The sequence below is a fragment of the Ostrea edulis genome, chromosome 4, assembly GCF_947568905.1.
Source record: "Ostrea edulis chromosome 4, xbOstEdul1.1, whole genome shotgun sequence".
NCBI classification, from domain to species: Eukaryota; Metazoa; Mollusca; class Bivalvia; order Ostreida; family Ostreidae; genus Ostrea; species Ostrea edulis.
The window spans coordinates 89,389,752-89,533,930 of record NC_079167.1 but is presented as its reverse complement, the minus strand read 5'-3'; the positions used below and the strand labels follow the sequence as shown (position 1 = coordinate 89,533,930).

Sequence of the window (144,179 nt, the reverse complement as noted above, 5' to 3'; positions counted from 1 at the left end):
CTTTATCACCTTATATATTTCTAATATGAGCAGAAATTCTAGCAATACAAATAAGAAAAAATAAAAATATTAAAGGCATAATTATTGGAAATATTGAAAAAGAAATTTCTCAACTGGCTGACGACACTTCAATTATTCTCGATGGAAGTGAACAAAGTCTGTTGAAAACTCTAAGGACCTTACAAAGATTTTCGGAAATGTCTGGCTTATGTATCAATTATTCTAAAACTCACACCGTATGGATTGGCTAAAAAAAAATACAGTAATGACGTTTTATTACCCAACAGTAATCTCAAATGGGGAACTACTAAATTCACCCTGTTAGGATTTATTTTTATGTTGAATTGTATCATTGAAATTATTCTGGATACGACATCTTATTTCTACAAACAGGGGAATGAATAACTTAATACCTGGCTTTGAACTAACTACGTTCATTTCTTGTGGGATTGAATATGTCAAATTACTCTTGAAATCCTTAAAAAACAACTTTTGGATAGATATATTCAAATCCTGGATTGAACTACAAAATGCTGGTGCAGAATCAAATACTACCGCAGATACACCTCTATTTTATAATCATATGATTCATATTGGTGGGAAAACTTTGTTTAATAAACAACCCTTTGACAGTAACATTAGACGCATAAATGATATTATTGAAGAAGATGGCAGTTTCTTTTAGCTATGAAACTTTTTGTGATACTTATCCGAATGTGAAAATCAATTTCTTAGAATATGCAAGCATCATTCATGCAATAAAGACTTGGATTAAAATGTCTTCCAAAAACATAAGTTTTAAAAAGTTGGCAGATCCATTCATTATGTCAAACATATACAATGTACTGAAATGTAGAAAGTCCAAATGCTTTTATGAACTTCTCATAGAAATTCCTCAGTGACAACAGGCAAAACAAGATGGAGTGAACTCTTAGAAATAGATAATACTGAGTGGAAAATAATCCACAAAATACCTTTTATAATAAACAAAAAATATTAAACTTCAATGGCTCCATATAGAATACTTGATAAAATTTTAGCAACAAACTCATTTTTATTTAAAACAAAAAAGTGAACTCAAAATTGTGTACCTTTTGTTACAATGAGGAGGAAACAATAGAACATATAATATGGGAATGTAATTGTGTTCAATCATTTCTAGCTGATTTTGAAGTTTACTTAGAACAGAGAAGAAATTGTCAACTAGTCTTTACAAAAAAGTCTTTTATAGTAGGCATCCTTGAGAAAAACAAGGGTATACAAAATATTCTCATCCTTTGGTTAAAGTATTATTTTTATACAGCAAGATTTACAGAGAAAAAACCGAGTGTGCGTTTTGCAATATCATTTTTAAAGTTATTCTATGAAATACAAAAATTCATTTCTTATAAAAATGGTGATACTGAAAATTTTGATGCCCTTTGGAATAGATGGAACCAAATATTTCCATAGATCTCTCTCTCTCTCTCTCTCTCTCTCTCTCTCTCTCAAAGAAATAAACACCTCTGTAATTCTATATTACATGTATATTATGAAGATATACCATGAACTAATTACAGAATGTTGAAAAATAATAATAATAATTTTTTTTTTTAATTTGTCATTTCTATATTCAAATGAAGATATTTTGGGTGATTTCCCCCACCCCCATCCCACTATATTTCATAGTAGTATAGAGAATGAAAAGAATGTAATCTATGAGGTGAAGACATGTAGTGAAGGATAAGTCCCCACCCCCATCTAATGGAAGCCTGGGGGGAAATGAGGCAGTTTTAACTTACGAAGACCCTAAACCTCCCCCCCCCCCTTGATTTGGGATTTGCATGTCAAAATTTTTAATATGAATCCAATTCCAACTTCTTCTCCGGCTGCCCCCCCCCCCCCTCCCCTGCCTTTCGACAAACGATGCTACGTGTCGGCATTGAATAAAATATTGTCCACGAACAACTCCGTCTTCGGACTTGAATGATGATGCTTCCCACTTATCGATTTCAGATGATTAGCACAAGTTGCTATATAACTATGTAAGTGCTGGTTTAATTAATAATAAATGCTTATTTCATTGGATCAAGTACATTGTATATCTGTTATCGAACCCTATCCAGTTTAAATATTTCAAATTTCATTTCTATTCAAATACAGAAAAGTTTGAAATTACCATAATTTGTTTCGGAAGGGTATTATAACCCAAAGGCCATAAATCTGCATGATTTTCATCTTATACAGATATATATATAGTCAATATCTATACCCCTATACAATGTACATTATTCTAATTTTGTAAATAGTAAGGAGTGTATATAAGTCAAATATTGTAAATTCATGAATGTGGTTGATAAACGGTTTCAAACAGGAAATGTAGGATTGATTAATCCGAAATTTTCTTGGAATATCTTATTTTAGGGCTAATGATTCCAGAATTAAATGTACAATCCTCACTTTTTCTGTTTCTTTTTAAATTGAGGCAAGGCATTGGAACTTGTGTACACTTTTTGAATACGTAAGACTTTATTCAGTGGTGGATCCAGAAATTTCTGAACGTTGAAGGAGAGGGGTGGGGTCGCAGTATGAGGTTGTGGGGCTTTGGAAGCCCCACCCCCCTCCCTTCGTAGGTCCAGGGCGAAATCCTATTGGTGGACGAGGAGCGAAAACCCTTGAAACTATTGAGCTAACAAAATAAGATGTATATATTTACATGTACGTGTTTTTGAACATATTTCTATATATAAAAAAAATGAATGATAGTTTCGAAGGGGAGGGGTACCGGGGCTGGATTTGCCTCTGTTATTTTATGTGACACATTTTTCCATATTTTAAGTGCAATAAGGTTAAATGTATTTTCAATTTCCTAGTACTAAACTTTCTATACCATTATTGTTATAAAACATTATTTTACGTTAATTGAATGTTATGATTAATTTGTGTTGCTTATCTCGTATAGGTCCAACACCAAAAATCAGGTCTACAGCTAAAGCGAATGTATGAAAAATAGACTTGAAGTGTAAAAAGGTCAAGTTTGACACACTCAAGCTTTATAACAAGCACTGTGACCCCTCCTATCTTTACAATTATACTTCAAGTAGAAATTAGAAGTATGCTAGTACTTCTAAAAGAAATTGACAGTACAACACAACTCAGGTGCGAACATCTTTATGTCAAGAGTAACATAATTGCGGTGACATGTTAGTTTAAGCACGAACGCACCCCCCTCACGTGCACACGAACCACCGCGTGACTCTATCTCCACATTCCGTTGCGATGGAATAATAAAACAAAAATGCAACAGTTTTGCTAAATTCTCAGAAATATGAATAATTTTGAATGTAAACATCCAAATCATACAATGCAAGTGAATATCAGTTAGATTAGTAACAAACCGCCTGTCCGAACATTTTGGATTGTCATTTATAAGATATCATCACTATGTGGTATGATATACTAATTTTTAATTGAATAATAGATAAACTGATGAATAAAATAATTTGAAAAATTACATAAACAAAAAAAAGTTATAAAAATAACTAGTAGTAAACACAAAAAAGCAAAAGAAATCAAAATATAAATATAAAGGTACATTAATTGCATGATATAAATTAGTAAATAAATCTAGGGTGCTACGGAGTATAGTTTTCATGTTTACCATTTAGATAAATCATAAATTCCTAGCGAAAATGTACATCAAATAAATAAGGATATAAAAAGCACTAAAAGTGACCAACAACACGAACAACAGTGAATTGTAAAATTTTCGGGACGACCTGTCCTTTCCTTAGGACGATAGGATATTTATATAGAAATTTTCCTTTATTTTCGTTTTCTATATAATTTTCTTTTCGATGTAAATATTCTATGTCCTGAGGAAGGCACTAGTCGTCCCAAAAATTTTACAATAAAAACGCAGGAAAATATGCAGTTCCAAAATATATTCAAATCACTAGCGCTCTCTGGATTTTAATATCCATCCTCAGTGATTTGAATATATTTTGGAACTGCATATTTTCCTGCTTTTTTATTTAATTATTTTGTCTGTGTTATATCATCTCTTTCTATATATACTAAGTCTACAAACGTATTTTCACCGCAGACTACATGTTTTTGGTATTTAGGTTTTCCAATAAATGCTAATAGCGGAGTGAATTAGGACATGTCCTTTTCGTCCAAAGAGCATATAGAGTAGATTAGATATAGGGTTCTAACAAAATCACGAGATAAATATCAAACAGAACATGTGAATTGTACTATAAAACACGTTTGTAAGGAAAAGTTTTCTGTTGACATATTGATGTTAATCCAAGGCAACATTGCAGCTCTGTTTGTTTCCATGTAAATCATAACAGAAAAACATAAAATGACGAAAAAAATGTTAAGTCCTAAAAATACAAAACGAAAATGGCTTGATTAGAAATGCAATATATAAAAGGAATACACAACAGCATTCTCCCAGCCACAATATTGTTAGAAAAAACCCAAACAAATGCGATAAGATACACTATGAATCTTTATTGGAAACAAAAGTGGTGCATAAAAAAGGCCAATTTAACACGTTTGTAAGGAAGTTTCAGTTTAGGTATTCAATGTATATCGATCATGAGTAATATGATTTTTGTATTTGAAGGTTTCATCAAATAAGAAATATTTCACTATGCGAATTTATTTAATTTTGATTACTGTTTGATTTATTTCCTCTTAAATTTTACATTGAAGTCTATGAGAGAAACATATTTTATTAAACTATTCTTGAAAGAAATTGTACTTTCATACAAATTTCTTGGTAAACAGTTGCATAAAACTTTGAAAAAAAAAAATGAAATAAAATGAATCATTTACCACTGAGAGGTTTAGAAAATTCGATTTTTTTTATTTTCATCAAGAATGGATAACTCTTCCAAAAAGATTCAAATGCAAATTGATCGGGTTTTACTCATTCACCTGTCATATGAATTTGACGTACTTTACTTTCATCATTATTCAATAATGAACACTTTATCTTGATTTAAATTATTCAGAATTGTTCAATCCCATTTCGCTAAACATTGAATACCTTCAATTCTGTAGTTAAAAATAAACAATTTGCGGATTTTATTTGCAAATATTGAAAGCAAGTATTTCAATGGGTACCTTTACAATATAGATGTACATACTGATGCGTGTTTCCGTTTTTCTTTCTAAAGTTATATTTGCAAAACTTGTATGGAGGGAAATTTATCAGGCGGTCGTCAGATAAAATATTTTTCTCAGCCGCCTTTCGTAGGATTCCTCATTTTTCTTCTTTCAGTGATTGTTTCGGAATATTCAAGTTCTGTTCATTGAAGATAGATCCTTAAAGCATTTTTGTGGATAAAAATATTATAAATAAAAAATAGATCCTTAAAGCAATATGTAAAGAGTTGGTTTAAACCTGTAATGTGTAATCTTTCCGCCAGTTTAATGATGGAAGGAAAAATAAAATGCGATTGATTTGATTTCAAACCTACATTTATGTACATTTGTTCTACAGAGTATGTACAGGTAAATTAGAGATATATTAAATGCTATGGAATAATTTACATATAATATTCGTTTCTATGTAAATGAAATGGACAAAACATAACCAACTTATCGATACTCTGTTTCGCTAATAATTTCAAAATGATTAAAATGCCTTATCGTGCACGTGCATGTCGAGTTTTCTATTGTATATAAGAGTTTACATTTCCTGAATTCATGTCCAGATCCGATGTAAAATTGCTGAAAAAATCGTGAATATTCTCAAAATACCCGAATTAATCCGTCCTCCGTGAATTTCTTGATCTTTTGAGTTTACATTTTTTTTTTATTATTCATCTTTCAGATAATGCCTTTGGTGTTGTATTTATTTAGTTGAAGTAGATAAAAAGAACAAAACTAAATGACAGAAGATGGAAGCAATAAAATGCACAATAATGAATATCTTATATTGTAACATATGTGGAATTACTTAAGATTATATAAACTTCTAAATGCATATTTAGTTTATCTTCTTTCCCGAGTTTTGATTGGAATCACGATGTCTCGAACAGAAAAAAATTGTCATACATGATGTTCTTAGATGAAATTTTTTTAGGCAATTAAACGATAAAACCTGAAAAATTAAATACTTGTATTCCAACGTAACCATATTTGTTTTTACAATTATAACAATTTAGAATCACTATTACAAATTTAAAACATACTGATTTATTAACCAATTTGACAATGTCATATTTACAGGTTTTCCCATTCAGTTTTGAAAAAAATGCACTTCTTATTTATAACACATAAAACAGATAATTTGTCGGACAAGTAAATTTATTGTATTTTTTTAATTTTAATTTTTTTTTAATTAATTTATTTATTTATTTTTTTAGAAAAAGACAGAAATATATATATATATATATATATATATATATATATATATATACAGAAATATATATAATGTTGGTGTTGTTGAAATACGCATTGTATAAGTGAATTTATTTAGAAACTACTGCTATTTTTTTTTTTAAAGTGTTATTATCTAACAGACGCTCTTCTGTTCAATAGTTATATAACCACGGTGTCGTAGATGGGCATTTCAACGGTAGTCGATGCAAGCACCGACACACTGCATCTCCAGCGTGACGTTTCCGTTAGTTAAGATAAATTTCAAGAGTCCTAATTATTCTAAGTTCTTCTATTATTGTTTTTCCTAGAATATCGGCCCTGCAAGCACTTGACCTGCAGTATTTGTTTGATCTAAACAACTATTAGTGAATACTTGTGTAATAAAGCCTTTTAAATTACAGCGCAAACTCTATTAGCTGTACGCTACATCCTGTCCCGGACCGTATTTATAGCGAGAGCACACGACTACACCAATAACATACAGCATGCGTGCCTTTCTGAGATGTATTACTCTCATAGCAGTATTCCAAGGACGGGGTGCTTTCGTATTTGGTGGAGTTATTAATGGAGGTAAGTGAAATATATCATTTTAGATTTGACATGCTGATATGCATTTTAGCCGACAACATCTATGTCATTTCTTAAGCGACGATGGATGACGAAATACATGTATAACTTAGAGAGGAAAAAAAACCCAACAAACAACAACAAAAAATCAAAAAAAAAAATCTGTAACTACAGGGAAATCGAAGTCGAGAATGAAAACTTTATGCGAATATGTACATAGAATTGCACAAACCCAGCTTTAAAACTCAGACAGCTGTTTCGTATTTTCAAAGCAAATTTTAAAACGTTTAACGACTTTTCAGTTTGATAATGTATTTTTCTGTAATAAGAAATAACACCAAGAGATCCCAATGTTGTTCTCAACGATATACTGGAATTGAACTGCACCGTCAGAGAGGGTTCTGGATTTGATGCATCAGATTTGATTTGGAATATACATGGAGAGAAAGCACATCAAAGCGAAATGTTTACCCTGGACAACCGTACTCTCCAGCTGAGGAAAACTGTCACCACCATAGCGGATGAAGGCACTTACTCCTGTGTCAACGAGACTGGGGGGTTTGTTAGCGCAACAGATGTTATTGTTGAGTGTAAGTCTTGATAAAAAATAGAATAAAATAGAGATGTGTAATCCATTTTATCAAAGCATCACATTAAAGTATTTACGTGATAAGAGGATGCTCTTCGAAAATTCAAACGTGGGGGTGTAACCCATTAAAATGTTGAGATGCAGCCCATTGCGTACCCATTTTTCTGGTATCGTTTCGAAATAGCAAAGGTTTTATTTCAATATATCAAGTGCTTATCTGTATACTTTAGATTCCTGTCTGATATATTTGTATCCACATATTGAAATTTTGTTTTTACATTCCGTTTCCTATTTTTCTACGACCTAAGTGTGAAATAGAATTAAACAAACGATTGATTAAGATCATAGTATTCATGGTTAGTTTTATTACTTTGACTATATTTCATGAATGTGAACAGCATATACACGTGCACACCAACATTGATGTGTAATATTAAATTCTTCAGATGTGGCCGTGCGCAATGTATCAAACGTTGCCTGTATTGTGGATGAAGTCAGAGAGGAACTTCGTTGTGAATGGAAATTAGGGAAATATAATCACGAAAATTATCTAGACATTAAGCTTTTCGCGTAAGTATCCCCTCTCTCTTTAGGATCCATACTACTACATGTAATGGTTTAGAACACAACCCCATGCATCATTTTTAGCATAAATACTAATTCGTGTTGGCCAAATGGCATTCATTAATTAAAATATATATTTTAACATACCAGAATAAACGTGATCGATACAACGTATAATTTTCTCGCACCTGTCCAGTTTTAACATTAATCTGACTATTATTTCAGCAGATCTAAATAAGGTAAAATCTTTTTGCAGGTCTTTTGATTCTGGTATGAATGCCATAATCTGTCCTAAAACACCCAAAGAAAATTGTACATGGACCTTAAGGGACGGTGACATATTTGCCTTTCTAGTCATCATCATGTTGGATATATCAAATAAAATATTTGGAGGTGCAATCTCAGAAACATATGAATTCACCAATAAAGAGATATGTAAGTAAATTCATTTAAAGCAATATTATATATTTCATACTTTATATGATAATGATCTGAGTGGTGTATTAAAACAACAAAACAAGCATTTCAACAAACGGTTTATATTTGTATTTTCCCAGAGCATGATCAATTTCAACCCATTTTGTCACAAATTATCTTAAAATGCACTGGGTTTTAATCAACGGTCTTAATTCAAAATTAAACATCTCTCGGATAACAAGAAGACCCTAGTAGCTATTTATACAAAACATTTTAAGACAAGATTTTTAATGAGAGATTTCAGACATGCACACATAAAGTTATATGAAATTTCATGTACTTATACACAATCACAAATCTTTGAAGTACCCGGTTGTAAAATGGTTTTACGTGAAGGAGTTTATAAAGGAATCTACCTCCTGATAAGATGATACAATGGTGTAATTCAAACAAGACACCCCCCCCCCCCCTCACACATCATTATTGTTAATGATCAAACCTCCACACAAGATCTATCCATTTAGAGCAGTCAGTTTCCATGTAGAAAACTTGGAAAGTCCATCTGATTATGTTATGCATTGAATGAAAAGAATGTTTCATATGAAATGCGAAAATGAAGCTGAGATGTACAGCAATCAACCCGAGTGGAACAGCGCTGGTTACATTGTAATTGTCCCGTTTGGTTTCACTGTATTTGGGCAATAATTGCAATTTTCACAAAGTAACTATAAAAAAAACCCTGTGCATATTTGTGATTGTGTAAAACCAATAACAATGAAACTGAATAGGACATGATTAATTGTCCCTATTGGTGTTAGAATTTAAGATTACTCGTATAAACAATCCTCGGAAGTAGTGATGATCTAAACACTTTCACAAAAAAGTAAGAACGAGTGGAATCGCATAAGAGATTGAACGGAAATTGTTATTGGTTTTACACAATCACAAATACACATTTTTTGATGGTTACTTTGTGAAAATTGCAATTATGGCTAAAAAATAGTAAAACATAAGTTATTTTACATTCAATTTGATTTTAATTAATATTAATGCATGACTATTACTTCTGTTTAGTTATATAAAAGTTTTCATTTATTTCCGACAATTGATAAAGGGGGTTATATATTTTCTTTAATGAATGTAAAGTATTTCTGCTTTGGTGTAATTTTGATTGTCTCCATTGTTGTGATTATCTGAATTATATACTTCTTTACAATTTTCGTTTTAATTGGAAATTCCTGGAGAAAAGCTCACACCTGGGGGTCACAACTACACGTGTCTTTAGCACACTCTATCGAACGAAAAATCTGTATTTCATTTTTCAAATACCGGTTTATGAAAACATCCCCAGGTTATTGAAATTCGAAACCAGTACACCACCAAGGCTTGCATGATGGGAAATTTCCAACCTAGGCTGCCATGAATAAGAATACATTTAGCATCCTGAAAAAGAAGCCCTGAATAGAAAATTTTCCGTACTAAAAATTGAAATAAATATAGGAGTATATACTACCAACACATGACATAAAATGTTGTTCCATAATCACATTATTTCAATGATACATTGGATAATTTCAGAAATCCCGCATGGGATACAAAACACACTAGGGTATTCTTAAGAAGACTTATATAAACACTAGAAGTTTGACATTTCATGTCTTCTTTGAAGCTTCACAAAATAAAGACCATTATTGCAGCATTGCTTTCATGACAATGCAATGATTGTTTATTGTTTAAGTGAAGTTGAAGCCAGCTGCAGGGATCCAATATGAAGTGTTGACTTCTTGTTCCTGTGTTAATCTGACATGGAGCCCTAGAAAAGGCAACTTGCATACCACTACAAAGATAGTCCTTAGCTCAAAATGGAACACAAAAACGGTAATAATGATAATAATTATTTATATACACAAGTCTCTTTTATTGGAGTAAAATTTACTAAAGAAACGCAACACCTTTCTTGAAATATTTCGACTGTGTTACAGCTCTCTCTCTCTCTTTCTCTCTCAATATTGTATTGTTTATTGGCTTTAAGCCTTACGGCTCATCAGCTAATACATATTCAATTACAAAGTATAAACAAAAAAGATGTATACAGTATGAAAAGTGGAGTGAATATTAGAGGATGGACATACATGAAGAGAGTTATAAGTCAAGTTTACATAAAAAAGAAACCAACAAAATTAGACGATAGTTTGGCTAGAGCGTAAGAGTAAATCACTTTTTTTACCCAGATTACAGAGTTGTTTTCTATTATGAATTGACATCAATTGTACCAGTTTAAACATAGAAGCATGCGACCAATAATACTTTTTTATATATGCAGATCTGAGCTTTTTGTACAAAGGACATATTAAAATAAAATGATATTCGTCCTCAATTTCGTTCAAATTACAAAATTCACACAATCGATCTTGTCTTTCTGTGCCATTATATCTACCTTGTTCAATTCTAAGCTGGTGAGCAGACAATCCAAATTTTGCCAAGTAAAATTGAATGGTAACATTATCAATAAGGTGTCTATACAGAATACATTTGGGTGAATTATCAAAACATTCATCTCGTGACTGCATTAAGTTGTCAGTTAAACGCTGTTTGGGTCATTCTAGAAATAAAACTTCATTATTAACATAGTGGTTAAACCATGCACCACCAAATCCTTTCGATAATAATAAATGCTTAACTTGGCAGCGCCAATTTCAGTTCTTGTGATTGTAAATCAACATGTCATCATATATAGATTGAAGAATACAATTGTCGGTTTTGATAACTTTCAACCAGTATTGAACAAATTTTATCATACGTAACTTATACATTGGCACACTCTCAATATAAATATAAACTGTTGTGTGCGCAAATAATTCTGTGCTTTCCGATTGGCTGAGATCCAACAATTTGGGTACATGCAAATAGAACATTATATTATATATATAGGGGCTTTCGAGGTAAAAATTACATTTGGATTTTACAACATCGGATCAAAAATAAATTGGGAATCTTTAAATTGATATGATTATTAATTTGGTCTCTCAATGATCACGTGTGTCTCTACTCTCGATTGTCTTGAATGTACTGGTAATGGTACGTGATACGCACATCACAAGCTCATGTAAGGTGTTTTTATGTTAGTAAACATGGTAAAAATGCCACGAGGTTTGGTGCTTTACTTATATGGTAGTATCAACAATCATTAAGCTGTGACATAGTTTCTAAATAAAAGGTCCCAGTTTAACATGTGACAGGAGTTAGACACTCCTGGAGCACTGTGTATAAAATACCCCCCCCCCCCCCCAAATTGACGAGGTTCAACAACCTGTGTTTTTTTTTAAACATCAAGGAAAATGAGAAAAGTCTTGAGAATCGTAGTCCTGCAATATACACATTTTCAATATCTGTACAGAGGCCTTGGTTTGAAAACTGAGAAAAGTTGGATGCACAAACCATGTACATGTACCCACTTTGTAATATTTCCAACAACTTCTTGTTTTCTTTAAAAAGAAAGAGGGGCCTCCGAGGCCGGGTGATTAGAGCATAGCGCTTAAAAGCACACGGCCTCTCACCTCTGGTCGGCGCGGGGTCGAATCCCGCTCGCGCCGGTAAGTGAGAAAGTTTCCCAGTTTAATTTCGGAAGGTTGGTAGTCTCTTCCCAGGTACATTGTATCTGGGTTCTCTCTTCAACCAATAAAAACTGGGCGCCACCAGATAACTGAAAAATTGTTGAGTGTGGCGGAAAAACATCAATCAATCAATCAATCTTAAAAGAAGAAGGAAAAAAAATACCATGCAATATACTACATGTGATAGAGAGAAGGTAGACGTTCAAAGCATGTACTCTCTATGCAATATTTCCTAAAAGATGACCAACCAGTGATCTTCTCAGAATTTGAGAAAACCCAAATCCTTGCCGTATGCACATTTTCTATGCTGATACAAACACTGAGTAAAATAAGGTCCTAACTTGTAAACCGTGGAAGGAATTACACGAATAAACCTCGTACCCTCCATATAGCAGAAAACAGTTAAACCGATAAAGTCATTAGTGGCAGAACTACAAGAGAGATAGGCAGGGATTACAATTCCAACATTACCCATAAAGAAGCTACAGAGCAAGGTTCAACTTGATATGTGAAAGAGAAATGAAAATAGAAACAGAAAACCCCGACTAGACGAATGAATGAACGGACGTACAGACATTGCTGTACATAGTGTGTCCTGTCTAAGACGGACATATAAAAAAGAAGCACACTATTCACTTCGCCCTCCGAGTATGGTGTTGATATTAAAATATTTTAAAATGATTGTATAGTACAGTATTGTATTACTATCTCTTTCTCTATCTATCTTGATACAATAGGTGATAGTAAACAGCACTACAACAGTGATTTGTGACCTCATTCCGGCTTCTGCATATCATTTAAAGCTTCAGCAGAAACCCACCAAGGGTTTATATTATAGTGACCCAACTGAAAGAACATTCAACACTTGCATTACAGGTAAGGAAGATTCATTTTCTTCACATTCACACCTGTCTACAGATATTGCTCTGTATCTGTCAATCTTATGAAATTTGTGCCGAAGAGCCATGATATAGACAAAACTAAAATTAACCTAATCCGTGAATATTGATATTAAAGAAACTGATGAAACATATGAAATATGTCTTATGCTGTAGTACATTTCATATGGTATAGTGAATTAATTGCAATGTTGAATTATTTCTCATTAAATTGGTTAATTTCAGCCCCATCACAGGGACCCCTTGTTTTTCCCAGTGGCTTTTCAAGTGATAACCATCCATGTGAGACTCCCGAAGGAATGCGTAACATTACACTTTATTGGAAGGTATAACTTAAAATGTCTTTACATATTTAAAAGTACTCTGTACTCCTGAATAATTAGCTTATACTTGGCACTAAGGTTGTTTATAACCAGACAATGTGCTATACCCCAACACAAAGGTCATTTGGTTAACGTAATGGTCATTTTACTGCAACTAGAAATATTTGTTCCTGTGATAATTTTATCATAGAGAGACATGAAAATCTCACACCTGGTACAACAATTGTTCCCTAGTAAAATACTTTTCCTGGCCGTAATCTAATTATGAGCACCTGTGCCAGGTCAACGTATCTAAACCCAAAATGGAAATAAATGTTTGGGTCACATCTTTGTAATTGAGAGACATTAGAATCTCATACTTGGCACGAAGGTTGTTGGAGACTAAAAGCAATATTAGTATCACTTGTAAAAAGTTAGAAACTTTCTTCTGGGTATTAAATTTGTAAAGGATGGATGCGTAGCTATAATCAGCATATGTGTTTATCGGCCCTAAACTAAGTTAAACGTCACCTTTAAAACGTTACACATATATTTTACCATGTCATACATTTATAACGAAGAAAAAATTAAATTCAATTTTCTTTTTAAGCATAAAAAATGTCGGGCATCCAGTCGTCATATTTCAGAAGATGCACTCTTGCACCATTAACATGCAACATTATGCAATACTCAGATAATCATTATGGCCCATGGGTCTCTCGTTCTCATAATTGATTTATATGCATTGCATTGAATGGACTTCGAATCGGTTGCTTAAAAAGCCCGATATGATTTAGTATACAGTAGGTATATCAATACTACACAGACACATTATAGTATTGATTACATGTACATTAGAATGTGATTTGTGAATGACATTGAATCAGTTGACCAGTGTTTAGTATAGAGGGAAGGTAAGAGCAACGTAAGACGAGGACTCTCTGTGTCCCACAACGTAAGACGAGGACTCTCTGTGTCCCACAACGTAAGATGAGGACTCTCTTTGTCCCACAACGTAAGACGAGCACCCTCGGTGTCCCACAACGTAAGACGAGGACTCTCTGTGTCCCACAACGTAAGACGAGGACTCTCTATGTCCCACAACGTAAAACGAGGACCCTCTGTGTCCCACAACGTAAGACAAGGACTCTCTGTGTCCCACAACGTAAGATGAGGACTCTCTGTGTCCCACAACGTAAGACAAGGACCCTCTGGGTCCCACAACGTAAGACGAGGACTCTCTTTGTCCCACAATGTAAGACGAGGACTCTCTTTGTCCCACAACGTAAGACGAGGACTCTCTGTGTCCCACAACGTAAGACGATGACTCTCTTTGTCCCACAACGTAAGACGAGGATTCTCTGTGCCCCAAACGTAAGACGAGGACTCTCTTTGTCCCACAATGTAAGACGAGGACTCTCTTTGTCCCACAATGTAAGACGAGGACTCTCTTTGTCCCACAACGTAAGACGAGGATTCTCTGTGCCCCAAACGTAAGACGAGGACTCTCTGTGTCCCACACTATTCACCTCTATTTCAAAATATCTAAACATTTGCATACGTTTTGCTTTGAAAAACGTTGAACACACGTTTGCTTATGTACCATTTTAGAACGAAAGCTGCATATTATACTGGTGTACAAAATATGTGAGTTTAAGAAGTAAACAAGAATGTGTTATATAATTTTTGAAACAATTGATCACTGTTCGTTATCTTCACCTTTCATAGGTTACAAATTTGTCAATGTTTGACCAGCAATGAATTTTGAATATGTCATATGGGAAAAACGATACTCATTTTGAGAGACATGATTTGTTTTTAAAAAATACTGATGTAAAGTCTTCCTACAGGGGTCCTTTAAGGTCTTTATCCTGCCTTATTCTTACTATGGGGGTCCTTTAAGGTCTTTATCCTACCTTATTTTTACTATAGGGGTCCTTTAAGGTCTTTATCCTGCCTTATTCTTACTATGGGGGTCCTTTAAGGTCTTTATCCTACCTTATTTTTACTATAGGGGTCCTTTAAGGTCTTTATCCTGCCTTATTCTTACTATGGGGGTCCTTTAAGGTCTTTATCCTACCTTATTTTTACTATAGGGGTCCTTTAAGGTCTTTATCCTGCCTTATTCTTACTATGGGGGTCCTTTAAGGTCTTTATCCTACCTTATTCTTACTATGGGGGTCCTTTAAGGTCTTTATCCTGCCTTATTCTTCATCATATTCACTCATTTTCCAGTGTTATATTGAATACATTATTTCTTATACTGTTATGAATTTACAAGCGTTGACGAAGTTATTACGTGTAATTATTCATACAGTGTGGATGTTAGGATTTTATGTAACACCACAACAGAACATTATTGACTTGAGATACAAATGGTACACAGACTAAGTGATTGTAAATAAATACTTATCAAATGTACATGTACATAAAATCATTGTTTTTGTAGAAAATTCCTAAGAAGTTTCAAAATGGTGAGATATTGAATTACAGTATCATCTCTGATAGAGTAAAGACCAAGAGATTTTATGGAAACGAATCATCAGGAAGCTTCCCTTTTCCCTGTGATGGCCGCCGTGTTTTAAACGTCACCGGATGTAACTCTGGTGGTTGCTCCCCACACTCATCTATCACTTTACCAGATCATGATGGTACAGTTTATGTAGTGTAGATACTGAACGAAACAAAATTCTTGACAAAAGTGAATCAATAAAAAGAAATGGTTAATAATTGTTTTCGTTATCAAAAGTAGATTATTATGTCAACTTTTCTACAGAGCAATTAACACTTTGAAACTTTTTGTACTGAAGAAAATGACGGAATAACTATTATTATCTTTTCAGAATTTCCACCACCAGACTATTTGATAGTGGAAGAAATAGATGTTAATGAAATATATTTGTTTTGGAATGACACGCAAGATATGTCAACAATTCACATTGTTTGGTGCAAAGGCAAAGCAGCCTTACAAAAGTGTCAGGTATGACTTTCGAGCATTGACTGAGTTCAGTCCTGACACTTGTTCAGAACAGACGTTGTTTCTATTGCCCCATATTACACTCGATTATTTCAATATGTAGACGCTCTGTTTGTACTCAGCTTTGGTAGTTTAGGTTTAGTACTATTTTGCATTTTACTTTTATCTATTTAGTTTTGATAGTTTTAGTTCCTATGTAAATATTCTGTCGTCCTGAAGAAGTGACAATGAAGTCAAATACATACGGATAAATATAAAAGACAATTGGGAATTGTCAAACTTTCGGCGGTTCTTCGGATGAGACCGCAAAAACCGACAAAGGCCTTAAGTGCCGAGCACAGGTCTAATTTTTGCAGCCGTTCACCGGTATTGGTGACATTTCCATATGCGTTTAAGATTCGTAAGCCGAACATTAAACAATACAAAACCAATTAACGCTTAGATATTTTGAAAATAGAAAGGGTTTGGTGTGAACTGCGGTGCTTCACCCCGACATACTTGATATAACGCGTTTCTTCCTTTAATCACTGTCAAATCAACAGGTAAGTATCTTCGTGTTACATTGTATGAGGTTTCATTTGTCACTCCATGATATTCACAGTCAGGATTGACAAAGATGAGGATTTCATTGTCTTGAATTAAATCATATAAGGAAACACTACAGACTGAAAGGTGAAGATAACGAACAGTGATCAATCTCAAAACTCCTACAAGCAATACAAAATAGAAAGTTGGGCGAACACGGACCCCTGGACATACCAGAGGCGGGATCAGATGCCTAGGAGGAGTAAACATCCCCTGTCGACCGGTCACACCCACCGTGAGCCCTATATCCTGATCAGGTAAACGGAGTTATCCGCAGTCAAATCAGTGTGCCAAGAACGGCTTAACAATCGGTATGAAACACGTCAGACAGCATTTGGCCCAATGATAGGTTGCATTGACGAACTAGACTGTTATAACGACCATAGAATTTGCGAATTGCTGACTTGAATCGAGACTGTTGAAACCCCTGTACCATCAACTTGTTTGTCAGTAGCTTACTTCGATTTAAGGTTAAGATAACGAAAAGTGATCGATCTCAGAACTCCTATAAAGAATACAAAATAGAGAGTTGGGCAAACATGTCCCTGGATATACCAGAGGTGCGATCAGGTACCTAGGAGGAGTAAGCATCCGTTGTAGACTGGTCACACTCGCCGTAAGCCGTATATCTTTATCTTCTTTGCAAGAACAACTATGGTAATGTATAGAATATACCCTCGCATGTGGTGCAAATTTAGGTTTGTTCAAACCATGTACATATGTACTCTAGGTTGAGGTTGGGCCACAAAAGGAAATTTTGATTAGTGCGTAAAACATTCCTCGAAAATCTTATCAATGAGTACACTTTGACACGTATGTCAAATTGATATACGTTATATACATACAAAAATTGTTCATACCATCACCATTTACAGCTACATGTATGCGGTGACCATAAGTGTTGTTCAGTTTTGCATAGCGATATATTACAAAAAAATCCTTTAGAAAACTTTGCAAGTGTGCAATGTTTCAAAATTGTTGACACCCTGACACCTAGGATCAGGATGGTACTATAATGCGTAATTAAAGTATCACATTGGAAATACAATTCCTCGTGAAAGTGTTGTGATCCATGGGCGTTTTGCATTTTCCCCATTATACTTCATCCGCGTTAGAATAGGCCCTCAGTACCACTTGCTTGTTGTAAGAGACGACTAAATGGGGCGGTCTTTCGGAAGAGATCAGAAAAACCGAGCCCCCCTGTCACAGCAGGTGTGGCACGATAAAGATCCCTCCCGGCTCAAAGGCTGTAAGCGCCGAACTTAGCCCTGGATTTTACAACCCTTCACCGGCAATGGCGATGTCTCCATATTTATGAAAACTTCTCGAGAGGGATGTTAACCGGTATAAAACCAAACCATATATACTTCATATACTACCATAAAATGTTTTTGACAGGTGCTTATCTTATTTAGGAATGGTAATTAAATGTGTAGAAACCTTGTTTTATCATACCTTTTCACGTTCATACAAGTTGAAATTTCATTGTAATTTTTAGGATGAAATAAACACACTACCCATCATTTCATCTGGAAATGGCGCAATAGTCAAGAGAAACGAAATAAATCAATCCTTTGATGACGTTATATTTGGTGTTGCTATTTCTAATGGGACCGGCATTAGTACTGGAATTAGATGGCAAGAGAGATGTAGATATACAAAAAGCTTGGGTAGGAAACTGGTCTATATAATCAACTATTTAATGGATATCTTTAGGATAATTCTTATAAAGTTTTAATCAATGTAAAATATTAATATGTTTCATGTCTTTAAATGAAACATATACATGTCTATCTTCACATAGTTTGATTTAATACATAGGCCCTATACGTCCATAAAATGTTCAAAGTCATTTTTTGTAGATAAGGTTTGTAAAATTCATTTAAATCTGTTAAAAAAAAAGAAACCACAATGAAATGCAAGGAAATGTTCATAATGTTTATCTAAAGTGATTCAGAAAAAATATGAATTTGACATTAGGTATTTCTGAAATAGGATATTCTTTGATTGCAGAACCAAGGAAGCCAAAGAATGTGCAAATTCTTCCAAAACCACCAAACGACAGTCTAAACGTGCGATGGTCTGCACCTAGATGTGACATGTCAACTGCACAGAATGCATATGTTCATTCGTACAAAATAGGTTATTGTCAGTCTGACGAGCAGGGTATTTGCAAACATACAGGTAGGAAGTTATTGTTTGTAGCAAGATTTATATTATAAATATGTTCAACAAAACTATGAAGATATTTAAAGTATCAGAAAGAAAGGATTTTTGGTAATTTTTTTTTGGATTGGCATGTCTTTAAATCTATTTTGAAGAGAAAGAATTTCCGGTTCCTTCGGACGGAGTGACGAGCTTTACAATTAGAGGCCTAGAAGCTGAACAGAAATATGGCGTTTGGGTTATCGCTGTGTCTTTAACAACAGAAAGTCAGAGGAGTGATGTTATTATTGGAATTCCAAAGAATGATGGTAAGATATCTGCAGGTGTACATGATGTTGAACAAGTTGATGGTGCAGGAGTTTCAACAATCTCGTTTAAAGTAAGCATTTCGCATATTCTATGGTCATTATAACAATCTAGTTTGCAAATACAACCTATTTTTGGGTAAAATGCTGTCTGACGTGTTTCATACCGATTGTTACGCCATTCTTGACACACTGATTTTGACTACGGATAACTCCGTTTACCTGATCAAAATATAGTGCTCCTCTTGGGCACCCGATCCCGCCTTTCGTATATCCAGTGTCTAACCAACTCTTTATTTTGTATTGCTTGTTGGAGTTGTGAGATTGATCACTGTTCGTTATCTTCACCTTTCATGCTTCACTACAATTGTGAACTGTCTCGTCTCTTCATCAGTTGTCACATTATACAAAATCTAGTTATGGAGTCTTTAGACTACGATATCTACGGCGCCTTTTGATGATAAATACTAGCATACAACCTATGTACACGTTATAAAAGCCCAAAATTCTAACAGTCCTTACCGGAATAAGATGGTCCATTTAAATAAGTGCTAGTCGCATGGAAGGCCAAGATAACCAACAGTGATCAATCTCATAACTCTCACAAGTAGTACAAGATAAAGGCAAACATGGACCACTGGACACACCGAGGTGGGATGAGGTGCATAGGAAAAGTAAGCATCCCCTGTCGACCGGTCACACCCGCCGTGAACCCTATGTCTTGATCAAGTGAACGGAATAATCCGTAGTAAAAACATAATCGTAGATAATCAGTGTGGCAAGAACGGCTCAACAATCGGTATGAAACATATCAAATAGCATTTGACACAATCATAAGCTATATGGGCAAACTAGATCATCATAACGACCATAGAATTTGCAAAATGCTGACTTTAAACGAGACTGTTGAAACTCCTGCATAAATTATGGGTTGGGTATACATATTTGGCTATTATGTATACCTCTTTGCCTATTGGGTATACCTCTTTATCTGTTGGGTATACCTCTTTGCCTATTGGGTATCCTCTTTGTCTGTTGGGTATACCTCTTTGTCTGTTGGGTATACCTCTTTGTCTGTTGGGTAGACTTGTATACCTATTAGGTAGATTTGATCTAAAGCCTGAAAGATGACTGTCTGTATCTGCACTAATTCTGTTATATATAATAACAAGATATAGGGCGCATGACGGGTGTGACAGGTCAACAGGTCATGCTTACGCCTCCTAGGAACCCGATCCTACCTTTGGTGTGTCTATGGTACCTTAGTTGTTCTATTCGTAATTTTGTATTCTTTATGGTATCTTTGAGATTGATCACTGTTCGTTATCTTCACTTTTTGATAAAGTAAAAGAATAAAGAACTGATGGTTATTTGTCATAGCTTTGATTTTGATGTTGCCTTGGTAAACCTTAACATGAGTAAACATAGACATGTACAATATACATTAGTTTCAATATTTAAAATAAACATGAGTTCATTTTGAGAAACCTTGCATATCATTCTAATTATTATAAAGATTAGAACAGATTTTCATTTCCTTGAATACTTGCACACTAACAGTTTAATCTTTTCTTATCAATCTTTTTCAGAAAAAAAGAAATTAAATCTCGTCTGTTCTTGTACGACGGTCTAGTAAAGCAAACATTTACATTGATTTGTCATATTTCGAAAGTAAAATGGAAACCACAAAGTGCATATTAAAGTAAAGCAGACCATCATTTGTGATAAGAACAATCCCTTACATCCACGTTTTAGGCATTTAGGCATTTACCGTGATGTAACCTATTTCTGTGTATGTCAAGTCAATCCTGTATTCTGTACATACTGTATGTTTCTGTTGTTAGTTTTTATTTTATATGGTTTGTATGTTGTATATCAGTTATTGTTGACGCATGCGTGTCGTTGCTTTGATCGTAATCAGCAGAAGCCGGGGGTTCCGGGTGTGTATCTTTAATTTGAATGTTGCACGAATTAGAATCTACATGTTCTGTGGTATGAGGAAATTATTTATACTGTGAACACGACCAAGTGGAATGGATTTAATCGATTCCATTTTTAAAACATTGATTTAAACCAGTTTAGTTAGATACTGCTTTAATACAGTCCAATTATATATTGAGATATCCAAGATATATTTTTTATTTTATTACCTTATCCGTATAAGATAAAAACTTCAATGGACATCGTGGGACTGATTGAAAATCATTGATTATGAAATAAATTGAAATTCATGGAAATCTGAGATGTTTGATTGACATTTTAATGTCCTGAAGCTGATTACACTGATGATGTCATATTTATGATGTGTGGGCAATGGGTTCAAAGGAGCCAAAATACAATTGTAATAAAGTATGTGTTGTTTCCTCAAGTAGTTGCTTTTTTTCTTTCTTTTATCACTGACTATATTGTTGTGCTGTATCTACATATACCATTAGTATTAATGTACTGTACATCTCAAGCTGGGTGACACTTACATAAACTATAAATCTGAATTTAATACTACATTTAAACTCATATCATGTTGTAAATGAAAAGTGATGCAACACACAGATAAATAGAATAAATATGTAAGACCCCCCCTCCCCCGAGATTTTACACACACGCATACAGTTACACAGAGGTATGCTTCTGTCCAAAATTAATGATTTTTGAGGTTGAACTTCTCAGAAATATCAAAGTGTGACTTTTGATAAGATAAAATAGAGAACAAACCACTTCGTCGGACGGATACTAGTGTATTTGTTTTGTACGTCGGAAGGCGGATGCTTGTATATCTGGAGTGATACAAAAATACCAGATATTCCAATATCCTTCATGATTCTAATTGTAGCACTAGTGCTGGAAATTTACATCTTAACTTAAATTTTGTTTATCTTTATATAACAAAATTATATGCAGTAAATATTCCTCTGAAATTGGATGAAAATCTATTTCGATATACCATGGACTTGTCAAGGGAAGTAACTCTTGTCAATCATCCTTAAAATAAAAACCGTTTTAATAATATATGAAAAATTATCGTTACCCCAAACTATCAAGAATGATGATGACATTCAAAGAAATGTAAAAATGAGAGTTATCTCCCCCGAAATTACATGTACCACTAACATATTTTGAAGTGATTTATTCTCCAAAATATTTTTCATCCCCTTAATAGACAAATTTATTAATTTCTACGTAACCAATCTAATCAAAAATACATGTGGCTGCTCGATTCGCCCTTTTTATGTTGTCACATCACAAGCAATTTTATCGTTTAGGTTCGAATTTACTAGTACAGAGTAAGAATATGGTTACCCAAGCTCGCCGATGCAAAAAATAACAAACCAATTGGTAAAACTTATACGGTACCAATTTTGATGCACCAGATGCGCATTTCGACAAATAATGTCTCTTCAGTGATGCACAAACGAAATGTTTGAAATCCGAAATAACAATGAAGTTTTAGAGTTATTATAGGGAAAAACAGTGTGCCAAAAAAAGTGGAGTCAAATTCGTCTAAGGATAAGAGCTATGCATGAGGGAGATAATCCTTAATTTTGAAATGAATTTCTAAATTTTATAACAGCAATTAAATATACACTCGTATTTTCAAGCTAGTAATGGAAGTACTTAGCTACTGGGCTGTAGAGACCCTCATAACATATAACATTCCAATTTGCCTTCAAGTATATTGTGATTGAATAATATCAAACAATATTACGAACAAAGTTCATTCGGAAATTGCAGGGATTAATAAAGAAAAATGCCCATTATGTTTTATTCGAGCGTTACCTGGACCCTGAGACAGTACTTCTAAGCAGAATGCATGTGGATATGAATTGTAACAAACAATTACATAAAATGTGCAACATTAAATATCATTTTAAGTTGAATTTCTTAACTCAATTGATAAATCGAAGTCAGTAATAGCTCCAATCGACTGAAAATTGTAAAACTGTCAACCTTTTCACCTTTCACAGCCATTTGGACTGTGCAAAGAATTACTTAAAAGGACTTACACTCGTTATTATAAAACGTCAAATAATTGTGCTAATGTTGTTTGGATGAAAATATATATATAATAAGAGCTGTGTTTCTTTATAAAGACTTCTTTATAAGGACTTGCAATTAACATTGAACTATGGTCAATAAAAATCAATTTTTGAGTCTCTAAATCGTCTTTAATCGTTTTGAGTAAATAAAGGAACTAATCAAAATGCCTTTGAGAAGTGAAAGAGCAGACAGGTATATCATTTTCAATCATTTAGAGCTATTACAGACTTAAGTTTATGAATTGGGGTAATAATTCTAACTTAAAAAATGATATCTAATGTTGCACATTCTATGTAATTGATTGTTGCAATGCACAAACATTATGTATAGTGGTATAATGTCAAGGTAAATTTCGAGTAAAAAATAATAGGCATTTTAATAACTCATATCTTTGGAAGTGTACAGACTTTCGGGATGCTCCTAGAGAGTAATGTAGATTGACTATGCATAAAAATATTGGAATAAAAACTAGAATGCTATATTTGGTGCATTATATTTTAACGGCGAATTTGAGTACCCAATATCCAGAGTTCAACACCTTTACTCGTAAATGGTAAATTCGAACTCGAGAGATACAATTGCCCGTGAGCGACTTTACAAAGAAGGAGCGGATCAAGGTGCTTACAGAACATTTTAAATGTATATGTAACATAAATTCAAGACCTACATTTCATGTTTCCATGCTAACCGTAAACATTTTCAAGTAAAATAATGATGGTTAAGAAATGGATTGCACACTTTAAAACTTAACATGCTCTCTGAAAATGGTAGGCTCGACAATTATGATTTGTTTGTAATATTTCCTTTGCTATTTCCCCCTCCTTTCTTTTGATGAAGCTGGAGTAATTTCTGTTCATAAAAACATACACGAAGGAGACTAATTCCTATTGAACATCATTTTGTAGAAGAAATTATAAAATGGTTTGTTTTCTTCCTCAGAAAAATTGTGGGATTTTGGTAGATAAAAAGGTGAAGATAACGAATAAATTTACAAACATTCTCGTATGCTTTTGAAGTTATATGTATGTGTATATATATATATATATATATATATATATATATATATATATATATATATATCTATATATAACATATGGTTCTGTGAACATATATATGTGTTCAACGTTGAGCTGTCACAAACAAATAAGATAATGTTCTATATGCATTTCAAATCGCTCAATATTACATGTTCTATATATTTAAAAGGAAGATATAAAGGAATGGACTTTAGGGTGTTCAGAACTAAATGTTACAATGTGATTTTGAATTATCAGAATGTGAATATTTTTATTTGTTACAATTGATATATTTATCTCAATTTCAAAGACATTTATGTATACTGTGCGTCTTATTTTGACTTTACTATGTGAGCTCTCAAAAGGCATTGATGATAAAGTTAACCTTAATAGTAATCAATGTAAAACTTATACGGTACCAATTTTGATGCACCAGATGCGCATTTCCACAAATAATGTCTCTTCAGTGATGCTCAACCGAAATGTTTGAAATCCAAAATAACTATGAAGTTTTGGAGCTAAATATAGCCTAAAACAGCGTGCCAAATAAGTGGAGCCAAATTCGTCCAAGGATAAGAGCTATGCATGAGGGAGATAATCCTTAATTTTTAAATTTATTTCTAAATTTTATAACAGCAATTAAATATACATCCGTATTTTCAAGCTAGTAACGAAGTACTTAGCTACTGGGCTGTAGAGACCCTCGGGGACTAACAGTCCACCAGCAGAGGCCTCGACCCAGGGGTCATAATGTAAAACTTATACGGTACCAATTTTGATGCACCAGATGCGCATTTCCACAAATAATGTCTCTTCAGTGATGCTCAACCGAAATGTTTGAAATCCGAAATAACTATGAAGTTTTAGAGCTAAATATAGCCAAAAACAGCGTGCCAAAAAAGTGGAGCCAAATTCGTCCAAGGATAAGAGCTATGCATGAGGGAGATAATCCTTAATTTTGAAATGAATTTCTAAATTTTATAACAGCAATTAAATATCTCATAAATCATATTAAGAATACAAAATAAGAGTAGGTTTAAATACAATGAGTGTTCTGATTTGATACATGTAACGTTAGAATTTATAATAAAGCAGTCTGGTCAGTTAATATATTTCTAACCTTTGACCAAGGACTTGGTATATGAATCAATGAGAAGAGTATAAAACATGCATTGTATAAAATGAAGGGTTGAATTTACCAACAATTCAGAATTTGTATGTCAGTATGAAATAATATTAATTCTATACAAAATCATTCCAACTCCCTTCTTTTACGTTCCTATTCAAACATCTTGCATGCAGAATAACAGGATTAATATAAGTTTCAGAGCTTGTGTGTTAGTTGTAAAATAAATAAAGTTTTAAATAAATCGCTAGACATTTATTGATAAAACTTCCAGTAAAGTTCTTGGTCCAACAACGCAAGTCATTAACACATAAACAGGACCCAGTCCACATATATCACTTTGAAGATGAAAAAAAAACAAACCCGGAAGTGAAAATGTTCACCTTTGCTTTTTCATGTTAAAGGTATGATATAAGCTTTTTCTTTGAATCAAATTACAATCAACTGAAGATCTTAAGCATCTTGATTTTACCAAATGAATTATTTTGGATATGTGCACGTTGATATATAAAATATGAATATTCTTCATAAAGTATATATTGTGATGATGAAGGATATCATTAAACACTTTGGCAGTTCGATACAAATAATTAAACACGGACCCCTGGACATACCAGAGTTGAGATCAGGTGTCTAGGGGAAATCTAAATAAGGCTTACATATGAATCTGGTCTTGAGAATAGCATTTACGTTAATGTTAGGTGCATTGGTGTGCACTTGAGAAGGGGTATATCTACTTGCAACACAAAACAAGCATGATAATGAGCCTGCTACTCAACGTTTTGTGTCAGATATCCATTACATGCTGTTCTGAAATCGAAAATAAAATACCTGCATACCAGGTAATTCATGACAAAGATATTCTATGGCTCAGAAAACATGAAAATTATGTCAAATTTATTTCCTCATTTCCTAAGATAAATATAATGTGTCTTATCTTTTCCTCAACCACTCATCATGTAATTAAAGGCAGTACTATTGGAATTGTCTACGGGTAAAGATGTCTGTAAAACGTGCACTACTTAAAACGGTAGACTATACAAATTACCAAACTGGACACCCACGGAATTATGTCCCTTCCAAATTGTGAAATGTTACACACGTAGCCATGCCTGAAAACTTGGGATGACTATACATACATTGAATATGATTGTGTAGAATCCATCAATGGAATATGACTGATATTGTACATACTGTATACATTACATGTATCAATTTGACAATTATCAAATATTATAAAATATAGTTTATCAATTTATACTAAAGAAATTGCAAACGAAATGTATATATAAATAGACATTTTCAATTTGACGAGAATTTAGCTTTATTTTGTAGATTTGACAGACAGTGCTATAATCAGCATCATTGTCGGAGGCAGTTTTAGTTTCGTACTTATCATATCAGGCCTAGTATGCATCATAAGGTATGTTATTCCATATGTTAGTAGTGAAGACTAAATGGCTTCTATTATTGTTTTCCCTATCATTATGTTTTGTAAATTCTTTATTCATAAGCTGGTCATATGTTTTATTGGAATACATGATGTAAGTAGTAGGGAATGTCGTACCTCATCTCACAAGAGATCATCACGATATTTGTTTCCCTCGTTTTATGGCAGATACATAAGGAAAAAGATTGGTCTCGACGAAAACTTCCCTATTCAGAATATTCCAATTCATCGCTACAAAGATAATGTAAGACAATATGAAAAATTCTTATTTCAGAGACATCTGTATAGCATTATCCTTTAATATAAATATTAATTAAAGTAAATGTGTACAAGTTTATAACTCATATTTGATTTAACCTGATTATGTTTAATTCATATTTGATTTAAAGTACATGTACAAGTGCATGACATATGTTTTATAACACATATATTCCTTGTTCAGTCAGTCTTTATTTTCTTTTCAGATGAAAGAAAATGATATACATTCACAGCCAAATCAATCTACATACACCCAGTCTCATTTGATATCTGATGTAACGTATCCGAAACATTTTACTTTAAGATTTAATATGCATTTGGTTTTTATACCCCCGCAACAAGTTGTGGGGGGGGGGGTTATACTGGAATCAGGTTGTCCGTCTGTCTGTCCGTCCGTCCGTCCGTCTGTAGACGCAATGGTTTCCGGGTTCTAAAGCATTATCCTTTCCACCTATCGTCACCATATCATATATATGGACTACCCATGGGATGAAGATGTTCCCTATCGATTTTGGGGTCAAAATGTCAAAGGTCAAGCGCACTGGACATTGAAGTAGCAATATGTTTCCGGACTCTAAAGCGTTATCCTTTCCACCTACAGTTACCATATCATACATATGGACTACCCATGGGATGAAAATGTTCCCTATCGATTTTGGGGTCGAAACGTCAAAGGTCAAGCGCACTGGACATCGAAGTAGCAATATGGTTTCCGGGCTCTAAAGCGTTATCCTTTCCACCTACAGTCACCATATCATACATATGGACTACCCATGGGATGAAGGTGTTCCCTATCGATTTTGGGGTCAAAATGTCAAAGGTCAAGCGCACTGGATATCGAAGTAGCAATATGGTTCGGTTTGTCATGCCATTTCTTTTTTACACTCAGAAAAGAGGTAGTTTATAGCTATTACCAACACCCTTTGGGAGATTGGGGTAAGCGGGGGATATTCTTAGTGAGCATTGCTCACAGTACCTCTTGTTTTTTCTGTGATCAAATGTCTTACCGCTATAAATGGATTAAGTCATACATATGTTCGATGTATTCAGTATGATGAATAACAGGATTTGATAAGTTTCTAGCTACCTGATCCTGTCTAGTGCGAATAAAACCTTTTGTTCGTTTTATTTCGTATGTTTCCAGGCGTGATCAAAAGTGAAACTCTTTATTTCAGGATTTGGACATGTCCTATGAGAGGGTGAATGCAGTGCCCAATGGTAACAACGTGATGAGGCAAACAGACTCAGACGAGGAACTCAAAACTCTCTTAGTACCGAGGCAACTGAGCAAGGATAGCGGACACAGCAGCGTCTCAGTTACATCAGCTGTTTCGCAGCAGGACGAATCGTCACGAAACGACATGTGTAAGAAGTGCTGAATTCAGTGTCTTTGAAAATTGGTTTTGCTCTTCTATTCTCTTAAAGAATATGCATGTAGTGACTCAAGCCTGTCATAGGCTTAAGATTTGACTCTTGCTGTAAAAACTTATTCACGTTAAAGAGCTATGGATATCAATTAAATAATGTTTTTCATGAAAAATTGCAGATGTGGATGGACTTTTAAGACATCAGAAAGACGTACCAAAAAACTCCTCAACAAGAACTTCTGCAACAATATCAGGAAATTATCCTTTCTCATCTGAACAACGCGAAGAAACAGATTATGTCGAACATAGAAAACTGAATGATTCCATGTTGGGTATGTATTAAGATCTATTTCTGGATAAAACATTGATAAACAATTCTTTAAATGTACACTGTCCTTCAGAGGTTAACATTTTTGACTTGTGGCAAAGGTAATCGATCATAAATACATGATCATGATATATTGTTAAGGAATTTGGCTTTTCAGAAAAGGTTCTAATTATATTTAGTACTTGTGGATTCCATTCGTATTATCAAATCGTATTTCACATTATTATTGGAATGCACATGCTTAGCGTTATTCAGGACTTTTGAGTATCGTATTATGAAATCAAAAATGATCCATAATCGGCGTTGGCCAAATTCATGGAAAAGAATTATAATGAATGATTTACACGGGCCTTGCAAAATTTTATTGCAGTCTATTTCTATTAGAACAAGTGCAACGCTCACGCTTCAAATAATAATTAAATATATATGTACTCAGAAACGCAGTAGCAATGAACGAAAATATTATCATTCAAATAATCCTTTCATTTGTCAAAACAATTTGCTTTTGAACCCTGACAGATTAATATTTATTGGTCCTCCCCACAAGATGGTGATGGCTGAACAATATAACTTAGTAGGTGTGTTACGGACTGTCTATAGAAATGTGTCGTTTTGTGAAAGTTCATAGAAGGCTCAGCTTCTCAGTGACAAACCTAATAGATGTTTTGTTTTGTCCGAGAGCAATATCTTTAATGTGTAAATATGTATTGTATAAGAAAGAAATATTAAATTAAAAAGACATTTCGGACGCTATATTGCCGTTTGAATTGTTCCACTTGCCATCTAAAGATAGTTAGACGGCAATCACGTGGCGTGTTTTATCCAATGACGAAAAATCATTCGGATACGAAGCAAAACACATGGAAACGCTGCATTAGACCAATATACAAACCTTTATAAATATTATTACCATATCAATTCTGTCTCGAGTTTATTGTGAACCTATGAGATTATCAATCTAAGTTTGGCCTTCACTTTCTGCCTTAGAACAATGGGTTCCTTTTATATTATGTAATATATCTTAATTATTGAAAACATGTGTATCAAATGTAATTATCGCAACCTTATAAATACCGTATAAATTAAGAATACATTACAAGTTATTATCAATTAAATGCCATTCCATAATGTTTCATAATCCAGCATAAGTCTGTAATGTTATAGGAAATCAACAACAATTAACCAAAGTGGACAATGCAAGAAATATCGAAACAAATGATGACATTGGATGTCCCAGGAATAATTGTTTGCCAGATATTCCGATATCCAGAGGCGCACATTCTTTTGATCAGTACCAGATGAATGCAGAAGAAATGAAAATGCATGGTCAAGATTATCTGAAAGAAATATCCGATAAAAAGGAACATCTTATCAAAGGTGACGATTATTTCATTAATTCACAATCGATGGTTAATGAAAACAGTCAGCCTGAAAGGAAATATCTAAATAAGGTGGAACCCACTGTGCTGCCGAAACAGTCACTTTTAATGGAGGATTTCTCAAACACATCAATTACAATACAAAATGCGCAGTCATCCATCATGGAAGATGGATACGTTTCGAACACATCTTCTGAAATACAACATGTAGAGCCAACATTTATGGAAGATGGATATTTGCCGGAAGAAGGTTATTTACCGAACACATCAATTGCAATACAAAATGCAGAGTCAGTCGTTATGCAAGATGGATACTTGCCGAACACATCTTCTGAAATGAAAAATGCAGGACCAATATTTATGGAAGATGGATATTTGCCGAATACATCAATTGCATTTCAAAATTCAAATGGAAATGGAATAAGTTATCCTTCTTTCCCGACTACTGATTGTCGATCAAGTGCATTGGAAGATTATATCACCGAAGTACATGATATCAAGGAAAATCTTCCAATCAAAAAACTAGTCAGCGATTACAATCGTAATCATAGCGATTCAGTTGAAATCAATTCACTAAACAAAGTAAATGATAACGAAATCAATTGTAAACTTACTCCAGATGATGTGTCACCAACCGAAAGTCATCTAGCGTCAAAATCTCCTACAAACAATAACGAAATTCATCTAGCCTCCAAATCTCGTACAATCAATGGCAATCTTCGGTTTTCAAGTGCATCCGACTACACACAAATACATACGATCAATTCAACTACAAATCGCATCAGTAGTTCCAATTCTATGGAAGACTCGGGAAGATTAAGCTGCAGATTTTCCTCCAATACAGAATCTATGTCAGTTTTCGATGATCCATATATTCCTTTGGAAACTTTGCAACAATGACACCTGTCCTATTCAAAAATTGTAATTTGCATATCATGCTTCTTTACTTGTTTAAATCTTTGTGTCTTAGAACTGATTGATTTTCAGATTGTGCATGTTCATGTACACGTAGAAATGTCGTAACAACCAAGTTTATTTTGCGAAATAATGACGGTGATCTTCAATTAATGCACTAAAACAATGAACTGACACAATATTTGTAGATGGTTACGATAATGTAATATTTTATATTCATTTTTGCGAAATTATGTTGCTTACAGCAAAATCAATTGTGGATGTATGAACGAGCATGTGATTTGTTACCCGTTATCATGACTTCCAGTTTTAAATATATGAAAATGATATAATTAAAACTTGATGATAAAAGATTCTTTTTGTAATACATAAAATCATGAAATACTTGTGTACATTATTGGTATGTCAAGCAATAAAGGTTTTGAATTTAGAGTTGGTTGCATGATTTAATTATCAATTGTTAAAAGAGGTACATATGGCTGGTGGCTAAAGGGGGCTGGTTGATGAGTCAATACAATTGTAATGCTGTAATGATGGCAGTAAAATAAGTTCCCTGTATAGCCCAATAGGAATAATAAATCCAAAGAAAAATTTACTGTTGTAAAATTAGTAACAAATAATTGTACATGAAAGGTGAAGATAACGGACAGTGATCTATCTCATAATTCCTAAAATCAATATAAATTAGAGAGTTGAACAAACACGTATCCCTGGATATACCAAAGGTGGTACCAGGTGCCTAGAAGGAGTAAGCATCTCCTGTCGATCGGCCACACCCGCCGTAAGAATCGCCAGGTAAAATAGCTTTATAAGAAAAAGGAATCTCATAAACATCATACACTTTGTCATATAAAGGTTATTATTTGTTAATATCTAATTTATGCTTCGACGTTAGAAAGATTGCCACGGAGAGTTTGAGGCAGCCAAATCCAACACCAAATGAATTGAAACTTGTAATTTATTATGTAAATGACGTAATAAAGATATACTGTTGTATATACAAAATGCTGAAAATATATATGTAGTGGGTCAGGAGACTAGTAAACATCGGACATATCAATTTGGCATCATATCATGAAAGCTGACCCCCTATTTCCGGAAGATACAAAATATTGATAATAAGAATCAAAACATGCAAAATACCACAAAAATAGCTGCCTACAATGAGTAACAATTACCAATTCGATCCACCCACCCAGGGTTGGTTGTTGCCTACCTTTGTTTAGAGTAGGCAGCTATTTTTGTTATGGTATCAGGTACCTAGGAAGAGTAAACACCCCTTGTCAACCGGTCACATCCGCCATGAGCCTTTTATCTCTTATCAGGTACATGTAACATAAAAATTGAATAGGCATGAACATATTCGTACAAAGTGGTTTTTATATCAATGCTAGTGCATAAGGTAAAGTTTGATGTAAGCAATTAGTTTACTTCCTTTTAAAATTTCTAAAGGGTTCATGTCTCTACTGTCAGTGTTAGAGGTAAAAATAAAGGCGAAAACTCGCTTATCTTGATATCTTGCGGATGCAATTTTTGAGCAGATTCGTTTCATTGCCGCCTTCCAAGGAAGTCGGTATATAAAGTTGAAGTATTCTACAGTCTTTGGACAATACACTTCCTCTCCTTTGTGATTAGTAGAAAATGTATGATGTGAAAATTATAATTTATTTCATTGGTTGAAATTCTGTTCAACGCAAGGGAGATGATTTCGTAATGATATGATTTACTTACGACTTAAGAATTTTACAAGTTTTTCAATCTTAAAAAAAAGAGAGAAAACAAAGAGAAGAAAAAAAAGGCAATATAATGAACCTGACATTTTAATCTTATTCATAACAACTATCAAAAACATTTCTATAATTCAACAAATAACAGAAATGGTATTTTTTGCACGCAAACATTAAAATTGTTCTTGATCAAATCTAGGCAATTTTCAGCTATTTAGTTGTGTTTGTTTCTTGTTGTGTGAACAATTAAACACGCTGAACATCTGCTTTTTTCACTCTTTTCTTGAGGTTGAGAAGTAATAATGCTTTCTATATCTTAGTACAAATATCATCTCTACTTCAAGGTCATACTAGAAAAATTAGTAGTTTCTAGCAGATGTTTTTAAAACTTGATTTTATTTGAGATTCACCATTTTAAAAAAAAAGTTTGATGATGTGATAAAAATATAATGCTTTATTAAAAAGCTATACTTGTCTATTAACAATTCTCACTTTCATTCATATATTGATTTGATATATCCCAGCGAGATCGAAATAAAATACACCACAGAGTCTTCCTTACCTGCTTCATATTTGGATATTTTATGGGATAAAAACGTCAACAGCAGACTAATAACTCAATTTTATGACAAACGCGTGACTTCAGCTTCTCCACCGTCAACCTACCATATGTAGCAATATTACATTAGCACTTGCGCATGTATCTCTCAACTGATTCGATACAAGAGAGCATGCGCCTGCGCCCTAGGATTTTAACCCTATTCACACCTGATAATCTGTAATGTCTCACCATTAAACAGTTCATCATAGTTTTATAATCCTAAAACATCTGAAAGTAAAAACAATTGTAGCATTTATTGACTTGTGCGATATCTATTATTCAAAACTTTAAAAATCGTAAGTTTTTCCGCAGAAAATTCAAATAAATTTATAGTTTTCAAGGGGTCAAATCAATGTTATCTACAACTACATGCACTATTTGTTATAGACATGAAGTTTTTCGATTGTGATATCATAATAGAATGACGCAAAAACATACCGTGAAACGTAAACATTATGTAACATATTTCGTAAAACAAAAATATAAACAAAACGTGAAATGCAAAATTGCATTAGAATTATCATTTGTGACCATTAATGTTGACACCGATGTGATTGGAATTTACTGATTAATGCTTCCACATATTTCTATTGAACATGTATTACAGTTATCTCGCTCGCGCCATTAAAATGATCGTGTAAAGTGAGAAAACACAGTTGTCATCCTGCACGTGAGGGAGACATCATGAATCGTCTCCCTACACGTAAGGAGCTCTCGACTAATGAAATTGGCTGAGTTGTTCTGAAGGATAATAACATCATTTCCAATTATAAACTTTACTCATGACAATTGTCTTTGATAAATGCTTTTAATTACGGATCAGGCGCAGTAACTCGTGCAGCATTGTTAACCATTAGCGTTTTTTGAGACCATGAATACTAAGCGCATTTTATGACCGATTCGATTTTAATCGCTTGTGTGAGAAGGACATCCTAGAATTTCAAGAATTCGATTTTTGTCAATCCATCACCATCGAGCAACATGCCGCCCATAAACGAAAACGGCGGGCTACATGTACTGCAGCGAGCATAAACAAGCAAACAAAAAAGGTGGAAGTCCGGTTATATTAGAGATGGTAAGCAGCCAGTCGGTCCCCCGCATTCAAACTAGAAGGATAGCACAGGACTGAGTAGGTATACGGACGGGATGACCGACAATATTTTGTCGCCACCGGTTATGATTCAGGAATGTCAGTCGTCGATCGGGCGTACAATCACCCCCATTCGCAGAAGCGGACAACAGACCCCCATATCAAGGCTACAGCCAGTACACTGAGCACAAGTGTGAGCACCGACTATGATAGGCAGAGGGGGTTGTACCCGCTCATTACTGATGCTGATTTTAATGTCATAAATCAGCTGGACGTAGGTTCTGAGATGAGTCAATCGTGTGGTGGTGGTCTCGCTTTAGGTGAGCTGGTGCACGTTAGTCGCCCACAGGTAGACATTAGCATTTGTGACCCTATAGGCATTCACGTGCCTCAGTCCATTTGCGAGAAAATGTGGGCGGGTTGTTATATCGACCTTGCATTGCTGTTAAAACAGACTGGTGACCTACGTACAGATGCCCATACTACAAGGGAAATAGTAATCAAAAACAAGAGTACTGGGGATGTGGGGTCATATTTGTTTACCTTAGGGGCCAGCTTGACCGGTACTCTCGTGATACCAAGGGCAAGTTTTGTGGATTACTCTTGTGTATGACACCAAGGGAGGCCGGATAGAGTGAGGACTTCATTTCCTCTTCATATGTGGTCCATGTATTTTCTTGTTACGGTACCAAGAGGTCAAGAGGTCTCGCTCATCATGGTTATCCGTGCTCGCATCTTCTGCCAATTGAAGGCCGGTGGCTCTTCTGGCAATTAATGAATCTCTGGGTTCCGTCGGGGAAGTTATATATTGTATAAATAGTGACAAATACTCGCAACAAATTGTGTGTCAGGAAATATAAATATATGTGTCAAGTGTGTGATGGCGTTGTTATTGTGTACTGAAATTCATGAAATTAAATAATACAAAACTGTTATATTTAGCGGTACTACATAGATTAAAAATTGTTTCAGGTCTACTGGGGAGAATGATTGGTGTATGTTTCATTAGTACAATGTCAACGTTTCTTCAAATACAAAGAAAAATGTAATTTGAAAGACTTTACATCATGATCTGTACAAACTATATGTATAATGTTAGCTACTATATGTATAATGTTAGCAACTATATGTATAATGTTAGCTACTATATGTATAATGTTAGCAACTGTATGTATAATGTTAGCTACTATATGTATAATGTTAGCTACTGTATGTATAATGTTAGCTACTGTATGTATAATGTTAGCTACTGTATGTATAATGTTAGCTACTGTATGTATAATGTTAGCTACTATATGTATAATGTTAGCTACTGTATGTATAATGTTAGCTACTGTATGTATAATGTTAGCTACTGTATGTATAATGTTAGCTACTATGTGTATAATGTTAGCTACTATATGTATAATGTTAGCAACTATATGTATAATGTTAGCTACTATATGTATAATGTTAGCTACTGTATGTATAATGTTAGCTACTATATGTATAATGTTAGCTACTATATGTATAATGTTAGCTACTATGTGTATAATGTTAGCTACTGTATGTATAATGTTAGCTACTGTATGTATAATGTTAGCTACTGTATGTATAATGTTAGCTACTGTATGTATAATGTTAGCTACTATATGTATAATGTTAGCTACTATATGTATAATGTTAGCTACTGTATGTATAATGTTAGCAACTATATGTATAATGTTAGCTACTGTATGTATAATGTTAGCTACTATATGTATAATGTTAGCTACTGTATGTATAATGTTAGCTACTGTATGTATAATGTTAGCTACTGTATGTATAATGTTAGCTACTATATGTATAATGTTAGCTACTATATGTATAATGTTAGCTACTATATGTATAATGTTAGCTACTATATGTATAATGTTAGCTACTATATGTATAATGTTAGCTACTATATGTATAATGTTAGCTACGGAATTGAAAGTAGCGTTTTGTTTGTTTCACTTGTAAAAGAATATATCTTATATGTAAACAATCCGTGTATGTTTTCATAGTAATCTTAATGGATAATGATGTTGTCTCAATAGTTCATGATAATTATTATGTCTTATTAAGTCATCTGATCCGTAGGCTCAAATGAAATTTTTTGATTAATATCTGTCAGTATTTCAATTTTGATACGTCCGGCTTTTCATTTCTGATGTGACATTTTTTTTCAGATCCAGCTGACCCAATGTCAGTCACATTTGGCACAATGGACCCTTCGGTATGAGATATTTCATGGTTGTGAAAATGAAGGGTCGTGTCTCCCTAAAGATAATCATAAATTAAAGTATTGGGTATTTCAGAAACCTTACACAACAAAAGCAAAACCTTTCACGTGATAAGCATGCACGTTCACACTGACTCCTGGGGGCTTGGGTTAGGGTCACAACAAAGAGTCAAGCACAAGGAAGAAGTCGTATGAATTGAATGATTTATTTTTTAAAATAGTTAGTTTTCATATTATTATCAGATCCAACGCAACGGCAATCACAGTGCAAATCAATAGCGATTAACATGATGCTAATCTTCAGAAAGTTTGGTGAACAATTAAATACAGTAAGCAAAGCAATCTCTCACCAGAGGGCGCATTACGCTGCGCTACAACACTTATGTCAACGTCTAAATGTCAAGATTCTTGGCAAAACTTACCTATACCTTTAGCATCATGGATAATAATTTTATAAGTTAAAGTTTTATGCTTTAAATCTTTAAGTAGGTTCACAAAAACAACGAATTCCATGATTATACTAGTATTATTGAATGAATGAATATTTATATAAACCTTCTAATTCGCTCAGGTGTCTCATATTTACCATCTTCTGATTTTAAAAAAATTCAGAGAAGTGTTTGATTTGCTCAGATATTATCATTACAGTTCGATATGCTAAGTTAGTTTTTGTATGTTTTGATATAACTTTTTAGACGTTGACAGAGGTATTAGTGGAGCGTAGCGGGAACGATAACTCTGGGTAGAGATTGTAAGCAAAGTAGACTGGATATAAGAGTTCGTCTTGCCAAGGGTAGTAACTCTTAAAGATAAATTAACAAGAGTCAAACATATATATTTTATTGTAAAAGTGCAAGAAAAGAACTGGAATTACTACAACACGCATCGGAGTATTGCGCGTTATGATTGACAAAACCTTTATAAGCTCCTTAGTGAAATTCAACAATATACCTGGTGCATTATCCAATAAACATAGGCGTGATAGGAATAGTGGTTTAGTATATACAGAAAAAGAGTATATCAAGAATTGTTACAACTTATGATCATGATAATATTCGTAACTATTTGTCTAATGACCTATCGAATGAATTAAATTGTAAAATTCTTTGACATTTAGGTTGCTTTTAAGTTCGCCTTAAAATTAGACTTTTTGGGAAAAAAACTTTTCTAGCATTTGTTCTCTCATTAACACATTGTTTTACATTTCCTCTCAGGAACCATTTCCTCATTCGATTAACACCCAGGTGGTCTCTGATTCAAAGCCAGTGACTGTCAATCCTAAGGCGTTAAAACGCTTACAAAGATACATTGCTGGATCGAGTAAGTGCTCTACCAAGCCCCTATATTTGCTCCTCACGAAATATTAACAACTGGAAAGGAGAAACTTCAAACTTGCTGTGCGACTATATATGCCAGAAGTGATGTTAAGCAAATGTGGATTCTAAAACATTCTAAGCAACTTTTAGTAAACTTGAAATCGCAAAACTTTTCCCAATCAATTACATCAAAACATATGACTTTCAACACTTTACACCACTATTCCTCACGATGAATTAAAGACTAGACTTTTTGACATCATAGACAGTTGCTTCTTCAACAAAAATGAAAACAGAAAATATTCATATCTAGTGATCAGTCATCCAAAAACTACTTTGTTAAACATCACTCTGATCCAAGTACAAGTACTCTGAAGTCGAAATAAAAAAATATGCTAGAGTTCCTCATTGACAATATCTTAGTGATCTTTGGTGATCAGGTCTTCCAACAGTCTGTTGGAATTCCCATGGGCACAAATTGTGCTCGTTTGTTAGCTGACCTGTTTCTTTATTCACTTTATGCACCCTTTGGCTTTGATGACGCTCCATATGTCGTAATGATTACAGAAAGACGGTACTAAAACATCGTTTCGAACTAGTTTGCAACAAACATACATTCATTGTATGATGATTTCAAAAGAAATAGAGGAGAAAAGACTCAATGAATGTAAATGAATTAGCAATAAGGTTGGTTTAACGAGAATTTTTCACTGATTCCATGCACAAGTACTCTGAAATTGAAATACAAAATATGCTAGAGTTCATCATTGACAATATCCTCGTGGTCTTTGGTGATCAGGTCTTCAAACAGTCTGTTTGAATTCCCATGGGCACGAATTGTGCTCTTTTGTTAGCTGACCTGTTTCTATATTCATATGAAGCAGAATTTATTTAAACTTCTAGATAAGAAGAAAAATTATCTTGCTGTGGCCTTCAATTCGACATTTAGATATATCGACGACGTTTTGTCGATTAACAAGGTGAAGATAACGAACAGTGATCAATCTCATAACTCCTACAAGCAATACAAAATAGATAGTTGGGCAAACACGGACCCCTGCACACACCAGAGGTGGGATCAGGTGCCTAGGAGAAGTAACAATAACTTTCATTCATATGTCGATTCGATCTATTCTTGTGAGCTCAAAATAAGAGACACTACAGGGTCATCCACTTCTGCTTCATACTTAGATATTTTATTGAAAATAGACATTAACTGCAAATTGACAACTCAACTGTAAGACAAACGGCATGATTTAAGCTTTTCCATTGTCAACTTCCCATATTTATGGAGCAATTTTCCATTATTACCTGCATATGGTGTTTATATATCTCAACTGATTCGATACGCAAGAGCTTGTCCTGTGTATGTTCAATTTTTAAATCGAGACAAGCTACTGAAAAACAAGTTGATGGTACAGGGGTTTCAACAGTCTCGATTGAAGTCAGCATTTTGCAAATTCTATGGTCATTATAACGATTTAGTTTATCAATACAACCTATCATTGGGTCAAATGCTGTCTGACGTGTTTCATACCGATTGTTAGACCGTTCTTGGTACACTGATTTTGACTACGGATAAATCCGTTTACCTGTTCAGGATATAGGGTTCACGGCGGGTATGACCGGTCGACAAGGGATGCTTACTCCTCCTACGTACCTGACCCCACCTCTGGTGTGTCCAGGGGTCACTATCTATTTTGTATTGCTTATAAGAGTTATGAGATTTATCACTGTTCGTTATCTTCACCTTTCATAATAAAAACCACGAGTGGAATAAATGAGACCTTCGAATGACGATAAAGAACTAACAAGACACTTTATCGGCAGTTGATGAAATTATAAATGAAGCAGAAAAAGAACTGGCAATTGAACAAAACATTTATAAACTAAGATAGTTCATAATATGATTAAAAATGAAAAAAAAGTATCTACCTTATTCACTTTTGTTCCTGTAAAAAGCAAAGTACTCTTGCAATGAGTGACAGTTGAAAAATGATGAAATTATAAGTCATTAAAAATCCAGTAAAATTTCTCATAAGGTTTGTCCTATATCTTTACTATTAATTACGGTTAAATCCGGAATTATATTTTCTGATGAAATTGCTTCATACACGTATGGCTATGCAAACTTGAAACCTTTGCGCAATAACTTCAAAGTAGTTCAGAGATTGCCATTCTTGTGTTATACCACTTACGGTATACAGTATACATGTACAGATTCATGTAGTTTGCAGGGCGTACTGTCTATAAATTACATTGGCGAAAAGTAAAATCATATTACACCCATAACATCAATCACTGGTAAAATAATTCAAACAACGCACCGGAGAGCTGGGAATCTTATACAATAATCCTGGAGCGGTTCTGCTTAGCGAAAGATATTAAAGGGGATCCCCAAGTACCCTCACTAAGTATGTAATTATTGGTCCGAAAACATACTCGCTTCTGACGAATATGTGCGTGCGTACAAGGCCAGCTGATAGGTCTTTTGGAGCACTTAAGAAGCTTACATGTTACCTTCTGAAATAGCTGAGCGGTACTGATTTCATTAAAGGAATCGGAACTCTATTTACATGTAGTAAGTTACTATTTATTCGTGGTTTAAGATGGGAAGACATTCAGAAAGGTCTCTTGGCTGAATATAAACTACACTTGACTAAAGAAATTTAGATTGCAGTACCAATGGAGAAGCGCTTAGATTATAGAGTTAAATGTCTGCTGTAAAATACAAATTGCCAACAAAGAAGCCCAAAACAGTAGAAAATCTAGACCGAAAGTGAAACCTTCAACTGAACGCCCACGTCCTCCAGACAAGTATCATCGTTACTGATGAGATACAGTGTCACCACAAGCCCAGCAAATATCAATACATGAATGCTGTCGTTGTTGTTGGAAAATAGGGCATCTAGAAAAAGTTTGTTCCAAAGGAGGGATATGCAATCGCACTAGAAGAAAGACTTCGAGAATGAATCAGTGTTAATTCTATATTGCGAGTGTGAAACGAGCACCAGTTGTACAAATTATCGAAAGAGGATGGATCCGATATCTCACTGGAAGTGAATACAGAACTGTTGTCTCGCTTCTTCCACTTTAGACGAACACATTCCCTCTTACACACTAAAGGAAGTTGACACTCGTTTAAAAAATTACGGTGGTGAGTAAAGCTGTCTGATCGTTACTCTCAGGGTCAAGTTTTCAAAATACATCTTAAAAGCACTAATTTCACAGAAACTTTCATCCTTTTGAAGAATTCAACAGTTTTTGACAAACTTTTTTGTTTGAAAGTCTCCTAACTGTAGAGTGTTTATTGATACTTATTTACCGACATTGATATTTATTTACCAATATTATGGGCCGTGGGGATCTGGATTAGAATAGGTCCTCAGCGCCTCTTACTTGTCTAAGAGGAGACTAAATAGGGCAGTCCTTTGGATGATACTGCAAAAACCGAGGTCCCGTGTCACATAAGGTGTGGCGATAAAGATCCCTCTCTGCTCATAGGCCGTAAAAGCCGAGCATAGGACTAAATTTCTCAGTCATTTACCGGACATGGTGATGTCTCCATATGGGTGAAATATTCTCGATCTGGACGTTAAATGATATACAACTTGCAAACCAATCGACATTATGCCCTTCAATTTTTTTTTATCAATGTGTGAAGAGTTGAAGTGCTTGCAGGGTGACTGTATACGGGAAAGGTCTGAAAACAGTCAACCCTGTAAACACTAATGGTTTGGTCAAATTGAAAGTTGCAATTTTTAAAGTATTTGCATTTGTATAATATTCATATTTTGTAGAGATATTTTAAAACAGAGGCTCAATGCCTTTATCAAAAACCTTGCTAAATTACTTAATGCATTTCTGTTCCTTATTGGAAAAAGTTGCACAAGTTTGAACATGGATAGTCGAGTAAGATAATATCGATTGATGCATTTTATTGATTTGTAACAACCATCCAATTCCATGCATTCAATAAATAAATAGCATGCATTTATTTCTCAAACATGAACATCCTAACAAAATACAAACACACTATAGGCCTACAACCAAAACCAATGTATCACCTGTTTAATACTGCTTTTCAGGCATTCAATAGAAGATGTAACAAATATTTATCAAACTTGTTACGATGTACACACTACACACGCATGTAATACTCAAACTGGTTAACATTAAAATGAAACACAGTGTCCAACTACATGGGTATACTAAAAAGAAACCTCATATATGATAAGCTGAAAGTAATTTCTACACTATTACGTATTTATAGTTTAGCATTAAAAAACTCTCAATAAATAACATGCATTACGATATCAATGTTCTTCGAAATCAATCTTAGCAAATAAAACCCCAACTATTTAAAAAAATGTATTATCTGATTTGTCATTCACTCAATAAATAAACTTAAACTATAGAATACATTTGTAAATACTATACATGCATCATTTCTTTTAGACAGTCACACTTTTTCTAGACAACATACAACTTCCGCCTCCAACTATAAAACACTAAATGGCCTTTGTAAGGAAGTCGCTGCAAGCCAGTTTCATCCTCCTTGCATTCCTTCCTGCAAAATTGTCTATCACATGCGGAATGTTAAGTGCAATTACATCGTGAATGTCCATCAGTGCAAGTCCATTAAGCCTGCCATTTGTCGTTGAATATCTTGGATATGTTGTAACTCGTTTCCAAACACTGATTAACCTTTCACATTTGGTTACTGGAATGGTGCATAAAATCCTCAGGACAGCATAGATATTGGGACAGTGTTCTTTGCTGCATGCTTTTAAGCTACATGTATCTTGTGCACTACTTGGCAGAGATCCTTCTTTAGATTTATATCGTCTCATGTGGTACTCACTACTGACAGGGAGCCAATGTTGTACATTGTCTCACGTGGTATTCACTACTGACAGGGGAGCCCATGTTGTACATCGGCTCACGTGGTACTCACTACTGACAGGGGAGCCCATGTTGTACATCGTCTCACGTGGTACTCACTACTGACAGGGGAGCCCATGTTGTACATCGTCTCACGTGGTACTCACTACTGACAGGGAAGCCCATGTTGTACATCGTCTCACGTGGTACTCACTACTGACAGGGGAGCCCATATTGTACATCGTCCCACGTGGTACTCACTACTGACAGGGGAGCCCATATTGTACATGTACATTTTCGTAGCTCTTACAGGGGCTTGTCTTACGGGTTGTGGAAATTTAAAAAGATAATTAAAAATATGACACCTCTTGAAAAACCCCTTTGAAGTCGTTTTGATGAAGATGCCGACACGTTTCGGCAATTTATACATCGTTTAGATTATATTCCCTGCAAATAGTATTATATCAATACAAGTGACGAAAGTCGCCATCTTGGAAAAAATACCCCCACTCAGTTCAACACCCGTGTCTTTACTTCAAATTAAAAAAGATCTGGATTATAGTGGCAAAATTTCGCTGCAGCGATGATTTTCCTAAATGATGTACCTATCGCCGGTTGACATTCGTTTCATCAAAGAGAAACACACACATGATTTCAACTATTTTGAGGGTCATCTCGTCAAATGGAATTTTAGACGGGTGGATCATTTGCCGTTGTGTGTGGTAATTAAAAACTACAGTGAAGAGCGGAGGCGGGTTTCCGACCCACCCACCCAAAAATACACCACTGATTTGTAATATGATACGTAATGGAGTTTGTGAACATAAGTTTGACTTCGCTAAGACCGCGCTAACTTGGACATATACATGTATTACGACATAAAGGACTTACGCAGCTCTTAATTCTTAATACTGCGCCTAACATAAAAGTCATATTCATGCAGAGTGTTTTTTCTATTTATTTAAGTGTATGAATTCTCTTTAGATTTAACTAAGTTGTAGACGCGTTATCTAAAGATTTTAAGTGTTCATGCCTTTGTTGCTGGGATCAAAGTTCAATATAAAGGTAAACCCGCACTTTCCTCCTTCCTGACGTCGTAGTGTATTTGTGTGTTGTGTTAATACCCGAAACACTTGACGTCTGCGGTATGCAGTAGAGAGTATTCAATCAGAATTTCGTTTTTAAAAGTACTACAACTGTAGGTGTTAATTAAGGTAGCCCACTCCACCAAGACTTTGCGTGACACTACGTCACAAAATGGCTAATTAAATGTTTTGTGAAAGTAGTTGTAACGATTGTTTTCTTTGTCTATCAGTGGATAAAGTATTGGGTTACTGACCCTCATATCCCGAGTTCAACATTCGCCATAGTCTTCTGTTCATATTTATTTAAATAACTTTAAGAAATTATGTTTTTGAAAATCCAAAATTGTATATTTTCTGTCTTCTTGACATATGTACTTATTTATGCATATCATCCGCTCTTTCATAATTAAATAGTTTTGTACTGATGAAAAAAATCTTCAGGGTGTAGTGAGCCACCTTAAAAATAAAAGCACGGTTTCTATTATGGTAGATGTATATTTATTAGGACGAAGGCCATTGTATAATAACAGAAAATATTGAATGTTGAAACATTGTTTTAAATCTAAAAATAGTAACTATTGTATTCTGATTAATATTCATTATTATTTAAATATTGCATGTAGAGTAGTTGAGGGTAACATTGGAAATTTTCACCCAAGAAAGTCATTGTCAACCGAGGCGTAAACAATTTTCAATGTTACATTTACCTTCAACTAGATGGAATATTTATATTATGAAAGGTGAAGATAACGAAAAGTGATGAATCTCATAACTCCTATAAGCAATACAAAATAGATAGTTGGGCAAACACGGACCCCTGGACACACCAGAGATGAGATCAGGTGCCTAGGAGGAGTAAGCATCTCCTATCGACCGGTCATACCCGCCATGAGCCCTATATCCTGATCAGGTAACTGAGTTATCCGTGGTCAAAACCAGTGTGTCAAGAACGGCCTAACTATCGGTAAGAAACAAGTCAGACAGCATTTGACCCAATGATAGGTATATAATATAATCATAAAAGAGTAAATTATATAGATTTTGGAATTAATGAGTGCACACTTCAGACTGGTGACGTATGAAAACGGACATATGTAATGTTTTTATACGATAAGATAATTGTAACGTGGATACACACCTTTCTTTTCTTTGAAAAGGTGCACATGCTTACTGGAAAGTTTGCTGCATATTCGTTAATGCCAGCAGAATAGTACAAAACAAAGACGGCTGTAAATTATCCACTTTGAATGTCAGAGGAATATTAACCCATTAGTTGTACACAATGCATATCAGTTTCTTTGATAGTGTTAATATCATAGTGTGAATATCAGTTTCTTTGATAGTGTGAATATCATGGTATGCATATCAGTTTCTTTGACGTGTGAATATATTGATGATGAATTTGTTTTATGTTAAACGGTGACCACACCCTATCCCCTAGTCAAATACATGGCTTCAATTAACTACAATATACTTGAACGAACAGGAAATTCTAGTTGAGGAAACTGGGCGTAAATACCTTGCATAATGAGAATTCTATTTTGGATGACAGAAGAAAAAACTGTTTATATTAGTTTCATACATTTATAAGTTCAAACAATACACACAAACTATTTATGTAGAATAAAGACGAATGAACGAAAGAAAAAAAGAGACACTTAAATTGTTACACAAACAGAAACACTCGAAAACACTATTAGAATTATGTACATGAAACTTAAGGCATCACAGGCTCTCAAATACAAACATGAAATTCAATTGGATCCTCTCAAACAGTAATTAAGTTTAGGCACGACGGCAGCCACAAGTATTTCCCTAAACTGAAGTTTAAAATGCACAGACAGACACTAATAAACCATCAGTTACTTCAGAAACCAAACTCTTACATCATCCCACACAGTGAAGTGTAAAAGTGTCGTGTCCTCCTTACTCTATCACAATGAAAATCTATATTCTGATTCGATGTTAGCGTAAACTATATTTAGATACATGTGTATTCTGATTCGATGTTAGCGTAAACTATATTTAGGTACATGTGTAACACTTCTGATAACACATCAGATGAATAGCTACAGGTGAATCTGGCATAACACTCGATCTTCACGTTGATAGTAACCAAACACATATCATTTACATTCTTACACAGAGCACCCTCATAGATTTTCGGGGTGGGGCGTGTGATATTTGATGAATGTAACAGCCTCATTGAATCACCATCCTGCCTTGCTTAAAATCTGCATTTACATGTTGATATGACATTTTATCAATTCCAACATTTTCTTAACCGTTTGAATATTACCACAAAGGACTGAAAGATCATGTTCTTTTGTTGTTGTTATTTTTTTGGTCATGTTTGTTTTACCATGATATAGGTGCACTTATAACGAATTCGTCTAATAAATTTGTTTAAATTTGGTAATTTATTTCTCACATGACCTTGCCCCAAACAGGTACTTATGAATTCGTCTGTTATCAGTGTTTATGTTTGACAAATTCTGATAAGATGTCCCGATTAACTTCCTTCTTTACTTGTTGCAATGGCGATATCCTTCTGTGGATGCATTTCTTTGATTGTCATTTCACAAGTTCTCCTGACATCTAAATTCTGTGAAGGTAAGTCATTAATTTTCACTTTACATATATCTAAATTTCGTTTGGATAAAACATGTTGCAGTTTATTTCATAGATCATCGTAAAACTAACAGTGAGATTGAAACTTTCGTTGGGTGTCTGCAGAAAGTCTTATAGGATTGGCAATGTTACAGAGCGTAGAACAAGACAAAACACATATATATGTACTACAACTTCGTACTATGTAACTGTAACTGAGCAAACAATACTAGTAATTATATTGAATTATCGTGTAATGTGAACATTTTTATTCAAATAACGAACAGTAATTGGCTATGTATATCAAATTTTTAAAGTGTGAACATGCGAGTAAGACTCCTTGTTTTAGACATTTTGTTTTTCTACTCCTAAATCACCCACCTCTCCTAGAAAAGACAGTGCCCCACAATAAGTATAACGGAAAAGTACAGTTACCTGGTCATACCTCCACCTATGACATGGTAACACATGTCAATTTTAAACAAAAGCTATGATATTAAAGTAATAACTGCATAACTGGCAATATTGTGTCCAAGTGAAATCAAAAACGTCTTCAACAAACTTGCACGTGCATTTCATGCCATGGGAAATACATTTCTCATCACAGTTTATGCTTTTGCTACCATTGCACGATTTTCATTCAGGCATCGGTGTCTGATTCTTTCTAAAATTTCAAACTCACTTGAGTGTTTACACTACGTTTATCAACACAATGCCCCCTCAACGTGTAAGGCGTCGCCTGACGACAGAACAACTGGGCAGATGTATTGGAATGCTTGACACTGGCTATTCACAATGTGACGTTGCAAATGCATTAAACGTCAGCCAGAGCGTTGTAAACAGGGCCTGGAACCGACAGCAAACTTTTGGTACAGCAGCATACCGACAAGGGGGTGGTCGTCAGACGTCGACAACCCAACACCAAGACCATTTTGTGGCTCTTCAGGCACGACGCCATCCCTTCTGGACAGCAACAAGCCTACGTAACGACCCCCAGAACGTCTCAGGGGTGAATATGTCCACTCAGACGATACGGAATCGGCTTCACAATGCAGGTCTCAACTCGAGAAGGGCATGTGTTCGAGTCCCTCTGACTGTTCGACACCGGCGGGAGCGATTGGACTGGGCTGAAGATCATGTCACTTGGACACAGAACGATTGGGTCCAAGTTCTGTTCACCGATGAGTCCAGGTATTGTTTGGACTTTACAGACAGGAGGCACCGAGTGTGGTGACGACAACGTGAACGTTTCCATGATGCCAACATCAGTGAACATGACCGTTATGGTGGTGGTTCCATCATGGTCTGGGGTGGAATCAGCAGGGATGGAAGAACAGATCTTCATGTCCTGGAGAGGGGAACAATGACGGGGGTGCGGTGCCGGGATGAGATCCTCGATGTTTACGTCAGACCCTACGCTGGTGCTGTTGGCCATGAGTTCATCCTGATGGATGATAACGTCCGTCCTCATCGCGCCAGGGTGGTGGAGCAGTACCTTCAGCAGGAGACTATTGTCAGTATGGACTGGCCAGCGCGCTCGCCGGACTTGAACCCGATTGAGCATGTATGGAACATGCTGCAGGTTGCTCTTTCACGCCGTAGAGCACAACCCACAACTTTGGCAGAACTCGGAAACGCCCTCGTGGAAGAGTGGAACAACCTTCCCATTGGAAACATCCGGGTGCTTATTGACAGCATGGCTCGACGTTGTCAAGCCGTCATTGATGCACGGGGACGCTATACCCGGTATTGACACTTCATCGACTAAGTGTAATGATGGACTATCCCCAAAAACTGTGTAATTCTTTCTCTGGTTTGCTGTTAACTTTTTGTAATGAAATGCCTTTTGGTGTTGTTAATAGATTTCAAGCATTCCGTATTGATAAAAGTTCATGCCGTTCATGAATTTTCATTCATAACCTGAGTAAACACGTTTCTGAGTCAAATTTATGACTTTTATAATGTTAGTGGTAAATTACACACATATAACCTAGTAATCCTTATCAAATTTTGAGTAGAATATGTTCTTCCATAATCCTGCTATGCACGGTAAATATCAAAATCATAAAAAAGCCAGGAAGCGTCAGATATTTCGGACTAAATATGTTTATGAGTGGGAACCGAAACGAGGTTTCCTTACGACGTTACAACAGCCTTAGGAATTCACTGATAAACCTCGAAAAATTCTCTGTAACACTCACTCGTCCATCTGGAAGCCGTGACAACCCTCAAGAGAACCCTACCTGGCATCACACATCTTGATTACGCACGTGGCCTACGCTTTCCTTTCGTACCGACATCGAACTTTGCACTTATTCCAGTTCCACTCAACAAACTGCCTGTAATTTTCTCTCAACAGGACTTATCTCTAACTTATCCTTTAAAACTGCATTCTTCAGTCCACAAGAAACCCGTTTGCTCAACAGTAAACAACAGTTCGCGGAAGTCGCCATGAGGCCTAACGGATTTAATTTTTTTTTAAAGTTGTGTATTCACAAATTACTACGCCCATCTCGAAATGACATAGAATGTAATCCAAGAATAACTCGTTAATTCAACTCAAATAAAATAATGTTTTATCATATAAACTCAATGTTTTAAAATATTAAATGATAAGGAATGAATTTATTATTTTTTCGCTGGATGGAGGAATTCCAAGAAAAAAAGACGGAAAACTTTTGTATCATGCGCTACGCGCAATGATGCAGTTTTCCGTGTGTTTTTTTCGTGGAATTCCTCCACCCAACAAAAAAAAATAATAATACATTCTTTCCTTAATTAATATCTGCATTTTAAATACTTATAAATGACTTACTATCAACTGTTTGAAGACCAATTTCGAATACCCGAGACTTCAGACGGACTGCAGGAATGCGGTAAATTAAGTACTGCAGACCGATCAGACTTTGCTCACCGAATATAGACAAATACTCGCGTGATTAACAGATTTGATAAAATTATATTTTCATTGATATGCTTCTTTTGCGGTTAATGAGCTTAAAATGTAAAATTAATGACGTGATATTTTACACATTCGGCGACCAAGTTTCGTCAACTGCCTCTTTTCAGATGTACCATTTTCACAGCCTTCCCATCGGAACACGATCCCAATGAATATAAAGACGTAAAGTATGAAGATTGATTTCTTTAACACTTCTCCACCAAACATTACGAAATTCGAACTTCATCTGTAGTTTGCCATTCTAAAAACTACACTGCAAGCTTCAAATGAATCCTTGCAAGCACAACGGACAGACAGACAGCTATGGTCTCCTTCGGTAAGGGACTGATTCTGATAAACGTGTTGCGACTCCGTCTTTCACTAATTCTTTTCTTAGTTTTCTCCAAGCGAAATCCATGTATATGCGGTACCGCGATATCCATTAAGTCTGTCTGCTGTCCACATAAATGTGGCGTCGAAAATCGCGCGTAAATGTCGTTACACCTTATATTCGCTAAAAATACTTCATAGAGGTATTCACACAAATTTATTTAATCATAATAAGGCTCTAACCGTTATGATTGATGGTTCAGTATTTCGAAAATATGACTATATATTAAAGTCTTAATCAATGTATGCCCGGACGACCAAAACCTACGAACGCAAGTTCGAGTTGCGCAGTGACTTAAAAAATGTTTGAAATTATTCCCCTTAATCCAAAAAAAGGGAATAGCTTACGGTCTTGACTCATAAATTCAAATTATCAATTACATTGATTAGAAAACGATATTTGTAGTAGCCCTTTCCCAAGTTCATTCCTTTATTGCTCTATTATCTCCCATAACTATTCTGGCTGCGTCCAACTGTTATTCATTAAATGTACTGGCTTATTGTCCTATATCATGTCAGCGTATTCTAGGACGGATCTTACAAATAGAAAATATATTTTATGCCGAATGTTTCGATCTAACATAAACTTAACCCTTCGCAATATACTTTGGTGTGATTAGAATTTTTTTTACTATTTCATCATGGTCTTTTCAAGATAATTACTACCGAAAATTACCTCTATATGCTTATGTGACTTCTTTTAAATAAACATGATTGAATATCAATGAAAAATGGCAAGGTTTATTTACCTTATCAGTTATAGAAGGTAATGTGGTACTGATTGTACTTTTTATTGTTCTACACTTCACAGCAAAACAATACCAATCAGGAAGAACATACACAAGCAAACAGACCTGTACGGAACTAGAACACTGTCGACATTTCAATGCCACAATAGGGCAATGTACAGGTACAGGGAATCCGTGTCTGCCAGGCTGGATGGGACCCGGATGTCAGTATTGTAAGTGATGCTATTCTTGATTTGACTCAAGAAAGATAATATATCATGTATACTATGAGTTTGTATTAAAATTATATGGTTTAAAAGGCTTGTATTTTTGTTACTAAATTTTAATGCTATTGAGAAAATCCCTTTTTTCGAAAAACTAGTGATCCCTTGCAAATATGATATTTCAAAGTAAACGGTCTACAAATTTACTGTTATCCATTTCTAAAAGTTATGTATATACATGTAACATGTATGTATATGTTATACACTATTCATATACAAGTATACAATTTGAATTACTTAAGGAATGAATTTAAACTCTATGATAAGCCCCAAAATTAACTTCATTTTCTATATCAATTTAATGCAGAAAGATAACATAATCTTCGACCGCGTATCAAAATGTAAATAAATGCTAAACAAGAAACATTGGTGCAAGCAGCAATTCTATGGGCCGGAAAATGTTTGGAAAGTGTAAGAACTAAACATTTTCAGAAAGGTGTTCCAAAGAATTCCTATGTTTAAAAGCGCAAGAAAAATACAACGCGAAGCCTAGTAAATTTTTTTTTTAAATTGATCAAATCTGGAGATGAACGAACTATTGGGTAAAGAATTGTTAACAATATGAAATAATTATTTATTGGTAGCTCAATTATGCAACTATTCGTATATAAGATTTTAACTTAATTCGCAATACAAAGTCAACAGCACAGTATACGCTTGTCAGATCGATCGATACAAAAATGCGTTTGTCCGATCAATCGATATACTTCGCCACCACTAAATATAATTTCTTTTCGGTGACGCTGCACGTGAAAATGTCTGATCTTGACAGTATCCGTAAAGTCACATTGTATGGGAAAAAAACCTTTTTCACAATGCAGCGCGAGTTATTCCCCCTTAATACAGGGACGCACAACACGTTGGTTTTCACAAATCAAACTGATATAAATGTATGGTATGCTTTAGGTATCTATATTTTTATTAAATAACCACATAACCAAACTTCGCTTAAGGTAATGTTTGCGACATTTTGACATGTAGCGAACAAAGTCATGTTGCATATCAGTATGTTCAGTAGGAATTTATCTTTTTAAAAATTTACTTTTTAAAAAATATTGCCCGTGTCGTTTTTTGACCAGATGGGCCTATTTTTGTTATGTTTTACATTTTCGGGATCGTTGTACGAAAGGGAATACTAGTGGTATAAAAACTACACGAGACAAACTTGTGGGGTAAAAAGCTGGTGGAATTTTTAAAAAGGGTATAATCTATAAGATTATACCAAATGGTAGAAAAAATGTTATTTTAAAACACAAAAATTAGCACTTTTTATATCTTGAATTATATTTAAATCGGTTGCCAAAATGCATATTGAGCAGCTATACAAGGTCTACGTCAGAGAAATTTCACTTTAAACAGAATATTTGGACCATAAACATTTAAGAAAGCACATAGAATTACTACCCACCGGGCTTTGTTTCCATGGTAACAGATTAAAAAGAACCATTTCATTTATGCGATTTGTCACTTTGTTTTATAATTGTACAACTTTTGAAGAGTGCATTGAGCATTTTCATGAATAAGATATAATTCCAGCCCAAAAATGATAAATTATATTTATATTTAATTGTCAAGTATTGTATTTTTACATTTATTAGGAATTAAGATGTTGAGGTTTTTTTTCTTCTGAATACAATACAATAGGCCTCTTTTCAATATCCCGGCGGGTTTTCCACGGTATTCCTTCGTCATAAATTCATTGTTACATTAGCCGGAACCTGTCTTATATAAAGCAGAATTAATTCAAAAACTTCTACGTGAGAAGAATAAATCTCTCGTTGTGGCCTTCAATTCGACATTTCGATATATCGATGACGTTTTGTCTATTAATAATTTCATTCATATGTCGATTTGACATATCTCTGTGAGCTCGAAATAAAAGACACCACAGAGTCGTCCACTTCTGCTTCATACTTAAATATTTTATTGAAAGTAGACATTAAAGGCAAATTGACAACTCAACTGTATGACAAACGGGATGATTTCAGCTTCTCCATCATCAACTTCCCATATTTATGTAGTAATATTCCATTATCACCTGCATATGGTGTTTATATATCTCAACTGATTCGATATGGAAGAGCTTGGTCTGGGTATAGTCAGTTTTTAAATCGAGGTAAGCTACTGACAAACAAGTTGATGGTACAGGGGTTTCAACAGTCTCATTTGAAGTCAGCATTTCGCAAATTCTATGGTCGTTATAACGATCTAGTTCGTCAATACAACCTATCATTGGGTCAAATGCTGTCTGACGTATTTCATATAGATTGTTAAGCCGTTCTTGGCACACTGATTTTGACTGCCGATAACTCCGTTTACCTGAACAGGATATAGGGCTCACGACGGGTGTGACTGGTCGACAGGGGATGGTTACTCCTCCTAGGCACCTGATTCCACCTCTGGTGTGTCCAGGGCTCCGTGTTTGCCCAACTATCTATTTTGTATTGCTTGTAGGAGTTATGAGATTGATCACTGTTCGTTATCTTCACTTTTCATATATTACATCTTTGAAATGAATTCCCTCTTCTTGTTCCATTGCTTGATGTTCATGATGTTTATTTACATAGTTGAACATACAACTGTAACCTTCGCGACAATATATAGCCAGGTCAATGGTGGATCTACAGGGGTGGGGGTGTAACGGTAAAGTTAGTGAAAATGAATATGTTTATGTCGACGGTACGATATGCAGATGTTCCTCAGTCAAAATTAAGACTATGTTAAGATATAGTAGGGAAGACCCATTTTTTATTCGTACATAATCATATCAGTCGCGTTTTCTATATTTCAAAGTTCATGCGATAAATCGCTCTATCAGCGTAAGTAGATGTTTTAGCATTGAAATAAAAAGTTCATGTGAGTAGAGAGTATTGTCAGCTTTATTTTTAAAAATGCTTATGAATGTCATAAAAATTCCTAGCTTCGTCAATGTCGAACCTTGTCTTAAAGAGGATACTATTCACAAACAATGATTGGTTATACATGTAACATCATAAAAATAAATCCTACTTTCCCTGGCAAGATCGATTCGCAGAGATTACATGATCACAACTTAATTTTAACGGAAATTAACCGTAGCGCATACTACATATGTATATATAAAAAATGTAGACTTTTATAATATCAAAGAAAATAATTTATAAATGAGCATTTGAGAAACATTAATATTATTTTGTCATAGAGATTTACACACTTGACAGAGGTAGTAGATAACAAGTAAATATTATGTCATTTTCCCTGGATACATCTATGACGTGACGCATTTTTTCATTATGATGTCATAAAGCGCGAAGTGCATTGGGGTATATCAAGAGTTATCTCCCTGTTGTTGTAAACCTTACCTTAAATGGTAAATCTTATATAAAATCAAGTTTTAAAAATACACATAGATTGTTCGAGAACCTTCTAGTATGACCTTGAAGTAGACATGATATTTGTACAAAAATTTGAAAGCTTTGTTTCTTCTCAGCCTCAAGAAAACAGTGAAAAGCAGATATTCGGCTTGAATAATTTTTCACACAACAAGAAACAAAAACTACTATTAAATAGCAGAAAATTGTCCAAATTTTATTAAGAAGAATTTTAAGGTTTGCGTGCATAAAATACTATATCTGTTATTTGTTGAATTATAGAACCGTTTTTGATAGTTGTTATGAATAAGATTAAAATGTCAGTTTCATTTTATTGAGTTTCAATATATTGCAATTTTTCTTCTTTCTTCTCTTCGTTTTCTCTTTTTATTCAAAGTTTTAAAGGTGGTGGGGGACAGTTCTTTTGGTTCTGAAACATGTGGGTAGGGGGTATACATCAATGTCAGATTATGACAGACTAATGAAAAATCATATTTCCCTTTTATGTCAATATTTGTATTTCATATTGGTGTAGTTAATAAATTATGACCCTAAATTACATGTAATCTATAAATACTGGTGCTGGTGCACAAAACATGCTCTGAGCAGGTGCCCTCTTTTTGCTTCTATTTTTTATCATTTGGGCAAATCTGCACCACTCCCACACCATCACAGTAGCAAGCGTGGGGATTTAGACACTGTGCACTATCAAGAACCCTGTCTGCCCTTCTTTAAAATCTACCTTTCATATGGAGCCATCCACCTCCCCTCTCAGCTACAGACCTTTTGCTGGACCACGCATGTTTTCACCGGAAATTATTCAGCACCTGACCACGTGTCTTAGTTTCGTATTTGCACCCATCTATATGCTAGGAATCATGGTGACACCTACATGTTGTATATCAACATTTTTACTAAGCACTCAGCTACAATTGACATGTATCCTAAAATTATCGTATACATTTTTACACATGTAATATCACTTCAAATATGGAGTATTTCCATTTTATTTTTTTTTAAAGCTGATCGGGCCTATTGTGCGAAACTGCCCCCTGCCACCTAAAAATCCTGTAAAATTGTTAAGTCGTACGTAAATTAGATCATCAAGAAATTATCCCCCTAGCGTTGAATTTTAACCAATGAAATAAATTAGAATTTTCACATCATACATTTCTACCAATCACAAAGGAGAGGAAATGTAAAATATTTTAACTATAAAATACCGTCTTCCAAGGAATCGAAAATGTGACTTAAAGTCATTCATAGAACACTGAGGGACAGTCATCGCAATGAATTGATGTTCTGGCGGTAATACTGGCGCTTGCAAGGTCGAAGAAATTCTAAATTTCTTGTTTGATCAAGCTCTATCGAGATCCCTTACGCTATTACAATATCATATCTAATAATGAAAAATTCACTTCTAGCTTTATATGACTATTACATGTATATACTAAACACTAGAAATAATTATTATATCGATACTAGGGATATTCTACTTGCATTAATATTACAAGGGTTGTCACTGGGGATTTTTTAAGACGATTCCCGGGCTTGTCTTTTATGAACAGCTTGAGTTCCATGTAAATTTCATAAACATCTTTGAGTCAGATCTTCGAGAGAAGTAAAATGAGAAGTAATGTTTCTGCACCCCTCGGAATTAACACAAGCTGAAACTTTCCTCTGTTCGCTTTATTCTCAAACAATTCCAAACAAATGTATACGTGTTGATAACTCTAATTATATACCCAATGCATAATTGTGATATAATTAGATTAGTAATCAAGTAATTACAGATATAATCAAAGTAGCAATTTGGCCTCGGATTAACAAGCGTATTTTGTGATCGTCCCCGTGGTCATCAATACACACACTCTCGTGTCATCACAACAACCAAGCATCAATATCTGGAATATGGCAATAAATTAACTGACCTAGATAATTATTGTGATGGATGAGATTCGTTTGCCGGTGATTTGTAAATTCCAGAAAATAACAAAGAATTCGATTTAATCATCCCTATAGGTGCACGGAGCAGCTAGGGGATGTACACACTAACACTAAACTAGAGCGTAACATGCCATCTGGATTTTTTCCATCTGTGGGTTTTAATTAATTCCATCCATGATAAACGAACTATATCTCTACACTACTCCTTCAGTAGCTCATGCGAAAATGAGTGTACTTAAACTTAACAGGTCCCCTAACAGACAGAATAGCCAGAAGCATCTACTACTGCACGATAACATATGCAACTTACAATCACAACTGGTTTTTTTTTTAAAATCAATTGATTTTAGTTGGCCGTTTATTTTAATAGCTATGTAATTTGTGGTCCATTTTTTATGTTGACTTGACGTTTATCAACATGTTTGGTGACACATGTAGCAATAAACATATTGAGTCAAATTTAATTGAATACTGCTTGGACGACAAGTCTGCCGATAGGTAACGGTTACTCGTAAACACCTAAAACAAAAATACAAATGTAGCGGGGAAAAAAGCGCTTGTCGCTTTAAAAACATGTCAGCTAACAAAGGAGTACATTTCGTGCCTATGGAAATTCCAACACTGTTCGAAGACCTGATATATATATAATGGAATATATTTGTTTTTATCATTACTGTCGTGTTATACATTTGCATACAAGAGATGCTGTTTCCGTATCATATATCAATATGTAGACGTAGCTCAGTGGTAGATCGTTCGCTTCGTAACAGTCTTGAGTTCTAGCTCTGCTCGAACCATCAGCCACTCACATGACCCGCTTCAAACTTAAGCATATGCTCCAAGTAGTAATTACCCCATATAATATTGTTGGTTATGTGCAGATACCCGATGGGCGTGGTCATAATGACACGAGGGAGCATAGCTCCCGAGTAGTTTTAGTAGAAGGTAATCTGAATTTTTTTTAAAACCCCTGCTGCACTCGAACCTGCGACCTACAGTTCAGCAGTCGGCATTCTAACCTACTGAGCTACTCGGCTAGGTATTTAAATGGAAAAGGAAAAGTCAAATATTGCTGAGATCGATTTTTTCATCCATGTTTTTAAAGGAAGTCAGCCATTATGACGATGTAGAGTATTACCTTAAAAAAATCGGTGAAACATAAGCGAAAGACACACACACACAAATTGTATGCGTGAAACCATAAAAGAAACACGACAAGTCTCTTTGGCCGCCGCTGTTCTCTCGAAAACGTTCTTATCACGTGACTGGGTCTTTTATAAAATCTTCATAATTGATACCCGTATTTCTAGTTACAAGTGTTTCTCGACTTGTTCTCACACATGGAGGAGAATGGGAAATAGAAAGTCTTTGGGAAGAAACCATTGACGATATTATCTTGTCTCAAGCTACAAATGAGATTGAGTGCGAATATTTATTTGGAGAACTTAGTTGAGTCAGTTATCCGTGTTTAATATGGGCAATTTTGATCTGGAGGAACCTCATACAGTGGTCTGGACAGTGATGTGTTTTTTCCCCGAGTTTGTGGGCGGGGTTTGAAGAAAAGGGTGGGTTATGTACAGATAACTCACACTTTTAACAAAAGAAAGCACACCAAACTATGGTACAACGCCAAATACTCGGCATTTAGAAGTGAGAATCACGAGTCTTTCTGATATGACCTGAAAATAGAGGTCCCGTGTCGCGTTGTTGGAACATTAAAACAAATAACCAGCCAACCATTAATGTTTTGATGAGAAAATCTCTCTCTCTCTCTCTCTCTCTCTCTCTCTCTCTCTCTCTCTCTCTCTCTCTATCTCTCTCTCTCTCTGCCCAATTTGTTACTCGATGTTACTTGCAGTTTGTTCTAATATCAGACGCACACTAATCTCTTTTCAGTTTACGTGTAGTTTTCCTGTTGTCCTTATTTTAAGTCCCGTTGGGTTGCGGGTCGGAATAAATTTCCTTTATTGTCGTAAGAAGCGATTAAATGGGGCGGTCCTTCGGATGAGACTACAAAACCCAAGGTCCCATGTCAAAACATGTGTGGCGCGTTAAAGATCCCTCTCTGCTCAAAGGCCATAATAGACGAGCTTAGGACTAAATTTTACATTCCTTCACCGGCGATGGTGGTGGCTTCATATGAGATAAATTATCACGATTGGGGCGTGAAACATTATAAAACCAACCAACCCTTATTTCAATATTATTTACAGCAAGTTGCATTATTGTGTATGTTGTGATCACCGTAGTGAATGTCTAAAAATATAAATTCCTGGATTGAAATCAATAACAAATACTTTATTTGACTCTCAATCAAGATAGCAAAACAATTGAAGAGCACATATTGTTCATCTAATGACACATGTACTATCTATTTCATAGTTAATCTGGCGTATACATCCAGAGGGCAGGGTCCTCTTTTTGACGGAAGTTGGAATAATGGCGAATCCAGACAAAGGATACATGTACAACTGCAACATACATTTATCGTGTCGGCCATCAATATCATCTTGGGTAAAACGCAATTTTTTAAAGACTAAATGCGATTTGTATTGCAAAAATTTATAATACGACAATTTTGTTAAATTTCAAATTTATTAAAGTTAAGTAACCCATTTTATGAGTAAAATGATAGCGAGGCACGCTTTCAACGCTGATAATTACTTGTTACTAACTGCAATATGAATGTAAATCTATTATCAGTAGGATTGAACTCAAAGCAATTTGGCACGAACTTATTCAGTAGTGAACTGCATTATAGATCGCAGTTCGCAATTTTCATAAGCAGAAAAATCAGACAACAGTACAAACACAAAAGACCCCTTTCCGGAAACTTTTTTGAGCGTGGGGTTCTTGTGGTCAAATACCTGCACTAATGTAGCCCTCTCTGATTTTGTTTTAAGAGAGGGCTACATCTCCTTTTCCGCAATGGTGCAGATGCGGGAGTGATTCACCACTGTAAAAGAATGGTGATGAACCATATCTTTTTTTGGGAGATTTTTATTCATGTGTTATAGTCAATAAATATTGGGATCGAAAACATTGAATATTCCATATCCCGGACATTGAAATTTTAAGGATGGGGTTCTGCTAGTCAACTACCACCATTGTGGGAAAATGGTGATGATACTATCTCTTATTTTCGAGATCTGTCCACATGTTTCTATTCATATGTAAAACTTGTACGGTACCAGTTTTGATGCACCAGATGCGCATTTCGACAAATAATGTCTCTTCAGTGATATACTATACATGATCAAGAAGCATCGGGTTCAGAAACATCAACGGCCCCTACTGCGAAGACTGCAGATTTTAGGGTTGGGCTCTCTAGAGGTTAACTACCACTAAATGGTACCATGTCTTGCTTTTGAGACCCGTCCCTCATTTTTTAAAATTCATAATGCATTTCACCTAGTGAATTAACATCGGGTTAATAAAATCAAAGATCCCTCTTCCCCTTATTAGGGAAATTAAATTTACAGGATAGCATTACCATAGTAAAATATCACTACATATACTTGTCAAATATGGTGTTGGTAACATCTCTAGTTTCCGAGTTCCAAGTCAAGGTTGTTTCATAAATTTGAGACCAAGGTACTGAATAAAGATCGGGCATGGAAACATTAAAGCCCCTGAGTAGAGCTAGGAAATTGAAATTACTATTGTAAGATAACCATACAGTTAACATGAAAGGTGAAGATAACGAACATTGATCAATCTCATTACTCCTATAAGCAATACAAAATAGATAGTTGGGCAAACGCTGACCCCTGGACACACCAGAGGTGATATCAGGTGCTTAGGAGGAGTAAGCTTCCCCTGTCAACCGGTCACACCCGCCGTGAGCCCTATATCCTGATCAGGTAAACAGAGTTATCCGTAATCTACATCAGTGTGCCCAGAACAATCTAGCAATCGGTATGAAACACGTCAGACAGCATTTGACCCAATGATAAGTTGTATTGGCAAACTAGATCATTATAACAACCATAGAATTTGAGAAATGCTGACTTTAATCGAGACTGTTGAAACCCCTGTACCATCAACTTGTTTGTCAGTAGCTTGCCTCGATTTAAAAACTTATTATTCGCAGAACAAGTGGTGATGATACTATCTCTAGTTTCCCAATTCCAAGTCCGGAGTCCATCACTTTCCTATTGGTATTGAATAAAACAGCATGCTCGAGATATTTCTTTAGGATCTCAATTAAAAATGGAGATTTCGGACTTGGAACTCGGAAACTAGAAATAGTACCATCGCCATATCTTAACGGTAGTGATATATTACGATGGTAATCGTATTCTGTTCATTTTCCTACTTAAAGGATTTCAATGTTTCCGAGCCCGATTCAGTATCTTTATTAGTAAGCAAGAAGAGACCCTGGACGTGAAACACGGACACTAAAGATAATACCATCGGCATATTCTAATAGAGGTCGTTTTCAAATCCCTCTTTTGTGGTCTTTGATATTTCGAAAACTGATGTTTATTCCCAAGGTGTAATACATTATCAATAAAATAATTAAGGGACGGGTCTCAAAAGCAAGAAATCGCACCAACATCATCCTTTCATAATGGTGATAAATGACCATTAGAACCCCATCTTCAAACTTTTACTCTCTGCGGGTAGGTCCTTCGATGCTTTCAAACTCGATGTTTATTGACTGTATGATAAAACAATTGAATGGGGCAGATCTCAAACCAAAACAAAGAATGATACAAATGGCATCTTTCCAAATGAATGGTACCTGACCATTAGAACTTCAGATCCCGAGGTAAGGGACTTCGAAGATTTGGAACCGATGTTTCTTGATTATGGGTATTACATTATGAACAAAAATATGAGGATCAGATCACCAAAACAAGAAATAGTATAAACACTATTCGTACATGGTGGTGGTAAATGACCACTATAATTCCACCCTCAAACTCCCTGGATAGGGCTCTTGAACATTTTTGTAGCGGATGATTATTGACAATGTATGGTATATTATGAATAAAAACTGGAGGGGCGAATCTCCAAAACAAGACGTGATACTTATTCTGCCATACACAAGACGAAGTCTGTAGATAGTTAACCGCCTTTTAATGTTGCACAGGTGCAAGTGAAAGTGGTAAAAGGCTACAAACAAAACAAAACAATCATAAGTTCACAATCTTGACACACAACAATATACAATGTATAAAACATGCAAATACATGCATGGTATCCTCCAAATGAAATATAAAGTCATCTGATATCTAATTAATTCAGTATTAAATATTGAGATGAATGACACACATAGAAGAAGGTAGCTTATGCCGAAACAACTATGACACTAATGGTGAACCGTAGAATGTAGGAATTGAATAAATCAGTAAATATTTACAAGAATGAAGTATGTATTGCAACAATACCATTAATTACTTATGATTAAAGATAATTAAGTTGACTCATTGACTAGACACATGTTGTATGCGTATGGTTGACACAACTCAATTCGATATGCAATGATTTGTAAATGTAAACAATAGATCATAATTGAAAACACAAATATATCTGCACGATAAGTACATACGAATTACAAGTAAATGTAAATACTTACACCGTGGCGAACCAAAAAGAAAACATGAATACACAGAATAGGCTCTAAACAACATTGCTGACGCGAAGAAATCAAAGTACTTAAAGTACTCGTGGGAGTTGAACATTGTGGAAATTCAGTTAGAAAAGATAGTACTGGAAGGATAGGGGGATAAATGACTGAATATTATCATGATTTTAGATACAAATCAACTGTTGTTGTTTTTCAAAGCGTTACAACAGCAAACATGGATAATGGAAGGCCCATGGGCCACAACGCTCCTCGAGTAACTGAAGTCGTGTTGTTGTTTTCTAGAATTTCACTCCTTTATATTCTCATGAAAAATGTGACCACATATTATGGCCCAAACATTCAAATCAATATGGTTATCAATGCCTTGCAGTTATGAAGAAGTTTTTCCCCTGTATATATACATTCAAGTTTAACCCTAGTTATAGCTAATTCTAAGGATTCATTACTTGAAAAGGTAGTCCAATATGCTAAACTGTCACCTGAGTATACTACAGTCCTGTAGAGGATCAATGGAATGGTAAATAATTGTATAATAACTCAAAATAAATGAAATGCAAAAAAATTAAAAATTGTCGGGCATCGGAAATGCACAAGCCGAGTTGCGCAAGGAATGGGCATAGAGGGAACCGGCAGAAAAGTTTTCAAGAATTATCAAGCAGGGAGCAAAATTTTGCGAACATAAATTTCAGCCGACTTAAATCCTTTGTGACCTTGACCTTTAACCCTTGACTAAAATCAATAGGCTTCTTTGTCTCATCAAGGGCGATAATCCATCTAAGTTTAATTGAGATCCTATAATTTGTTAAAAAATTATAGTGCAGAAAACAAAATTTTCTCCATATTTCAGTCTATTTATAGCCAGTGACCTTGACCTTTGACCTAAAGACCCCAGAATCGATAGGCTTCCTCATCTTACTGAGGGTGACAATCCATCTAAGTTTGAATGAGATCCTATAATTTGCTCAAGAGCTATGGTGCGGAAATGAAATGTTGATGCGTGCCCGCCTGCCCGCCCAAAGGCACTTCATCAGATCATAAGCCGAGTTCAACTTCATCGCAACTCCGCTAAAAATGAAACACTAGTCAAATAATGTTATTTATTGCCAAGGTATTTGGGATATTATACTGTGGCTCAAACAGGGGGTGAATGAACCTGACAGTATGGAAAGCATATAGTGGAATCAGACTTGTGATGCTGGAAATCTATAGTGATTAATAAACTATACATGTACAAGATCCATAACTATTTTTTTTCAGTTTGTGAGGGAGAATCCTCATGTCTCTTTCATCTGTAGACAAATAAACAATGTGTTTTGACCAGAGCAATTTCCAATCCTTTTTGCAGCATAAATTCAACATTGTGGCAACTGGGTTAAACTTTGATAGTGCAGTAATACATGGCAGCACCTTATCCCGTGCTCTTAAAATTTCTGTTTGACACACACTCATGACATCCACTCAAACATTACAGAGTGCAGCAAAATCCCATTGTAATAGGGAATTCAAAATGGATAATTGGTACAAAATATGGTACATACTATTCAAAAAGGATAATGAATTTGACATATTGATGTCTTGGAAAAGGAAATTCTGACATCGGGGCTCTAAGCGTTTTCAAACATTGTCATTTGATAAAAGTGTTCTACATTTTTAAAAATAGAGATTAATATGTCTTTACATACATAGGTGAGAAAGTTTCCATTATTCCTAGCCGAGACATACCATGTATGCGCAAAAAATTCATAAACAAATATCACACTACTCACGTAGAAAATGTGGACCTTACCGCCATCAAGCGCAGCGAAACACGCCATTTCGAGATTATAGTCGACGAAAGCTCGATAACAGTAATGAATAAGGTACACTCATTTTGTATCTATTTTGTGACTTTCTTTATTAAAAGGAACAGTTCTCTAATGTGTAACGTGCAATTACTACGTAATTCAATAACTTGAAGCATGAAGCAGTTTCACTTTGCCACCGGATATAAGAAATTTTATTTCGTATTCCGATCCCAATCGAAAGTTGTTGACTGGGAATGACGTGTTTTAATTCAATCTACATGTAACATCTAGCATTTTTTATATCACATTAAAAAAAAACCAAATATATACACATACACAATGTTGTAGAGTTATTTCTTGTAAATTTTCTGAGGTTTCGCACCATATTCGATATTTCGCGCAACGGTGTCAATAGGGCTTGTGTGCAGTTGTCGTTCGTTTCCCTATCAATGTTTATAGGTGACGCTGCGTTACAAACGACAATTTTTAACCTTATCTTTTATTTTTCTATGTCTATCAGTATCAATTTGATCGAAATCTTTGAAATGAATACAATATCATTGCATTTATTTACATGTCAATTATCAAAATTAGATTAATTCAGAAAAGTTACATGGATTATTTAATGGCGGATGTTTATAAAAGTTTATGTTGATTTACCTAGGAGTAAATCAGCTGACACAGAACCCCCGCTGACGACCACTATACAAATCAATACAAATTACTGCGCAGAAAAGTGCGTGATGACCCAGGGAGATTGAACATAGTTCAACTCCCAAAAATGTGCGTTAACTCAAAATGCAAAAGAGTTCCATAGGTAGCAGGGGACAGTTTCGCACTATAGGCCCGGTCAACTTTTTCAAAAAATGGAATTAACCCGTATTTGAAGTGATATTACATGTGTAAAAATGTATACAATAATTTTAGGATGCATGTCAAATGTAGCTGAGTGCTTAGTAAAAATGTTGATATACAACATGTAGGTGTCACCATGATTCCTAGCATATAGATGGGTGCAAATACGAACCTAAGACACGTGGTCAGTTGCTGAAGAAATTCCGGTGAAAACATGCAGGGTCTAGCGAAAGGTCTGTAGCTGTGAGGGAAGGTGGATGGCCCCATATGAGAGGTAGATTTTTGAGAAGGGCAGATAGGGTTCTTGATTGTGCACAGTGTCTAAATCCCCATGTTTGGTACTGTGATGGTGTGGGGGTGGTGCGGATTAGCCCAAATGAGGGAAAATCAAAGCAAAAAAGGGGAACTTGCTCAAAGCATGTTTTGTGCACCAGCACCAGTATTTATAGATTACATGTAATTTAGGGTCATAATTTATTAACTACACTAATATGAAATACAAGTATTGACATAAAAGGAAAATATGATTTTTCATTAGTCTGTCATAATCTGACTTTGGTGTATACCCCCTATCCACATGTTTCAAAACCAAAGAAACTGTCCCCTGCCACCCATACTCTATAATTATATAATTAACTCGTACATATGTAATTCGTATGTAAAGAGAATGTTTCGTAAGTTGATTCAAACATATGACAGGGCAATACTATTGTAATCTTTCCACAGCCGTGGAAGTTGGGCATTATGCAACGTCACTCTCAAAATTTTAGAACCTGGGATAGGGATCTTTGATATTTCCGAACCCGATGCGTCTTGTATATTTTCCAATATGTGTGAAGAAACATTTACAGACGGATGTCAAAAATAAGAGATCGTACTTTCACGATATGGTAGTAGTTTACCATTAGCAGCCCGCCCTCAAATAGTCCGTCTCCTGGAAATGAGTCTTCGATGTTTGCAGTGCTGTGTAATTCTCACTGTTTATACATATATAAAAATTCGAATAGCGAACTGCGTTCTGAAATGGAGTTCACCACCGAATAGCGAACTGCGTTCCAAAATCTAATTGCCTTTGAATTTAAAATTTAAAGGGCCCCGTTCCTCTGGATTGACAGTATCAGTTGCAGACAACACTGGGGAAGTTTGTTACAGTGGTTTATTTCCTCAAAATACATGGACAATATTCTGTAATCGGGTGTTGAAAACGAAGAATTTAAACGTAACACTCAATGCTAGCATTTTTGTTCGAGAAGTGGAGGTGTTTGGAGGTAAGTTATGGCACCATTAAGAAAAACTTATCTATATTTCGTGAATGGTCAAACTGAAGTATCACTATTATATTTAGAAGGACATTGCAATTGATATAAATGATTTAAAGGTCAAAATGTTGCCTTGTGGAAGCAGACCAATCAATCAAGTACCTACATATATTCACACTCCTACACGTCAGACAAAGCTGTGGATGGATCGGACAGCAGACATAATTTCTCCCATAATTCATGTACTCACACCATTCCTGGCCAACAAGGAGATGTCTGGTGGAAAGTTGACTTGGGAAACTTTTACTCCGTGATGTCTATACTTATAGCCAACAGATACGAGAGTAACAGTAATGAATTACAATACGTTTTATATAGTAATATTTCCTACATAAACAACTTAATAATACAAGTAACACAAGTATTTTAGTAGACATCATTAGATATATAAAGTACAATGTAAATTATTATATGTAATATTTGTTGTTTGTTTATGTAATTTATGATAAAGTCGCGGGTTAATTAAGTCGAAAATTTAGGTTTAAAATAACCAACAGTGTCTTGGCCTTTCCTGACCTTGTACATACTGTATCTTGTAAGATATATAAAATAACGAACAACCAGATTATCAAATGTTTGGGACGACCTATACCTTCTTCAAGACAAACTAAAAGAATTACATAAAGAGGCCAATATTAAGGGTGTACTCTCGTGGTACTTTTATCGCGAGTGAGTCTCAATACTTTTTAAAGTCGTAACTATGGGGATGCGTGTGTTTTATTTCGTATGCACAAAGAAGACCATTAATATCTGTTTTTATTTGTAAGTAATGTTAATAAACTAACAAAAATTAATTAAAACATGACCATTTTTTACTTATTTTCTCATTTTACGACATTCATGATGACGTTACGATTGTAAACAAACTCGAGCTCGAAGACGCACACTGTTAACGATGTCGCATTTAGTCTATTCTAAAGCAGTCCAGAAACATACATGGGCGATTCGTTAGAAGTAAAACGGCAATTATAGATCAATCTGCATCCGATATTCTCACAAGTGAATGGCAGACAAAGAAATTTACAGACAAGCAGGCACAACCACGCACATGGTGACACACTACAGTACTGTACATATTGTCAGACGTGAGGGGGAAATGGAAGGATGTTAGCGATGTAGTACCCGAAGCAGAGGCTGCTGATATAGTATTGAATGAATTTGTAAGTTTTTCAATATACAAGAATTTTTTTTAATGAAAATAAAATCTACAAACTATGTAGATCTGTACCTAAATTGATCTGCGATCTTCCCGATCCCGCCTAGTCGGTCATGAGCGAATCTCGCTCCTAACGTTCAATGTATTATTATTGAAGCATCATTTTGATTAAAAAGTGTAATCTATATCATTGTTTTAAAAAATTGCCAAAGTATACAGCGAATTTAATTTATTAAAAAGAGTTCAAAGGGAAGAAAAGGGGGGGGGGTGGGGGGTCTCCCATCTAGAGAATTATGACGCGCCATTCGTGTACAAATTAGTTAAAACAAAAGATAATTTTGTTGACTATATACATGCATAGATATGTTTCTATTGGGCTTCTACATCGATAATTTGTTTCTAATCAGTTCTGGAAAATTAAATTATTTATCAAAATTTTATATTAATTATTCCTTCAAAGTGTAATTGTCAAAAAGTTTAATAATGTTAAAATTTGTTTATAGGGTATTGAAAATGCACATTTTAAAAAACATCCTGATTAGAATTTCAGCATATATTTCATAAACAGTCATTTATGCACTAACAAATTCATATATAACATTTTGCATAAGAAATCTTTTAGAGTAACAATTTGTTGGGCAAGGCATTAAAACATAATCGCTGGCTAGACAAAAATTGGAGTTAGTTGAAGTTGGTGTATTAGCAGTCTGGTGGTAAACCTAATAGTATATTCTGTTCTATTGTTAAGAATTTACAGTATTGATAGAAAATTAGTTCCAATGTTTGCTTTTTAGCTACATCCATTTGCTAACCACAGTGAGAGGGATGAGTTGTGCTATCATCATATGAAGAACCATACCAGGAAGTGCACATTTCTTCCTCATGGCCACATGGAAGTTGACTGTGAAAACTAGTTTCTGGATAATAAATCAAGTACTTTGCATTCTATTCAAACCAAATTTGGACATATGGATACATACAAAGAAGGGAAGATGCCTGTCAATTTTGGGGTCAGAAGGTCAAAGATCAAGGTCACAGTGCATGGAAATTAGAAAAATGCTGATGCGGGGGCATATGTTTTACACATTCTGTAGTTATAAATGAATTAGTATTGTATATATGCTTATATTATTTATGTTTTCTGATTATTTATCATATAATGAAATAAATATATAGAATTTGTAAATATGATTTGAAAAATACACATTTTATAACAAATCGTATATTGTTATTGTTTAGAATGTATGTCAGTGTAAGAAGGGGGGTGGGGACACAAAATGGTTCAAATCTTTGTTCCAATGCACACTACCCCACACATTTTTTTCATTCAAATTAAGCAAACATATGATTAAAATCTACATTAGTAATTTCAGAAAAAGTTTGATACAGATATTCTCCCTAGGTTGATTTTTTTTTATGAAATAGGTCGTCAAATGTGTGTGATATTTTATACAATTATGTTAATTAATACTTAGTTGTTTGTAGAATTGGTGATATATTTTATGTAAAAGTTATTGAAATAATCAATTATGCTTAATTTTCATAAAATAAAAGAAAGCCAAGATTATTCTGTCCTTAATATTTGTGTTATAGTGTGTTTCTTGTGAAAATTGGTGATTTTCATGAAAAATTAAGTTTCAGCAAAGGGGCAGCTTTGAGGGGCTGTAATTCTTTAAAGTCCACACTAACATACTCTTTTTTATGTTTTAAATGTCTTTCGGATAAAGATGTATCAGTTAAAATGGCTTATCAAAAAAGTTTGATACTTCTGAAAAAATTCAAACCAGGAGAGAACATCCTTAACAGAGAATAACAAAAACCACATACATGTATAAATACACTTAGCACTACAGCAACACTAAATCTACAAAGTTAACGTATTTACACCAGACTACGGGTTTTGGTTTTTAGACTTGACAATCAATGTTAAAAGCGGAGCGAATTAGGAATTGTCCTATTCTTCTAAAGACCTGATTCACACTGTACATGTACGAAGTAGTAATATTAGACTTAATTAATCTCAGGTGGATGGAGTTAACTATATTACGTTAATAAATAGTAATGTTAACTCGTACCCGGAAAGATTCTATTTTAACTATGCATTAAGAATATATAATCTATAAATAACAAAAAAACAAAACAAACTAATAATAAAAATAATATACATGTATGTATATAAATTAACGCTATAAAAATAAAGTATATAATAAGAAATATATAATAAGAGAAAACTTACAATTTTTGGTAAAACTGAAATAATTAATACTTTAGGCATAAGCAAATTCATTTATGTTGCATCTATACTACCTCTCCCTAGTGAATTTTTTATTAAACAGCTATGTAGAATTATTTTTAATTTTCTATGGGGGTCAAAAGATAGAATAAAAAGAAAAACACTGATTGGTAAAATAGAAGATGGTGGTATTGGAGTAATAGATATACTTACTAAATTTCACGCATTGAAAGCTGCCTGGATACCGCGACTTATAAAAAATGACGGTCATAACTTTATACGTTCACACCTTGATAAACTATTAAGAGCTTATAATGTAAATCTAGAATATATATTGAAAATGAATTGTACTGATTTAAAGAACTTTGATATATTTACCAAACTTCCACAATTTTATAAAGAGGTGTTTATTTACTTTAATCAATGTAAAAAAAATTCCTAATGTGCAAAATATGAACAATAACGAAATATTACAAGAACCAATTTGGAACAATAAGCATTTTTTGTTTAATGGCAAGACTATATATTTTAAAAATTGGATAAAAAATATTAAATATGTAAAAGATTTGTTCAATGATAGCGGTTTTAAGACCATTGATGAAATAAGCAAAGAAATTTGCAAAAAAGCAAATGTACTTTGTGAATATAAAATAGTCAAATCAGCTTTTAAATACATAAGAGAGAAAATTCATGGATACGAATCAAAATTTATAAACATAAAAGATAAAAGATATTTCAATTTTACTAATAAATATTGTACGGTTGAAAAACAAAAATGTAAATTTTTCTATGAAATACTTTTGAGTAAATTGTTTATATCACCTAAGCACCATAATTTATATCACAAAGAATATAATGTCAGTAAAGAAATGTGGAAACACATTTATCAACAAAAAATCAAGTTAGATTTAGATAGAAATATTGCTGAATTTAATTATAAACTGATGCATAATTTGCTTTCCTGTAAAAAATACATGTTTAAATGGAAAAAAGAATCTTCTGACAAATGTTCTCTGTGTCTAGAAACAGAAGATATGAGACATCTTATATATGAGTGTAAAAATGTTTCATTGGTTTGGAATATGGTGTCTTTGGCGTGCAAAGTCAATATTCAATGGAAAAGTATTGTTATTGGTTTTTATTTTGAATGTAATCAAAACACACGCCTGCTTAATAACTTTATTTCCTTCATTGCTTTGAAGATATACAAATATAAAATGTTTTGTAGACTAAGTAATCTTGACGAAACTGAATATAGCATATCAAATAATGTCAAGAAGTGTACAGTTTTGTGGTGTAAAGTTATAAAGTATAGTAATTATGCATTGAAAACAAATGCTATTGAACATTTCATAAAACTGTTGTAATTTGTATCTATATTTTTTCTGCAATGTATTGCATTGTACCTGTGCTATTGTACTACTGATTGTATTAATATGAGTAATAAACTATGAAATCATAAAAAAAAACAAAAAAAAAAAAAACTATGCATTAAGAATATATAATCTATAAATAACAAACAAAAACTAATAATAAAAATAATATACATGTATGTATATAAATTAACGCTATAAAAATAAAGTATATAATAAGAAATAACAAACATTTTGAAAGAAAAAGAGCAATTATAAATAAACAATGTGGACCAACTAAAAAAAAAACAACAAAGTAAGCAGCCTAGGAAATCAAAACAACATCGGACATCCCCGTACTGATCATGTCTAGGGCAGGTGTGTAAAAAAAAAAAACCCCACTTAGAATCACTGAAACTAATATAATGTAAATGGGTTTTACATATAAGCAATTGGTTATGAAGGTCATAGGAAAAGAAAGAGGGGGGGGGGGGGGTTGATTCTGTAAACAGAGAATTGAAAACAAAATGTTTAAAAATGGTCAAAGTACTACTGTTAGGGACATGATCAGGCAAGTAGGCTTAGATAAAGCTCAAACTACTTCGTCCGCGATTGATGAGATGACACGACAAGACCAACAATACGGGACTTTCGAGATACGGATCCACTCTGACTTTTATCGCGCGTTGAACGTAATTGTAGGGCATGTCACTTCCGGATTACAATAACAACAAAGTGAACAAATATGGAATATTTCAATTGCTATAAATTTCCTGCATTTAAATGCTATCTTTGAAAGAAAGGAATCACTACAACCATTTTATAGGAAAATACACTGTCAATTGATTAAATTATGCGAGTCGGCGCGGGAAATAAATCTAGGGAATATCTTGAGGATATCGGTAAAACTTCACGCCTTACATCCAATGGTACGCGTCTAAATGCGCCTTTTCCCTTCCATCTAATTTACACCCAGGTACTAAGCACCAATAATGACTTGGATCGTCATCGTGGGACTGCGCATAGCTCTTTACGGACCGTCTGTTAGCGAAACACCATATGTATCGATATCAACTTTGCCCTACAATTGGTTATTATCACGTGACCATGGTGTATAAACGTCAAATATAATCGGTCGTTCCGGCATATCCCGAAAGTTCCGTATTCCTCCTCCAGTATAAAGAAAATTCTGTATGTCAACAAAAGAATGGCGGATGTTTTTAAGGAACTACGGATGGCATCCTTCAGACGCCCCAGAGACCTGAAGGACATGCTAGTAAGGACTAAACTGGATAACCCTTTGCCAAATGGAGGCTTCAAAACATGTTCATATGTCAATCATGCAAATATAGCTCAGACACTGAGGGTTTTAGCAGTCCCATCAGAGGTTGCAGTTGTGAAATATTGGGAAACTTTTCCTGCAAAACCAATAACTGCATCTATCTCATCAGTTGCGATGTCTGTCAGAAGCAGTACATATGAAAAACAACAGACCTTCGCAGACGGGTCAACAACCACCGGTCCTCTATCAGAACCAATAAAGATTTGCCAGTAGCTAAACATTTCAATGGCAATAATCATCGATGGGAGGACATGACAGTGTGGTTATTCACCATGACCCAAGTTGGTCAGATACCGAAAGAAAGCAGAAGGAAAAAAATCTGGATGCACAGGTTAAAGTCATTCGAACCGCATGGTATCAACAAACCTACTGACTTCACCAGGAAGAATACGGACTTAATTTTGAGATTCATCTAGGTCTACTCGTCTTATCATGTCGCTAACAATGGCATCATGTAAAGGGGAAACTAAATGGGTGGTTCTTAGGAAGAGACCGCAAAAACTGAGGTCCCGTGTCACTGTTGGTGTGGCACGATAAAGATCCCTCCCTACTCAAAGGCTGTAAGCGCCGAGCATAGGCCTAAATTTTGCAGCCCCTCACCGGCAATGGTGACGTCTCCATATAAGTGAAATATTCTCGAGCGAGACGTTAAACAATATACAACCAGGCAACCAACCTATATTAAGCAATTCAAATACGTACATATAGCTGGTACTTATTCAGGTAATTGAGTATAACTGATTCGATACGCAAGAGCTTGTTCTGCGTATGGTCATTTTTTAAATCGAGGCACGCTACTGACAAACAAGTTGATGGTACAGGAGTTTCAACAGTCTCGTTTAAAGTCAACAATTTGCAAATTTTACGGTCGTTATAACTATCTAGTTTGCCAATACAACCTATCAATGGGTCAAATGCTGTCTGACGTGTTTCATACCGATTGTTACACCGTTTACTGGCACACTGATTTTGACTACGGATAGCTCCGTTTCCTGATAAAGATATAAGGTTCACGGCGGGTGTGACTGGTCGGCAGGGGATGCTTACTCTTCCTAGGCACCTTGTCCCATCGAAGCTGACCTAAACAGTATTTTCCCTATTTTAGCACAAAATTTGCCATGCAGTTTGGCCTTGAAGACCTGCCCCGAAATGAAATTTTTATATTTCGATAGGTTGCAAACCTCTAAACAATGTACAATTGGATTTCAAAGGATATCCCTGCTTTGGGGTTTAAATTCACAAAAACAAAAATAAACTACAAATAAATATGGAGCCTGTTTTTGACAATCTGGTTCATATTTTTACCCTCAGTTCTTGAAGGAAGTGTTGCTCAGTCAGCTACAAAGCTGCCACTGTATACCGAGTTCCGAATTCACCTCAAAAATTCCTTTCTAGATTTGAGCTTTTCGACAGTTAAAACACTATTCGCAAACTGAGGTAGGGAAAATGATAAATACAGATAAAAATGGGTTATAAAATCTCTTTTAAAACAGTCAAGTGTCTAAACATTCCCAAGTTCACATGTCAGACCGTTTCAAAGTATCACTGCCGCCTTGTCAAACCTTCGCTCTCCACACGTCTTTGTTTTGGTTACAGACAGACACTGTAACCAGACAGGCTTATTCCCATCTCGCCGGTATGTATGGTGTTATCAGTTCTGACAAATATCCAGGGGCAAGTTTGTGAAGACACTTGTAAACATACAACGATTTTGTTTACTGAATACGATATACTTGACTGGACATACTTAATGTGTTCGTATTTTCTGTCCTCATAACCACTCTGGCAGCAGTGTTCTGTACACGCTGAAGTTTGTTCGTGTATTGCTTGTTCACTCCATATAATAGGGCAATTCCATAATCTAATCTTGATGTTACCAAAGAATTTACAAGTGTCTTGCATGCGACCTCAGAGATGACATCTGCTTCTTATTGAACATCGTCGTCACAAACCACGGGTAATTGTTTCATTCTATTTCACAAACCCGTGGCTGCCTGCTACAACATTCGCTCGTTCTCATGAATATTAATGACTACCATTCCACCAATCAAATAATGATTTGACGACTTTTCTCAGAAATTTTCTAAAATGAAGTATCCAATGAAAATCATCGGCATATCCTCTGATCGGAATCAGTGTAAACATGGTGGCAATTGAAAGTAACGTGTGTCGAATGTTTGGTATTGAAAGTTTCCATGAAATACAACTATCAAATGGAAAAGATGTATTCCTTTCGATTCGGACAAGGGGTGGGAAATCTCTGGTATAGCAAGCTTTCCCGTTGCTGAAAGAAGAAAAATACCAGGTTTTGATCATCAGTCCGCTATTATCCATCATGGAAGAACAGGTAAGATAATATGCGGTATGAATATTCCGTAAATTGTCCGAGTTTAATTCGGAAACGAATTACTTGGTGATTGTGCAAGAACGTAATGTTGATCAAGAGAACCATTAGCCTGAATTTTCTCGCTGAACACAAATGTTGAAATTTATGAATGCGCATGTTTAAAATCGGTTCATCGCTTGTATATAACGTTCATGAGTTTAAGAGTAAAGTAAAAGATATGCGTGAGTTCATGAGATAAATTTGAATCCATGCGTTTATTGATCTCATGTATTTTTTCCAAACTTAGGTGGCCTTTCTTAAATCACTGGGACTCCCTGCTGATTTGCTAAATAAAGACTGTGACACAGAAGCCATACGGTCTGGAAGGACAATTTATGTTTATACTTCTCCAGAGGTTATGTCCAACAAGAATTGGAGGGATGCATTGGTAGATTCTACAACGTTCAGACTCTTTGTTGTAGATGAAGCAACGTATGGTCATCAATTGGTTTGTAGAAGTTGGTTTTTTTCACTGGTTCTGAGCCGTTGCTATGATTTATTATATCATCAATAATCAGTGCTTTGATACTATTAAATTTACAGAGTGTGATACGACTTTCTAGATCACTACTGCATCCAGATCATGTCTCTCTGAAATTGATTACATCACAATGCATTAATGCTTGTTTTTGGAGGGAAATTATTAACAACATGCACAAAAAAGAATTTCCCTGTGTGTTTGTGTTATTGATAATTTGGAAAAACATTCATTATCGTATTTATGAACATATATTTAAAAATACATGTATATATATGAGGGGTATATAATAAATTTACCATTACTACTTATAACTTGTTGACAGGTATGAATCATTGAGTTTCGTTAAATGATCTGATGATTGATACCTGACATGTGTCAAAGTTCCTTTTGTAATATATAATTTAACACACAATTTAGCATATATTTAAAAGTTCTAGTTGACGTTAATCATGATAAACAGACAAAATATTTATAAAAATAATGACATTAGGTCATCATATTTGACATCTATTACAGGTTACATTTTCTTTCCATTATCAGTTAGCTTAGTGTTCAGTTTTAATCTATTGAAAGGTCAGAGGAAGAAGAACCTTTTCAGGAATGGTTTGGAAGGATTGGTGAGATCCGGTCTCTAATCGAATGCCGAGCTCTTGTTATAGCAGCAACACCAAGCAGATCAAATAGAAAAAGACTTATCAGAAAACTTGCTTTGATAAATTGCCGTGACATAATAGAGAGTCCAGATGGGTGAAACATTAAACTTTTTGTAGAAAAGATAAAGGGAAATGAGAAAATATGTGAAACATTTTCTTAATGGAAATGATAAAGAATTGAGATTCTGATTGCCCAGGACATCTCATTATTTTTGTCCAAGTATAGAATTATGTGCTGATATTTATTGTGCGTTTAGAATATATTTAAGTGATAATATTTGTTATGTTGAAATGTTTCAATCTTGTACAACTGATGAAGTAAAGGACTCAATTAGAAACGACATGACAAAAGAAAATGGACTGTTTTGTGTGATTATTGCAACCAGTGCTGCTGGAATGGCTGTTAATTACAAAGCAGCAAATAATGTTATTCGTTTTGCCCCCCCCCCCCCAAGGTATGGATGGATTGGCGAGCTGGAAGGGATGGCACTCAGTCATACCAGGTTCGTATATACAATAGTAGACATTTAAGAAAGTTGGACTCAGATATGTTGGAGTATGTAAATAATGTAAATGTTTGTCGTTGACATAAACTCTTAAGTGCTTATGATTCTGTTCCTAAGGAAAATTTTGTTAAACATATATGTTGCGATTTGTGTGATAAGCAACGCAAATGTAATGAAGGTGACTATGAATCTTTTATTTCTATGCTTATAAAGTATAGATCTGAGTTGGAATTTGAAAGTTCTAGTGAATCGGATGGGGATTTAGTTTCTTCATTTTCATCATCACAAAGCATCACTGAATATCAAAGCGATTGATACATCGTAATTTACACTCTAATAAAATGCACCATTCTGCATTAATGTACATGTTCTGTACTAAATTATTGAAATGTATATTATCAATGTTATCTTATACACATGTATATTGCACTTGATGATGAGGTTACCTGGATATGTTGAATTATGAATTATTGCTGATTCTATTTATAAGCAGTACATGTTATAACATTTCAATTGACCTTTATTAGTGATTAATATAATTTGTGAATGCAGCTAGACAATGTCGACATTATACATGTGCAAAATTATATTAGTATGTAAATGATAAATATATAATAAAAATCAAATAAACTTTTTAAATTGATATACAGTGTTTTTAAATGTTGAAAATATTTCACTCATATACCGTACATGTAATAATCTCTACTGAAAATTCTACTCTCCTACACCGTACTGTTAATACGTAATAAAGGTCCCCTAATTCCTGTAAGCAGTGAAACAAAAGCCATCCCTCAGAATAAGCTTTTCTATCAAATCCCGTAGTGACCTTGACCATTTACTTAATATGGTTCTTCTCTTGATAAAATAGCTATATGTGAAGTATTTAATTAAATGAACACAAAATGTGGTCTGTATATGATAGAGTGTCTACAAGCTTTTTCTATGAAGTTCCATAGTGACCTTAACCTTTGGATCCCAAAATCAATAAAGTTCTTCCTCTCTTGATGACAAAGCTACATGTGAAGTATCAAAAACAATTGAGCAAAAATTGTAACCTGTAGTGTCTACTATGTCCCCTCTCGCAATGAAATGTGAGGAGATAATGACTTCAATTTAGTTTATCTACAGCATATGATTATAAATTGCATATTTTACCACTTTCCGTTCCACTAAATTCGGTAGAAAATAAACAATGACATTTTCTATTAATTACAAAGTTGCTTATTATTTTAAAACCAAAATACATAACATTTCATAAATCACATGCATGTAGTTTATATTTTGATATGGAAAAAAACCCCAAATAATTCCAAGCTGTTAAATTTTTATAACTCTAAAATTTTACAATTTTTTCTGCTATCTCAAACATTTCCAATGGTACAATAAGTATGAAAAAGAAAACATCAAATGAAACATGGTTTAGAAAATCAGACATTCAATATATTGATAAATTGAGAAAATTGAAAAGGTTTTACAGCTTGTGTGGGCTTGTTGACGTTAATATAGTTCTAAACCTATCTATGCAAATGTTTCGGATTCAAATTTTTGGGTATTTTTCAGAGTCAAATTACATGATGTTAACTGCTCTTTTGGGTGGCATTAATGAATGATGTTAAGTAAAATGTTTTACATCATATTTCACCTTACTGTATTTTATTTGACATTTGAAATAACACTCAACAGTTATTAATCTCTTCTATATGTTTCCCTTAATGAAAATATGTCAGTATAAACAATTCAAAATATTTCAAAATACAATAACTCCTGCTAATCCATATAAATGTCCATTGGGCTATCATAAACATGATCAACACTTGTTACCAGTGGGTAACTTAACAAGTGGAGTGGACTTGTCTGCAAGACATATCAAACTTTAAAAAAAAATTCTATGAACATTGAACAATGTTGATTTTTTCATAATAATGTCGCTGTAGTTTTTTATGTACACTAGATAGCCTGCGTCATGTGCATATTTACTGAGACATGGTTTCTTTAGCTACTGTTTTATTTTCATGGTAAAGTTTCAAAGTATCAACAGATTCAAGAGGTTTTGGAATTTGGAGAAGCTCTTCCTCTCGGAGTCTTTAATAATTTGTCTTCTGACATGTTCAAGACACAATCAGCAATGGTGTTACGTCCACACTTTATTCACATTGGGCCTATTTCGTGATGAACGAATAGTGTTGTTTTATCTCACAAGATTTATTTTCACATCTGGGAGTGCAGGACCCTGAATCCTGAATTGATGTCATCTTCTACCAAGTATGTTGCATACCATATTTAAAAAGAACTGAACTATATGGAGCAATCCAAGAAATGCTGAAAATGTAAATAAGCTTTAAATATTGCAAAAACGAGCTGCAAAGGTAATTCTTAACATCAGACATTTTGAAACACCATCTAATGTAATGTTTATAGAACTTAACTGGTTGCCTCTATCAGATTACTTTGTCTATAGAAAAGTCATTTTAGTGCATAAAGTTTCACATGGTTTAATGCCAGATTATTTAAATGTTTTTAAATATGTATCAGAAATCAGTCAGAGGCAAACTAGAAATTCTAATTCAAATATAGTGTATTCACCCAGGGCAAAAACGGAACATTTTAGATCTTCAGCATTTCAGGGAGCACAATGTGGAATGCTGTGAGTGAAAATATAAGAAACCCAACAAGTGTTGTGTGTTTTAAGAGAAATTATCTTAGAGATTATCACCATACTTTTTAAGCTTCATTTTGTTCCTATTTATCTTACATTCATAATTATTTCTTAAGTTTATATGTATTCTACTTCTTTTAATATGTGTTTATTTTACTAATATCTGTCTGCATGTATGTTACATGCAGGACCATATTGAAAACTAGCGTGATCGCTAAATATGTAATCCTGGATAAATAAAGGCTTTATTATTATAACCAGTAGTATTTCAGATTGTATGCTAAATATGTAAAATCCTGGATAAATAAAGGCTTTATTATTATAACCAGTAGTATTTCAGATTGCACAACAATGTATGCTAATAACATAAGTGACTCAGGCGATATTTTTTATAAAGCAAATGAATTACACTACAATTATGTTCCCATCAGACACACTTAAATTGCATTCAACTTGTTTTAAGGTAAAGTCAACTTTGTAACAATACAGGATGTAACAATATTCCAGTATGCCACCATACACAAACTGTCAGTAAAACATGCTTTTCCAAATTATATAAAAGTCTCTATAAGAAATAAATACTAAAATTCATTTAAAAGCTTGTTCTGGAGGTTCCTTATAACTGTGTTGTGTTTTAATGCACACATGCTTCAATACAAGGAGATCAATTGAATTAAAATGAACAAAATAAAACTAATTATCATAATACTGTCCATACTGGTAGTTTGAGTAAAATTGTAGTATTCTGATAGGCTTCAGCAACATTGTTACATCCTAAGGTATTAGTAAAAGGAAGTGTCACTCACATAAATATAAATTTTTGTTTTGCTTATTCGTCTTATTTTCAGCAGCATCAAGTTACTAGATAAATAGAATAATTGCAGCAATCGGTTACTTTCATGAATCAAAGTACTGAAATGTATTGATGGGAGTTTTGCGTTTGGAGATTTGCACCAAATGCTTCTGGAATTGAGAATTATTCAGAGAGAGAGAGAGAGAGAGAGAGAGAGAGAGAGAGAGAGAGAGAGAGAGAAGTACACTCAAAGTAATAAACTTACGCATAAACGTATGTTGTGTCTCCATAACAATCAACGCACAATTATTTATGTCTACCTACATATTGTCTACGTACATATAGACATTGGTAAGTTAACACCTTGTCTGGGTTGTATTTTCCTATTCTAACATATTATTTACTCTTAGAATTGCTCATGTTTGTCAAAATATGTCACTACATTAATATTCTAGCACTCCCATGGGAATTCAAGTTAGAATAGGTCCTCAGTACCCCTTGCTTGTACACAATGAGTACCAGTAATGTAAAAGTCTGATTGAGTCAGATATTTTAGAAAATTATTTCACCATTATGAATTTAAAAGGCAATGAAAGCATTTAATCAATCTATTTAGCAAATGAAAACTAAATTGACATTTTATTCACTACATGTATTAAGTTTCTAATTTCCATTTTTACATGCGCGGTACACGTGCTCTATCTGTCAATCAGCTGACTCTTGTTACTTAACTTGGCCGCGGACCACGGGAAATAAAAAACCCTCTGAAATTCGATGGCATGTGGTTTGATTTCTTAAAAGCTAATGACAAGTTTCTTGAAAACAAATAAATATTTTTATCCGTATTTGATTCAATTGATTTAATTTACATCAGAAAGTTTGGAAAAGTTTGAACTGCATGATTGGTTGTTTCCATACTAAAATTATTAAAATATATTTACTGTGGAACTCAGAAGTTTTATCACTAAAGCAGACAATGAATGCAGCCACTCAAACATTGAATGTGGCAATGCACGATGTTTTTGGTTCGCTTCAATTTGACGCTGACAAAAATCAGTTCACAAGTGCTATTATCATCGCCGATCGATTGATTTCCCGATTGTGGATACGTGTGTACACACCAAATTTGCACGCAATGAGTATAGGTATTTCCGAGTATATGTTACTTGCCTCAGTTGCTAGTGATCTGTAGTATCTTTTATGAATTATTTGTGAGGAACATAAAGAACGTGTTTTTACTATGGGCGCCGCCATGAAATATTACCGAGATTGCTAAAGCGTGTTTTCATTGGTCAAATAAATCTTGCGTCACTTTATTTATATGCAGTATTTCATTCATGAGAACGAGCAAATGTTGTAGCAGGCAGCCACGGGTTTGTGAAATAGAATGAAACAATAACCCGTGGTTTGTGACAATGATTGAACATACGAGTATGTGTCAACGACCAACTACATGTAACAACTTGACATTATGACAACAGAATTCCCATACCATATCTATGTAGTAATACTGTATTCCATTTTCACTTGCATGTGGTGTTTTAAATTTTTTAACCTATTTGTTATATAATAGTATATTCTGCGTGTGATTGGGGCAGGCTACCGACAAACAAGTTGATGTTTCGGGGGTTTCAGCAGCCTCATTTAAAATCAACAATTCACAAATGTTATATGGTCGTTAATAACGATTTGATTTGCCAATACTACCCGTCAGTGGGTCAAATGATGCCTGACATGTTTCTTTCCAATTATTAGGCCGTTTTTAATATACTAATTTTGTCTATGGACAACTACGTTTACCTGATAAAGTTATAGGGTTCATGACGGGTTGATTTCTTCTCTCCTTGGCACCTGATCGCACCTTTTGTGTGTCCAAAGGTCTGTGTTTGTCACCTCTGTCGGCGCGGGTTCGAATCCCGCTCGCGCCGGTAAGTGAGAATGTTTCCCAGTTTACTTTCGGAAGGTCGATGGTCTCTTCCCAGGTACATTGTATCTGGGTTCTCTCCTCCACCAATAAGAACTGGGCGCCACCAGATAACTGAAAAATTGTTGAGTGTGGCGAAAAACATCAATCAATCAATCAATCATTGTAATGTGTGAAAAATAACTTATTGCATTCGGTTGGCATAAAGTCATGAATATGCATGACCATTTAGTAAGATTGGCTCAATGGGTATTTTCTATTGCTACCTTGAATTGATTCTAACGATACTGAATAATTAACATAGATAGCATGCTTTATATTCCATAATTTACACGTCTGACTATCCCTTCATAGGTAAACGCATTGATGGCTTCTCTATATTTGGTAAAACAAGGGATAACGGAGAGATCTTTATTTACCACGATGAAAATCTACAGCAAATTCCCAGAAAGGATATATGGATTGATTCAGAAAATATGCCAACGAAACCAGTTAATGAAATTGTAATCAAAGGCAACGCCAATAGCTCGGAGAAAATTCTCACACTTTGTGAGGTCTTCGTCTTTGGTAAGTATGACAAGCTTTACCTTGTGAAACAATTTTAACGTTATCAATGTTCGAATGCTGATATACGAGTACTTGATTAATTACTTTTTAACTTCTTTGAAAGTTATAGTTCGTTCACAAGCTATATTAATTATGTAATAATTAAGCTTGTAGCCCAACAAACGATGGTAGGGTAAATTGTGACAATGCCTGTCCTTGGAACTGTGTCTCAAATGAGTCATGTGTGAACTTTGCTTGCTTGAAGTGTAAGGAAGGATGGAGCGGAATTTACTGCGATAAACGTAAGATAGCCTTGATATCTGAAATGATTCTATGCATTTATTCCATCAAATCATGTATAATTGTTTGCTTCTCTCACTTTCTAGACATTCCAATTCAGAAATACTGTACTTTACATACGCGAAGGAATTTCACTACCACCAATGGTTGTACCCACCTAGAACATTGCTCAGGGCAATTTAATATCACAAATCATACTTGTAATGGTCAGTGTGAACCAGGATGGATGGGACCTGGTTGTCAGTACAGTAAGTAGATGTATTACCCCTAGGCAACAGGATAGGCCTAGTGGCAAATAACGAAAATCTTCAAAAAGTATGTTTGTCCTTTTGGGTAGATTTTAAAGTCTTTTTTAAACACATACTTGTCAAAATCATACGAAATACGCAAATTTTATTAATGGTGGATTTAGCAAGTGTTTGCTTCATGTCACATTCGGAAATCTTTCTCTCAAATTGGAACGTCACCAGTTTTAGGAGAGGTTTGACAAAGTTTGATTGTTATTGAGCCAATGTCTATTCTGTCACAGAACCTCGCATTTTAACGATGAATAGAAACTTGCACTGCATATGGTAAGTTTTTAAATCAAAGCAGGCTACTGACAAGTTTATGGTGCAGGGGTTCCATCAATCTCCTTTAAAAATCAGCATTACGCAAATTCTGTGGTTGTTATGACAATCTAGTTTGCCAATACGACCTATCATTGGATCAAATGCTGTCTGACGTGATTCATGCAGATTGTTAGGCCGTTCTTGGCACACTGATTTTGACTACGGATAACTCCGTTTACCTTATCAGAATATAGGGCTCACGGCGGGTGTGACGGATCGACAGGGGATGTTTACTCCTCCTAGACACCTGATTCCACCTCTGGTGTGTCCAAGGTCCGTGTTTGCTCAACTATATATTTATGTTCCCCAAACAAAGTTTGGGAACATATTGTTTTTACTCTGTTTCTTATTATTATTATTATTATTATTATTATTATTCTTTTTCTCCGGTACTTTTTTGTCCGGTAGTGTTCTCAGAAACTACAAAAGGGATCGATATGAAACTTTCCAGGATGATAGTATAGCGTTTGTAGATGTGCATAGTGATAGTCATTTTGTTTGCACGTGCATGCACGCGCGCGCACGTGCATTGCAATTTTGGTACAAAAAATGGAAAATCAGAATATTGAAGGAAGCGATATAAAACCTAAATAGGATGATAGTATATCATTTGTACATATGAAAAATAACAGTTATTTTGCCAGCACGCGCACGCATGCGCGTGCACGCGCATTACAAAATTTGTACGCTAACTTTGGAATCAGTCTAACTTTTTTGTTGTTCATTGAAATGGCTTGAAATTCATATCATAGCTAGATATTGAGACCCTTAACTGATTTACATGGTCAAAATTACCAATTTGCACGCGCATGCACGTGCGCTTCATTTTGATTGGATAATGCTAAAACGTTTGTAACTATCTTATTTATGAAGCGAATGAGATGATATTCACAGCATATGTAGACAATATGTGTATCTATATGTTGGTGTAACAAAAATTGCCAACGCACACGCGCATGCGCGTGCAACGTTTTTTAAATGTTCAATTTTTAAAGGACGATAACGTTTTTGTTTTTCATCAAATTCTATTCATATTAGGGGTTTATATGTATCTTGGTACTCCTTACAAATTGCTGTGGTTAGAATTACTGCTCAGCACGTACATGCACGTGTGCTGATTTCTGATTGGACGATTTTAAAATCGCTATAACTTCCTTATATTTGGTGGAAACGTTATGAAATTCATACTGTGGGTATATGATACAAATGCCTGTTGAACGACATCAACAAAAATTCGGAATCATACACGCGTGCGCGTGTATGCACGTGTAACGCTTTCTTTCATTTCTTGGTACTGAAATGACCATATTGAACGTACTACATGTAATTAAAGGCTAAAATAAAATGATTTTTTCCTATAGATTCACAAGGACATCACTTTTTAATTGGGGGAGGTTTGGGGAACATCTGTAACGGTCCCCGTTACAATTAGAACTAGTTTGTATTGATTTTAGGAGTTATGAGATTGATCACTGTTCGTTATGTTCACCTTTCATTGAATGATAAAAACATATATCGCAGGTACATGACCAATAGGGGGTATTTTGTGAGCGAATATAGTGAAAGTACTAGTGTATAGGACTTTTATTCGGTGCACAAATTCATCACATTTCTTTAAATCTTCATCTGGCACTGTCGACGTTTTCCTTGTCAACTGTTGTCTTTAATTGCTGATCTCTTGATGCAGCAATAAGTCCTGGTTAAACTTCAGAAAACCTCTATATCATCAAATACATCGAATTCCATATTGTCTTCACATGCAGAATGACATGATTTGGCAGCTTCAAGGAGACCAACTTTTTTTCTTCAAAACAATACCTGCCATATGCACTATCTTAAAGCAGAGCGAGCAATTTAGTGAATTTTTTCTCCTTGTATAATATTCCAACACAAACATTCATGCTATAGGCAGGCCCACATTATATCTCCTTCATGAGCACCAACAGCCATATTCGCAACATTATCCTCAGTTATGAAAGCAAGTTTTTCTCTTAAGCCAAATTTTAGCAGACACTGCTTAGTTAAGTGCCGGAGGTATTTCGAAAGAATGTACATTTAACATAACATAATTTTCCGGTTATGTTGTGATCCTTTGGAACTAGGTTGGGGCCACAATATGGGGTCAACAATTTTTCATGGGAATATATATTGATAAAAAAAAAATCTTTTGAAAATCACAAGGGCCAAGGTGTGATTTCGTCCATAGACCTCTTATTATTATTATTATTATTACTATTATATATACATGTAGATATAGATAAATAAGAATATATATATATATATACAATTTCAACAGTTTTCTCTTATATAACGAGCAATGCGAATTAATCACTGTATAGATACTTATACGGAGTTTACACAGGTCACGGCTGTGTGGATGGACATTAATTTTGTTAAAAAGTAGATTACCGGCACTACTTTTACTAAGGCAATACACATCTAGCTATCGCTTCCCCTTAGTAGAAAAGTCTATCAATAGACGAAACCAACATCACAAAACGTATTAATGATCTTACTTGTATTCCAAGCAGTGGATTTTTGTCAATAATAACAATGTCTAATGTCTAACGTATGCATGTCTATAATTTAATCTGCTACACTGACCCCTGATCATCCTGATGTAAACAATGGTTGAATTTGGTAACTTTGGTATGGGTGATCCGGAATAATTGTACCTTCTGCTACACGATGACATACTTGCATCACTAGATCTTTCCTTTATGACACCTCAGAAATGCCTGTAACGGCAGCTTACACTGTATGCTTCCCAGGAAGCTGAGAATGTTCTAGATTGATATAAGGTTTTTCGGGGTAATAATGTATTGTAAAGCGTTTTAAGCAGCTGGAAAAATCGCTATATAAAACCAATCATTATTATTATTACTATTAAGACCTACACACTGCACTGCCTGCGTGTAATAGTCATTGCAGCCATAAGTGATGCCGGTTTCCAAACAAGCCAAATTATGTTTATGTCGGGGCATCGAAGGGAGGCATCGTTGAAAACCTAAAATCAGAAATTTATCGTGTCAACAGAAGCATTCATTGAGCTCATGGTTGTCAACAATTAGCCTCCAAATCAAAACCGTCCCTTACCTTCGTATACTTCACATCCTCTGCGATGTCATTTCTGTAAAGATATTCATCTGCGTCCTCTGTCCTGTCTATAAATGATTTGCCTACACCTGACAACTGCTGCCCTATTCTTCATGTTCCCCCACTCAGTCTTCTGTTAACTTCGTAATATCCACAGAATATCTCTCAAAGTCGGTTTCCAACAACTGCGTCTTCAACTTTCAAAAGTGAAAGGATGCAGCAAAACTGTAATGTTGCGCATCCTTCTCGCAGTACGTTTCTATCAGTTTTCCCAAAGTTACCAATTTAGACAAAAGGAAGAGTTTTTAATTATATATTCCCGAGTTAATGCATATGTCTTTGTTGATATACTTGCTTTTCAGCGTCTTAATAATTAAAACCGTTCTTCAATTGATGGAACTTTGTTTTGTGTTTTCGTCATTTTGAACGATTGATTGATTGATTGAATATTGTTTAACGTCCGTCTCAAGAATATTTCACTCATATGGAGTCGTCACCACTGCCGGTGAAGGGCTGCACAATTTCGGCCTATGCTCGGCGCCTATGACCTTTGAGCAGGTAGGGATATTTATCGTGCCACACCTGCTGTGACACGGGGCCTCGGTTTTTTACGGTCTCATCCGAAGGACCGTCCCATTTAGTCGCCTTCTACGACAAGCAAGAGGTACTGAGTACCTATTTTAACCCGGATCCCCACGGGAACGAAACGTTATGTAGGTCAACAATGGGAAATGTATGAAAACGTGTTGTTAACACAATTCAGCAATAGTTATTGGTCAAAAATGTAAATATAAGTAATAGGGTATCATTTTAAAATATCCATCGGGATATAAATACGGGTTGGCCATGTGATCAAATTCCATAAAGTCCTAAACACTTGTTTCGAAGGCTCGTGTGAGCTTTTCTGATCAAAATGTGTCCGTTGTCGCCGTCGTTGTGGTTGTAAACTTTTTACAATTTCATCTTCACTGGGTCAATTTCAACCAAACTTAGCACAAAGCATCCTTGGATGAAGGACTATCAAGTTTGTTCAAATGAAGAGCCATGCCCCTTTAAATGGGAGATAATCACAAAAATAGGGTGGGGTCATTTAAAAATCGTCTTTTCAAGGCCACTGGGCCAGAGGAGCTGAAATTTATATCAAAGCTTCCTGACATAGTGCAGATTCACGTTTGTTCAAATCATGGTCCTCGGTTGGGGCCGCAATAGGAGATTAAATTTTACATGGGAATAAATATCTTTAAATCTTTAAATATCGTTTTCTCAAGAACCACTGGGCGAGAAAAACAGAGTTTTACATGAAAGCTTCCCGATATAGTGCAAATTTAAGTTTGTTCAAATCATGGCTCCGGGGGGTAGGTTTGGGTCACAATAGGGGATTAACCTTTTACATGCATATATATAGGGAAAATCTTTAAAAATCTTCTCAAGAAACACTCTGCCAGGAAAGTAGAAATTGACATGAAATCTTCCTGACATTGTGTAGTTTTAAGTTTGTTCAAATCATGCCCCCGGGAGTAGGATGGGGCCACAATAGGGGATCAAAGTTGTACATACAAATATATAGGGAAAGTCATTCAAAATCTTCTTCTGAAGAATCACTGGACCAGAAAACTTAATATTTACATGAATGCGTCCTGACATAGAGCAGCTTCAAGTTTGTTCAAATCATGACCCTCAAGGGTAACATGGGGCCACAATAGGGGATCAAAATTTTCCATACCAATACATAGAGAAAATCTTTAGATATGGGGCAAGGTGGCTCAGGTGAGTGATGTGGCCCATGAGCCTCTTGTTTTACGATTTAGGGTTTGGAAAGAACTGCTTTTCTTGGTAAAAAGAGTTTTCATACAAATATGACGGCGATTATTCCCTTCGTTTACACCCTACTCCACAGTTTTGAAAAACAACGCTACGTACCTGGACTCACTATATATAACAGTAACGTTTAATGAAAAAGTTGTCCAATTTAACGCAGAAAACGTGATCTCGTAGGGCATACTAGATATTAAAACCGCGACGGAATCGATGACGAAATAATGGTTCCGATGTCCTTGATTACGTCGTGATATGTTGACATTACTTAGCAATTGTATAGTGAATTTCTCTGTGTTTTACATTAAATATGTCTTCACTTTGGACAGTTACGTTTATTTTTTTAAAATAAATTCATACCAGTCTATGTACTTTTTAAAATATATCAAATACTCCAAGCAATGAACTATGGTAACTGATTGTCTGCAATTCTTTTAAAGAATGTATGACATGCTAAAAGATTCTATTAGTGAACATTTCAATATTCTGTTACATTAATAAGAATATAACATTGTTTCCGCAAGAATATTTTTGTCTTATGAATTTTATTTTCAGTAAACCTTGCTTTAAACGATTTAAATAGAGATATGGTTTTTGATGGGAACCAATTAACACATCGTAATATTGGTTTCAAAGCTCATGTCGTCTTGAACGGAATGTTTATCATATCGGCTGTAAACATACATGGTAAGTCAATTGTAATTGTTTACATTCACCTATTTCATAATGACATTCCAATGTCTCTAGTGAAATTAATTTTTTTTAAATGTTGTAGTTTTTTCAGGATTATCAGCGGATGTAGTTATAAAAGACAACCAAAGTGTCGTTTGCTACACTGGAAGAGTTCCGAGAACAGCAACGGTGTACTTCAGCCGTGTAGTAAGAACGAATACCTTGACCCTTGATTTCAATAAAGATCTTGATGTGAAGGAAATAGAGGTTTTCGGAGGTATGCTATATTTGTATAAAGGCTTCATTAAACCTTGTAAGAATGGCACATATAATTGCATTATAATGTATAAACTTTAGGTAAAAACATTGCTCTTTGGAAATCAACACGACAATCATCAAATTATAATGGTAATTGGACATCTGGTAACGCTGTGGACGGTTGGGGTGGCGGTGGATATATTGGTAACGACACGTGCACACATACTGCAGATATGATGCGTGATACACATCCGACCTGGAGCGTAACATTAGGAGAGTATTACTCTGTAATATCAGTACACATTATAAACAGAAAAGGCAATGGTAAGTAATACACTTGTACGTGTAAAGAAGATTTTCATGTACTATGACAAAATTCCTGTCACCAGCGTTATATAAATAATATAATTTGAATATATTTATCAAATTAGACTTGTAAGATATTCAATTTTGTTATCACCGCAGATGACGCCTGCGTACATTTGGATATGACATTTAAAGAATGTAAAATTCTTCTAGTGCATTTAAAAAAAATCTTACCATAAATTCATCAAAATTAAAGATTCATTTGTTTCCATGTGAATTTTCCATGCTTTGATTAAAGCTATTTGTATACATGACGTATTAAATGCGTATTATGAATTGGGATAAACGTATGTGCGTTATTATCAACGTATATGTTATACACTTTATAAACATTATACAATTAAGTCGGTCGAATTAAAGTTATCAAACTTATTTCGTATTTATACATTTATTTTCCGATTAGGAAATAAGCACGTCATTTCCATGTATGTATGATCATGTTGTGACGTCGCGAGCTGAATTTAGAAAGTAAACAATGGCCTACATTTTTCATAACGCTATGCGAGTTATTTCCCCCAGACATATATAGAAAATTTACAATTCTAGATTGTAATAAATTGCCAGTTAAGGAATTTTTCTAAGAATTCAATGTAATGACTTAAAAATAGCATAATTGAACAAATTATTTTACTAATTACATTTATATGTGTCCCTTGTGTGGTTTTCTAGCAAGTAATGCATGGTCATGATGTAATAAAGTATGTATACTAGTCCTCGATTTCTTTAGATCAGAATCATGATGTTCATAGTATATCAACAATTCTTCATTATTAATCTTTATCAATATTTTCGGCAACCAAAACACACCCTCAAAATCCCCTTCCCCCCAAAAAAACATGCAATACGACATGCCTAAAACACATGTAAAACCAACGCATGCATGTACATTATCAATTTATCGTTTCACACTGAACAAAACTACTTGTTGCTAAATGTACACTAGGTGCCAATAAGTAACGATTGTTGAATTGGTATCTCTAGTGTAATATTTTAGTTTAAATATTTTTTTTTCGCGTGTGATTCAATCTTTTGAAAGTTAGATTTTGTGTACATGAACTTACACCTCTTCTTGCACTTCAACTACTCAAATGAGCACTAAAACAATCATCAGGCTTGTAGCAACAATGGGTCTGTCTCCTCTTATTAGTACATTATTTTTACGTGCAGGTATAGATATATAGTCGGATAGCCCCCCCCCCCCCCCCCCTCTTTAAAAAAACAGCATTGTCGTGAATGGTAGTGGAAATGTAAAATTTAGCCAGTGAATGGAACTGAAAGAGCAATCCTTGCCGCCTTCCTTCTCAAGCTTTGGATTATTATTATTTTTGATTTACTTGTCAAGAAATTTTAGGCATTATTGATGAAGTCAACTTACCCCCCCCCCCCACCCCCCCCCCACCCCCACCCCCACCCTGGCGTGCGGTGTGCGTCAACTTTTTGGGGAAAACGTCTATATCTCAAGAACCTCTTGGCCAATTTTGTCAAATTTGTCACAGGGTATCTTTGGCCCAAGGGCTTTCATTTGTACTAAAACTAGAGTTGTGACCCTTTAACAAGGGGAGATAATTAGGAAAATGCAAACAAAAGTAGTGGTTGCTAAAAAATTTCTTCTCAAGAACCACTGGGCAAATTATCACCAAACTTATGCATAAGGATGAGGATAGGTTGTAGATAAAAAAAAATTGTTCAAGGCATCATCCTGGGGGGAAGGGTGTGGTCTCAAGGCCACTTCAAAGTTGACCTTAAATTTTGTTTTGTTAAAACTTTGATATTTTGCTTAGTATAAGGACTAGGATCATCAAATTTCGTCAGTTGATGCATCTTAGGTCCTAATATCATGTTGTCTCAAAAGTAGGTCATGGTGACCTTCTTTTTGAATTTCGCAGGTAATTATTATTAAATGGATTTTGATGCATATCTTGGACACTTTTGAGCCTATGATAATGAAAAGTTGTCAGTTGATGGACCATGGGACCTTGAACTGCGTCATGTAAAAAGTATGTCACCATGACCTACTTTCTGAATTTATGGCTAATCATTTATGAATACAATTTAGGTTGTTATTTCAGATACCCAGAGGTTTAGAATCACCAAACCTTGTAAGCTAGGATAATCAAACTTTGTCAGTTGATGCATCTTGAGTCTTCATAGTTTGTTGACCAAAAAGTAGGTCACCGTGACCTACTTTTGGAATTTGACGGCTATATCTTAATATTTCAGATACTATTTGACTTACAATTATCAATCTTTGTCAGTTTATACATGTTGAGTCTTCAGAGTATGTTGACTAAAAAGTAGGTCACCATGACCTATTTTTGGATTTTGACGGCTATATTTGAATATTTCAGATACTATTTAACTTACAATCATCAAACTTTGTCAGTTGATGGCTCTTGGGTCTTCAGAGTGTGTCGACCAAAACGTAGGTCACTGTGACCTACTTTTGGAATTTGACGTTAATATATGAATATTTCAGATGCTATTTGACTTCAATTATCAAACTTTGTCAGTTGATGCATCTTGAGTCTTTGGAGTGTGTCGACCAAAAAATATGTCACTGTGGCCTTCTTTTAGAAATTGACGGCTATATTTGAATACGGTATTATTTGACTTGTCAGTTGATGCATCTTGAGTCTTCAATGTGTCGACCAAAAGTAGGTCACCATGACCTTCTTTTGGACAGTTACATTTAAATTTTCAGGCCATCATCAAACTTTGTTAATTGATGAATATTGGTTAGTGAGAATTTTTGCCTGTTCTACAATGTATCAGAAGAGCGATTCTAGGCCCATGGGCCTCTTGTTAAGTAATCATTTCTATTTTTCTTTAAAAGTTTAATTTATACAATTATCTATGAGTCACACATATAAATTGCAATTGCATTTAATTTGTAAAGATTATCTTATTTATGAGTTTATTTACAGCAAACAGAATTAATAAATTTCTCCTGTATGGAATGCAAAGAGACAAGGCAATGCGACTCATTTATAATGATACTACTGTACACCCAGCACTGAAAAGAAAAGATATTTGGATCGATTCACGATATTGGAATCCGGAACCTGTAAATGTGATTGTCATTGATGCTAGAGATACACCAGAAAAGATATTAAGTCTCTGTGAAGTGTATGTACTAGGTATGTTCAATCTTTGCATATATAGAAAGGAAAAAGAAACGCATATCTAATGTCTAATTTGTTCAAATTAATAATCTATATGCGGTGTGCATCTGTTACTTAATTTATAATAATTATAATGAAAAGGCCTTTATTTATACATTTATTTGAAAGTATACAATGTTAGTTTGGATAAAATATCCTCACATACCCCCGCATAATTCTCACCAATGGTGCCAGGGGCTCATTGAATTCAATGTATATCAAAATCACTTTTATGTAAGGTATATATGTAATTTATATATAAATACATATTACTATATTATAATAATTTGATCAAATAATTGTTAGAAGTATTTTTGAAAGTCATAGAAATATCATATAAAAGATAGATATAGATCAGTTTAAGATGTGTATTGTATGCAAGGTGAAGATAACAAACAGTGATCAATCTCATAACTCCTGTAAGCAATATAGATAATTGGGCAAACACATTTTTATATTCATATGAAGCAGAATTTATTCAAAATCTACGTGAGAAGAAAAAATATCTTGTTGTGGCCTTCAATTCGACATTTAGATATATTGACGACGTTTCGTCTATCAACAATCGGTATATATCCCTGTGAGCTCATAATAAAAGACTTCACAGAGTCGTCAACTTCTGCTTCTGTTCAACTGTATGACAAACGGGATGATTTCAGCTTCTCCATCGTCAACTTCCCATATCTATGTACAATATCCCATTATCACCTGTATATGGTGTTTATATATCTCAACTGATTCGATACGCAAGAGCTTGTTCTGCGTATGGTCAGTTATTAAATCGAGGCAAGCTACTGACAAACAAGTTGATGGCACAGGGGTTTCAACAGTCTCGATTAAAGTCAGCATTTCACAAATTCTATGGTCGTTATAGTTAGCCGATACAACCTATCATTGGGTCAAATGCTGTCTGATGTGTTTCTACGCCGCGGTGACCGAGAGGTTAGAGCGTTCGCCCCGCATGCGGAAGGCCGGGGTTCGAATCCCGGCCGCGACAGACCTAAGTCGTTAAAACAGGCATATGCAAGGTGAAGATAACGAACAGTGATCAATCTCATAACTCATATATAATAATAGTTCCATCGCCAAACGCTCCGCAAATGTCACGGGTCCTCGGAGATGACCTTAAAAACGGATGTCCCGTGTCACAGTAGGTGTTGCACGCTAAAGAACTTTCACTGCTCAATGACCGTAAGCGCCGAGCAAAGGCCTAAATTTGGGACCCTTCACCGGTCTTGGTGACGTCTCCATATCAGTGAAAAATTAAAACTTCTCAAGCGAGACGTTAAGCTAGATACAATCAATCAACTGACTTGTTTCATACCGATTGTTAGACCTTTCTTGGTACACTGATTTTGAGTGCGGATAACTCCGTATACCTGATCAGGATATAGGGCTCACTGCGGGTGTGACCGGTCGACAGTGGATGCTTACTCCTTCTAGGCACCTGATCCCACCTCTGGTGTGTCATGGTGCCGTGTTTGCCCAACTATCTATATTGTATTGTACTGCCCAACTAACTATTTCGTATTGTTTATAGGAGTTATGAGATTAATCACTGTTCGTTATCTTCGCCTTTCTTTTAACTAAACATTCATCCCCCGATTTTAAAAAGTGGTGCAACACGTGCTTGTTTTCAATCAACTGAAAAGGACATGACGATATAATCCATCATTTAATAAATTTTACCAACAAGTTTGGCACAGTAAGTCTAGAAATGACAATACGGCTTAGTTGGATTTGATATTATTGCAATATAACAATGCAAAAGCTAATAGCGGGTGTGTAATTCTCGGGTCAACGTTTCTTATGATAGTACACTGTTGAAGCTTGTCTCATTGCTCAATTATTGGATCAGTCGTTTCCTAAAGATTACCGGGTATTTAGGGACGACGTCAAATACGCCGGTCAATTTCATCTCAGAAATTTCCGAGCGAGAGGTCTGGACTACATGGTGGCCAATGAAGTGCGTCAATGTTATGTGGAAATCGCGACATACACGAGCATCAATTTGTAGTTTGAGTTGATGCTGCTCAACATAAGACACAACAATGAAAAAGTTGCGATCGCGGTATTGTACATTCAAATTTCCTAAAAAGCATTACGCTGGGCATCTTTTGCGCAAAGTTAATGCCCCTGACACCATGACGGACCCCCTACCAAAGTGATCTATTTCGACTACGCATATTCTAGCAAAATGTCTTCCGTTAACACGTTTTCGGCCATCTGCCCGAAAAAGAGTAAACATGGACTCATCTATAAATTCGATTTTCCTTCCATATCGCATGCTAAAACGAGATGGGGAATATATTTAGCAGCCAATAGAGTTACACACTCCGCACGTATGGTCTCCTTCCTCTTCTGCTGAATTATTTGAGTTTGTTGTCTGATTGTACTCTTAGTGGTCCCTCTCAGGAAAACAGCTTGAGTATATACAGCCGTCCTACCCCTGTCCCGCAAATGTAAGAGGTGCACTTCTCGGTTCTCCAGAAGCATTGTTGCTCGAGGCCGTCCACTTCGCTACAGTCATTGCTGCCAAAGTACACATCCTCTCATTTCCAAACCATGCTATGTGAATGAGGGATAAAAGGAAAGAAAATTGAGAACACGAACACCCAGTTGAAAAATTATGGAACATTGTAACTTGTTTTATCAGCAATAAGTGTGTTTGAAAACCCCCACGCTTTTCATGAAAGGGCATGAACAAAGAATACAATATCAGGAAAGTCACGGACGGTTGAGTTTTTTGGTGACTAGTATCAATAAAGAGACCATTATCAACACACACCTTACTTTTATCATTCATTAATTTGCCCGATTTGATTTTTACTGTTGAATTTAAGGATATGCGTTTCTTTATCCTTCATTATATTAATCTGTTCTATTATGTGTGGGTATCTAAAATTTCTCTTTTATCGAATTACTGAAAGGGTAAAAAACATTACTTGTACAAGAAATCATGAGACATCAACTTCATCTTTACTTCCAAATTGAATTTTTGAAGTCATTTGATATAGAATGTAAAAGAGACGAAACTGAGTTTAAAAACAAGAGTCGTCTAGTACGTGTCTTTTCCTCTACCTCTTCGATGTAAGATGTGACGAAAAGTCCTATAAAGAATGCAAAATTAAAAATCGAGTAAACAAGTACCCCTTTATACACTAGATGTGCCTAGGAAGAGTAACCCTCCCCTATTGACTGGTCGCACTCGCTGTGAGCGCTATATCTTGATCGGGATGGAAAAAATGAAGATAACGACAGTGATTGATATTGTAATTCCTTTAAGATTAAGACGCCGGGTCAGGTACTAGGAGGAGTAAGCATTCCCTGTTGACCTGTCACATCCACCGTGGGCCCTATATCTTGATCAGGTAAACGGAATAATCGGTAGTCGAAATTAGTATGTAAAGAATGAATTTACAATTGGTATGACACACGTCAGATAGCATTCGATTTTATGACAAGTTGAATTGTAAATTGCATCGTTATATCGACGATAGGATTTGCGAAATGCTAATTTTAAACGACACTGTTGAAACCCCTGTAATATCAACGTATTTGTCAGTACACTATCTCGACTTAAAAACTAATCATACGCAGAAGATGCGTATGTATATCGAGTCAGTCGAGAGACATAAGAACTATAAAGGTGATAATGGTATATTGCTATCAATAAACGTCATATCCGCTTCCCGCCTACTCTCCACCTTCCTGTTTTGTGTTTAGCTGATTTATAATTACTTGTTAAATGAAATAATGAAGATTGTGAACACTGATCAATCTCATAACTCAATTAAGCAATGCAAAATTAAGAGTAGGGTAGACACGGACCCCAGAATATGCCTGGTAGGATAAAGTGCCTTCAAGAAGCAAGCATCCCCTGTTGACATGTCACATCCACTGTGAGCCCTATATCTTGATCAAGTAAACAGAGTAATCTGTAGTCACATTCAGTGTGTAAAGACAACATTTGACCTAATGATAGACTGTATTGGCAATCTACATCATTATAACAGCCATAAAATTTGCAAAATGGCGACTTTAAACGAGACTGTTGAAACCTCTGTAACATCAATTTGTTTCTCAGTAGCCTGCCTCGATTTCAAAACTGACCATATGCAGCTCCTGTGTATCTAATCAGTTGAGAGATATAAACACCATATACAGGTGATAATAGAATATTGCCACATAAATATGGCAATGGAGAAGTTGAAATTATCCCGTTTATCATAAAGTTGAGTTGTTAGTTTGCCCTTGACATCTACAGTTTATGTTTAATGAAATATTTAGATATGAAGCAGATAAGAAGACGTGCTGTCTTTTATTTTGAGTTTACGGGATATATCGAAACGATATATGAATGAATTTCCATGATCGTTAAAGTGTAAAGCGTCGTCAACATATCAAAATATTGAGTTGAAGGTCGCCTTAAGAGATGTTTCCGTCTCATTCAGACACTTTTGAATAAATTCTTCCTCGTCTGATTATAAACAGGTCAGTCAATATAGGAGGACAATTCGTGTCCAAGGAAATTTCAACAGATTGTTGGAAGACTCGATCACCAAAGACTATGGAGAAATCCAGTACTTTTAGAAATATCAACTTCAGAGTACGTGGGTGTAAAATCGGAGTGGTGTTTCATGACATAATTTTTTGAATGACTGATCACTAAATATGAATATTTCTTTTTCCATTTTTGTGAAAAAGCAACTGTCTGTGATATCAAATAAGCCTAGTCTCTGATATATCGTGAGGAATGGTCGCGTAAAGTGTGAAAATATCAGACGTTTTGATATTGATTAGAGAAACGTTTTATGATTTCATATTTACTAAAAATAAAATTAAAGATTTTTTGTAATATTCACATTTGGTTTAAATCTCATCTGGCATATGTTGTGGCAAAGTACTTTTGAAGTCTCTCCTTCACAGCCGTTAAAATATTCATGAGGAGCATAGATATGGGCTTGGTAGAACATTGACTGGATCCAGCTATGTATCTATGTTTGTAAGGGTTTTTGTGAAGTTTATAGGTACGGTAACTCATTGTCATTTTTCCCATTTACTGGAATATTAAATGTGTATGAAACGGAAGCATGGTTTCGAAGAATTTCATCTTTTGAAAGGAAAGTTTACATATAAGTACGATTACAAAATGTAGAATGAATACCAAATTCGTTTAAAATGCGTGTGTAATAGTGAGACAATGTTGTTACAAGCTTTGTTAGCTAGTGGTTTGCTATACACAGAAGATAGATAGTACGCACTTTTGTTTTGATGTGTCTAAAGCGTTATTTTTTATATATATAGTCAATGATCTTCACTAACTGCAAGATACAATGTCATGCTTAAAGGGAAAGGCAACCCAAAAGATTTTTACATGGTAAATGATAGGATTAATTATATGATAAAGATTTGTCATACAATTCTGTTGATATATGGCCTAGATAAGCTTCAGTACTAATTTGAAAACGTCAACAATTGAAATTCCCGCAATCTATAGAGGCTACCATGATGTGTAACTGTTTTGTATTTAAGACCACAAAAATCAATAATTTTCACGTCACACCGTCTGTTCCGGTTTTGATGAGATTCTAAGATCATCCCCAGGGTTCAGAACACACACACACACACACACACACACACACACACACACACACACACCCTCCGAATAAGCTATATGAGTTGATTTAATTTTTTTTTCTTGAAAATATTTCTAATACATGTCAACAACGTCTTGCATACCCATAAAGTCCAAAATAATTCAAAATAAGCCCTTTAAAAAAATACTCTCACTGGTTATTATAACAGAACTTATAATAACCAGTGAGGGTATTTTTTTTTAAAAGGGCTTGTTTTGAATTACATGTAATTTGGACTTTATGGGTATGCAAGACGTTGACATGCATTAGAAATATTTTCAACAAAAAAATGAATTAAATCAACTCATGAAGCTTATTCGGAGGGGTGGGGGTCCTGAACCCAAGCACTTGTGAGATCATCAAAGATGTGCATGTGGTAGATTTTACGAATAAATAGGTTGATGCCTTCCTCACAAGCAGTTAATTACACTAATGCGAAGGGGAGATGTAAAGAAAGGTTGGGTTGTTGTTGTTTTTTCGAAATTCCCGACCCAACCAAGTCATTTGAAAAGAAAAGACTACGTAAACTATGGATCCATCATTTGTGTAATGACAAGTTGAGGTTCAAGGCATTTGTATGAAGAACGTTTACCGTCTGCTTTGTCTGCGACTCGATCGAACGTCTTCTTTTCTCAATTTCTTCTTGCGAAAGAACGGGCTCAAATCTATACGACTCCAAACTTAACTGTTCGTGACTTGTCATGTTTACAGTGCTGCTGATGAAATAAACCGGAATAGACTGTGTGACGTCATAAATTAAACTCCAATATCCACTCTGTTAGCGGCGGGTAATTTAAAATACATGATAGATTAATATTGAAATAATTTTTAAGCAAGGATTTTTGTTGTTAAAGACTGTCAATTACGATATCAGTAAGTAATACTTTATTCATAACAGCAAATATGTGGTTAGGGTTGCCTTTCCCTTTAAGTATTTAGCTTCTCAGATGTATGACTAATCTATTGATGTTGTATTCATCACACTACATATACAGATGCCATCTTGACGAGAGCATGGCAATTAAACTCAGATTATTTAATATTCATCATCTTTATGGCCTTCACCCCAAATTTCGAGATTTTGCTCATGAACAACTTAATTTACTGCGAGCTAGCTGTCATGTCATTCATTGTAATTCATAATTAACAAACACATAGTAACATAGTTATATATGCAATAGAAAAATGTTAAGGTATTTGAAAAAAATATCCATTGGGTTTATATGTCGCAGGAGAACCACTCTTCTGCATGCTTTTCACTCAAACATGACATTTATTCCTTGTTAAACACAATGCATTAAACGTCGATGATTTATTTTATACCATTGTGTCATTATAAAACCATCATGATTCATTAAAAACTTTCCTTCGACAGCTTGCAGACCCTTGGAAAATGGTGTTGATGACTGCATTAGCTATTGTCCAAACAATTGCGTACCAACTGAATTTTGTCTAAATGATGAGTTTACGTGTCCTAAGTGTATTTCTGGATGGAAAGGAAAGTACTGCGAGGAAGGTAAATCGATGAATTATCAATCAAAACCTAATATCTACTTAAAACAAATGTTACCTTATAATATTACAAATAAGTGTTTAATTTTTAGACGGTGGCTGTGTATAGCCACTGTCTTATGCTATCGCCACAATGGGCGTCACTGTATATACACGGGGACCCTAGCGGCAGAATTTTGGGTATACGGACAGAAAGTCACAGGACAAAGTCACAAAATCCGTAGGACAAAAAGTCACATTGATGACTTTGGATCAGATAGGATAAAAAGTCACAGGACAAAACGTCACTGGACAAAAGTCACAAAATAGGTAGGAAAAGTCACAATGATGACTTAGCAAATGAGACCCTATATATACCTTTAAGTTAACAATAACAGGTGGTACCTAAATGCTCACTAAAGCTGTTGTTCAGACACCAGACATTTCTTACAGTGGATGGGAGGTAGAAGAGAATACATGTCATCATTATTATTGGTGTTTTATTTTGCCACATTTAGCACTTTCAGTTCATTATTAGATAATAAGAAAGGAAACATCATTAACTTGTTTATATAGCAATTATTATTCTTGCTTCTTGTTTTGACAATAATCTGGAGTGAAAGGAAGCCAACCATAATTCTGCCATCAGAGTTTGTTTTGACAAGCATTAATATGTAGTACCGGGTATACTAAACCAAATGATCATAAAGCTTTTTTTTATCTCAATAAAAAATCTCTTTTTAAAAATCAAAATATTTTACAATGAATATGATAAAAGGAATAACAATTTTATATTTATTATCAAAATCTCATAGAAAATATTTTGCATAAATATTTTCTTAAACTTTACAAAACGAACAGGTATGTTTTCAAATATATATCAAAAATCAATATTTTTCATTTTCTTATAAACTGACTTTTTGTCCTGTGCCATTTTGTTCTACTTTCATAAAAAAAAATTTAATTGTGACTTTTTGTCTTATTTTCTTATAAAACTGTGACTTTTTGTCCTGTGACATTTTGTCCTACTTTCATAAAATTTCTTATTGGGTAATTTTGTCCGTGACTTTTTGTCCTGTGACTCTCTGTACTACATTCGAATTTTGTTGGCCAAAAATCATAAAAATAGATTTGTTTATATTATCAAAATCATATGTATATGATTGTAAACAGTTTTTGAAAAGTTTTTCTAATAACATTTTTTGCTATTTACGCAAAGATAATCCCGAAATACTGGTATGTTATATTACTCGTTTCATAAATATGCATAAGATAACGGCATTGCAATCGATAGTCGGCGCCTTTTAAGTTGCGGTTTCGCTGCTACCCTCCAATCTGAATGTCCTCCGTAGAAGACGACGTGTCCACTGAATGTCCCGGTGTGTATTCACGGCATCACACAGAGTATATATAACATTTTATTCAATGGATATAATGCACAGTACACTTACTTTCAAAATGTTGATTATCTAATTTAAAATTATAAAGATCTATTTTCCATGAGCAGTTGTAATTTGTTTGAATTGGGCGATTTCTTGTTTCAACTTTACTTTTTTTAAATTTTCAAATCATTGGTAATTTGTAGAGTAAATCATATTGATATTAATTGCCGTTGCCGGTTGGTCTTATGATTTGTTTGTTAGTTTGTTGATTTACATGTAATTGAGGGTATACAGAACGATGTTGAACAAATACTCCAACTTACCAAGCCCATCGGATCAAGTCTACATGACACAGTTTTGAAACAAGTATCCCTTTTACCTCGTGAATTCGGTGTCTCTGTACGCATTACGCAAAGCGGGGAGTTTCCTCCAGCCAAAGATAAAGAACCGCAAGTTATGATATTATGATAATTGTATATAAGTTCCATGGATAGTTCAAATCAAAATGGAATCAATTGGTCAACGTTGATAACGGCGACAATTGCTTTGTGCTAGCATCTAATCGCAGTAATTGAAGTGGAATTAGCGTGAATGACCACATTCATTTTCCTCTTGATAAATGCAAGAACTTCGTTCATGAGTTCGACAGTACATTCATTTTATTTTAGTGGGGAAACAACCGGGAACTTTCCCAAATTTCACTTGTGAATTGAATCATATAACCACAATTGATAATTTGGTGTATATGTGTTTTGGAGAAAATTTGTAATTAAGAAGTTCGAAAAATCACACCACATGTTGTAGAATTTCAGTTTGTTTTAAACATTTCCCCCAAAAGTTCAAGACAAACTTTCCAATAACCAAGCGTCATAAAAGTCGGGAAAACTTTAGTTGTCCTTTGCGGAATAGAGTAAGGGAATTCGATTTATATCTGTAAAATACTTTTCCATAATACGCGATTCATTAATATTCAATTAGACATGTAAATAAGATTTCACAGCACTCATTGTGTAGAATTAATCACGCTAACTCTCTATAAGCACTAATCTTCTCCATTAAAATTTTTACAACAGTTGGTACACAAGATTTTTTTTAAAGATTTACATTTAGGTAAATGCAATTTAGCAATGTTTCTTATGTTGTAATGTCAGCAGGATATTGTTTGAAGTCAAATTCTGGTCCACTTTATGTATTGTTTTTATTCATGGTGGGTTTTTCCCCCTAATTTGAAACTGCCCCAACCTGTTTCCAAATAAAGAGATTTTCTCGATGCTTGTAAAGTTCATCCTTTAACTAATGCTGATTAGTTGAAATGCTTCTAGCTAATTTTTGCATAGTCGTTTTAAGTTGTACATCCTCCCTATACTCTGTTGGTTAAATATTGTTTAAGGGGTTACTCTACATCGTCATAATGGCTGACTTCCTTTTAAAACCTGGATGAAAATATAGATATCAGCAAATGTATATTCGTTCGAAAGATCATCGCTAGCTGAGTAGCACGTCGACTGCTGAACTGTAGATCGCGGGTTCGAATCCAGCAGGGGTTTTAAAATTTGTTTCAGATTGGTTTCTACTAAAACTGCAGTTTTTTACTAAATAAAGTAAAATTGAAAGTTTTCACTTTCAAAATATTGTTGTACACATCCTCCATTTTCATCTATATCAAATTTTTCTGGTGTAGCATACCTCGAGATTGTTTCACTCATATGATGACGTCACCATTGCCGGTGAAGGGCTGCGGCGCTTACGGTCTTTGCTTTGTCATGCCACACTTGCTGTGATACGGGACCTCGGTTTTTGCGGTTTCATCCGAAGGAACGCCCAATTTAAGTCACCTCTTACGACAAGCAAGGGGTACTGAGGACATATTCTAACGCGGATTTCCACGGGACCCTATACTCTGATCGAATCTACTTTAGATAACTTTTTGATAACTCTAACATTCTTTTAGTTGAGAATTCGTGATTGAAAATTCCAAGATTTCAGACAATTATTGAATATCGCGTCATATGAAAATACTTTAAACACATGAATAATTTCTAGATATTATTTGAGAACTAAGTTTTGAGTGCCACAACATGCTAGAAAAATATGGATATTTCGAAATGGAAAGACCACAAACTCTATTGCCATTCTCCAATTTACAAGGTGATCATTCTTAAAGGTCTGAAATATTCGGTATCAGCTGAAGAGGAAAACAGTGCAAGAATATGAGTTTAATGTTCCTTTATTTTCTTGAGAAAACGAATTTGCTCATTTAAAAGGCATGATCTTAATTCAATTTTGGAAACTGCTTTTTAAACCAAATGTACGTGCTTCTTATGAATTTAATAAACTATTTATGGACTCTTACAACCGGTTTTACCATTATTGAATTATTACTACTAAATGAATTACCATTAATGATTTCTCATTCAGACAAGGAAGTACTATCTCTAGTGTTTTAAGTTCACCTGAGTGAAGCCTGTCGCAACCCACGCCGTCATTCAGTACTGTCAGGACTTTGATATATAACAACATACCATTCTAAGCAGACCATTAGTTCTGTCGGTCTTAAGGGTACAAAATGTAAGGGCAAAAGAACAAACACGTAAAGACGACGGAGGGGGGGGGCATTGCTTTTTTGCACGATCATGTCTTTGACCTCGTATTTTTGCCTTTGCTTATGCACAATAGGACTTATTCATTACACATGCGTGAAACAAGAACAAATGAGATATGACAATGAGGATACGGATGTAGTAGATTTTAAAACTACAACAGTAAAATTGAATTGAATCAATAAACAAATTTGAAAAATTCCAAATAATTAACATATCGTATCGTGTACAGGATCAAGTCATTTATATATATTATACAAACGTATACGTCCAAACAAAAAAGATCAAACATGAAAGCTCTATCTAAGATATTGAAGAGGTAAAACTTTTGTTAAGAGTAGATCAAACTTTCAGGTCAATGACTAAAGTATGACATAGTCTTGTCATGAAGAATATATATGCAAAATTTAAAAGCTCTCTAATTCTGAAGATGTTTAACAGGTTACGGGTTTTTTTTTAAAGTAGATCAAATCAAAAAATCAAAGGTCATGTTATGAAGTGAAAGGTCCTCTCATATAGAACCCATATACAAAATATAAAAGCCCTACCTTAAAACCTTCAGGATGTATTGAATAGGTCAGGGTTTTTCAAAAGTAGGTCAAACTCAAAGGTAAAAAAATCGTGTCACGCGGCCTTGCCTTGAAGAATCTATATACAAAATACGAAAGCGCTACCGAAAATATTTCCGGATATATATCATGGGTTATGTTTTCTTAAAAGGTCAAACTCCGATTTCAAGGTCACAAGATGACAAGGTCAAATGTCATGAAACGAAAAGAAAGGCTTTGCTACAAGAAATGTATATGAAAGATAGGAAAGATATATCTTAAATAGTTCAACACATATTGAATATGAAATTTTTATGAAAAGTAGGCCAAACTTCCTGGTCAATGTCACAAGGTCATACACCATTGAAAGGTCTTCCGTAAAGAATGTTTATCCAAAATATGAAATCCCCAACGTAAATAGTTCAAGATATACTTTTTAAAGATTTCCCCTATGTAAATCCTATACGGTACCAATTTGATGCACCAGATGCGCATTTCGACAAATAATGTCTCTTCAGTGATACTCAACCGAAATTTTTGAAATCCGAAATAAAAGTAAACTTGTAGGCCCTAAGAGCTATTTTAGGGAAAAACAGAGTGCCAAAAATGTGGAGTCAAATTCGTCTAAGGATAAGAGCTATGCATGAGGGGGATAATCCTTAATTTTGAAATGAATTTCTAAATTTTATCACAGCAATTAAATATACATTCGTATTTTCAAGCTAGTAACGAAGTACTTAGCTACTGGGCTGTAGAGACCCTCGGCGACTAACAGTCCACCAGCAGAGGCCTCGACTCAGGGGTCATAATGTAAAACTTATGCGGTACAGCATATATAATGATATATATAATGATCCCCTGTTGTGACCCTACCCTACCTCCGGGATCATGATTTGCACAAACTTGGATCTACTCTATAGCTGTAAGCTTTCATCTACAACTTTTCTGGACCAGTGGCTTTTTTTTTTGTAAGATTTTAAAAACAATTCTCATATATTCGCATGTGAAACTTTGATCCCCTACTGTGGCCCAACCCCACCCATGGGGGCATGATTTAAAATGAAAACCTTGAAGATGCACTATTTAGAAATCTTTCATGCAATTTTCAACTTTTGTGAACCAGTGATTCTTGAAAAGAAGATTTTGAAATGATATCACCCTATCTTTTCCTCTATTATTTGATTTAAGTATGTGATTATCTCTCCTTTGAAGGAGACATGACCCTTCATTTGAGTAGACTACAATCCTCTTTCCCCATTAATGAACTGTATAAAGTTTGATTGAAATTGGTCCATTGGTTCTGGAAAAGATGGAAATGTGAAAAGTTCACGGACGGACAGTCAGACGACAGACGGGTTTAGCTATAAAAAAAAAACGAGATCAGTTAATAGAAGAGCGCCATTTGTGCCCATGAGAATTCCAATGGATCGAAGACCTGTTGTTCTTTGATTTCCTGGATATTTTCAATGCATATATTGATTGCAAGTTAATTACACTTTTGAAAACAGCTATGAAATTTTTGATATGATCATTATCATTAACTAAATTCCTCGTGTTATGACGTTCCAGTACAGTAATAGGGTATGAGATGATATTGATATTATGTTTTTTATTTTAAAGCAATTAAATGCAATCAACCTTGGGGGACCAGAAACAATCCCATCATCATTCCTCTTAAATCACAGTACTCATTTAACGAAACAATAAATTTCAAGTGTGATACTGGCTTCAAATTGAGAGGATCTTCTTCAGCAGTGTGTGGACAAAACTCTACATTTATATATGAAAACAGACAACCAAACTGTGAAGGTATGCTGTTAGTAAATATATATGTCCCCCGCTTTCGTTGTTTTATCAAATAAGCAACCAGTATGAAAAGTGAAGATGACTAACAGCGATTAATCGAATAAATACTATAAGGAGTACTAATTTGAGAACAAGGCAAATATGGGTCCCTGAAAACATCAGAGATGGGATCAGGTGCCGAGGAGACATAAGGATCCCCTGTTGACCGGTCTCAACCGACGGTGACCTAATTCTTAATCAGGTAAATGGAGATGTCTGTAGTCACAATCAATAGTAAAGAACCGTATAACAAGTTATTTAAAACACTTTAGACAGGTCAACCTAACAACAGATTGGATTTTCAAATTAGATAATTATAGTGACCATGGAAATTTCAAAATACTGACTATACAAGAATCCTCACGTAGTCGAAGCTTAAATAATGCTTCCGTGAAAATTCACAATGCCGTAGAGAAAGAACACGTCCCGAACCCCAACTTTCTGTAATGGTTTACGCTTGGAATAAAATCTTAAGTGCTTTTATACAAAAGAATTGTCCTTGATTTCCATATATACTGTTAACTCAAATCCCATGTCACTTTGTTTTTAGGAAACCAATTGCTGATTATCTAGAGTTTAAAAAAAAACACAACTCCATACATGTGCATGAATTTGATCTTTACTGAATTTCGCCCCACTTTGTACCTTTGAGACAAAATTTCAACTATGGTATTTGCCAGGTTGAAAAATTTCTTCCAATTGAATAAAAATTAGTATCAGAAGGTAATTTCCAATGAAAACACACCTATCAGTGACGTTTCTTTCACGTAATTTTCAACTTTTGTGAACCAGTGATTCTTGAAAAGAAGATTTTGAAATGATCTCACCCTATCTTTGCCTTTAATGTTTGATTTAAGTATGTGATTATCTCTCCTTTGAAGGAGACACGACCCTTCATTTGAGTAGACTACAATCTTCTTTCCCCATTAATGATCTATATAAAGTTTGATTGAAATTGGTCCATTGGTTCTGGAAAAGATGGAAATGTGAAAAGTTTACGGACGGACGGTCAGACGACAGACGGATTTAACTCAGTTTACCTTTAAAAAAGAGGTCAGTTAATAAAGGAGTGCCATTTGTGCCCATGGGAATTTCAATGGATGGAAGACCTGATGTTCTTTGATTTCCTGGATATTTTCAATGCATTTATTGATTGCAAGTTAATTAGACTTTTGAATACAGCTATGGAATTTTGATATGATCAATATCATCAACTAAATTCCTCGTGTTATGACGTTCCAGTACAGTAACAGGGTATGAGATGATATTGATATTATGTTTTTTATTTTAAAGCAATTAAATGCAATCAACCTTGGAGGATCAGAAATAATCCCATCATCACTCCTCTTAAATCACAGTACTCATTTAAGGAAACCATAAATTTCAAGTGTGATACTGGCTTCAAATTGAGAGGATCATCTTCAGCTGTGTGTGGACAAAACTCTACATTTATATATGAAAACAGACAACCAAACTGTGAAGGTATGATGTTAGTAACTATATATACGTCCCCCGCTTTCGTTGTTTTATCAAATAAGCAACCAGTATGAAAAGTGAAGATGACTAACAGCGATTAATCGATTAAATACTATAAGGAGTACTAATTTGAGAACAAGGCAAATATGGGTCCCTGAAAACATCAGAGGTGGGATCAGGTGCCGAGGAGAAATAAGGATCCCCTGTTGACCGGTCTCAACCGACGGTGACCAAAATCTTAATCAGGTAAATGGAGATGTCTGTAGTCCCAATCAATTGTAAAGAATGATATAACAAGTGATTTAAAACACTTCAGACAGCAGTCAACCTAACAACAGATTGGATTTTCAAATTAGATAATTATAATGACCATAGAAATTTCAAAATACTGACTATGCAATAAACCGGTACAGAAAGTTCGTGACTCGAGTTCTTTCAATACAACACTGTGAATTTTCACACAAGCATTATCTAAGCTTCGACTACCTGATAAAACAGATACTGATTTTGACTGCGGATAACTCTGTTTACCTGATCAGGATATGGGGCTCACGGCGGGTGTGACCGGTCAACAGGGGATGCTTACTCCTCCTAGGCACCTGATCCCACCTCTGGTGTGTCCAGGGGTCCGTGTTTGCCCAACTATCTATTTTGTATTGCTTGTAGGAATTATGAGATTGATCACTGTTCGTTATCTTCACCTGGCATACTAACAATAAAGAAAATCAAAATCTTTTTTTTTCAAAACACTACACTCATGTGCGAAAGCTTTGAATACCCGGAGCAGTCATGAAATCAGATAATACAAATCTCGATATTTCCAAAGAAAGCTAGTGGGAGAAGAATTCAAATTTTATCCGTCATTTTACAATATCATAGTGACGTCATTTTGTTACAATCTGGTACAAATTCAGTGACAGCATACGGCAATCGTTTATCATTTTTATCAAGCTTTAAAGATCTATTGAATAATACACCACTTTTGGTAGTTAGTGACTCAAGTTCTTTACCTCAGTACACTTCAAAATGGATGATGTCACAATGAAAAAGTACGTTACGACGTATGGATCTACTGATCATACGCAGAGTAAGCTATTGCAAACCATATACAAGTGATAATGGAATATTGTTACATGCTGTGTATTGTGCAATATCACAATCGAGATTTTTTCACTCCATTATCGGTGAATGGCTACAATATTTAAGCATTTGCTCAGCTCTTATTGTCCTTGAGCAGGGAGGGATCTTTAGCGTGCCACACTTACTGTGACACAAGACCTCAGTTTTTGCGGTCTTATCCGAAGGCCCGGTGCCATTTAGTCGTCTCTTACGACAAGGAAGGGGTACTCAAGACCTATTTTAACCACAATTCCCACGAAATTGTATATGTATTCTTGTCCAATGAAACCTCGGTGAATCTTGCTTGGGAAAGGTACGATTTTAGTGCTGTTATAATCCATCATGTTTTGCAAAAAACCCTAAAATTTGACGATGTTTTACATTTCTGATCAAATATAAACAATGCTATCAATTTTTATGACATCTCCCAGCATTTCCCAAGAACATCTTACTACGCTCTACCTCTCTAATGATTTAATATTTCAACGCTATGATATTTTTCACCTGCGCCAAAGTCATTTATTGCAAAAAGTTTGTAAAGTATCAATAATGGGTCACGTAACTGATACAAAGATGTGACAAATGGGGTGCTCTCTCGTATATCAAATATTCCTAGTTTCGTCTAACTAATGAGTATCTACGTGGCGACATGAATCTTGGCGACTTAATGGCAGATTTGTGAAGTGTCATTTTATTACTTTTACATAAGGCAAGTAATCTTAAGGTTGACGAGGTGTTGATTTGTTCAAAACTTTGAGATAGTTAAGAAACAGTGAAAATAGGGTATGGTGATATAAACAAATCTTTTCAATAACCACGGAAACAGAAAATCCTAATCTTACCGATGCACACTCACGTTAACTTAGAGTTTTAAGCTTTTTGACATCACAAACAGCTGATTCTTCTCTTGAAATGGACCTCGGAAATATTCATATTATGTTATAAGCTGTCTGACGTGTTTCATACCGATTGTTAAGCCGTTCTTAACACTGATTTTGACTGCGGATAACTCCGTTTACCTGATGAGGATATGGGGCTCACGGCGGGTGTGACCGGTCAACAGGGGATGCTTACTCCTCCTAGGCACCTGATCCCACCTCTGGTGTGTCCAGGGGTCCGTGTTTGCCCAACTATCTATTTTGTATTGCTTGTAGGAGTTATGAGATTGATCACTGTTCGTTATCTTCACCTTGCATAAGTCATTCAGAAATTAATTTGTTAAACACCACTCCATCAATTGAGCTAAAGGGTTAACCCACTAGCCGGAACTAGTAGGAATGCCATATCACTCACACTACCACAGAAGTTCGAGGGATTACACAGGTAAACTAAAGAACTTTTCTCAAGGCAATCTATCGAATTAATGTCCAAACGTCCTCCTGTAGAATAGCTGCATGTTTGTTCATTGTAGGTACCAGGGCTGTACAAAATGTCTTCTCGTCACTTTCAGTTTAACTGTGCGATATTTTCGATCGATTACAGTTAATTGCCCTCTTAAAACTTCCCCCATACAATCATGCATATACAAAGTGATAAGAATACCGTAAACACATTCATTTTTGTTTTGATCAAGATTTTAGAACTTTTGGTGATGGGAAAACTCGTGTTTATTTCCAGATATGTAACACTATTTCAAGTCGGTAAATGTGTTAGTTTGTGTTCACTGTTGTGTTGTGTTTTACTAACACTGTTAATATTTTTTGTAACCCAAGTCCTGTGTACATATTTCCAAACATTTTCTTCATAACATCTTAACATGTCAAAAAGAAGCTGTTGTGTGAAAGGGTGCACAAACAGCTGGTATACTTTGCAAAAATAGAAACAACAGTTTTGTACCACACATAAATCAAATTTCGGAACCGGAAGATGTATCTGCGATCCTTCGTTTCTCCTTATTCCTTTTCCAAAAGCGACTAAAGACTCTCATGCAAGAGCTGTCTGGGTTAACAATGTCAATCGCTCCTCGGGAAATCGTAACTGGGAGCCATATTCCTATTACTCCAAGGTGTGCTCACACCATTTTGTAGATGGGAAACCAACAACAATAAATTCCTACCCCACTCTACACATGGTCCACTCTCATCCGGTGATGCAAGGTAGAGCTCCTCCAAAAGAAAGATTACATGATCTTTCATATGCAAACAAGAAAATAAAATATTTAGACGAATTGAAAGACAATAGCATGGTCTTGGATGAAAATACTCTGAAACAAAGTGTTTCTTTTGATCATGATTATGTTGAAGTTTGCAATCCATGTATGCAGAAAAGCACTGGAATTTTGAATCTGAAATCAAGAATTAAAATCCTTGAATCTGAACTGGCCAAGTCGAGGGAGGAAAATAACATGTTGAAAAGGAAAACAGTCTATATAAAACCCACTGATATGTTAAAATCTGACAAAAAAGTTTTTATACAGGTTTTCCTTCATTGAGTTCTTTCAATGCTTTGCACAACACTCTACAGTCTATGCTTAAAAGTGTTAGGTATTGGAAGGGTCCAGCTTTCCATTGCAACACCCTAAAACACAAAACATTCAAGAAGTCAAGGGTTTTTAAAAAGCTCTCCTCAAAAGATGAATTGTTGTTGACGTTAATGAAAATCTGCCTTGGGTTTAATAGATCAAGATTTAGCTGATAGATTTTTCATTTCAGTGTCATATGTTTCAAGAATATTTACTACTTGGGTGAAAATTTTGAGCAAATTTCTTGGTCAATTAGTTCTCAATCCCCCCCCCCCCCCCCAAAGAAACTGTTCGTGTAAATTTGCCCCCGAAATTTAAAACACCAAGATACTCATCAGTTCGACACATAATTGATAGTTTAGAGGTCTTCATTGAGAAACCTCAGAGTATGATGGTTTCCAACCAGTGCTGGAGTGATTACAAGCATCACTATACTGCAAAATTCCTTGTAAGTATCACTCCTGCAGGAATGATTAATTTTGTGTCGAACTGTTGGGGAGGTAGGGCCAGTGATAAATACATAACTCTGAATTCTGGGTTTCTTGATTTGGTAGAACCCCACGATAGTGTTATGGCTGACAAAGGGTTCAGCAGTCTTATTGAAGAACTTACGCTCTGTCATGCCAACTTGCTTGTTCCACCAGGAAGGCATGGTTTAGCAGAAATGACTGCATTTGATGTTCAGAAAACGAAAGAAATAGCAAATAGAAGAATGTATGTGGAACAAGCTATAAGAAGAATCAAATTCTTTCGTTTACTGAAATTTGAAGTTCCTGCTACTATTTGTGATCACTTGGATGATATACTCAAAATTGTTTGTGGGATATGCAATCTATATCCACCTCTTCTTTGATATAATTAAAAACTTACAGAATCAAGAATACTTTTCACTTTAGAAACATTTATATTTTGTGATAAATTATCAACAAATATGAAAAGTAAAACATGCACAAAATTACTGTAATCTTTGTGTCAATTATTCAGACTTATTTTCACTACATTTCAGAGAGTTGAGGACATATCTAGTAATGCATGAGTCCCAGGTTCAAAACTTGATTGTTTCAAAGATTTTTCTCGTCTTCTTTGCTACAGTAATGTACATTTATACAACTTTAAAACTGTAAATACATAAGAGCTGACTTTAAAATATTACTTGCAATTGCAACAACTGGGAACTATATCAAAATCTGCTAACTGGAAATATATATCCCAGGATATTTTCTAAAAACAAGATAGAATGCAAGTGAATGTTTGTGAATTGTGATGAAAGATTGTGTGGTATTGAGAAAAGACACACATCTCCTTAACATATTGTGTATATGCTAATATTGTTTCCTACAGTTGTGTACATTAATTATGTTATTCACATATGATGGTTAATTATATACCCCATAGTATTCATTCAGAAGGTTTATATTGTGAAATATAGTTTGATACAGTAAAGTACATAAATTCTGTTACAAATTTCACATACCATAACAATAACATATCATGGAACATGTACACTTACTCAAAAGGTCCATACTGTGAAAAATGAATTGATGCAGTAGTGTACATAAATACATGCACTGTTATTGTAATATAATAACAAAAAAAGAATAGTACATTTGTACAGAAAGTTCATGAAAATAGTGTGCATCAATTCCATTATTTACATAGAACTTTCGCTACAATACCAATATGGTATTTGCGATAGTTTTGCATCTGTTAAGTTAACACATTTATAGTGGTACCACAAACCACATAACTCACAACAGATACTTCTGTCTTTCAAGGCATTGACATGGTTAGCAATAACATGATTGCAACATGGACAAAAATATGTATCTCCTTCAACATTATTTGCATTTTCATCTACTTCCATTGATTCCACACACATTGATTTTTCAATACCGTGAAATTTTAACTCCGGCAATACAAAAGAAAAGAAAGAGTACTGAAGACTTTTGAAAATATCTGTAAAATATCTTTCATTGTAATCCATTCTCTCTGTAAAAGTACCATTGCAAGTATACACAAAAAATCACACCATTTCCTTCCAGTAACAAACATCTGTCCTTGAACTTGAGCAAAATAAGAATGATTAATCTTCAATGATAATTTTCCAGATTTGTAACTAAGATATTCAGGAATAATGCATGAACAAAATGACAAACATGTACTACATTTTGTTATCAATGGACATTTGATTTCAACACAGCCATCACCACAGCATGAACATGAAACTAACAAATCTGGAGTGGATGCAATATAAGTGTGTACAGAATCAAGAACAATACCACATTCTCCTGATTTCACATTCTCATGTGTTCTACAAATTTCTTTCACATAAATTTCCTTAGCAACTGGTTCCATTTCTCTACCGTATTTAAGAGACTTAATATTGGGATTTATTTTTGTATAATCCATGATATTTCTCACAAGAGGTTTTACATCATGCACAACAGTGGGTTTATTGTTGATGGAATTCACTTTAGTGTGAATAGAATAGAAGTTGGAAGATGTTAATCGACTATTTCGCAAGTCATGCCAATTAGCATTAGAGGATTGCCCTTTAGTACTATTACTTATGTAAGTAACTGTAGAAGAAGGTATCTTGATGCTCAGATCTGATCGATCATAGATTTCATGAGAAATTGCTGGATGTCGATCTGTGGACAATCTTTCTCCTTTACATGTTCTTTTGATTGTGTAGACTGCCCCTTGGCTTGGTTATGTGGATCAACATCAATACCTTTAATGAATTTTAATGTGTTTTTCATATCATAATATGCAGTTTCTATTATCTAGATTTAAAAAATATTTTATCTCATCCTACTTGTTATTCCTTTGTTGCGTATTAAGAAATATGAATAATTTTTTCATATACCAAAAGGCCATACATATACTCGATATCAATGATTTAAAAATAAATCATCCACAATAATATGAGAAAACAATTATTCAGACAATCTTTTTCAAATAATGTATACCTTTGAATACACATGCGTCTGGCAAAGTTTTCCTCAGTGACTCCCTAAAGGCTGCTAGGAAGTTGTCTTCATCATCGTCGGGCATTGTATTAAATGTTGTTTTCTTGTTGGCAGTTGAAGCTCTTGTTTTCCTGTTAGTAAATAATTATGATCATTACATGTATGTGTGTGTGTCTGTGTGTGTGTATATATATAAACCCAGTTTTAAATTATCAGGCCTAACAGCACTAAATTAATTCTTTATATGCTTTATATGCTTTGCTCTCTTAAATGCTATGTCCTTTATCATTGCCGGCTCAATTGGTCTCTCTTTCGGCACCACCCATTCGCACTTGTTGGATGTACATGAAGTGTAACCCATCTTATTTGCATATTCCACGCGAAATAGCAATCCTGTCACATGATTACATGTTTGACCATACCTATTTTTCAAAGCCAAAAAACAAAATTACAACAAAAGGTTTTATAATATCGTTATCTATCATTAACTTGTTTAAAGATACATGTACAAAATACTGTATGTGATGTGTCCATAATTTAATACTGACCCTACTGTGCAAGTACAGAAAGCAGACTTGACTTCACCAGAGTCTTTGGCACAGCAAACCCACACTGTGTGGGGCTCAGAACTTAGGCTCTGTGAGGGGGTGCATTTAGCGCGCAGAAAACAATATGAGGTGGTCCTGTCAACATGGTGGTAAAACACTTCTTTTAGCCATTCACTTTGGAAAAATTGGTATGCTTTTCCCACTTTGTACTGGTTTAGATGTTTCTTTGCAGTGTCATCTGTCTCATACCTTTCAATAATGGATAACTGAATGTTCACTTTGCATTACTAGTACATAAATGTACATGTGTGTTAGAACTGATTACTGCTGAAAGTTAGTTCAAATAGAAATGTACAAATTTTACATACATATATTACCGGTACCAATACATGTGGGTATATTAAAAATACCAAACAGGGTATTATTTTCCCCCGAAATAATTATATTTCTTGGAAAACAATTATAATTTGATTTCAGTCTTAGCAGCTGCTTAGCTGACAACTAAGTATTGCATGAATTATTAAAAAAATTCTTGCATGATGCACACAAAGCCAAAGTAGTACTATGTTTTTGTTTGAAAAAATATTATACATTTATCATTGATGCACCTAAAGTTTGAGTGAAATTTTATTAACTGATATATCAACTCATTATATAATTATGTTTCCATCAGATTAAAATCAGATACATTGATCCGCTCACATAGATTAATTGCTACATATATTTGAACAATACAACAGCTACCATATGCATATACTGTATATTATTTTCTGCATGAAATTTCATTTGTAGACCCTAATATTATATAAAGAACTTTGTTATGGTTAAATATACAGTTATATTTGTTTATTGCTATACAGTTTATATTCCTATGTTTGGTAATAACGTACCTCATCAAAAACGCAGTTAAGTCAGTGATAAAAAGAGGTGGCCAATTTTTCATTCCTTGCTCTTCATCTTGCCAATTTTCATATAGCTGTAATGGATCTGGTAAAGTGCTTTCACCGAATTTGAACATATCTCTGTACGTCTCCGTATTAAAAATTTGACAGTCGATAGTTGTTTTCTTGTGTGCAAAACATCTATGGAAGCAATATGTCACATTAATTTAGAATCATTCAAATCTACTGTGGATTCAACTTTGATCACACTATACGGTCAAGGCGAGACCACATGAAAAATTAACCTTTTACTTATGATCAATTAGGAAAATTACATTTAAACGTTTTTTTCAAAACCTATTTGTTTTTACATGAGCTTCCCCCCGTGTAGGGTACATAAGCAAATATGCCTCATGTGAAATTCCCATGAATTTCATGTGAAAAGAGCATCGAATATCGATTCATACGAAAACGTTTTAGGTGAATTTCACGTGAAATTCTGAATTTCACGGGAACATATCTAACATGAAAATTTCACATGAATTTCATGTGGAAAGATTATGAAATGTGAACTCTCGTGTAGTACAGAATGCAGTGTTTTCACAACATGACTCCTGGAGTTAGACTGGGCTATGATAATAGAAATGTACTGTTAAGATATGGGTACAACTACCCAGGTTAGCTGTGCGGTCTATGTCCTTTGTGTTTGTTTTCTGAAGCCCAGGCGACTAATCTAACACATCGTTTTCTTCTTTTAACACTTTCATCCCATTTCTGAATTCTACATAAACAAATTCCATCAACAGTAATGCATTTATATATCATCAGTATTATAAATTAAATTATGTTTGCATGTTACATTTGTTATTTATTTCTAGCTATCAAATGCAACCAACCTCTGAAAATGACAAACAACTTGACGTATACCCCTGCTAAGCAAACGTTCTCATTCAATGTTAGCGTCCAGTTCCACTGTGATGAAGGCTTCAATATAAAAGGATCATCATTTGCAACCTGCAGTGAGAACTCTACGTTTATGTATCCAAATGGACAACCATACTGTGAAGGTATACATGATATCATTGTTGTTATTGTTTTGATAGAAAAAATAAACGATAGTGATCTGTGTAAACAAGATATCTAAAACATCCACAAATAGAAAATATATAAGTGTTGGCATGATGCTCTAGACATTACTTACACTTACCAATGTTTCGTCAATGATAATCCGCTGCTCGATCAATATTTTTATACCCTCAAATAAGAAGTCATGCTCACGTCACAAATAGGTTTGCTATGTATAAAAAAGTTTTAGGAGCACATCACAGGATAAAAATATGCCATTCAGTGAACTGAAAGTAATAACACCGTTACTCAAACTGACTAAAACCTTACTAAAAGTGACTGAAACATTAATGAAAGTGACTGAAAACATTAATGAAAGTGACTGAAAACGTTAATGAAAGTGACTGAAACATTAATGAAAGTGACTGAAACATTAATGAAAGTGACTGAAAACGTTAATGAAAGTGACTGAAACATTAATGAAAGTGACTGAAACATTAATGAAAGTGACTGAAAACGTTGCTGAAAGTGACTGAAAATGTTACTGAAAGTGACTGAAAACTTTACTAAATGGTGACTGAATGGCTGTGTTTCATCCTATAAATAAATATGTATTTTATTTTGTTTTCTGTTTTATTTTAGAAACGTAAATAATACATGAATAAATGTGTATGCTGTTTGTATTATATGAATGAGCAATGAAAGCATGGGGTTATTTCCATAATATTGACTATCATAAGAATTACCTCATGCTTCCATCATTAACATATCCCAAACTTCAAACAAACAAGAGATGCATACATGAGCTATATCAAGGATCAATGCAGATTTCCTCAATGAACAAAACTAAAAAATTTGTACATTCTTAATCTAAAAAAAAAACATCTTGGGTCCTTGTTTGCCCAACTTTTTATTTTGTATTGCTTAGAGGAGTTATGAGATTGACCACTGTTCGTTATATTCACCATTCCTTGCAGCACAATAAATAAAGTACATACGCTGATTTTTTCTATATTTCAATATTATCTTAAATGTAATAATAAAAATCCTCCTCGTATGTTCTAAAGAAAATTAGTTTTTTCTCAATAACATTTGAGTAAATGCATTGTATAGTCTATTAGAGTAAGACATGTCGTCATTTTACATATACGATGCATACACTATATAGTCACTTATTAGATTTGTAACTGACTGTCTACGGATATATATTGGGTTAATCAATCTCATAGACGGCTCAGTGATTTATTTTCTCGAGGACCATTATGTGACAAGAAGTCAACATATTCACAAGAAACGATAATCACAATATTGAATGTAAAGACGATTGTTAACAATAAATAATAAATCAAGGATATTGAATTCAACATTACATTGTTTAATTCTGTTAACAACAAACCCCTCCCCAGTGTTTGTATCTACGAGCAGTTCTAAACCATGTCATGGTAGACGTGACCAGTGTCCGATATAAAAGTTTGGTGATACCCCTACCTTCCACATTCGGCAGATGAAAACAGCCTTGAAACTGTTGAACATTTAAGAAATGAACATCACTTTTGAGCTGTTCATGGTCAGTATGAACGGATTTGGATTTAAGGCAAATTTTGTGAATCGCGCTAGCGATTCACTGAGAATTTGCCTCAAATCCAAATCCGTTCATACTGACCATGAACAGCTCAAAAGTGATGTTCATTTCGTATATTTATATTCATTTACTAAAGCACCATTTGTTTATACTGCTTCTATTTTGTTGCATAAAACGAACTCCTAGCCTCTGTCACAGTAGTTATTGTGACGTATGTCAACACATAGACATGACGTCACATTTCGTCTCACCCTGCCTTTTATCAATATTGCAAGGTGCACTGTGTTTTGGAGGTAGGAGACCGCAAGATTAAGATGATAATCCACGTAAGTTTACAATCTTAATCCAAAGGTGTGACTTGCGATATCTTTGTAACAGTTGTCTTATATTTTTTTTTCAAATCATTACGCTTTCTCAGTCACGTGCTTTAAGCAAGTTCATAATCCGTTCATAGTCAATGTGAACGGATTGTGTCGCGCGCTGAAATTGGTTGGTTCATAGAGGAAAATGTGATTTGCAATATAAATATATAATTATGAACATGTGTTTCTGTCAGTACACGAATAATCTACTCTTTCAAGATGACTCCATACGTTTTCTCTATTGAAGCGTCCACTTTGCAGTAAAAATGTCAAAAATAATAATAGCCAATATATAGTCAGACACTTTTTTTTTTTAATTTTTATAAAAGAATCGTCGAGCTATGTTTCGTAAAATCCGTGTTTATCATAAAAGTCAGTGTACCAACATTTTGTCTAATATCACAGTCAATATTTCTTCAAATCTGTACTCTCGCCTTTACCGTCAAGTATTTTTTAAAAACCCTCGCAGCATCTTTGTTCACTTTTTATTCTGTTCTCTTGAACGAGACATGTTTGACGCAAACACTAAGAAATTTGACGTCACACAAAGAGCCTCTACGACTATTTAAGATTTTAACTTTCCATTACAGTAGACGAGGTTCTTAACAAGGATCTGTATTTACAAGTTAAATAATTGATAGAAACACGTTTGATTCGGTTGTCATTCCGCCATATTACCGACTATAAGACATACCGGCTGGACATAGTGATATGGACGGCAATCACGTGGCTCAATTAAACCAATGACAAAGCGACATTTTAGTCCGAGGGGAAAAGGAAATTTCATAAACGTCATTGATTAATTCTGATATATGTTTATTTTAGCTGTTCAGTGTGTGTCAAAACTCACCGACCATCTCCAAATACAACAACAGAAAGCTACATACAGTTACAATGAATCGGTGTCGTTTTCCTGTAATACTGGATATCATTTAGTGGGAGACAAGACAGCAGTGTGCGGGCAACAGAACAAGTGGAACATTTCAAACTTTCCAACCTGCAATCGTAAGATTTATTTTGTTACGTTATTTCGTGATATTGTATTATATCAGACATACACTGTTATACAAGTCGTGTTTCCAGTCTGGTGAATCCAGCACTGGAGTACTAATCTGAACATATTGTGATGGCTATGGAGTAACACAAGCTCGGGTGATTTCGTCATAACCAAATTAACATTTTTACACCCACTAACCAATGGCTTCTTTTAAAACTTTTAGTTGTTACAACCACCTTTATTATAGATGACTCACCTGACAAGCAACTATAATAAAGGTAGATGACTCTCACCTGACAGGCAAACGGGGCCTCCGTGGCCGAGTGGTTAGAGCATCGCGCTCAAAATCACACAGCCTCTTACCTCTGATCGGCGCGGGTTCGAATCCTGCTCGCGCCGGTAAGTGAGAAAGTTTCCCAGTTTACTTTCGGAAGGTCGGTGGTCTCTTTACAGGTACATTGTGTTTGGGTTCTCTCTTTCATCAACAAAAACTGGGCGCCACCAGATAGCTGCAAAATTGTAGAGTGTGGCGGAAAAAATCCAAACAAGCCAATCCGATCCTGACAGGCAAGATAATCACTTGAACAATAAATTCTGGAAAAAAAATCATTGTACCGTAAGATTCAAATTCCCGATTGATTCATTTAAAAACTGTTTAAGGTATATTTCTCCCTTAGTAAATTAGAATTTATCTCTGCTATTTATAGATTTTCAGGTCTCTCAAATCACTAGTCTGAATATGTAGCAGACAAACTACGAGTAGTTAGTCTTGTCCCAGCAAATAGAGATGGGGATGTATACAGCGATCTTCCATCCTACTAAGCTCTTACTTAGCACGAATATTATTTATTATAGCATGTAATCACAGTTACCTGTCTTTGTTTGGGTCATATCTTAGTCATGAAGAGACATTTCTTGTTAGTACGTGACACATAGGTTGTCAGAATCAGGAAAATGTTTAACGACCCTACGCAATGTCATTAGGCCAATATCAAGGTCACGACTTAAAACAGAACAGAATCTCATAAATGACGTGACATCTGAACTACATGGGCAATGTTGACGATGGTCTTTCTGTAAAACATGTAAAACTATATAATTATACACTTTAAAATCCTTATCACAAATCTTATAAACCAGCACATCAAAACTATTTTTCTGACCATCCATGTCATCGAAATAATAAAATAATAATTAATATATATTGTAGAGCGTAAACTCCATATTGCTCTAAACGCTACTTAAATAAAAATAAAATTAGTAAAATAAGTTGTATCAGAACAATTGACTAGTAAGTGAAGATGAGGAGTCCGTTATGGTTGCACAACATAGAAAGCATTTCTTGCTATATCCAATATGAAATATTTTTTCATGTTTATACTCATTCTTTAAAGAAAATCTCATTCAACCATTTATTTTCAAATCAATCCCGAAAGTGTCACTGTGAAATCACAAAATCCATAGCATCCCGTTTTAAAAAAGGTCTACAACTCTTTTCACTGTCAATCCCCATATTTACAGGAATTACATGCAGTTTACCACAGACCCATGGAAACGATACACTCATAATTACCACAAACGCTTCTTTCGTGGACTTCCACACTGATGTTTATTTTTCTTGTAAACCGGGATTTTATTTGTCAGAGGAAGGAAATAGTAGAAAATGTAGAAATGATAGTCCGTTGATTATGCCAGAATGTAAAGATATATCATCGTTTTTAATTATACACGTGGAACTGTTTGTCAGTTTCATGCAATCAACATTTTTAAATAAGTGGCACTTTGTTGACAGTAACTACATGTATGCGTTGATATTCTCCTTTAAAGCTGTACTTTGCCGCAGACCGAAGTTTATTGACGAGGATATTTATTTGAATATTTCACTGCACAAGGAACAGTATGCATATGGCGACTTAATACAATTTACATGTATCAATGGGATACCCTTGAGTGGTCAAACAATCGCCGTCTGCGGTCAGAACAAAGAGTTCAATATCACCGATCAACACCCGGTCTGCAAAAGTACATGTAAGTCATTATTTCTAGTAAGGAGTATGTTTCAACTGATTAATATTCCATTTATTTAAATTCCGTGATATATTTAAACTTTTTTAAAACTGTAATGAATGCTAGTAAATCAAGGGAAACAATATGTTTGGCTTTATTGCGTATATATAGATTGTTTTCTACTTTTGTTTTCAAATTGTTATTTAACACTGAAAACGTATTATTTAAGAAATGAAACTTATTATTCTTGTTTTGATGAATGTATCAAACGACAAATTGGACGGGCAACATCATCAACGCGCGTAGCGCAATGAAATGCAATGCAAACAACAAAACTGGTTGTACGTTCAGGTCAGGTACAGTTACTGTGCAGAATTAGATTTATTATATGCCATATTAAAGGTGCAATGGTTTAAGGCTGAATTAGATATAAAGGATGAGAACAAACGGTGACTGGATATATGCTGCATTGTGTTGGAGGAGACGGTGAACATTGATTGTGACGTATGAACAGTGGAATGCGACTCGGCTCCATTGCAATATCAAGTAAAAAGCTCAACACCTCTTCATCTAAACCGCCCTGGTTGAGCCCCATATAACGCAGTTCAATGTCCTACGTCATCAAGTTATCACTATGTGTGTTGTTTCTTTAAATGTGTTTATGTTTTGTAACAACGGAAAAAATCAAACGAATACATTCCGTTTCCAATGCTTGTGTGGAAATTCCCGTTCTATGGATAGCGTTAAAAGTAGAACGGGGAATACCCATTCCAGAGAAACGTAGTCCCGTGTGCTTAGTGCAGATGAAATCCGGACGAAATTGTGTTTGACTAGGGAATCAAACGAAGTTTTCATCCAATCAGCATCGTTGTTTAGTCATCACTTTGATAGTTATTAAATGATTCAAATTTCCTTAGCTATGGAGACTGAAATTGCGATTTTTCTCCTTCCGTTTTACACCCTTTGCAGTTTCATTATTAGTAAAATGATATAAAAATTAGTACCCTATTAATTATGTAAATTCACGTCTCGGTCGTACATCTGCCTGATGAAATTACCAATAACTGAAGTCAACATAATCCTAAATTCATCAAATGAGTGGTGCAAGCGTGGCTTTTGCAAACGAACTGTTGCGAATTGAATGTTAATTAAAGCATTTTGCGTTTTCAAAAAAGTGTAAAATGTTGTAAAGCTACATAACTAAGTATTACTCCTTATTTTCTCCAGCCAAAGAGAGCTCTAGACAGGAAGAACCGGAAGTCGGTACAATTGTGGGAGCCGTGACGGGGGTGTCTCTTGTTCTAGCTATCACCGTCCTGATTGTTATTGTTGTCATACGGTTAAGGTAGAGTACTTATTCATAGATCATTCATTACGACAATGTTTTGTTTTGTGATTGTTATTTCTTGTTTATGTTGCGCTTTGCAAAGGAAGAGACACTGTCTATGTTAGGGTTGGCGCAGCGTCGGGATCGAGAATTCTGTCTGGTTGCGAGACAAACGCCTAAACCACTTGGTTACCACGACCATAAATATTCCCAATTACAGCTGAAAATGTTCAATATATTAATTTCCACTATGCTGTGAATACATTACGACACGCGATGAAAATTAGAGGAGAACGCAATAAAGCATCTACTTATCAGGATAGGAATTCAATAATTAAAATTGCAGTTTGTACATGTGTGGTCATTCAATCAATTTCTAATACACTGCACCAATTATCAAAAACCAAGAGGCATGTATACAGAATGGATACACATTTTTGTTGCTTGGATAGGAGAAGAGCAAGCAAGAAACCCAATTCTTACGTTAGAACAGATGAAAGTCATTCCCTGGACAACCTTGACCATCAATACGCTGAAGTACAGAAGAACAATAAACGGGATAAGCTTCCGAAGAACATAGGAAGTAAGAAAGCGATGCCACGAGTCAAAACTTGACAGTCGTATCACACTTTCAGATTAATACAATTTTCAAGAATGTTAACACGAAATTAATTACAGTACAAGATAAAGTTTTAGTGTGTTTCAATAAAGAAAATGATAACCTGATCAGTTTTGTCGAACAGAATGTACTTGACAAACATTCATCCAAATAATATTTGCTTTACATCAACATGTTGTGAGTTGATTAAATTAAAATACATGAGGTCCCTTATGAACCTAAGAAAGAAAACAAAGAAAGTAAAAATTGATTACCTATACATGTATAAGATATATATATTGAAGAAAAGCATATTTTTAAGTATTGTTTTAAAATTCAGAGGAGAACGTCGATGAAACTTCTACATACTACAATCTGAACAGTACAGACGCTGAAAAGGCGAAAGCTGCCAGACAAGAGGTTTATTACGAGTTTACACCAACAGCAAGATTATCACCTTCAGCGATCAAAGTTGCCGAATTCAAAGATTTTGTTGAAAAGAAAAAGAGAAATAAAGAATATTTCGATGAACAGTTCAAGGTAATGATCGAATTACCTCTTTTTGTTGATATTATATAACAAATAGTACAAATGAAATAATGTTCAGACCCGATACTCATTTAGATAAATGGTTTCCTTTCCGTTGCTAGATGTTATGATTGCTTTTCTCCGATTGTATAGTACATATCTAAATGTGATGTGTTCCTACACATTTGATAATGACATATACGACAAAGGGAATGAAAATATGTATTTCTACTAATAATACTGTACGTTATACCTGAGAATTACCTACGTTGCTAGAATAAAAAAAAATCTTAATTGTATCAATTACTGCAGTTATTTGAATCAATGTTGATATACAGGAAATTTTCTTTTTCATTTTATCATAATTTCAAAATCAAACAATTCAAGAAATTTTCAAAATATATTGCAAGTAGCAAATACGAGTTTTACATATCTGTTTTGAAGGGTGCCCATGAAAACGTGTTTAATTAAAATGAGGTTATGATTTTGTTGTGTTAATTAAAGTCACTTATCCCGACAATGAAAGACGAAGATAACGAACATTGATCAACCTCATTACTCCTATAAGCAATACAAAATAAATAGTTGGGCAAACACGAACCCCTGGACACACCAGAGGTGGGATCAGGTGCCTAGGAGGGGTAAGCATCCCCTGTCGACCGGTCACATCCGCCGTGAGCTCTATATCCTGAACAGTTAAACGGAGTTATCCGTAGTCAAAATTAGTGTGCAAAGAACGGACCAACAATCGGTGTGAAACACGTCAGACAGCATTTGACCCAATGAGAGGTTGTATTGACAGACTAGATTGTTATAACAATCATAGAATTTGCGAAATGCTGATTTCAATCAAGACTGTTGAAACCCCTGTACCATCAACTTGCTTGTCAGTAGCTTTCCTCGATTTAAAAACTGACTATACGCAGAACAAGCTCGTGCCTATCGAATCAGTTGAGAGATATATCAACACCTTATGCAGCTGATAATGGAATATTGCTACATATATATAGAAAGTTGATGATGGAGAAGCTGAAATCATAGGTTTGCCATGTATATTGTAAAAACAGCATAACTTTATTTACATTTTTTCTCCTTTCTACTAATGTAAGCCTGGCACGTATCCTTGATTTTTTTCGAAAGGGACCTGGGACAGCTGGAGGGATTTGACAAGCAAACTTATATAAAATACGATTTTGTCCAATGTTTAAAATCCTAAATGAGAGAGAGCCTTATATTACAACTGTCTCACAAATTCTTTTCCCCAAACTAAGAGGAGGGGGCCATTTTATTCATAACTTTCAAGTGTTTTTTTCTCTCTCATTCACTACTACTGTTAAAATTAGTTGGAACAGTCACCCAATATATATGTTTAGTTGCATTCCAAAATCGTTGTAAAAAAAAAAAAAGAAGTGGGGGCCAAGCCCCCGTGATTCTGTATGCCTGAAAATATACTACATAATTTGCTTTGGTTCAATAATCTCTGAAAAGTGGGAAATATTGAGTTCTATTGAATGACAAAACACCAGTAAAACTCTTCCTGATAATTTTTCAAACAGAAACTTGTAGTTATGTCAAATAATTCTTTGTCTGTTTTAACAGAAATTTTACAGCGGTCTGCAGTTTCCAGCGACGACTGCTATAATACCAGGAAACAGAGCTAAGAACAAGTATAGGAATATATACCCATGTAAGAGGACGGTGACTTGATTATTCTAATAGCCTAGAATTAATTCTCTCTCTCTCTCTCTCTCTCTCTCTCTCTCTCTCTCTCTCTCTCTCCATTGAATGCTTAATCTAGTTGATCAAATAGTTTGCGTACTTAGGGAAATTTCAGCAAATAAAAATATTTACTGATTATCAAAGAATATAAGAAAATCAACAACACGTCTTTGTTGTTGTTGTTTTTTAATTTAGTTATTAACTTAAAGGTCAATATAACATACATGTACATTCCCTTCCATGTACATGTAGTACTATCTCAAAATGTTATACAAACTAGCCACGTGTGGGTAATGCTGAGTATTTTTTTTTCAATTACATTTCTCACTTGCCAATACTCCCATGAAGGTTTAATTATATATTTTCGCATGAAATTAGTTAAAATAATCGAAACAAAAAAATAGAAAATGTTGCAACGCACAATTGATGTAGTTACTGTACAATAATATATTGTATCTATACTTTACAGATGATGACACTAGAGTGAAGCTAAAGACTGATAAGGATTCTCACACGTCAGATTTCATCAATGCTTCATTCATACACGTAAGACTCTCCGATCTTTTTCTTTCTCATATATCGAAATTTTACATACAGTCGCTATAGTATATAGTTTTCTTTGAAGGGTTACGGAAATGTGAAGTCCTATATTGCAGCCCAAGGTAAGTGGCTTAATTTAAGACAATGTTAATCTTTGTTCCAACTACAAGTATAGAATAAATATCGCCACAAACCCAAAGATAACTAAATCCAATTAATGCGTTGAATTGAACGCATCATACTGACCATTACGCACCAAAATATCTTATACTATATTGCATATACTGTTACACATATTATTCTGTATTGCTGGAATGCAGGGCCATTGGTGAACACGATTGATGACTTTTGGTGGATGGTGTGGAATGAGAATTGTGGGAAAATTATCATGTTGACCAACCTTATTGAGGATGAAAAGGTAAATTCCCCATGTATTAGTTTTCAGTGTCGTTATATCTTTTGTTACATACTACGTTTAAGAATCTAATATATCTATAATTCGGAGTTTAAATCTTATTTGAAAGCACATTTGGTTGAGTATTGTTACTATTGACATTAACAGAAAGATATTTCGAGGGGAAAATACATTGTGAAGATGATATTTTGCAATATCAACATGTTTGTACTCCATGTATGGAAATAATGGATATTGATTGTCGAAGAAAGGTGAAGATAACGAAAAGTGATCAATCTCATTACTCCTATAAGCAATACAAAATAGATAGTTGGGGCAAACACGGACCCCTGGATACACCAGAGGTGGGATCAGGTGTCTAAGAGGAGTAAGCATCCCCTGTCAACCGGTCACACCCACCATGAGCCCTATATCCTGATCAGGTAAACGGAAGTATCCGTAGTCAAAATCAGTGTGCCAAGAACGGTCTAACAATCGGTATGAAACATGTCAGACAGCATTTGACCCAATGATAGATTGTATTGACGAACTAGATCGTTATAACGACCATAGAATTTCTGTAATTTCTTATTCCGAGTAGAGATATTAGGTAAACATTTTTTTAACGTGGTGTTGAGAAATAAAATCATTAATGTGCAACACTAGAATTATGTTTTTTGTATGAAAACAGGTGAAGTGTATTCAGTACTGGCCGGAGACGGACAAAATGGATGCAGGAATCCTAACAGTAGAAGTGGTAGATGTGGAAAACTTCGCTGATTTTACAATAAGAACACTCTCTCTGAAAAATGTAAGCCAAACCAACCTCAGTACCTCTCTGTATACACTTTGATGAAAATTTGTCATTTTTTTCTGTTAAAATGTTTAAAATTCCATAACGCAAGGTAACGGGCTTTTATACATGTTGATCATGTCTGTGTAATTCGATTAACCTATAATTTATGTGGTTTAGGGTAAAGAGGACAGAATTGTTCGACAGTTCCATTTCACTGCCTGGCCAGATAAAGGAGTGCCGCTCTATGCATCCTCTCTAGTTCATTTTCACTCCAAAGTGAAAAACACCGCATCACAAAGCAAAGGCCCCTTGGTCGTTCACTGCAGGTAATTCTAATTCATGTGAAGACTGTTATACTAACATTATTATGCCCCTGCAACAAAATTTGCGGGGTGGTTTCTGGGCTCTAAAGCATTATCCTTTCCACCTGCAGTGACCATATCATACATATGGACTACCCATGGGACGAAAATGTTCCCTATCGAATTTGGGGTCCAAAGGTCAAGCGCACTGGATATCGAAGTAGCAATATGGTTTCTGGGCTCTAAAGCGTTTTCCTTGCCACCTACAGTAACCATATCATACATATAGACTACACATGGGACGAATATGTTCCCTATCGATTTTGGGGTCAAAAGGTCAAAGGTCAACCGCACTCCTAGAGAAGAGACTACCAATTGTTTTGTCATACTCTTTCTTTTTTACACTCAGGAAAAGGGTAATTTATACCTATTAACAACACCCTTTGGGAGATTGGGGTAAGCGGGGGTATTCTTAGTGAGCATTGATCACAATACCTCTTGTATTAACTGACATTATATTATCTGATAAGTCCCGTGGGGATCCGGGTTATAATAGGTCCTCGGTACCCCTTGCTAAGAGGCGACTAAATTGGGTGGACCTTCGGATGAGACTGCAAAAACTGAGGCCTCGTGTCACAGCAGGTGTGGCACGATAAAGATCCCTCACTGCTCAAAGGCCATAAACGCCGAGTATAGGCCTAAATTTTGCAGCCCTTCACTCTATAACTCTATAATGTTCTTTCACAGAACACAACAATGCATCCATTGTTTTAATTTTGTTTTCATGAATTTACATTGACGGATACAAAACCTACTGACTAATGACTTTGTTATGACACAGTTCGGTGTTCGAATTCATTCCAGCAGATGTCTTTCATTAAAAAAAAAACCTCAAAAGGAGTTTACCAATACATTTCGGAATTTGCTCCTCAGAGGCCTTTGGTATTTTAGGGAGTACTAGTAAAATCCCCAAAGTCATAGTATCCATGCAAACGTGACAAACGCTATACTGTGTACCTAAGGTATTCCTGCAAGCGTAAAAAAAACTATAAAAATCGTGACGGATATAATTTGAGTTTTAATGTGTGCCACTTAAAGTTATGGTTGGAAAACTTAAAAGTACTGGACTGTCACTTTTGAAAGTTTTACAATATTTTATCTCCTTTGAGTGATTGGATGGATATGTTTATATCTGTTCCCCAAATTTTAAGAATAGAAGTTATTGATAGAAACTTCATCGTTTTGATGCCAAGTAAAAATCGTTATGGAAAGAATTCTAGACCGATTGTTGTAATGCGCCATTACACATTCAAATTGACTTTTGACGTACAGTGATACATTAGGCTTCACCGTTCTCATATTATTTCTCAAACTGACACGTGCTTTCTTTTCTGCTTATATGACAGCGCTGGAATCGGAAGAACTGGGACCTTTATAGCGCTAGATTACCTAATCCAGCAAGCAAAGGAAACGAACTGTATTGATGTGGTTGAATGCGTGGAAACGTTGAGAAGACAGCGAATAAACATGGTTCAAACAATGGTATGTGTCAGTTATATTGTCTACCAGATAGAGACAGACTAGGATTGTATCTCTTTTAATTGCTGCAGCAAATACGCATTGCAATTTAATCAACAACACTCGATTCGTACGGGAGAAGGTTTTCACAATTTTGTACTCGTACAGCGAATACAAGTGACGAGTAGAACAATAGTTTTTTGTTTACTTGCACCTCTCTTGATTTCGTTTACGTTTCTTTTAGGAGCAGTTTATTTTTGTGCACCACGCTCTGTTAGAAGCTTTAATGTGCACGTCGTCTGATCCTTCAGCAGCTGAATTTCCTCAAATCTACAAAGATCTGATGGATGTCGATCCAAATAGCGGAAGACGAAATATTGATATACATTTTGAGGTAAGCTTAATTGCAGACTATTTCAACTCATGCAAAATAATTCATGTTTCTGTATAAAAGTTATGGCTTTACAACAGGTATTGTTGACTCTTCGTATATGTACCTGATCCCAATTCTGGTGTTTCCAGGGGTCCATTTTGTCTTACTCTCTAAATTGTATTCTTTATAGGATTCGACATGAGATGCTTACTCCTCCTAAGCACCCGATCTCACCTCTAATATGTCCAGAGATCTGTGTTTGCCCAACTTTTAATTTGATAAAATAAAAAAGGAAACATTCCTATCTAGTGATCAGTCATCCAAAAATTGCTTTTTTAAACACCACTCTGATTCCACGTACAAGTACACTGAAGTTGAAATAAAAAATATGCTGGAGTTCCTCATTGACAATATCTTCATAGGCTTTGGTAATCTGGTCTTCCAACAGTCTGTTGGAATTACCATGGGCACGAATTGTGATCCTTTGTTCGCTGATCTGTTTTTATATTCTTATGCAGCAGAGTTTATTCACAATATTCTACATGAGAAGAATAAACTTTTTGCTGTGGCTTGACATTTAGATATATCGACGACGTTTTACCTCTTAGAGAGGCATTAGCTGTGAAAGTGATGGCAATATTATTTATCAAAATATCTCAATGACATGGGCATATATGTGATGGCAACATTTATTTTGCACAAAAACAAGAGAGACCTCATAAACCTACGTTAGATAACCGCTTTTAGTGTAAAGAAATATATAAGGAAGAATTATTGTCGTGCAAAACAATAATTATTTAATCACCAAAACTACATAATCATTTGCCTGCTTTGAGGCTAAAAAGTGTTTGCAATAATTCAATACTGGCGTTACTACTGAAATGTGAGTAGCAAAAATAGCTTGCTGTGTTCTTCCATTCGACATTTAGATATATCGACGACGTATTATCTATTAATAATAATAATGAAAAAATTTCATTCATGTGTCGATTTAATATATCCCAGTGAACTCGAAATAAAAGACACCACCGAGTCGTCCACTTCTGATTCATACTTACATATTTTATCTATGGGATATTAACGGCAAACTAACAACTTAATTTTATGACAAACTTGATGATTTCAACTTCTCCATCGTCAACTTCCCATATTTATGTAGCAATATTCCATTATCAACTGCATATGGTGTTTATTTCTCTCAACTGATTCGATACGCAAGAGCTTGTTCTGCGTATGGTCAGTTTTTAAATCGAGGCAAGCTACTGACAAACAAATTCATGGTACAGGGGTTTCAACGGTCTCGTTTAAAGTCATCATTTCTCAAATTTTATGGTTGTTATAACGTTTTAGTTTGGCAATATAACATAATTGGGTCAAATGCTGTCTGACGTGTTTCATACCGATTGTTAGACCGTTCTTGGCACACTGATTTTGACTACGGATAACTGCATTTACCTGATCAAGGTATAGAGATCACGGCGGGAGTGACCGGTCGCTTACTCTTCCTAGGCACGTGATCCCATCTCTAATGTATCCAGGGGTTCGTGTTTCCCCAACTCTGTATTTTGTATTGCTTATAGGAGTTGTGAGATTAATCACCTTTCATAGAGCAATTTTCATTGAATGTTATTTTTGGTAATGCCTCTTTGAAAATACATATGTATTCATTTTTCATTCATATGTCAATTCGATATATCCTTGTGAACTTGAGATAAAATACACCATAGAGTCCTCCACATTTACTTCGTACTTTTATTGAAAATGGATATTAACGACAAACTAGCAATTCAACTTTATGACAAACGGGATGATTTCAGTTTCTCTGTCGTTAATTTCCCATATTCCATCATCACCTGCTGTTGCATATGGTGTTTATACATCTCAACTGATTCGATACGCAAGAGCTAATTCTGTATATATGGTAAGTTTTTAAATTGAGGCAGGTAACTAACAAACAACTTGATTGTGGAACTTTGGGTTTTAACCGTGTCATTTAAAGTCAGCATTTCGCAAATTGTCGTTGTACACGTTAGTTGGAATTGAGCTTTGACGACATATTCCTGCATTCACCTGATGAAAATGAAGGGTCTCGGTGGGTGTGACCATCAATAGGGGGTGTTCATTCCTCAAAGGCATTTGATCCCACATCTGGTGCTCCTTGTGGTCCAAGTTTGTCTTGATTTCAATTTGGCTTTCTTTTTTAAGATTTATTCCATTGATTACTGCTCGTAGTTTTCACCCTTTTCATCACCGTATATTGTATAACAGGAATATATCTCATATAACAATTTGCATTCCTGTGTACAATTGGTCCTTTGGGATTATTTTTGAGTGCATAATTTTTTAGTTAATGGTAACAGAGACCAAGTTTTATGTAACAGAGTTCACTGTATATGGACGTTCCTTGTATATTTTGCATACAGGATCTGTTGTCTGGGTTATACGAAGTTCCCGATACTGCCTACAGATTTGCCAAAGATCCAGACAATAAGACGAAAAACCGTTACAGTAACATCTTACCAGGTACATGTACTTAAATTGTACTGGACTAATTGATATAATTCAATCAATAGTAATTAAATCTTACTGGGCAAATAGATGTAATTCAATCATTAGTAATTATATCTTACTGGACTAATTGATATAATTCAGTCATTGGTAATAGCTGAGGTATTGACGGATTTTGTTTTATACACAGTTGACAGCGAAATGCCACAACTGAAAGATGAAGAAAACAAACTTATTTACATCAACGCCGTGTTTCTTCCAGTAATTAGATTTTTTTCAAACATCTTTCATTAATGAATTCTCAAAACAATGATGTCTTAAGCTAAATATTAATCATGGATTTTTTTCAAGAAAAGCCTTGCTTTTGTATAACTGTTTAACAATTTTGTATTTTAGGCATACAAAACAAATAAGTCATTCATTGTAACACAAATGCCTCTCAGAGAAACAGTGAATGATTTTTGGAAACTACTTTCCAATCAAAGAGTGTCCACCGTTGTCATGCTTAACCAAACAAAACCAGATGAATCGGATGGCAAACAGGTTAAGCACTTTAGCAGAGATTATAGATTATCCAACTTTGTATCATTTTAGTTTGAAGCATTTTTACAAGATAACTTTGAAAAAAATTGTAATTGGCTGAAAATGAAGATCTTTCATACGAAAAATTGTTGGGAGAGTTACCTTTTCTAAACTTTTAGAATGTCGGAATATATTGGCCAGACGGTTCTGAGAGTGAGCAGTATGGTACAATCAAAGTAACTAAAGAGGGCTCTTCAGACAAAGAAAAGGATTTCACAGTTATCGACCTTCTTTACAAAATACAGGATAGAGAGGTGATTTCAATTTTCCCCATCAATAATTTTCATAGATTTTTACCGTATAAAGATAGGGTATAAGGACTAGAAGTTGCATTGTTGTTTAATGTCTCAGCTCGAATATTGCACACATATCGAGGAGAACATGTATAGCTTTCAGTGATATGCCAAATTTGGACCTATGCCGAGACTGGGCGAACGATAATGTGTTCCTTTACTTTGACGAGGGGGCTCATGTTTTAAGGTATCATCCGAACAACTTTTTACTATTGTGTTTAGGAATTGTCACGTTCTCTTTCACGACTCTGGTCACTACTGACCTACATCAACAAATGGTATCTGAATATTGAAAAGTGAATGTGAAGCAAGCGAATACCTACTACTGCATATGTTATGCATAAAGATTCGTTACTTGCAATTGTTACGGTGAAGACGTTATGAAGATCAGTGCATAAAGTTGAATACTATTTACTATATTGACAAACAAAATTCAATTATGAATGAATTCCACGGATTTTTAATATGTATGGTTGGTTGGTTGTATGTTGTTCAACGTCCTGCTCGAGAATTTTTAACTCATATGATTGATGTCACCATTTGCCGATGAAGGGTGGCAAAATGTAGGCATCTACTGAGTTTACGGCTTTTGGACAAGAAGGGATCTTTATTGTGCCACACCTGCTGTGACACATGACCTTGGTTTTTTGCGATCGCATACGAATGATTGCCCTATTTGGTCACCCGTTACGACAAGCAAGGGGTACTGAGGGTCTATTCTAACCCGGATCCCCATTGGATATTACCCCAGTAATATGTAATGAACCAATAATTGTCTTATGATTTATAAAAACTTGCTGATAAAAGTCAACGTGAATTCCTTGTTGACAAACTATATCTAATTTTCGAAAGGCGACACCTTTACCGTTATCATGTGCACTCAGATGAGCATACCAATTAATCAAAAGGATAATATATGTACAACAAAGGTAAATTAATTTCGAAATATGAACATTTCAAGTTAGTATACATGTTTAGAGCATATCTCTGTTAACACTTACAAAAAACAACTTCAGATTCCTGTGAGTTATATCTACTCAAGAGTTTCTGATATACATCTTCATGAACTGAAACAAATCTATATGCATTGTATATTAGTATGTAAACTTTAGTGACAAGGTGTTAATTCCTGTATAGCATGCTCTTTACAAGGGGAGATAAATGTTCTATAGACGACATGTAAAACATTCATTCTTGACAGTGATATTTACTTTGTTACTATTATCATATTTTGTTGAATGAAAAAATATGTCTTAAGACTTCCAATTGTAATTGATGATGTATGGTTTATGTAAAGTTACTTTATGCAGTACTTTGATAAAACATTCCTATTAATTAAATTTCAGGACGAGAGAAAGATCCGGATATTTAAATGTAATTTCTGGCCAGATTCTGCAACCATTCCGTCATCAGTGCTTTCCTTTTTAAAACTGGTGAATGCTGTGGAGTTGCACCACGACAGAAATAATACCGGGCCAGTTGTAATCCACTGCATGTAAGAAATCAATTAATTGTAGTTCCTAGTTTCTAATTAAGCAATTAGTATACAGTTAATGAGGCATACCACAAGTATTTGTTTCATACATGGGTCACCCCCTCCTTACTAATACCACAAGATACCTAACTAGATTTCGGACACCTCTCGCTTCAAGTCTCATTTTACGATTAGTTGGTCATTCATCCTCACTTTTGTGATATTAGTCGCTTTTTAAATAGACATTGTTCTTGCTGGTATATCGTTCTCAACACCTTACCCATAACACCATAGCTGTAAACTACTCGCTTATTCATCGATTCCTACCATTCCACATTTTCAGACGATCTATCTACTACAACTTCCGGTTTGAGATCTATGGACAGAAGATTTTATAGAGATAAAACATACTGTGTGTGAAAAATGAATAGTAATTATTTTATGGAATAATATGATTTTAGGCCTATGTAAAACTGACATAAAAGTAATTGAACTCTGTTGAAAAAAAAAGACTTATAAACGTCAGTGTTTATACTATATGTCTAAACTATATTATACTATATCGTCAAAATGGGTGACACTCTTTTGAAACATGAAAATAATGATATAAATATCGGCAATATTTATATATTCTTTTTAAATTTGATTGCCTAGTTGGGTAGCTGACCTGCAAATCGTGAGTTCGAGTCCAGCAGGGGTTTCAATTTTTTCCAGACTATTTCCTACTAAACAGCCTTTTAAAAAAATGGAAGTTGTCAATTTCAAATAATTATTAAACACTTTTCATCCATGTAATATTTCTCTGGTGTGTTATTCCTCCTTAAACTTGAAGTACATCGTCCTGTACACGTGTATGCTGCAATTTATTTCATCAGAACCATTGATTGTCAATCGAGCGTTTTACGTATTAATTCTTAAACTGAATTTATCATAATTTGAAAACGGTATCTGAAATATATATACTTTCGGAAGCATGATGACTCTTGATAATGTAGATTTTGTTTAAGATTATATTTTAATTGTTTGAATTGTCGTTATTTCGTGCGACAAGGTATTTTGTTTTACATTTCTATCGTGGGTTTTTTTTTTCAATTATGTGGCTACGCCCCTACATAGGTTAATATAACAACATGTACTTACATATATAAAAGGGAGGGGAATTGAGAAAAATATCATACGAGCCTTGATAATACCCGCGGTACTAAATTGAGTCCACGAACGATTTATATAAGATGGCATCAGAAGTTCTTCATACACCCTGTGATAGGAACAACACCACAAGATTTAGGATTTATATCCAAGTACAATATGCCTCCATAAAGGGTAGAATCAGTTTCTTTTTAAGCATGCCCTTGAAAGAAGGCGAGGAGACCGATAAGAGTACTCCGTTGTGTTCTTGTGAATCATTCAATCTCACAGTCTCAGATTAATGGATAGTTAGGATTACAGTTCGTTAAATTCAGACCCACAAACAAGCATTTTCATGTTAATGAATTCGTAATTGGCCATTATCGTTCGTGTTAGAGAATGTACACATGTAGATAGGTAAGCTATGTAGTCGAGAGGTTTTTTGTTTGTATTTAGGAATGGAGCAGAAAAGAGTGGATTGTTCTGTGTTTTACAAGTGGTATTGGAGAGAATGAAAATTGAACAAGATGTTGCTATTCATCACGTGATTCAACGAATGCGTAGTGTGAGACCAAGCATCATTCCTAATAAGGTAAATTTTGCCAATTTGGAATTAGAAATTTCTTAAACAAATATTATAGAATAACTGAGAATTTCTCGGTGAATGTGATGCTTTAGCTACCCTCAAGGTATACTATTTATCGAGCCCGAGTTACTAAATGGTTGTTTTTTATCCTTTGATCTCCTTTATACACCCTCACTAGTGAAATGATTTATGCAGAAGAGTGTTCTTATTCTTTGTAATGAAAACAGTTATTGCAATAATTGTATTGAAACATTTATATTTTGCATATTCTAAGTTTGATTTTTAGTCAATTTTAAATTCATTTTTTATTTCTTACCAGTAAAGACATGTAGACTGAATTTCAAACGTTCCTCTTTTTCCTAATGTTTCAGGAACAATTCAGATTCTGCCATGATGTGGTAATGGAATACATGAAGCAGTTTGACGCATATTCCAATTTCCAATGAAACAAAAACAGTTATACACATGTATGTGCATGCTCTTTAAACCAACATTGGATTCCTAATTAAATCTGTCGCCGTATCATAGTAGCTTGGGTTGGGTTATAGTATATTGTAGAATTATTATTTATAAATTCATGTGTTATTGATTCATTCATATTAGCGTACTTTTAATTTGTTTTCCCTTTGTTATATCACAGTGTACATGTGTATGCGACATATTTGTCGCGAAATATTACTTTTCGTATTTCTTTCATGTGTTCATAAAGTCACACCAGAAATTGGCTGATTCCGATATTGTAACAGTGCTGACGCGTACTTTGTATTAGGATAAAAGAAATGAATGTTACAAGAACTGAGAGAGAGAGAGAGAGAGAGAGAGAGAGAGAGAGAGAGAGCAATGACACACAAACAATGGAAGTTGTTAAAATTTCAAAACAACTTGTTCCTTTCGCAGAATAAAAAAGCTGTTTACATGTGGGGAGAAAATAATTTTTAAAAAGAATCGTATCATTTCTACATCACACCAGCGAAAATTACTCTCTTTGATAATCTACATGATTTGAGTGGTGGTGGAAATGATAAACCATGGATGTACATCCTAACAATCACCATTATACATTATTATGCATGCTATTTTTTCACAATAGAATATGAGGGTGCCACGTTTGAAATGAAAAATTATTAATAGCTTTTGGTTTGAGTTAGTGTTTAGGTATTTTAGGATAGGATATGTATGTATTGTCTCTTCATATACACCTATTGTCATCAGTGATAACTTGTATATACGAACGTCCCTTGGAACACATTGCCTCCTGTGTCGTCACACGTATCATCGTCCAACGTTATAGAGGATAATGTTACGTAAAGATTGATGAAAATGATGATCAATGTATATCGGTTGTTGCAATGTTATAAACCAAGACGTACTATTTGAAGCTGATTATTTTATTTTGAAATGTCAAATGGCTATTATTCAATGTATATAAACGCTTAAAACAAAAATAAATGATCTTTATCAACATTATAAACTACATTACTTTTATTACTTACTTTATAATACGACATGATATGACCTGGGTATTAAACTACACCTGGCAATGAGACCACATATTTTAAAAGAGATGTGCAGTTTTGGAGAGCGAGGAGACACCTCTTAACCATCATCTTTCCCGGAACTGCTCTGACCCGGGGTAGTAGCACCTGGAAGGGTTCCTCTCTGCGTCACGAATCCTGCAAGGGCGGTGTACTGGTACTTGTGAATTGGCCATGTGAATGTGAATATATCCGGCCGTGCGTCTGGTGTTATCCTTACCAGCTCAATCACAACAAGCAGTGGGGAAGGATGTAAACAGTATAGCCATACCAATATATTGCTAACTCACCTATTGGAACTATTAATTCTCACAGAAACTCATACAGGGGCGGGATGGAGGTGACTTATTCTTAAGTAGTCACAATACTTCAACTTTGTGAGCTTGAGGAAGGTCCTGCTACTGTGGGGCGGAGTCGGAGGAAGGTCCTGCTACTGTGGGGCGGAGTCGGAGGATAAATATTATATACTTTCAATTTCATCTCTTCTTTTTTCTATAAAAGTTTGCGGGCATATATCACACGATATATGCCCGGAAACATTCTGGCCCGCAAACATTACGTCACAATCAAATTTCTACGCCGTTAATTTTCAAATTTTTCGTGTTTTTCATCTTTTACTCAGTTAAACCGATAAAGTTATTGTTAAAAATAAAATTATTGTTAGTTTCTAAGAAATTGAAAGTATATAATAAAAAGGTTATAGACTTTGTATGGGAAATATGACGACCTCGTTTTTTGTCGCGAATGGACCTCGCAAGCTCGGTCCGTCTAGCGCCAAAAAACTCGGTCGTCATATTTTCCCATACAAAGTCTATAACCTATATATATATATATATATATATATATATATATATATATATGCAACTTGGAAAAAATCTGAAAAGGGGGCGTTATCATCAGAATTTTAACATCGCAAGAGATTCGAGTGCACCCCCAGTTGATAAACACAGAGGCATGCAGCCCTTAAAATAGTGCGAGTTTAAAATAGATGACCTTCAATGCTTCCCATATTTGCCTGTTACATTTCCGGGACCCTCACCCCCGCAATACATAGGAGAATACTTCTTTGTGACGTCAGTAGTAATGCCATTGGCTGTGTCGCGTGACGTATATAGCAACACGGAGAAACAGGAAGCATGACAGGTATACACGATGATAAGATTATACATCTTTACACACATCAAACACTGCGAAAACTGAAAATCAGTCATTGGAATTAGAAGATGAGATGTCACATTTATAATGCTTAGATTTTTATTTGCTCTCATTTAGCTTAATGTCTTCTTAATAACTGTTATGTATATTGTTTAACCTCCCGCTAGAGAACTCTCATTCATATGGAGACGTTACCATTGCCGGTGAAGGGCTGCAAAAAGGTTTCCTCACTTGACTTCAAGGTCCAACAACTACATATGCACATGTATGCACAGCCAGGGCCAACAACTGACTGTCGATTATTACAAACCATCTGCGAAGAAAACCTTTTTCATATTTTTTTTGAAATTCCTGTTTTATGAACTTCGATCAATTACATCTATGTATTTTCGACATACTACATCAATATTACTATTGTAGAAAGCAAAGGCAGTTAATCGCTTTTTGATGGATTCAAAGCACAGCACTAAACATACAATACTGCAACAGCAGCACTTGGGTTTGAAATTGTTAACATTAAAAGTCTATATACGAACCTTGTCAATAAGTGAGTATGCTGTCTCTCTTTGGCAAAGTAAATGTGATCTCTTTGAAGCAAATAAATTGCACGGAATACAAATACCTGCTAATAAGATAATTTAATCACATGAAGAGATTATGGGTTTCGGAGTCAATGAGATAAACATGCAGGTTTCAGTTTCTTTAGGTTGGTATGATGATGATGTTTTCTACAGGTGCACCATGCTCTACACACCAGCTCCACTCTGTATCTTAATGCAAAATCATAGTACCTGTAAATCTTTATTCAAAGCTAAGCGGAGGGGGTCTGGGAGCACGTACGAATTTCTCTGTGAAAACAATAAGCAATATGAAAATCCACATTTTTTCATATTCAAAGCTGATTAGAAGTATGTACGTGTATGAGGAAAATTCAATAATATTTCATCATGAAGAGTCATTTGAAATGGACACGATTAAAGATATATTTCTAGATTTTAGGGTTATGCTCCACTAGACTCCGACAGGCAAAAGCTCGTATAACTTACTCTAGAAATTCTTGGAGTATGGGGTAGATGTAGGCCCTGTTGTTTGTGAAGACAAGTGCTTCTATTCTTGATTTCCTTATAAAAAGAAGAATGATACAGAAGGTATTTCTTTCGCGTCAGTGCCCTCTTTAAATCCGCGTTATTGCGCCTTTTTAAATCGACGTTTTCAAACTTTTCTTTTTTAATATTACGTAATCTTTTCCTATCATTGCACTCTCCTTACTCAATATTACACCTCTCCCGTTATATCGTCTTTACTTTGAGTTTTAACGCCTTCATTTCGTATTATCACGCCTTTGATTCGCGCTCATACGCCTCTTCTTTCTTGCAATATTTTTAATCCGCGTTGTATACCTTTCTTTCGCTTTAATATGCTTTTCCTTTGCTATATAAACCCTTCATTTTCGGCCTTTGAAAATATTTTCTTTCTTTTAAATGGTCATAGTAGGCCTTTGTAAGCTAAAGCAAGAGTTTTGCGTACGATCAAAATTTAAACCGCTTCTTGTGTTTCCCAGCGGTTCATGTTTGCTCTACCCTTCATTGTTTAAGAAGTATGAGATTGATCATTGTTAGTTATTTCACTTTGTTGAAGTAGTCACACCTATAGCGCAGTTTGCAGGTAAGAATGATGTAATCTGATTTTGACAATGACTATTGTCAGAAATAAGTTTAATTTTCAATAAACCGTTAAGACTTAACAAAATTTTGTTTTTCCCATAAAGTAATATGAAAATTCTTACTTAAGTGGGGGAATATGTCATAGGGTATTTCTGGTCTTCAAAAGTCTATTTTATATTTTAAGAGTTTGAAATTTACTTTGTTTGTTTGTCAGCCCTGTGAAATCATAACAGTAACAACGACCTTAAAAACTAAGAATGGTGATTTATTCAAATACGAGTTCAATAAATGACAATAAACAAAGACATATACAGTTAGATTAAATAGAATAGGGACAATATTATGCCAAAAAGCACCGTTTCAGTAAAAAAAAAAATGTTTGACAAGAAAAAGCATACATTTTTACATTATGCACCCGCGTTAAAAATACAATACGGATGACAAGGAAGTGTCCCTGAGTCATAATAGAAATTGATGATACAAACACGTACAAATAAATGTAAAACTGTTCATGTACTCAATCATTAATAGTAAAATTACATCATAAGAAAACTAACCATAGTTAATAAAAACTTATGTACATGTACCGCCAACTGACAAGATGGGACATCACCTGCCTACTTACTAATGTAAACATCTTGTCGTAAATCGAGGAAGATCAGCCTAATACTAGTATCTTTAGCAATTTACTTAGCAAGGTAGCATTACCAAATATCTATCGCAAATACAAAATTGACGTCTTTTTTTCAATTGCCAAGAACAAAATTCAAATTACTCTAAAATTATTAACTTTATTTTACTGGGAAAAATTATATGGAGAAACAGAATGATGTCTACTATGTAGTATTAAGAAAACCCTACAAAATATATGTTATCGTGGAGACGGAAACTGGTCAAATGCGTAAGAAGTAAGTATGCATACAAAAATGCCACCGATATTACATGCATACACATTCACACAACATTGAATATCATCGTCAGAGACTTTCTTTGAAAGACTGGGGTAGACATTATCCTCTACGTTACATAGTAATGGGATCGTCATTAGAACTCGTGTTGGACACTGGGACTGAGAGAGCTTCCCTCTTTTTGGCACATGTACATCCTTCTTGCTTCATATACATGGCTGATGAATATTGGTACACCCCATTAACACAGCTTCCGGTCCTCAAAAGGACTCTGACTGGCCGATACACGGGTTCACATCCGGTAATGGTGCTGTGACCTTTTTCTTCCAGACAGGCTTGACACTTGCAGCGAGCCTCGTTTATAATCTTTGGGTACCGAGTGGATAGATGAGAAGCTACGAGAAAAAAGGGACAAGTTGTTCTCTCGAAAACTTTACTGTTAGGGTCAGTTGTGATGGATTGGAGACTAGCGGGACAGGTTTTGTCACCGTAGATGAGTTGTTCCTCCTCATCAGGAAGGGTGTTGTTGGTTGGAAATGAGTCTAGGTATTCCTTGACGCTTGATTCCGTTTCTTTAGCCATGTATTGAGCGTATTGCTCCGCAAGGTTTGCTGGTTCTGAACATATTGCTGCGAGATCAACTTTACCAGCCAAGAAAAGAATTGCACAACAAATTGCCTGAAATAACAAAGGAACACTCATTGAAAGGTGAACGGAGAGATAAATTAACAAATGAACGAAGAATTTTAAAGAGAAATTACCGATTTTACTAGAGGTATAACTTGTGTCTTGCTTGTGATTTTTTTTTATTATACTTTTCACTCACAAGTTACATATACATGTATATAGAGACACACTGATCTTTTAAATCAGGGAAAATTACATCAGTTTTTATCTATGCCATCCAACAAAGCACCTAGTAGTAACAGTTCTTTATTCTGCTGGAACGTCTACCGTGACACGGGACTAACATGACTCTCACCTCATATACCGGACGCTTGGCAAAGTAACAATCAACCCCTATCTTAGAGGTCTTGCGTTCGACTCTGTGCCAAAATCAAGAATAGAACCCGGGATCCCCGGTTTAGCCACTAGACTTAAAATTTGACGTGTAACCTAGCGTATGTCACTGAATTATATGAATTGACGTGTAACCTAGCGTATGTCACTGAATTATATGAATTGACGTGTAACCGAGCGTATGTCACTGAATTATATGAATTGACGTGTAACCGAGCGTATGTCACTGAATTATATGAATTGACGTGTAACCGAGTGTATGTCACTGAATTATATGAATTGGGATAAGAAAGGAATAACACAAATATTGTAAAGGGAAAAAAATAATCAAAATATTTATAAACTCATTATTTCCAATTTAGATTGATTCCAAAAATATGATTCACTTGAATTGTGGGAAGGCTCAGATAAATCAAAAGATTCAATTGATGTTCAATTTATAGTTTTTGTACATTAATTTTCTACAATAATATATTGTTATATTTTAAGGAGAAGAACTCTTAAGTTATTTGAACTTGTTTCTGATCCTTTTGTATATCATGTATGTACAATAAAATATGTTCAAATCCTAACTTCTGAGACGAAGAGAAAAATATTGAGTCGGGGCAACGTCTCACTATGGCTCAGTGAATTAGGGTTCTCAATCAGGCTGTTGTAATTACTGTCTCAATCAAGTTTGACTACTGGCTAACCTATAATTATCAAAGCGTGCTTCTTTATGACTTTATTAGCGTTAGCAAGAAAGGAAAACCTTGTTCGGCCACGTTTATAACCGGACTCGCCCTAACCCAGGCCTACTTCATACGAATTTTGATTGGTTGTTCACTTTCCATATCTTCATGTGAAAGCGTTTCAAAACATCAATCCGAATTTCCTCTAATCAGCACCAAAAAAATATCAATATTTCCAAGTATCATTGGGTTTTTTTTTTAAATGGTTGTGGATGTCACATAGTATTACATCATAATACAGGGAAGAAAAGGAGCACTAATTGTTGCATACTTACCCATTTGAATGACAGCAGAATAGAAATTCCCATTCTAAACAGTTTTCTAATTTTAAGAAGTTATAGATAGCTGAAATGTGTGTTGCCAAATGCCGAATCTGTCTGCATGGTAATTATATTCCACGTGAAACTATACCAACAATAGACATTATTTAGCAATTATCAACTCAATTTTTTTTTTCTCAATGTCAACTTGAGTAACCGTGTCAAGCCAAAACAAACATGCGTAAAAACAAGAGAAATAAAAAAATTTAACCTGGAGAACTCTCCTCATGATAATTTTTACAAATTTAGATTTAGATAATCGGATTAGTGCTTTTCTATTAGTTATATTGAATAGTTTATTAGGGTTTGTGTAATAGTGCCTTGAAACATTAAATTGCCTGCCTTGTTTTACAGACATATCACTACAAATTGATATAAATTGATATTCAACACTAATCTCATTTCTATTACATAGTTGACAAATTCTACATTTTCTTGGTATGTCACTCAATCTTGTTGCTTCGTGTTGTATATCTGAGTATACTGGGTCACCGAGAAGGGTAATCCGGATTGTGTACCATAGTTGGTTCTGGTATTACAATGAATCATATTCCGGAAGAGACCGGTCTTGAGTTTTATCTTTGGAACGAAAATAAACATTGCACGTGTTTTTTGGTAAGCGTAGGTCGTCCTAGCGGATCCTCTTTACCGCTTACCGTTTACGTTCCATTTCTACCCCATTTCTATCAGGAACACGTCACGTGGAATTCAAAATCAAAAGTAAGATAATAAATATTCATAAGGATGACGTAGGTCGTACTAGCGGATCCTCTTTACCGCTTACCGACATACTACATTGATACCACTCGCGGCAATGACACAACACGGTGGAGAATCAGTCTATAAGTAATATTGCATCACCAGTTCTAAATTCACCAAATTAGATTAAATGTTTATCAGGTAATATAT

At 34.8% G+C, this 144,179-nt stretch overlaps 4 protein-coding genes across 7 annotated transcripts; 2 read left to right on the top strand and 2 right to left on the bottom strand.

Moving 5' to 3' along the window:
* The first annotated feature begins 6,801 nt into the window (after positions 1–6,801).
* On the top strand, positions 6,802–31,672 carry LOC125668379 (interleukin-6 receptor subunit beta-like). The gene is made up of 18 exons (XM_048902504.2): positions 6,802–6,951; positions 7,278–7,538; positions 7,984–8,107; positions 8,358–8,536; positions 10,257–10,396; positions 12,870–13,008; positions 13,257–13,357; positions 15,783–15,984; positions 16,177–16,313; positions 18,394–18,565; positions 18,909–19,079; positions 19,217–19,369; positions 26,879–26,966; positions 27,162–27,237; positions 27,458–27,526; positions 28,427–28,616; positions 28,798–28,950; positions 30,111–31,672. Exons 1-18 carry the CDS (start codon positions 6,867–6,869, stop codon positions 31,223–31,225), a joined length of 3,555 nt encoding a protein of 1,184 aa, XP_048758461.2. The 5' UTR covers positions 6,802–6,866; the 3' UTR covers positions 31,226–31,672.
* A 15,001-nt stretch (positions 31,673–46,673) lies between these two features.
* Positions 46,674–137,413, top strand: LOC125669227 (uncharacterized). Of its 3 annotated transcripts, XM_056164233.1 has the most exons (36): positions 46,674–46,798; positions 50,938–51,087; positions 58,818–58,949; positions 65,762–65,938; positions 66,049–66,279; positions 81,826–82,038; positions 82,185–82,319; positions 82,404–82,565; positions 88,395–88,526; positions 88,615–88,788; positions 88,869–89,093; positions 92,060–92,272; positions 99,311–99,451; positions 105,577–105,765; positions 107,095–107,283; positions 116,137–116,325; positions 119,093–119,272; positions 121,092–121,292; positions 122,499–122,616; positions 123,051–123,181; positions 123,537–123,736; positions 125,324–125,411; positions 125,913–125,989; positions 126,069–126,105; positions 126,304–126,401; positions 127,069–127,188; positions 127,351–127,499; positions 128,882–129,017; positions 129,238–129,387; positions 131,790–131,889; positions 132,065–132,135; positions 132,271–132,417; positions 132,576–132,710; positions 134,096–134,244; positions 135,808–135,943; positions 136,309–137,413. In XM_056164233.1, the coding sequence occupies exons 1-36, from the start codon at positions 46,723–46,725 to the stop codon at positions 136,381–136,383; spliced, it is 5,226 nt and encodes a 1,741-aa protein (XP_056020208.1). In that variant the 5' UTR covers positions 46,674–46,722; the 3' UTR covers positions 136,384–137,413. The 3 variants fall into 3 exon arrangements, with proteins under 3 accessions (XP_056020208.1, XP_056020210.1, XP_056020209.1); XM_056164235.1 differs by lacking the exon at positions 105,577–105,765; XM_056164234.1 differs by lacking the exon at positions 58,818–58,949 and having other exon boundaries at positions 46,675–46,798.
* LOC125665445 (uncharacterized) lies at positions 111,754–115,448 on the bottom strand. 2 transcript variants are annotated; one of them, XM_056164236.1, is made up of 4 exons: positions 115,268–115,448; positions 114,378–114,626; positions 113,830–114,251; positions 111,754–113,591 (listed from the first exon to the last, which is right to left on the bottom strand). In XM_056164236.1, the coding sequence occupies exons 1-3, from the start codon at positions 115,393–115,395 to the stop codon at positions 114,062–114,064; spliced, it is 567 nt and encodes a 188-aa protein (XP_056020211.1). In that variant the 5' UTR covers positions 115,396–115,448; the 3' UTR covers positions 111,754–113,591; positions 113,830–114,061. The 2 variants fall into 2 exon arrangements, 1 of the variants encoding a protein (XP_056020211.1); XR_008802742.1 differs by lacking the exon at positions 115,268–115,448 and having other exon boundaries at positions 113,830–113,960; positions 114,378–114,509.
* Positions 137,414–140,478: 3,065 nt separating the features above from the next.
* On the bottom strand, positions 140,479–141,940 carry LOC125670851 (interleukin 17-like protein). The gene has a single exon (XM_048906257.2). It carries the CDS (start codon positions 141,899–141,901, stop codon positions 141,314–141,316), a length of 588 nt encoding a protein of 195 aa, XP_048762214.2. The 5' UTR covers positions 141,902–141,940; the 3' UTR covers positions 140,479–141,313.
* Between the last annotated feature and the right edge of the window lie 2,239 nt (positions 141,941–144,179).

What these genes read in the sequence shown, in the direction of transcription:
- LOC125665445 (XM_056164236.1), bottom strand. Translation starts at nt 115,395, where the DNA reads ATGTTCAAATTCGGTGAAAGCACTTTACCAGATCCATTACAGCTATAT. An exon ending in TTAACTGCGTTTTTGATGAG is followed by an intron (nt 114,627 to 115,267) that starts GTACGTTATTAC and finishes CATTATTGAAAG; the next exon opens with GTATGAGACAGATGACACTG. An exon ending in TTCTGTACTTGCACAGTAGG is followed by an intron (nt 114,252 to 114,377) that starts GTCAGTATTAAA and finishes TTTGAAAAATAG; the next exon opens with GTATGGTCAAACATGTAATC.
- LOC125669227 (XM_056164233.1), top strand. Translation starts at nt 46,723, where the DNA reads ATGGCGATATCCTTCTGTGGATGCATTTCTTTGATTGTCATTTCACAA. An exon ending in TATAAACAGAAAAGGCAATG is followed by an intron (nt 89,094 to 92,059) that starts GTAAGTAATACA and finishes GTTTATTTACAG; the next exon opens with CAAACAGAATTAATAAATTT. An exon ending in ACCTTATTGAGGATGAAAAG is followed by an intron (nt 126,402 to 127,068) that starts GTAAATTCCCCA and finishes GTATGAAAACAG; the next exon opens with GTGAAGTGTATTCAGTACTG.
- LOC125668379 (XM_048902504.2), top strand. Translation starts at nt 6,867, where the DNA reads ATGCGTGCCTTTCTGAGATGTATTACTCTCATAGCAGTATTCCAAGGA. An exon ending in CTAGACATTAAGCTTTTCGC is followed by an intron (nt 8,108 to 8,357) that starts GTAAGTATCCCC and finishes ATCTTTTTGCAG; the next exon opens with GTCTTTTGATTCTGGTATGA. An exon ending in GGCCTAGTATGCATCATAAG is followed by an intron (nt 26,967 to 27,161) that starts GTATGTTATTCC and finishes GTTTTATGGCAG; the next exon opens with ATACATAAGGAAAAAGATTG.
- LOC125670851 (XM_048906257.2), bottom strand. Translation starts at nt 141,901, where the DNA reads ATGAGTGTTCCTTTGTTATTTCAGGCAATTTGTTGTGCAATTCTTTTC.